The 144,179-nt window shown below is 50.4% G+C and overlaps 5 protein-coding genes across 7 annotated transcripts; 2 read left to right on the forward strand and 3 right to left on the reverse strand.

Moving 5' to 3' along the window:
* Positions 1–1,481: 1,481 nt before the first annotated feature.
* LOC136613065 (rho guanine nucleotide exchange factor 15-like) lies at positions 1,482–41,818 on the reverse strand. Of its 3 annotated transcripts, none has more exons than XM_066593897.1 (16): positions 41,692–41,818; positions 19,076–19,514; positions 10,914–11,936; positions 8,567–8,600; positions 8,397–8,452; positions 8,075–8,319; positions 7,785–7,945; positions 5,590–5,742; positions 5,354–5,483; positions 5,168–5,242; positions 4,994–5,086; positions 4,547–4,704; positions 3,934–4,080; positions 3,679–3,764; positions 3,492–3,596; positions 1,482–2,932 (listed from the first exon to the last, which is right to left on the reverse strand). In XM_066593897.1, the coding sequence occupies exons 2-16, from the start codon at positions 19,467–19,469 to the stop codon at positions 2,769–2,771; spliced, it is 3,024 nt and encodes a 1,007-aa protein (XP_066449994.1). In that variant the 5' UTR covers positions 19,470–19,514; positions 41,692–41,818; the 3' UTR covers positions 1,482–2,768. The 3 variants fall into 3 exon arrangements, with proteins under 3 accessions (XP_066449994.1, XP_066449993.1, XP_066449992.1); XM_066593896.1 differs by lacking the exon at positions 41,692–41,818 and adding an exon at positions 29,353–29,494; XM_066593895.1 differs by lacking the exon at positions 41,692–41,818 and adding an exon at positions 22,553–22,994.
* On the reverse strand, positions 37,870–41,850 carry LOC136610494 (uncharacterized). The gene is made up of 2 exons (XM_066589726.1): positions 41,009–41,850; positions 37,870–37,902 (listed from the first exon to the last, which is right to left on the reverse strand). The coding sequence occupies exons 1-2, from the start codon at positions 41,848–41,850 to the stop codon at positions 37,884–37,886; spliced, it is 861 nt and encodes a 286-aa protein (XP_066445823.1). The 3' UTR covers positions 37,870–37,883.
* Positions 41,851–52,745: 10,895 nt separating this feature from the next.
* NFAM1 (NFAT activating protein with ITAM motif 1) lies at positions 52,746–69,947 on the forward strand. Its single transcript, XM_066590110.1, has 8 exons — positions 52,746–52,811; positions 55,328–55,618; positions 55,894–56,033; positions 56,116–56,214; positions 56,487–56,564; positions 56,741–56,797; positions 57,338–57,379; positions 69,235–69,947. Exons 1-8 carry the CDS (start codon positions 52,757–52,759, stop codon positions 69,286–69,288), a joined length of 816 nt encoding a protein of 271 aa, XP_066446207.1. The 5' UTR covers positions 52,746–52,756; the 3' UTR covers positions 69,289–69,947.
* Positions 69,948–77,992: 8,045 nt separating this feature from the next.
* On the forward strand, positions 77,993–87,687 carry RNF167 (ring finger protein 167). Its single transcript, XM_066593898.1, has 10 exons — positions 77,993–78,077; positions 83,303–83,401; positions 83,524–83,610; positions 83,694–83,813; positions 84,291–84,378; positions 84,554–84,644; positions 84,711–84,816; positions 84,915–85,008; positions 87,059–87,139; positions 87,217–87,687. The coding sequence occupies exons 2-10, from the start codon at positions 83,312–83,314 to the stop codon at positions 87,483–87,485; spliced, it is 1,026 nt and encodes a 341-aa protein (XP_066449995.1). The 5' UTR covers positions 77,993–78,077; positions 83,303–83,311; the 3' UTR covers positions 87,486–87,687.
* Positions 87,688–97,164: 9,477 nt separating this feature from the next.
* PFN1 (profilin 1) lies at positions 97,165–102,210 on the reverse strand. The gene is made up of 3 exons (XM_066593899.1): positions 101,984–102,210; positions 100,740–100,923; positions 97,165–97,450 (listed from the first exon to the last, which is right to left on the reverse strand). Exons 1-3 carry the CDS (start codon positions 102,104–102,106, stop codon positions 97,353–97,355), a joined length of 405 nt encoding a protein of 134 aa, XP_066449996.1. The 5' UTR covers positions 102,107–102,210; the 3' UTR covers positions 97,165–97,352.
* Between the last annotated feature and the right edge of the window lie 41,969 nt (positions 102,211–144,179).

Consider the following 144,179-nt stretch of genomic DNA (forward strand, 5'->3'; position numbering starts at 1 on the left):
GTCAATAAACGTGTAAAAACTTATGAAACGCTTCTAATTGTACTTCAGTAACCGTGGAAACACCTGAGAGCGGGCACCGCCTCCTTCCAGGGTGTCCATCTTTGAAGCAAGGAAACTGAAGTAAAACTGGAACTGCCTATCTTCTCTGTCGCCTTCAGTGGCTTCTCACAGAAGCCTTTATTTCCGTTGCACTAATCGGTCGTGGGAACAGCAAAAAAGGGAAGAAGGTGTTTCGGTTCTCACGTCCCTAGTAATATCCTGAAGCAGATCCCCCAACCCGTTCCTGTATGTTCCGCCTCCATGGCGCCGGCGTTCTCGCGGAAGCAGAATAGAGACGGATCCTTTTTAGTAACTGCTCTGCACTGGGTGGGAGGCTTCAGGAACGGCAAGGTGGGGGTGCCTCTGCAATAAAGGTGGCTCAGTGGTTAGCAGCGCCGCGGTCCTAGGTTCAAGTCTCAGACGAGGCAGTATCAACTTTGAAAAACTTCATCCATACGTTGTCCATTGTCAGATCTGAACCTAAGACTGCAGTGCTACAAGGGAACAGCTGAGCCAACAAGAAGAATACACATGAGAACCTACAACCTCCATGTAGATGTCGCCCTCAGTCAGACATGAACCCCAGTGTTACAAGGCAAGCGTGATAGCCACTGAGCCACCAGGCTTCCTCCTGCCGGAGAGAATATCTTCTCTGAAGGAGGATGGAGAAGGAAGGAGCCTGGTGGCTCAGTTGTTAGCACTGCCGCCTTGGGGTCCAAGGTTCACATTTGATGAATCATCATCTCCATGGACTTTGTACCTGCTCACTTGTTGACAATCTACGTAGAAGGAAGAGCAGGCAGTTGTTGGCAGTGGTGCCCGGCGGCGCTCGAGTTGTAGATCTGATCAAAAACAACATCGGGAAGGAGTTTTTCAAAGTTGATGTTGCCCTGGATGAGACCTGAACCTAGGATGGCAGCGCTGCTAACCACTGAGCCACATTCATTGAAGAGGCATCACTACCACCTCCTTCCTCCTGTCCAGCAGAGGCTCACGGTAAAGGATTGGTTTCAGAAGCTGATAGGCAGATGTAAGCGGATGTAAGCGGCGCGCTCGCGGACGCCTTCCAATCCACGTTCATTTCACCATTTGTATTCTCAATGGATCCGCCAAAAAGCCGCTGGTGTGAATGAGCCCTAAAAGATCTAAAAACACTGAAGCCGCCCATTTTGTGTCACTCTCAGACTTTTTGGCCCGACTGTCTGCTGCAAAACTCTAACAGGATTAACGTATTTCGGTGAGCGGGGTCTCTGCCGCGGCCCCCCAAACTCCAGTCGGCGTTGGAGAAGCTGAAACCTGTGTGAGCACGGCCAGATCCTCCACATAGACTCTTCTATACGGGGAGACGTCAACCATCCCATTCCGGAAGGGACGGGCGTCTGCCACGGACTAGAGCGCCGCATCAGGCGGGTCTAACCCCCCAAATGACACCAGAGCGCCGACACCAGAGAAATGTTTTACTTCACGTGATTTGAAATGACAAACACAGGACACGTTTTTGGCAGCCATCAAAATACACAAGACAAGAACGATACTTCCCTATATACATAAAACAACATGGATTTGGCGGATCCAACCCCCAGAGATAAAACCCTTCATTGTCCGCTACAAGATGGCGGCATGCATGTGCTTTCCTTCATGGATTCTGCTCCTTCGGCCATCAGAGGTCACCATGGTCTCTAGTGCCGACCGTGGACACTCCCAGTGCGCTCTATACGCCATAACACAGTACTGGCAGTGGTAGGTCAGCGACATGTCTGCATATACCAAGTGGTCCATCTAGAGGGACCAACGTCCATCACAGCACAGCCCATCCTTCAAACAACCCAACTTGGGAGATTACAGCACTGAGATCATCCTATTCTGGAGAAGGACCCTTTCTGCGAACACATAGAAACCGCACCAACATGCCACGATGACGAGACGTCCACCTCACACCTACAGGAGACACCTTGTGGACAGCTTTCCTTCTCCATTTTCTTGGCGACTGTGCTTGACTGTAGAATCTTTAAGGCTCTTTGTAACGTAGAAAACCTTAGAAAAGACCACCCCGAGGTCTCAAGCAATGTCCTGGGATGAAACGCTAGATACCCAAGGAAGGTCTAGAACCACTTTGAACACATTAAGATTTGAAAAAAAAAAAAAAAAGACCAAAACCCTGGACTGAGGCGAGACGGACCTCATAAAAAGCCCTAGAGGTTCAACAGTGCAAAATCATGTCGCGAAATCCTCGAATTCGACATCATTGAGGACATCTTGGGGTCCATTTCCTTCACACATGATTGCACTATGGGGAGACCACTAACCTCGTCCGTAGACACGGAGGCTCATTAGGACCACCAGGAGCCGATAACGGAACTGAATCCTTGGTTAGGACATTTGTGCTTCAGGCTCAGGCGGTCGTCACCTCATAAGGCGGTTTTGGCAGAGCAAGCGACCTCGATCTCGCACTAGACACGGGATGATCTACCAGCAGAAGACCTGTCCAGTTCAGGTCATTGGGAGCAGTTGGCCCCGTAGGCCTTCCAGTGCGTGGCCCAGCATCACAATCAGAATTGGTCCCTTTCCTGACTTTCCCATCCAGTTCTTGTAGAAAATAGCAGCAGATAAATGTCCTTCCTTCTGTGGTTCTATTCAAGACCAAAGTCAGCGGAACGAGCCGAACGCCCAGCGCCGTAATGCACGATGTTCCCGACCTGTTAAGTCTTCAGTCACAAACCCAACTCTCCTCAGGTCTCGCCCGGACGGGTCACCAGCTGCCGGGCAGCCTGAAGGACTCGGTAACGTTCCCGCAGATTCCTCCTCCGGACATGTTCATTGGTGATCTCCTGGACGTAACGTGAGGGGAACCAACCCTTCTTCCCGTCCGACAGCCGAATGCCCTCATACCAACCTGATAGCAGAAGACAGAAGAACCCGTCAGATTGTGGAAGTGCCATGCTTAACCCCGTACGCCCCAGGATGTACATTCATGTCCTGACCATGCAGGCTAATCCTACTCCATACAGGGTGGGTCTTTAACAGCCGACACCTACCCACAACAGCTGCAATCGGCTGGCGCTGATCGAGGCTATTAACCCTTTTAATGCTGCTGTCAGTTCTGACAGCAGCATTTAATAGCCCTGATCAGTATTAAGAAACCCAAACAGCCCCCCTACAATGAGATTGCGAGGCGCCATGGCAGCCTTCTGAAGGACTACCTATCAGAACGTGGTGTAATGTAATACTATGTAAAATGTAAAAAAAAGAGTTTAAAAAAAAAAAAAAGTTTTATTATTAGGAAAAAATAAAAGATTTAATTAAAAAAAAAAAAATCAAAGCAAAAATAAATAAATAAACAAATCGACTAAGAATGGATGAATAAAGAGCAAAGCCTTGGACCCAACACCAAACGTCAGGGTCATTACCATCCAGTATAGAGTGTCAGCGCTACATTACTACTCCCCACACACCTTCGGACGTCTTGCACAGGACGTTGATGATGTCGGCAGGGTCCAGTGTCAACTCGTCAGCCTGGGTGGCGGTGTACTGCTCCACGCAGTGGACCTGGGGGCAATCTGAGAACAGAGACAGGAAATGACATCATAAGAGCCCCAGACATCATTAAACGACTGCAGAAATCAGCAACCAGAAACTCACCCCAGTCCTCATAAATGGTGTCACTGCCGGAAGACGCATCCGAGGTCTTGCTGGGGAACGCTGCCACCCAACGCTGCAAGTCAGACCTGAGCAAAGACAGAGGCACGGATGAGACTCAAAGCCCCTTTCCTATGACCCTGCAGAAGGGATGGGGTGGCTCATAGCCCCCCTCTTCATAACCTTGCGGGGTGAGGTGGGGAGGTCTGGGCTCATAGCCCCCTTCCCCATCACCCTGCGGGGGGCGGAGTTACTCACTGAGAGGGTGCCTTAAACAGCCGATCGCATGTTTTCCTCTGAGAATTCTCCAGCAGAGTCAGGAAGAAGCTGTTCTCCATGGTGGGGCAGGACTGGAGTTGGACTAGGGAGCGATGTGCGTAATCCAGGACAACGTGTCTGTCAGAGCTAGAAGGAGAGTAAAAGGAAAAACAAGATGGAAATGTGGCAAAGATTGATAATCATGAAGTACAGGCTGCCAGAGGCCGAGGCTGAAATACACCTTATTACATTACAGTCTCTTCCCCATACTTTACACTGCAGCTCAGCCTGTTCAAACTGGCTGCTTTATACGTGCACAACCTCAGCCAAAAAAAGAGGGGCGAGGGCAAAAGGACGAGAGGGGCGGAGGAGCAAGACAAAAGGACGAGAGGGGAGAGGCAAAAGGACGAGAGGGGCGGAGGAGCAAGACAAAAGGACGAGAGGGGAGAGGCAAAAGGACGAGAGGGGCGGAGGAGCAAGACAAAAGGACGAGAGGGGAGAGGCAAAAGGACGAGAGGGGCGGAGGAGCAAGACAAAAGGACGAGAGGGGCGGAGGAGCAAGACAAAAGGACGAGAGGGTAGAGTGATAATAATAATACGGATAAAGTTTAACCTTTTTTTCTGGGTAATAAGCAGGAAGTCATTGAAGAGGAAGAAGTAAACAGGGGAGAGCTTGGTGGGTTTGATCCCGAAAAGACTCCCCTTCTGCTGCACCTCGCTGAGCTCCCCCTGCTTCTCCAGGAAGCGGTTGTGAGATATGATGGGGATGGCCTAAAACAAAACACATTAGAAGAGGATATCATTGCACTACAAGGCCTGAGACCACACCCATGAACAGATGACATCATCACACTACAAGGACAGAGACCACACCCAAGAATAGATGACATCATCACACTGTAAAGACAGAGACCACACCCATGAACAGATGACATCATCACACTACAAGGACAGAGACCACACCCAAGAATAGATGACATCATCACACTGTAAAGACAGAGACCACACCCAAGAATAGATGACATCATCACACTGTAAAGACAGAGACCACACTCCTCACCTTCATCTTATCAAACTCAATCTTGGAGGAGATGTAGATGAGCTCTTCCGTCTGCTTCATACGACCGACCTCGCGATTACATTCCTGGATGATCTGCGGGGGTCAGGACACGTGTGTGACATGCCTGTCAGGTAATAACATTTTACGCATCGCACGTGTAGCCGTGTAGAATACCTTTGAAACAGCATCCAGGGCTTTGCTGGCATTTTGTTCGCCCTCGGATCCCTCCTCTGTCCTCTTCAATATATTCTATGGAAGATGAAGAAAGCACAAGAGGTCATGTGACACATAAGTGGGGAAACGGGCGGTGGCGGTACTACAGAGCGATGCAGGGGCGGAGCCAGACTGCGCATATTGTACCTCGATCAGCATCTTGATACGGGTGATTCTCTGGAAGGGCAGCAGCAGAAAAGACATAAAGGGCAAGCGCTGGCACTGGGGCAATTCCTGCAACCGGCAAAGAATGGCGTGAAACTGCGGGTTCTTCTCCCTGAGAGGAAAAAAACCCAAAACACTTATTCAGGGGCGCACAGAAACCCTCTGTGAATATGCAGGCATCACATGCACCCCCTAAGGCAGAGGTGCCCGCTACTCACATGAGTTCGCTGTATGTCTTTTCCTGGTAGACCTGATTCCGGACATAATCTATATATACGGAAAAGTGATGTATGGCGTGATGGAATATAATGTCGCACACATCCGAAATAACAACGTCTTCATCGACTCGAGACTCCAAGTCCACAAGGAAACTGCAAAAATAATAAAGCTGCATTAGGTCGCCAACGGTAAACGCTACATAGCATCATGTAATAGGGGGCGGTCACTATCGGTACATGCGGCATATATAATACGGGGCAGTCACTATCGGTACATGCGGCATATATAATACGGGGCGGTCACTATCGATACATGCGGCATATATAATACGGGGCGGTCACTATCGGTACATGCGGCATATATAATACGGGGCGGTCACTATCGATACATGCGGCATATATAATACGGGGCAGTCACTATCGGTACATGCGGCATATATAATACGGGGCGGTCACTATCGGTACATGCGGCATATATAATACGGGGCGGTCACTATCGGTACATGCGGCATATATAATACGGGGCGGTCACTATCGGTACATGCGGCATATATAATACGGGGCGGTCACTATCGGTACATGCGGCATATATAATACGGGGCGGTCACTATCGGTACATGCGGCATATATAATACGGGGCGGTCACCATCGGTACATGCGGCATATATAATACGGGGCGGTCACCATCGGTACATGCGGCATATATAATACGGGGCGGTCACCATCGGTACATGCGGCATATATAATACGGGGCGGTCACCATCGGTACATGCGGCATATATAATACAGGGCAGTCACTATCGGTACATGCGGCATATATAATACGGGGCGGTCACTATCGGTACATGCGGCATATATAATACGGGGCGGTCACTATCGGTACATGCGGCATATATAATACGGGGCGGTCACTATCGGTACATGCGGCATATATAATACAGGGCAGTCACTATCGGTACATGCGGCATATATAATACAGGGCAGTCACTATCGGTACATGCGGCATATATAATACGGGGCGGTCACTATCGGTACATGCGGCATATATAATACGGGGCGGTCACTATCGGTACATGCAGCATATATAATACGGGGCGGTCACTATCGGTACATGCGGCATATATAATACGGGGCGGTCACTATCGGTACATGCGGCATATATAATACGGGGCGGTCACTATCGGTACATGCGGCATATATAATACAGGGCAGTCACTATCGTTACATATAATACGGGGCGGTCACTATCGATACATGCGGCATATATAATACGGGGCAGTCACTATCGTTACATGCGGCATATATAATACGGGGCGGTCACTATCGGTACATGCGGCATATATAATACAGGGCAGTCACTATCGGTACATGCGGCATATATAATACGGGGCGGTCACTATCGGTACATGCGGCATATATAATACGGGGCGGTCACTATCGGTACATGCGGCATATATAATACGGGGCGGTCACTATCGGTACATGCGGCATATATAATACGGGGCGGTCACTATCGGTACATGCGGCATATATAATACGGGGCAGTCACTATCGGTACATGCGGCATATATAATACAGGGCAGTCACCATCGGTACATGCGGCACATATAATACGGGGCGGTCACTATCGGTACATGCGGCATATAATACGGGGCGGTCACTATCGGTACATGCGGCATATATAATACGGGGCAGTCACTATCGGTACATGCAGCATATATAATACGGGGCGGTCACTATCGGTACATGCAGCATATATAATACGGGGCGGTCACTATCGGTACATGCGGCATATATAATACGGGGCAGTCACTATCGGTACATGCGGCATATATAATACGGGGCGGTCACTATCGGTACATGCGGCATATATAATACGGGGCGGTCACTATCGGTACATGCAGCATATATAATACGGGGCGGTCACTATCGGTACATGCGGCATATATAATACGGGGCAGTCACTATCGGTACATGCAGCATATATAATACGGGGCGGTCACTATCGGTACATGCAGCATATATAATACGTGGCGGTCACTATCGGTACATGCGGCATATATAATACAGGGTAGTCACTATCGGTACATGCGGCATATATAATACAGGGCGGTCACCATCGGTACATGCGGCATATATAATACGGGGCGGTCACTATAGTTACATGCGGTATATAATACGGGCCAATCACGCACCTTTCGCTGACTTCTTTCACCTTGAGCACGTTGGAGAACAGAATCTTCTTCTCCCTGATGACCAGTGATTCCTGGAGGTCCCGGGACCCCAGAAAGTGTTCAGTCAACACATTCAGTGAGCGGAGGTATGAGGCTTCAGAGGTCAGAACCTCAAACATGCTCTAAAGGTAAACATAATGGCCAACTGTCAACGCAAATATGATAAGGGGGCGAGCAATGTGAAAACCCTCGCCACTACCCAGAATACATCATCCCTCTGTATACTTGCAGGAGACGGCGACAGCTCTCACCTCTTGCATTTTCTTCTCGTCGTTGCTCATACTTTCCAGGACGCCGCTCTCTATCACAGACGGTAATTCCTGCCACAGGGTGTTGTGGGGCGCCACTGATCGGCGTCCTTGTTTGGGAGAACCCCCGGCAGACAGTGTACTTTCCTGCGAGGAGTCGTAGCTGGTGAAGCTACTGTTGCGGGCCACGGTCTGTCGGCGGATCTCCTTGTTGATCACAGTCTGGCGGTAGGTCTGGTACAGCGGCTCTGGACACGAGATACATGTAGATGAGATCACGTCTACGGACAGACCGACCGCACACACGGCACCCACGGCTACTTACCATCCCGCAGGTGCGATTCCCAGTCTATGGATTTCGGGCTCCTGACACTTGCTGTCCTACAAGTAATTAACAATCTTATTAGTTCATGTGACCAGTATAATGAATAGAGAAGAAAGAAGGGACCAGGAGACTCATCTACACTTATAACACAGGCCAAACCAAACACCAACCTCATCGCCGTACTCTCCGGAGAAAAGTCAGAGTCTGAAAAATGGAAAATAAAAAAATTATTACTACTGCCTTCATCAACAAGAATATAAATCACTATAATACTGCCCCCCTAGGTACAAGGATATAACTACTATAATACTGCCCCCCTAGGTACAAGGATATAACTACTATAATACTGCCCCCTATGTACAAGAATATAACTACTATAATACTGCCCCCTATGTACAAGAATATAACTACTATAATACTGCCTCCTATGTACAAGGATATAACTACTATAATACTGCCCCCTATGTACAAGAATATAACTACTATAATACTGCCCCCTATGTACAAGGATATAACTACTATAATACTGCCCCCTATGTACAAGAATATAACTACTATAATACTGCCCCCTATGTACAAGGATATAACTACTATAATACTGCCCCCCTAGGTACAAGGATATAACTACTATAATACTGCCCCCCTAGGTACAAGGATATAACAACTATAATACTGCCCCCTATGTACAAGAATATAACTACTATAATACTGCCCCCTATGTACAAGGATATAACTACTATAATACTGCCCCCCTAGGTACAAGGATATAACTACTATAATACTGCCCCCCTAGGTACAAGGATATAACTACTATAATACTGCCCCCCTAGGTACAAGGATATAACTACTATAATACTGCCCCCTATGTACAAGAATATAACTACTATAATACTGCCCCCTATGTACAAGGATATAACTACTATAATACTGCCCCCCTAGGTACAAGGATATAACTACTATAATACTGCCCCCCTAGGTACAAGGATATAACAACTATAATACTGCCCCCCTAGGTACAAGGATATAACTACTATAATACTGCCCCCTATGTACAAGAATATAACTACTATAATACTGCCCCTTATGTACAAGAATATAACTACTATAATACTGCCCCCTATGTACAAGAATATAACTACTATAATACTGCCCCTATGTACAAGAATATAACTACTATAATACTGCCCCCTATGTACAAGAATATAACTACTATAATACTGCCCCTATGTACAATAATATAACTACTATAATACTGCCCCCTATGTACAAGAATATAACTACTATAATACTGCCCCCTATGTACAAGAATATAACTACTATAATATTGTCTCCTATGTACAAGAATATAACTACTATAATACTGCCCCCTATGTACAAGAATATAACTACTATAATACTGCCCCTTATGTACAAGAATATAACTACTATAATACTGCCCCCTATGTACAAGAATATAACTACTATAATACTGCCCCCTATGTACAAGAATATAACTACTATAATATTGTCTCCTATGTACAATAATATAACTACTATAATACTGCCCCCTATGTACAAGAATATAACTACTATAATATTGTCTCCTATGTACAAGAATATAACTACTATAATACTGCCCCTTATGTACAAGAATATAACTACTATAATACTGCCCCTTATGTACAAGAATATAACTACTATAATACTGCTCCCTATGTACAAGAATATAACTACTATAATACTGCCCCTATGTACAAGAATATAACTACTATAATACTGTCCCCTATGTACAAGAATATAACTACTATAATACTGCCCCCTATGTACAAGAATATAACTACTATAATACTGCCCCTATGTACAAGAATATAACTACTATAATACTGCCCCCTATGTACAATAATATAACTACTACAATACTGCCCCCTATGTACAAGAATATAACTACTATAATACTGCCCCCTATGTACAAGAATATAACTACTATAATATTGTCTCCTATGTACAAGAATATAACTACTATAATACTGCCCCCTATGTACAAGAATATAACTACTATAATACTGCTCCCTATGTACAAGAATATAACTACTATAATACTGCCCCCAATGTACAAGAATATAACTACTATAATACTGCCCCCTATGTACAGGAATATAACTACTATAATACTGCCCCCTATGTACAAGAATATAACTACTATAATACTGCCCCCTATGTACAAGAATATAACTATTATAATACTGCCCCCTATGTACAAGAATATAACTACTATAATACTGCCCCCTTTGTACAAGAATATAACTACTATAATACTGCCCCCTATGTACAAGAATATAACTACTATAATACTGCCCCCTATGTACAAGAATATAACTACTATAATACTGCCCCCTATGTACAAGAATATAACTGCCATAATACTGCCCCTTATAGCCCAGACCATAATATTTCTGTCTCCCCTCCTGTTACGGTGTAGAGCAGCCCTCGGTATATATGATGGGAGTATTGTCGGTTGAGGGCAGGCTCACCGCTCACCATTTGCGCCATCCACTGAGGCTCCGGCCTCTTTTCCCTTATATAAAGCTTCAACAGGAAGACTGTTTGAGGTAATTTTCTTGTCTTTGTCCATCATCTCCTCTGTGCTGCCCAGCGAATACCTTTTTAAAGAACCTTTTCTCAAAAACGGAGGTGGAGCTGGAGGTGGAGGCGGGGCTGCTCCTCTGGGCGGTTTGCTGGGTACCTTGGGAGGTAAGGTTGGCGGAGGCTCTGGCACGTCACATGACAGAGCAGGCACTTTGCTCCTGCGGGCGGGCTTCCTGATCTTACAGCGTGAATCTCCGGCACCTCTTAGGGTCACTGGATCAGCACTGGGCTGCGCCGAGTCACTGACCGCCACCTCTGTGGAGAAGACGTCATCCGAGAAGGAGATGCTCTTGGATTTAGCCTGGGCGTGGTCCGGCGCTGGACAAGGCACTGCGGGCTCTGAGCGGTCACCATCTAGGTTACCAGCGGCTTTGGCCTTCCTATGGGATGGCGGCCCATGCTTGGGAATTTCTGGGGCGGTGCTCGCCCTCCCGGACTTCGGGGAGTTTCCTTCCTCACACGTCGGCAGATCACCATTAAAACTCTGCTCCCCCGTCAGCTTGTAGGATGTAAGAACGACGCTGCTCCTCACTCTCTCGTTACCAACGCCCTCAGCAGCGTCCTGCCGCGATCGCTCCGCGTACTTCAACGACCTTCGTCTTACCGGGTAACAGGTTCCGACGTTCATCTTGTCTTTGAGGTGCCAAGAACCCCATTTCCCGCCCTCCTCATCCTCGTCTTCGTTCATGGATAGGACTCTCTGGAAGACACCGCTGTCATCAGAAGAGTCCGAGGCTTCGTTGACATGAAGGCCGGGAGATACCACTGAGGATTCTGGGAGCCACACCAACACCATGCCCGGCCGCTGCTGGTGGCAGGCACAGCAGCATCTGGAAGGGCAGGCCGGTCGGGGCAGGCAGGACGCCATCTTGGACTGTCGCTCATCTGGGTCTTGAAAGATTTTTGGAGGTAGTGCTGGAAGAACAGAGAAGACGTGTCAAGGAGAGAACGCTGGAGGAGACATCAGCCATACGGAGGGATCTCATACTACGCCACCACCGCGAACCACAAGTCCCCGCAACTCCAGGCCGACCTATTACACGTCATGTGACCGGTCATTCAAGTGACCCTCCTGCTCTGGGCAAACAAAGATGGCCACAGCAGCTTCCCTGGCCACCCGATGTACGCCGTAAGTAGTACGCATCCGTAGTCCACGACCTTCCATGCCGCGCGGCTTGTTAGCCAGAGCAGTATGCGGAGACTAATGACGCGTACTATACACAGAATCAGGTAGTCAGGGTGCGGCCATCTTTGTTTGCTCAGGGCTGGAGGGTCGTTTTAACCCCTTAATGACTGCCCTATAGTGTTGTACAGCAGCTGCTCAGGGTGTTCTGATGGGACGTCTTAGAGGAGGGTACCGGCGCTCTGCGCTCCCGAAACCTTGGCTTTTATCAACAGCCTCTGCGCGCCGATTGGAGACCACTAACTGTAACCTCTTAGATCCCACGGTCATAGCGCCTGCAGCATCTGAGTACGACAGAGGGGGGCGCTCACCGCCACGCCAATACTTTACTCTGGTAGCTGAAGTTCTCACAAATCTGCAATAAGCAACCGCCTATTGGGTAAAGCGGCAGGAAAAGGGGGTTTGTGTTCCTCCACCTCTGGGCACTTTTACACGACAGTTTGTGGAGCGGGTCCAAAATACGGAAGACGGGCAAATCTTTCCATCCTACTTCCCCCACTCCTGGTTTTGGCTCGTGTGAAAGCGCCCTAAATAACAGAACTGGAAAAATGAAACGATCAAGAAGTCGAAGTACAAAAAACGAAAAAGGTCAAACTACAAACAGTCCGAGCCGACAGCGGCGACACGAGGAGGACAGGAGGCGTACAGAAAAAAACAAGTTATCTGGCCGCACCGCGCTCCGACCGCGACGCGCCGCAACGTTTACAAGCCGACAGTGAGCGGCGAAGAGAAAAAGTTAAACTCTGGGAGGTCGGCACAAAGACGGCAAGATCTGAAAGAAAACGCAAAATGTCGTCCGGGAGGGCCATGAAGTCTGCGTCATCCCCTAATCGTTAACCGTTTCCGCATTTCGCAGTCTTGCGACATTTATTTACTATAATCGGTTACCACTTCCGTTTCAGCATAAGTTCTTCAGATTTGGACTTTTCCCTAAATGCTCTTTCGTCGCCTCCTGAGATTTGCGCGCATAAAGAAAGACGCACAACAAACACGTTGATTTTCTGCGTTTATCTGCAGCGAATACGCAGATTTCCGGCGCAGGTTGTGCGCATTTACATTGGCCCACTGATTTCAATGGGCACTTGTACTGCGCAAATACACAGAAGATCCTCCACTCCACACACGACCGCCCATCCTGCGAAAATACAGACATGTGAGCGAACCGGCTGCAGGCAATGGGCGCTATATACTGCATATTACACAGTACGCAGATACACTGGTGCGAACAAGCGCAGAGCTGCGTGCGGCCGCCGCGGTCATAGGGTGCACTATACACCCCGCATGCCATGATGGCCGCCCTATTATGTCCCCGAAGAGAGAATCAGGAAAAAACTGCTCCGTCTGACGCTCCTGCGGCTCTTCTAGCATTCCGACATTACAGCGCTCCATCTCCGGATGGCGCCGTCGCCCCTTACACACTGCAGCCAACGCCGAGGTCTTTTGACCTAATTTGTTAATTCCAGCCCAAATCTCGAAGGAGCGTCTGACGGCTTAAATAATCTCCTTATCGTTAATCACCGGGCGGCGAAGAGCGTCGCTCCCAGCTCGCCCGCCGCAGGCTTCATCAGCCCCATTACAGAACGCCATTCACACGAGGGGGAGAAGACGCACGGATTTTGGGGCCCGACGTAGGTTTTCTATACGCCACAAAATCCTGGCTGAAAAACACTGTCTGTGTCCGAAGAAAGGCGGCTCCGCCCCCGGACGCGCGGGACGTACGGCCTCATTCACCGCGTACTGCGCACATATACATGCATTACATTGGAGTAATTCAGATCTGCGTATTCCACCGCGCAGGAAAAAACAAATATGGCGGCACGTCCTGTTTAGGTTGTATTGCCGACTCAAGTCTGACATCACAAACACACATGAAATCAGCGGGGTTCTTGCGGGTTTTTTGCGTGCGCAAAGCACGACAATCCATGTGCAAAGAAAGTAATACGCAGGGAATACGCACAACCGCGGGCCATGAAAACTGCATCCCCCCCCCGTGTGAATGAGGCCTAATCTGTGTGAGGCTGTAGCTGCAGGCACTACCCTCCTTCACCACTAGGGGCTCTAGTACACCCCCGAAACCCTCCCCCACCCCCAATACTGACCCCCTGTTCTGCAGAAGAGGCCGCCTGCTGATATGTCTAGGACCCCCGGCTTTCCCCTCTTCCCGCTCCGCTGGCTCGGAGGCTCTGGGCGTAGTGGTCAGACATCAGGGGGCAGGTGACAGACGATGGGTGGGGAGGAAGGGATAGGGTTTCAGCTCCCAAATACAAGAGGGGGTTGTTAACTCTTTGTGGCTTGCAGAAATCACACAGATCTAGAAGGACCGGGGGGCTCGTGGACAGCGGACATCAGGGGGCGCTCCTAAAATAGTCATCGCAGCTCAGAAGACTGGTCCAAAGAGCTGACAATCTACTCTGCCGGGTTCCACAAGATCTAGATCACTTCCCCTTTAAGAACCGCTCCCCACGAACCCCCAGAAGACGCCCTCGGGGGACGCCCGCACCAGGCGTGAAAACACAGCGGCAAACAGTAACATTTGCTGTGATTATCCACAACAAAGTGGCGCGTTCCGGTCCAGACGGTTTCCACCAGGCTGTGCGGCGGCGGCGCGGTCCAAGATACACGGATCCGCATCGCACTCCTACACCCAACATTACTGGGCCATGTGTATTGTGAGAAAAAAAATGGCGGTCGCATGAAAACGCAATGTGATTTGTAAGGCAGCATGTCCACGGGCGGATGTGATTTGTGGCACCTGCACGCGAGATGGGCAAGACAAGCCGACGGTGGAGAAGCATCGGGCGTCCGCAGCAGGCTTCCTTCTAGCGTGGCTCCACTCATCTCTATGGGAGCGGACGATCCGCGGCGCATCCGCAAATACAGGTTCACTGCTGAGGTGGGGAAAGGATGGGAGGCGGGGTTGCGGACGGGAGGCGGGGTTGCAGACGGGAGGCGGGGTTGCGGATATTTTCTGCGCAGATGATCCGCAGTGCTTCCGCACGAGAAAAAAGAAAACCACACTCTGCAATCTCCCGCAAGTAATAAAAAAAAAAAAAAATCTATTCAAGGCCTCCTGCACACGGGCGGCTTTGCATTGCAGAATGACGCAGCTCCTGCGACTATCGCCATAGCAACGGCGCGGCATTCTCTTCAATGCAGATGTGCCAGCCGTCGGGAACAGAGTTGGGTCTCGGTTGTCATGTAACATGCCGATAGCAACCAGTCTCCCGACCCTTCTCTTCCCGGTCCTGTCCCTAGCAACCAGTGTGTTGACCTTCTCTTCCCGGTCCCTAGCAACCAGTGTGTCCGACCTTCTCTTCATGGTCCCTAGCAACCAGTGCGTCGACCTTCTCTTTCTGATCATGTCCCTAGCAACCAGTGCGCCGCCCTTCTCTAGCCGATCATGTCCCTAGCAACCAGTGCGCCGCCCTTCTCTAGCCGGTCCCGTCCCTAGCAACCAGTGCGCCGCCCTTCTCTAGCCGGTCCCGTCCCTAGCAACCAGTGCGCCGCCCTTCTCTAGCCGGTCCCGTCCCTAGCAACCAGTGCGCCGCCCTTCTCTAGCCGGTCCCGTCCCTAGCAACCAGTGCGCCGCCCTTCTCTAGCCGGTCCCGTCCCTAGCAACCAGTGCGCCGCCCTTCTCTAGCCGGTCCCGTCCCTAGCAACCAGTGCGCCGCCCTTCTCTAGCCGGTCCCGTCCCTAGCAACCAGTGCGCCGCCCTTCTCTAGCCGGTCCCGTCCCATTCCACCAGCCTGCGGCCCTTCTCTTCCTGGTCCCGTCCCATTCCACCAGCCTGCGGCCCTTCTCTTCCTGGTCATGCCCCATTCCACCAGCCTGCGGCCCTTCTCTTCCTGGTCATGCCCCATTCCACCAGTCTGCGGCCCTTCTCTTCCTGGTCATGCCCCATTCCACCAGTCTGCGGCCCTTCTCTTCCTGGTCATGCCCCATTCCACCAGTCTGCTGCCCTTCTCTTCCTGGTCATGTCCCATTCCACCAGTCTGCTACCCTTCTCTTCCTGGTCATGTCCCACTCCACCAGTCTGCTGCCCTTCTCTTCCCGGTCATGTCCCACTCCACCAGTCTGCTGCCCTTCTCTTCCCGGTCATGTCCCACTCCACCAGTCTGCGGCCCTTCTCTTCCCGGTCATGTCCCATTCCACCAGTCTGCTGCCCTTCTCTTCCTGGTCATGTCCCATTCCACCAGTCTGCTGCCCTTCTCTTCCTGGTCATGTCCCATTCCACCAGTCTGCTGCCCTTCTCTTCCTGGTCATGTCCCATTCCACCAGTCTGCTGCCCTTCTCTTCCTGGTCATGTCCCATTCCACCAGTCTGCTGCCCTTCTCTTCCTGGTCATGTCCCATTCCACCAGTCTGCTGCCCTTCTCTTCCTGGTCATGTCCCATTCCACCAGTCTGCTGCCCTTCTCTTCCTGGTCATGTCCCGTTCCACCAGTCTGCTGCCCTTCTCTTCCTGGTCATGTCCCGTTCCACCAGTCTGCTGCCCTTCTCTTCCTGGTCATGTCCCGTTCCACCAGTCTGCTGCCCTTCTCTTCCTGGTCATGTCCCGTTCCACCAGTCTGTTGCCCTTCTCTTCCTGGTCATGTCCCGTTCCACCAGTCTGCTGCCCTTCTCTTCCCGGTCATGTCCCATTCCACCAGTCTGCGGCCCTTCTCTTCCCGGTCATGTCCCATTCCACCAGTCTGCGGCCCTTCACTTGCGGGTCATGTCCCATGCCTTCCCGACACCCAGCTGATATTTACATACAACACGCGTGCCGCACACCCGAAGAACTGGTTTTCCTGCTCCGTCACATTCTGCGCTTGCCTTCCCACAAGGTGACGCTGCAGACAGCTTTGTATGATTCACGTGGGCTGAGAGCAGAGAACAAAAGCTTGTACACAGCACGTGATAGGACACTGTATAACTTTTACATGATGACTGATAACAGAGGACACTAGCATGCAGCATGATATATGTCCGCTGCTAACAGAGGACAACAGCTTGCAAGAGGTTGCAGGAGTCACTGCATGATAATTTACACAATGGCTGATTACAGAGAATTATAGCTGTGCATCCAGTGAAGGGTTAAGCTCCATCACAGCGACAACTGGACAACATTCCCCAGCCACGCCGAAGGCTTCCATCACATTCCTCCCCGGCGGCTCAACAGCTGCATCCTAGGCCAAGGCAGAGGGTACTACAACGCTGAGAGCCCAGAGCTGCCATCTACCCTGTAGAGATGGCACAAAGTGACGCCACAGAGACACGATGAAGGCGACCGGTGACCTCCGTGCCAACATGACGCCACAGAGACACGAGGAGGGCGACCGGTGACCTCCGTGCCAACATGACGCCACAGAGACACGATGAAGGCGACCGGTGACCTCCGTGCCAACATGACGCCACAGAGACACGAGGAGGGCGACCGGTGACCTCCGTGCCAACATGACGCCACAGAGACACGAGGAGGGCGACCGGTGACCTCCGTGCCAACATGACGCCACAGAGACACGAGGAGGGCGACCGGTGACCTCCGTGCCAACATGACGCCACAGAGACACGATGAAGGCGACCGGTGACCTCCGTGCCAACATGACGCCACAGAGACACGAGGAGGGCGACCGGTGACCTCCGTGCCAACATGACGCCACAGAGACACGAGGAGGGCGACCGGTGACCTCCGTGCCAACATGACGCCACAGAGACACGATGAAGGCGACCGGTGACCTCCGTGCCAACATGACGCCACAGAGACACGAGGAGGGCGACCGGTGACCTCCGTGCCAACATGACGCCACAGAGACACGAGGAGGGCGACCGGTGACCTCCGTGCCAACATGACGCCACAGAGACACGAGGAGGGCGACCGGTAACCTCCGTGCCAACATGACGCCACAGAGACACGAGGAGGGCGACCGGTGACCTCCGTGCCAACATGACGCCACAGAGACACGAGGAGGGCGACCGGTGACCTCCGTGCCAACATGACGCCACAGAGACACGAGGAGGGCGACCGGTGACCTCCGTGCCAACATGACGCCACAGAGACACGAGGAGGGCGACCGGTGACCTCCGTGCCAACATGACGCCACAGAGACACGAGGAGGGCGACCGGTAACCTCCGTGCCAACATGACGCCACAGAGACACGAGGAGGGCGACCGGTGACCTCCGTGCCAACATGACGCCACAGAGACACGAGGAGGGCGACCGGTGACCTCCGTGCCAACATGACGCCACAGAGACACGAGGAGGGCGACCGGTAACCTCCGTGGCAACATGACGCCACAGAGACACGAGGAGGGCGACCGGTAACCTCCATGCCAACATTACGGCACAGAGACATGAGGAGGGCGACCTCCGTGCCAACATGAAGCCACCAAGTTAAGTGATAGGTGACATCAGTGCCAGGGAACCGCATGGCATCACAGCACTACTAAATCCAGGTACTTGAAGAGAGGGCAGACGATCTCAGCTGTACCATCGAACGCGCCTGCAGTGGCATCACATAGATCATTGGCCAACACTATAGCCGTGCACAGGTGCCCGCATCAGCCAGCAGCAACATTCTGCCCTAAATAAGGTAAAAATTAAAGACTATCAGACGCGCCATTGTCGGCAATGCCCGGTCCCTGCGCTGCAGTACAAGGTGCCCTGCATGACATGCCAGCAGCAGGAGACGCGACGAGGTAATGCTGGTCGCTCTGCTGGCGAGGAACGGGAATCCCGGTGCCTTCTGTCCTCTGCAAAGAACAAAGGAAAGACTCCGAGAACGCGGCGTTTCTGATATCTCTGACCGCGCCAATTCCATTACAACACAAGTGCAGCCGTAAAATAAAGGTGGCAGTGCCACGCATGACAGCGCGCCCGCTGAGATACTCACGCGGAGGACAGCTCTGCTCATCGTCCTTCTCCACGTCTGACCGTAGGTCGGTGCCCGGCGCCGCCTCCTTGCTCCCCGGTGCCACCTTCTCCTCCTTCGGTTTTGGTGGTACCCGCGGCGGAGGGTCATCACTGCCGCCCCCACCTGGATCCTTCTGGAAGAGGCCGGCGATCTTCTTCACACATACGCCAGAGGTAGCGGCTTCAGCGGTGGGTTCTGGGGGCTCGGGCTGGGCAGCAGGCGGCAGAGGGGTATGCTGCGGGCATGGCAGAGGCTTCTGAGGAGGCTTTGGAGGCAGGTGAGGTGGAGGCCGATTTGGAGGTCTGGCTTTTATGATACGCACAGGCTTCTGTGAAAGGGGGAGGGGAGGAGGCAGAGCATCGGTGATGGACATGGCGGCGGTGCGATCAGAGGGCGGCAGACAGAGTCACGGAGGAACCTGAAAGAGAAGAGACGATTATAAATGGCAGAGTAGATGGCGAGACGAGCGGATAATCAGGAGGACGCAAAACACAAACGTGCCGCCGGAATACGTACTCCTCTCTGGGGAGCACACAGCCCCTCCCCCCACAGGGCGAGGATATATCGGGAGGCAACAGGATGTGCAGCTATTTCCTGACTGCGCACAGGGGGAGGGAGGCCTCTGAGGCGCACAGAGGGGGAGAGGGAGGCCGGCCTCTGAGGCGCACAGAGGGGTGGGGGGGGAGAGGGAGGCCTCTGAGGCGCACAGAGGGGGAGAGGGAGGCCGGCCTCTGAGGCGCACAGAGGGGTGGGGGGGGAGAGGGAGGCCTCTGAGGCGCACAGAGGGGGAGAGGGAGGCCGGCCTCTGAGGCGCACAGAGGGGGGGGGGGGGGAGAGGGAGGCCGGCCTCTGAGGCGCACAGAGGGGGGGGGGGGAGAGGGAGGCCGGCCTCTGAGGCGCACAGAGGGGGGGGGGGGAGAGGGAGGCCGGCCTCTGAGGCGCACAGAGGGGAGGGGGGGGGGGGGGGGGGGGGGGGGAGTCCGGCAGAGAGAAGACAGTATACTGAGGGGGGAGGCTGTATACAGAGAGAGGAGGCCGGTCTCTAATATACACCAAAAGACACAGTATACAGACAGAGGAGGCCGGTCTGCAATATACAGAGAGGAGACAGTATACAGAGGGGGGGGGGGGGCCGTATACAAAGAGGAGGCCGGTCTCTAACATACACAAAAGGACACATTATACAGAGGAGGCCGGTCTCTAATATACAGAAAGAGACAGTATACAGAAGGGGGGAGGTCGGCCTCTAATATACAGAGGGGGGAGGCCGGCATCTAATATACAGAGAGGAGACAGTAAACAGAGAAAGGAGGCCGGCCTCTAATATACAGAAGAAAGGGACAGTATACAGAGATGGGAAGTCGGCCTCTAATATCCAGAGAGAGGAGACATTGTATAGAGGAGGCCGACCTCTAATATACAGAGAGGAGACAGTATACAGAGGGGGGAGGTCGGCCTCTAATATACAGAGAGGAGACAGTATACAGAGGGGGGAGGTCGGCCTCTAATATACAGAGAGGAGACAGTATACAGAGGGGGGAGGTCGGCCTCTAATATACAGAGAGGAGACAGTATACAGAGGGGGGAGGTCGGCCTCTAATATACAGAGAGGAGACAGTATACAGAGGGGGGAGGTCGGCCTCTAATATACAGAGAGGAGACAGTATACAGAGGGGGGAGGTCGGCCTCTAATATACAGAAGAAAGGGACAGTATACAGAGATGGGAAGTCGGCCTCTAATATCCAGAGAGAGGAGACATTGTATAGAGGAGGCCGACCTCGAATATACAAAGGGAACAAACCGTATACAGAGAGGGGAGGACGGTCTCGAATATACAGCGTGGAGAGGCCGGCATGTGATATATACAGGGAGGGGGTTATGTGGAGGCAGGAAAGGCGTCTCCTATTGCTTATATTGTACAGGAAACTCTCCACAGACCACCTGCTGGGAAACAGGAAGACCCTGAATGATGTCACCGCTGCTGCCCCCATTATTAGGGAATTAGTGATGTCACCGCTGCCCCCCCATAATCAGGTGATTACAGTGATGTCACAGCTGCTGCCCCCGTTATCGGGTGATTACAGTGATGTCATAGCTGCTGCCCCCCATAATCAGGTGATTACAGTGATGTCACAGCTGCTGCCCCCGTTATCGGGTGATTACAGTGATGTCATAGCTGCTGCCCCCGTTATTAGGGAATTAGTGATGTCACCGCTGCCCCCATTATCAGGTGATTACAGTGATGTCACAGCTGCTGCCCCCATTATCAGGTGATTATATCCCAGTGATGACATCAGTGCTGTACAGGTATATTGTGATGTCATTCCTCCTGCCCCCGTTATCAGGCGATTACAGTGATGTCACAGCTGCTGCCCCCGTTATCAGGCGATTACAGTGATGTCACAGCTGCTGCCCCCGTTATCAGGCGATTACAGTGATGTCACAGCTGCTGCCCCCATTATCAGGTGATTACAGTGATGTCACCGCTGCTGCCCCCGTTATCAGGCGATTACACTGATGTCACCGCTGCTGCCCCCGTTATCAGGCGATTACACTGATGTCACAGCTGCTGCCCCCGTTATCAGGTGATTACAGTGATGTCATAGCTGCTGCCCCCGTTATCAGGTGATTATGTCCCAGTGATGACATCAGTGCTGTACAGGTATATCGTGATGTCATCCCTCCTGCCCCCGTCATCAGGCGATTACAGTGATGTCACCCACTGCAGCCCCCCCCCCCCCCCGTTATCAGGTGATTACAGTGATGTCATAGCTGCTGCCCCCGTTATCAGGCGATTACAGTGATGTCACCCACTGCAGCCCCCCCCCGTTATCAGGTGATTACAGTGATGTCACAGCTGCTGCCCCCGTTATCAGGTGATTATGTCCAGGTGATGACATCAGTGCTGTACAGGTATATTGTGATGTCATCCCTCCTGCCCCCGTTATCACGTGATTACAGTGATGTCACAGCTGCTGCCCCCGTTATCACGTGACTACAGTGATGTCACAGCTGCTGCCCCCGTTATCAGGTGACTACAGTGATGTCACAGCTGCTGCCCCCCGTTATCAGGTGATTACAGTGATGTCACAGCTGCTGCCCCCCGTTATCAGGTGATTACAGTGATGTCACAGCTGCTGCCCCCCGTTATCAGGTGATTACAGTGATGTCACAGCTGCTGCCCCCGTTATCAGGTGATTACAGTGATGTCACAGCTGCTGCCCCCCGTTATCAGGTGATTACAGTGATGTCACAGCTGCTGCCCCCGTTATCAGGTGATTACAGTGATGTCACAGCTGCTGCCCCCGTTATCAGGTGATTATGTCCCAGTGATGACATCAGTGCTGTACAGGTATATTGTGATGTCACAGCTGCTGCCCCCGTTATCAGGTGATTATGTCCCGTGGCGTCAGGTAAAACATGACGTCAGCGGCCCCAGGTACGGCGGTACTCACACATGGCGGCTCTCCGGCTCCCTCACTCCATCATCGGCCGCTCACCGCCGCTCACAGGAAGCCTCAGACACCGAGCGCAGCCGTCTGCCAGGAGGGCGGGACGGGGCCGGGCCTGGCAGGGAGGAGGGCGGCTATTGTTCTCAGGCTGTCCGTTCCTCCGCGCCCGGAGCCGATGATCCGGCAGCGACCGCCGCACCAGGGATGTGTTACCAGCAGCAGCCAATCAGGCTCTCCTCGCTCTAGCGCAGGTGTGCAGCCAATGAGATCCCGGCTTGAATTTTTGTGAGGGCGGGCTAAGGAATGTAAGCGGGGATCTGATTGGTTGCCACGAGCAACAGCTGAAAGCAGCAGTGAGGGATGGGTTGCTACGGGCAACTACTTCCCATAACTACCCTATTAGTGGTGTGGAGACCTAAAACAGCGGCTGTCGGACTACAACTCCCAGCAGCCCTTACCAGCTGTCCATGCTGGGAGTTGGAGTCCCGCAGACACTGTGGAGCATGGCCGCAGCCCGGTGTGGTTATTGCAGATGATTCTCGCGGTCTGAATGAAGGCCTGATCAGTGCAGATGTTTTGCGCGTCTTCATGGTCCCAGTGTTTCATATGTATTCGCTGTTTCGGCGCCGCTCATTCACGTCTGTAATCTACTGCCCCACAATGCTGCGGTTTGCGGTGAATGAACATATTGAAAGCAACGGGTTCTGTTCGCTGCGGATTCCGTGCGCAAGGAAAACATCTGCGCATAATACGTATTTACGCCTGCGTGAAGGAGCCCTAAAACATGCAAAGGGCGACGGCTGGGCGCTTCTACGGATGCGCCATATTTATCTCTTTAGGTCACAGAATGGCGCACACATACAGCTGACTAAACTTATCTCTGTCGGCGCCTCACCTATTGCGCCATTTTTGCTAACAATAACGGCCATAAAACATGAGGTGACGGCAGCAGGAGCCATAAAGGTGATTAGAGGGCCCGACCTGGGCGCTGTGAAGGGCACGGTCGGACTTGTGTGGCGCCCGGGGCGAGCAGCGTGTTGTGACAGCTGGGAGCGGCGTGTGCTCATACTTGGCACGTCTTGTCTGCCCTTCCCGAGAGTTATAAATATCCACGCCCTGCTGCCTGCGTCACGCCAGATATCAGCGCACCGCGTCCATCCCGCTCCCAGGACGCCGTCTGCAGCAGATGTGCAAATAACGCAGTGAATGGGGAGAGCAGCGAGGGGCGGGCAGAGCAGAGGTGGCGGACGACCGGGGGGGTCACTGCGACGGATTAGGTCTCGCAGGTCACCCCGCAGGGAGTCGTCCCCTGCCGACTGCTATATCAAAGCCTGGCCCAGCTGTGCGATGCAGGCGCCCGCTGTCGTACAGTCCTCCGTGAAACGGAGAAAAACAGCGTGTAACGGTCTATTAGGCTGCAGTGCGTCAATCACAGACCGCGCAGATTTCACCACCTTCAGCCTAAAGGACGTTTGTGTGCATTTTATTGTGTGGACTGAAAAACGAATTACAAAACTTTATTACAAAAAAACCCCCAAAACTTACAGTGAAGAAGGCATCCCTTTGTTAATTCTAAAAATGGATCCAAGCGCATCCAAACATTTACCGCGCATACGATTTTTAAAACATAACTGTCTGCCTAAAACGCTAGCGGTTTACACGTTTTACCTTGTACATTTCGCACAGTAGCGTGGCAGCATCGACTGGCGCCTAGTGATGCATGCCTGCGCACTGAGAATGGCAGCGATATCACTGGCACAGAGTATACGGCCGACTGCACACGGGCACAGGTGCATTGTGGAATCCAGAGCGGGCATCCGCCTCCGGATACCGACCATAGCATGCTATGGCAAAACGCGTTTTCCTGCCCACGGGTGGAAATCAAGTGCTATTTTCCACTTGCGGAGGAGAAATCGGAGCACGCTCTATTTCTGTGCGGATTCCGCACGGACGGCTTTCATTGAAGTAAATGGAAGCCGTCCGACCTTTGGCCCTTCCACAATGACATTGCAGAAAGGTGGCGGATCCCGCGTCATCATCTAGCAACTACGTGGGGAAAGCCGGGGTTTTAAAAAAAAACAAAAAAAACTGCACTGCGCTTCTCCAACGGCTCGCCGTGCGGAGCAAACGCAGTACAGCTGGCTAAAGATGAAAAGCAAGTACGCTCGGATGCTGGCTGAGCATAGGGTCAGATTGTGCTGCAGGCTCCTGCATGCGGAATCCAACCCGGACGTGTGCAGCCGGCATTAGCCTCTGTTATACTCCAGAGCTGCAATCACTATTCTGCTGGTGGAGTCACTGTGTACATACATTACTTATCCAGTACTGCTCCTGAGTTACATCCTGTATTATACTCCAGAGCTGTACTCACTATTCTGCTGGTAGGGTCACTGTGTACATACATTACTTCCCCTGTACTGATCCTGAGTTCCATCCTGTATTATACTCCAGAGCTGCACTCACTATTCTGCTGGTGGAGTCACTGTGTACATACATTACTTATCCTGTACTGATTCTCAGTTACATCCTGTATTATACTCCAGAGCTGCACTCACTATTCTGCTGGTGGAGTCACTGTGTACATACATTACTTATCCTGTACTGACCCTGAGTTACATCCTGTATTATACTCCAGAGCTGCACTCACTATTCTGCTGGTGGAGTCACTGTGTACATACATTACTTATCCTGTACTGATTCTGAGTTACATCCTGTATTATACTGCAGAGCTGCACTCACTATTCTGCTGGTGGAGTCACTGTGTACATACATTACTTACCCTGTACTGCTCCTGAGTTACATCCTGTATTATACTCCAGAGCTGCACTCACTATTCTGCTGGTGGAGTCACTGTGTACATACATTACTTATCCTGTACTGCTCCTGAGTTACATCCTGTATTATCCTGCAGAGCTGTGCTCACTATTCTGCTGGTGGAGTCACAGTGTACATACATTACTTATCCTGTACTGCTCCTGAGTTACATACTGTATTATACTGCAGAGCTGCACTCACTATTCTGCTGGTGGAGTCACTGTGTACATACATTACTTATCCTGTACTGCTCCTGAGTTACATCCTGTAGATCTTTTATTATAAAAGTGAAAAACATAACAATAAACAGAACATAAATATCGCTCACTTGGCATAAGACAAACATAAAACAAAACCAAATCATCACTTATATTAACTGTACTTTGCCTTACTTCAGGACAAAGTAACAAAAGCAAAAGGTCCATCTGGTCCAAACAATACACCGCACACTACACCAACCTGCACTCCAAACTACACTCACTCATCCTCACCAATACATATACACTACATACTACATATAACAATAAACCCACATGTAAGAAAACAACCATAACTCACAGGATCCAGCCTGAAATCCCAAGAAAGAAGAAAGAAAACTTAACTAATAACCGAAGCAATGATATAATAATAATGCAAACAACAACAAAAGTAATAATAACAATAATAAGAACAACCCAATACCTTTTTTTTTTTTTTTTTTTTTTTATTTTTTTCAATTTTTTTTTTTTTTTTTTTTTTTTTTTAATGCCCGCCACCTAAAGAATAAAACCTTACATAATCCTAAACTAACCCTATATCCAGACCAAACCACCACACACCCCAAACAACCCCCTACGGTGCAGCCACGGGAGCCACGCCTGCATCCCAAGTCCGTGCTCAATGTCTATGTCCAGGACGAGCCGAGCTGCACCGCATACACACACCCTGCCCGCCGCAGCCTGAGGGCCACGCCCGCACCAACAGTCCGTGCCCAGTGTTCATTGTCCGGGACGTGTCAAGCTACGGCTGAGGCATAAATCCCCCCCCCCCTCCCCCCAATAAACCCCCACCCAACCTATCTATAACCCCTAGCCCTATATACAAAACAAAACATATAACATATCTTATATTACACCACTATAAACCAACACTACACATTAATACCCGAAAGCCTAAGGTTCAGTTACCTGCAGCCGTACATACTTTATCTTTGACCGAAAACAAAAACTCTACTAGTGTCACACTCAGCCCTCCACCAGGACTGGATATGATAAGCCGGGCACCGACCAAATAGAGAAAAACTATCCCTATAGTTAATCTGTCCCTACAATGTCCCTACTCCTTCCCTAAAACTTACCCCCAGAGAAACTGTCCCTACCTCTCCCTATTCTGTCCCTACAAAGACCCTAACAATAAGAAGACTGTCCCTAACGAAATACAAACCCTCTCCATAGGAGAGAGGCCTTAGTCGTGCCCAACCTCTCATAATCCAGAGAGCGCACCTTCACCAGGTCACCCAGGATGTTTCTATTCACCTCATCCACGGGGAGGATTTTCTCTTCCGTCGAAACTAAACACCGTGCGTTCCAAATGTGAAACCTGACTACTAGGCTGACTAAGAATAAAGTGCACCGGTCCCTGCCACCAAGGTCCCCGAATACCCCATAGACCCATTCCGCATACGAGAGGCGTGCCAACCTGGGCCAACCAATGGAGGCTCCCACCCGTTTGTACACCTCTGTATTAAAGGGACACTGAAGCAGGAAATGCTCCATGCTTTCCAGTACGTTGCTGCACTCCTGGCGGGGGCAACCCCTATCCACCAGAGGCCTGCTCTTCAAGTTGCCCCTTACATACAGTCTCCCGTGGAAACAGCGCCAAGTCAAGTCCCAAAACTTCAAGGGGATCCTGTCAGAATTCAATAAACGTAACCCTCCCTCCAGGTCCCGACTTGGGCAGTCCTTGAGCGCCAGGGGCTTCTGGAAATGGGTCAACAGAACCCTCTTATCGAGGAGTTTCCTCGACAGAGTTCTGATCTCCCACATCCCCAGACCCCACCGACGTATCATCTTCAGAACCACGGTAGCGTAAGCTGGAAGATGCCCGTGCGGCGTGCGAAGATCCTTCACTCGCCCTCCTGTCTCCCATTCCTGGAAGAAAGGTCGAAGCCATCCCCAACAGGAGAATACCCACGGAGGAGCCCTCTCTTGCCAGAGGTTGCCTATATTGATCTTAACAAAGGTGTTTACGAGAAACACCACGGGGTTGACCATAGATAACCCCCCTAGTCTCCTCGTGCGATATGTGACATCTCTCCTAATTAGGTTCAACCTGTTCCCCCACAACATTAGGAAGAACAGGTTGTAGACCCGGGTCCAGAGAGGCTCTGGCAAAATGCATACGCTGCCCAGGTAGATGAATAAAGGGAGCAGGTATGTTTTGATCAGGTTAACCCTTTCCCGAAGGGTCAAAGACCAACCCTTCCACTGGGCCACCTTCTGAGTGGCACCATCGAGCCTGACCACCCAATTTTGCATGGGGTAATCTCCCCGGCCGAATTTGATGCCGAGAACTTTAGCCGAGTCCTGGGGCACTGGAAGGGTGTCCGGGAGACTAAATGTAGGATCTCCCCTTCCTAACCAGAGACTTTCGCACTTATCCCAGTTCATGCCGGACCCGGATGCTTCCGAGTAGCGATCCACCTCTGCCATCACGTACTCTGCCTCCCCCCTTGAGGACACAAAGACGGTGACGTCATCAGCGTACGCTGCCACCCTGAGGGTGGCTTCCGGCACCGCCCGATCCATCCCGACCCCCGCCATAGGCCCACCATCAATCATCCTAAGGAAAGGATCAATGGCAAACACGTACAGCAAGGGGCTCAGAGGACAACCCTGACGGACGCCAGACCCAACCTCAAATGGGTGGCCGACCCAACCGTTCACTAGCGGGAAAGTCTCAGCCCCCGCGTACAATGTCTTGAGCCAATTGACAAACCCCACTGGCAGGCCATACCTCAGAAGAACAGACCAGAGGTACTCGTGATTAACCCGATCAAACGCTTTGGCCTGATCCAAGGACAGCAGGTACCCCTCCCAGTGACCAGCCCTACCCTGCTCCACTGCCTCCCGGACACCTAGAACAGCACTAAAGGTGCTACGGCCTGGAACAGAGCAATGCTGGGCGCCCGAGAGGAGCCGGGGTGCAAACTTGACCAGCCGATTAAACAGCACTTTTGCCAGAACCTTCCTGTCCGTGTTGAGAAGTGCTATGGGACGCCAGTTCTCAATACGGCTCGAGTCTTTACCCTTTGACAGAAGGATCAAAGCCGACCTCCTCATTGACTTTGGGAGAGTGTCCGAGGAAAGACACTCATTGAAAACCTCAGTCAAGAGGGGACTCAAGAGGTCCTTAAAGGTCTTATAGTACTCAGATGTTAAGCCATCCGGTCCTGGCGATTTTTTGAGCGCAAGCCCATCAATCGCCAGTTTAACTTCCTCTATGTTGATCTCCCCTGTCAAAACATTAAGGGAGATGTCATCCCCTGGCTCAGGAACAGCTTCAGCCAGGAAAGCCGACATCATATCTCGATCTAGATCCCTCTTTCTCAAAAGGTGCAAGTAGAAGGATCTGATGACTTCCAGAATCCCTGATCTGGACCTGTTCAGAGATCCCGTACCGTCGATCAGTCCAGTGACAACTTTACGATTCACTGACATCTTGCAGTTTCTGTAAGGGTCGGGCGAGTGGTACTTCCCGAAGTCCCTCTCAAAAACCAAAGATGCATGCCTATTATACTGGCACCCTTTGAGCAAAGACTTCACTCTGGAGATCTCCTCGCGGCGACCTCCAGTCGAGACAAGATGCTCGAGTTTCCTCCTCAGGCCCTGATAAAGACGGTACTTACTCAGGCTCCTGAGGCTAGAGAGCTGGCGGAAGAACCTCGCCGCCCTGATCTTGAACATCTCCCACCACTCTGACTTACTGCTACAAAGATCCAGTAATGGTACCTGGCTCTGCAGAAAATCCTCAAAGGACTGTCTTATCTCTGCTTCCTCCAGGAGTGATGAATTCAGCCTCCATAAGCCTCTACCCATCCGGGGGGTCTCTGCAACATTCAGGGAAAACAAAATCAGACAGTGGTCGGAGAATTCCACCTCAACAACAGAAACTGGTGAAGAGATGGCTTCCTCCTTCAAATAAAACCTATCTATTCTAGACCTGCACTCGCCTCTATAATAGGTGAAACCCGCGTGGCCTGGGGTGTGCCGGATGTGGACATCCACCAGGCGAGCTTCGCTAGCTATGCTATTAAGCGCGACGCTATCATAAGTCAGCTTGCCTAGGGAGCCTCCCCTGTCACGGGTCCTCGTGACTGCGTTAAAGTCACCCCCAAAGATCACCTGCCGACTGGTAAAAAGGTACGGCTTGATCCTCATAAAGAGATCCTTGCGGTCCCGCTTGGTTTGGGGACCGTAGATGTTGATTAGCCGAAGCTCTTGTCCCTTCATGAGAACATCCAGGATCAGGCACCTCCCTATTTCTAACTCGATAACCCGTCGGCATTCAACCGCTGCGGTAAAAAGTACCGCCACTCCGCTATATGGCTCGGCCGCAAGAGACCAGTAAGATGGACCAGACCTCCATTCCCTCCTTGCCTTATGCACCGCTGCCAGATTTGGCAGCCTGGTCTCTTGCAAAAACAAAATGTCGGCTTCAACGCGGCCGAGAAAATCAAAGGCCGCAAATCTAGCCATATCAGATTTAATGCTGGCAACATTAATGGATGCCAGCGTCAACGGAGTGGGTTCCGCCATCATTGGTGATCGAGTTAGATGGCTTTCTTCTTCCCACCCCCCTTCTCATCAGGGTCTGAGGATGACCCCTTGCCACGTTTCTTGGACACTGAGAGGTCCATGGCAAGGGGCTCCTCAACCTCGTCCTCCTTGCCACTGGGCTCTGGGCCAGCCCCCCCCCTGGAGGTCACCAAACCCCCACAAGAGGAAGGCTCAGCACCCCCTGTAGGCCCCACGCTTGTCCTGGATACCTCTGCCTCCTCCGAGGACGAGAGAGCCTGGTACCTGTTGGAGAGCCCAACAAGAGGAGAGTTTAGATTGCCTTCCTGCACCTGGCCCGTTGCAGGGGAAGATTTCCCTTCCCTTTTTTTCATTTTCTTGGAGCCCTGCTTGCGCTTTTTCTTTTGCCACTCATCCTTGCCCTCACCCACACTTTCATAGTGGGAAGAATCTGAATAAGTGGCAGCCTCCTCCCTTTGGATCCTCCTGACCTCCTCATCCAGCTCCCTGTCCCCTGGAGCCTCAGCCACATGATTTGCGTCCGGAGCAGAGGCCAGCATTGACCCACCTGCCACCTGGGTTTCCACCAGCTCCCTGCCCCTTCCGCGCTTCTCTTGGCGCCTTAGCTTGGCTGCCCCAGCATGTTTGTTCTTCATTAGCTCCTGGGCTCCATCGCCTCTGCTGGTCCCCTCCCCTGCAGAAGCAACCTCACGGCTCTCCTCCGCTGGGGCCATGACCGCATTGGCGAAAGAGCGCGGACAGCGACTGAATGGGTGACCGAGGTCACCACACAGGTGACACCTAATCTCTGCACAAGATGCCGCAAGATGACCTACCTCGCCACACAGAGCGCACTTGATGACGTTACAGGCTGCACTCAAATGTGTGGGGTCGCCGCACTTGTGACAGAGCTTTGGCTGCCCCTGGTAGAAGGCCAAGATACGATCCCTGCCAAGGAAGGCCGCGGATGGTATGTGGGCCACCGAATTCCCTGAACGCTTAAGTTTTACCATAAACGTCCAGGCTCCGGACCAGATGCCGTGCTCGTCCCGGTTCTTATTGGGCATATCCACCACCTCTCCGTACCGACTTATCCAAGTCATGATATCGTAACAAGAGAGGGACTCGTTACGAGTCAAAACGGTCACTCTCTTGACTCCAGTCTGGCGGGTTACCACTTGTGCAGCGAAACCGCGCCAGCCGGGCTCGTCCTTCATCAGCTCATAATTCCCCCAGAAGAGCTCCAGGCCCTCCGGGCGAGCAAAGCTGATGTCGAACTCAGACGTGCCGTAAGGATGGATCAGGGCATAGATGTCATTTGCCCTGAAACCCATCTTCAGCAGAAGCTCCACCACCTTACTCCTGGATGGGCACGCGTCATTGCCTCTCCACTGAAGACGAGCCACATTCCTACGGCCAATGTCCTGCCCGGTTGTCGGCAGGGACCAGACGGTCTCCCCCCTTTGTTCTCGGAAGGCACCAAGACCGTGTCTCTCCACCCAGAGAGACAAATCCACAACTCTGCCCCCTACATTCATCGAGCTCTCCCCTCTCCTCAAGGCCTCCAGGAGGCGCTGTTGCAAAACGCCGTCCCCAGAGCCCAAAGACGAGGAGGACGCATCCCCCCTCCCTCCAGCGGCGACACTGGCATAACTTCTACCAGATGTTGTCGCCGCTGGAGGGGCGACTGGATCCTGACCCACCCCCTGACTACCCTCCGAAGCCCCACCCACCTGTACACAAGATGGCATACTAACTGGGGAACCAGGGACACCTGGAGTTCCCAGGGTCCTTGCAGGAACAGGGGCAACAGGGACAGGGGCAGCAGGGGTACCAACAGCCACATCCATTACCTCAATCGCCTCTCCATTAGCTGCTGGACCAGGACCCTTATTATTTTTACCCTCTTTTTTCCCTTTTTGCCCAGAGGGCAAGTCCATGGCACCTCCAGTGGGTGGTTGGAGATGCACTTCAGCGGATTCAGTGTCTGGCCTTTTTACATTTTTCTTTACTTTAGTTGCTGTAGCTCCGCCCACCTTAGCCACTCTGGGAGTTGTAGTTCCTTCAACTTCCCTTCCAGGAACAGGAGCATATTTACCATGGGTGGGAGGATCGGTAGACCCGGCCACCACCCACTGCGCCCCCTCTGCACCTGAAAGGCGCTTTAGGGACACAGGCGGGACAGCCAGGCCACCACAGGTGGGACCTGGCGCCGGATCACGCCTCCCTCCCACTGGGACATGACCAACAGCACCAGCACCTCTGGACTGGCCGCGACCCTTTGCTTTCCCGACACTCTTTTCTACCTCCTTTATTCCTCCATTCCCACTACTGGCACAAGCGGACTTGGAGTTTTGGGCCGCATTAACCCTCTCTTCCCCAGTCCCCTGCACCGGACCCACCACAGAGCCCGGGACTAGGAGCTCAGGGTTACCACCCTGGTCTGACTTTGCAGCCAAACCAGAGTGCTTGGTGACATAAACAAATTTTTCTTGTATATATTTTTTTTCCTTTTTCCTCTTCTTCTTGCTTGAGGTTTCTGGGGGCAAATCATTCCCAAAATGGAAGGACTGCAGCCTCTCTGGGGACTCTTGCAGCTGAATCTGACGCATTATCAGCGCCCCCTCTCCACTGCTGCTGCAGCTGTCATCACTATCCTCCAGGTCAGATTCACCCGACGTGAGGGGCAGGCTCACCTGTTCAGCTGGGATGCTGGGCCCAGTAGTCCCACCTGGCAGCGAAGATTGCTGCTCACCAGAGCACGCAGCTCGCCCATCCTGAGCACCGTCAGATTCACCCGTGCTGCTGCTTGAGCGCCTGGCAGAGCGCTCTTTAATGCCACCGCTGCTCACCAATGCCATTTTGCTAAACCTCTCATCATTTAGCAGTTTCTCTTTGAAAGGCCCACTTCTTTCCAGAATCCTTTCCCTCTCCTCCTCATAAAAGTCTATGGCGTCCTCACAGGCTTCAATCTGCCGTGATATGGCCAGTTTTCTGGTACGGGATCTGGCCCGCTCCGCATCATAGCGGGCAATGCGCAGCTCCTGCCTATATTTAGTCAGCTGCCTCCCGACATGCCCAAAGTCTTTCATGTATTTGGCAATACGGGTTGCCACATCAGTCACCGACTCGCCCTCCTTGCGATCGGCCCAACTTGCCTGCATATTTTGTTTTTCAGCATGATCCTCCACTCTCTTACTCTGGCTGCGAGTCCTCTTGGGCTCCTCCAGGGGAGTCAGGGTGACATTGCTGCCACTCTGACCAGGTGTTCTCCCCTCCTGGGGTGCAGTCCTCCCTCCCCCTGACCGAAGCCAGAGGGAGGAGGTCCGGGACTCCATGGCTGGAGCAAGCCCAGCACCTGTAACCTTGGCTGGGTAAGATTCCTCTAACTGCTGACCACACCCTGGATCCTGCAGAGCTCTCACACACCCAACCTTCTCCAGAGATGCACTCACTATTCTGCTGGTGGAGTCACTGTGTACATACATTACTTATCATGTACTGATCCTGAGTTACATCCTGTATTATACTCCAGAGCTGCACTCACTATTCTGCTGGTGGAGTCACTGTGTACATACATTACTTATCCTGTACTGATCCTGAGTTACATCCTGTATTATCCTCCAGAGCTGCACTCACTATTCTGCTGGTGGAGTCACTGTGTACATACATTACTTATCATGTACTGATCCTGAGTTACATCCTGTATTATACTCCAGAGCTGCACTCACTATTCTGCTGGTGGAGTCACTGTGTACATACATTACTTATCCTGTACTGCTCCTGAGTTACATCCAGTATTATACTGCAGAGCAGCACTCACTATTCTGCTGGTGGAGTCACTGTGTACATACATTACTTATCCTGTACTGCTCCTGAGTTACATCCTGTAGATCTTTTTTTATTATAAAATTAAAAAACATAACAGCAACAAAACAGACCCGCCTCACGGCTCACAGAGACAATAACCAAATACAAATTGTTAATACGAAATACAAAAGTCCGGCTCTCGGTCAACGAAACTTGTCCTTAAATTATAACTAAACGGTCCTTCTGGTCAGGCTAAAAATACCGCACACACACTGCACACCATCCAAACCATCACAACCTATAGAATCTGCAACTGAAGAAAACACGAAAAAACGGGATAATAAACTAAGGGTTTGGGGGAGCAGACAAAATAAAGCTATATTTAACAACCTAACTCGAGGGATCCAGTCTGACCTAATCCAGACCTGCTTCGGTCCAAATTATAATGAGCTAAGAACAAACCAAAATAAACAGCACATAAATGAGGGGGAAAAAACACATAATAAATCTTATCAATATAACTGCTTTTTTTTTTAACTTAAACCATCATTCTGTATAATTTTTTTTTTTTTTTTTTTTTATAATTTTTTTTTAATTTTTTTTTTTTTTTTTTTTAAATATATAAATGCACACAAAACTAAAATGAATTCAATTATCCCAACTATTCCTTAGCTAATTCCCCGCCACCACACACCCAGCACTCCACCCATACAGTGCAGCCTGGGGGCCACGCCTGCATCCCAAGTCCGTGCCCAATGTTTCTGTCCAGGACGGGCCAAGCTGCACCGCATTACACGCCTTGCCCGCCGCAGCCTGAGGGCCACGCCCGCACCAACAGTCCGTGCCCAATGTTCATTGTCCGGGACGTGTCAAGCTACGGCTGAGACATAAATCCCCCCTCCCCCCAATAAGCCCCCACCCAACCTATCTATAACCCCTAACCCTATATACAAAACAAAACATATAACATATCTTATATTACATACCTACAAACCAACACTACATATTAATACCCGAAAGCCTAAGGTTCAGTTACCTGCAGCCGTACATACTTCATCTTTGACCGAAAACAAAAACTCTACTAGTGTCACACTCAGCCCTCCACAAGGACTGGATATGATAAGCCGGGCACCGACCAAATGGAAAAACTATCCCTATAGTTAATCTGTCCCTACAATGTCCCTACTCCTTCCCTAAAACTTACCCTCAGAGAAACTGTCCCTACCTCTCCCTATTCTGTCCCTACAAAGACCCTAACAATAAGAAGACTGTCCCTAACGAAATACAAACCCTCTCCATAGGAGAGAGGCCTTAGTCGTGCCCAACCTCTCATAATCCAGAGAGCGCACCTTCACCAGGTCACCCAGGATGTTCCTATTCACCTCATCCACGGGGAGGATTTTCTCTTCCGTCGAGACTAAACACCGTGCGTTCCAAATGTGAAACCTGACCACTAGGCTGACTAAGAATAAAGTGCACCGGTCCCTGCCACCAAGGTCCCTGAATGCCCCATAGACCCATTCCGCATACGAGAGGCGTGCCAACCTGGGCCAACCAATGGAGGCTCCCACCCGATTGTATACCTCTGTATTAAAGGGACACTGAAGCAGGAAATGCTCCATGCTTTCCAGCACATCGCTGCACTCCTGGCGGGGGCAACCCCTATCCACCAGAGGCCTGCTCTTCAAGTTGCCCCTTACATACAGTCTCCCGTGGAAACAGCGCCAAGTCAAGTCCCAAAACTTCAAGGGGATCCTGTCAGAATTCAATAAACGTAACCCTCCCTCCAGGTCCCGACTTGGGCAGTCCTTGAGCGCCAGGGGCTTCTGGAAATGGGTCAACAGAACCCTCTTATCGAGGAGTTTCCTCGACAGAGTTCTGATCTCCCACATCCCCAGACCCCACCGACGTATCATCTTCAGAACCACGGTAGCGTAAGCCGGAAGATGCCCGTGCGGCGTGCGAAGATCCTTCACTCGCCCTCCAGTCTCCCATTCCTGGAAGAAAGGCCGAAGCCATCCCCAACAGGAGAATACCCACGGAGGAGCCCTCTCTTGCCAGAGGTTGCCTATATTGATCTTAACAAAGGTGTTTACGAGAAACACCATGGGGTTGACCATAGATAACCCCCCTAGTCTCCTCGTGCGGTATGTGACATCTCTCCTAATTAGGTTCAACCTGTTCCCCCACAACATTAGGAAGAACAGGTTGTAGACCCGGGTCCAGAGAGGCTCTGGCAAAATGCATACGCTGCCCAGGTAGATGAATAAAGGGAGCAGGTATGTTTTGATCAGGTTAACCCTTTCCCGAAGGGTCAAAGACCAACCCTTCCACTGGGCCACCTTCTGAGTGGCACCATCGAGCCTGACCACCCAATTTTGCATGGGGTAATCTCCCCGGCCAAATTTGATGCCGAGAACTTTAGCCGAGTCCTGGGGCACTGGAAGGGTGTCCGGGAGACCAAATGTAGGATCTCCCCTTCCTAACCAGAGACTTTCGCACTTATCCCAGTTGATGCCGGACCCGGATGCTTCCGAGTAGCGATCCACCTCTGACATCACGTACTCTGCCTCCCCCCTCGAGGACACAAAGACGGTGACGTCATCAGCGTACGCTGCCACCCTAGGGTGGCTTCCGGCACCGTCCGATCCATCCCGACCCCCGCCATAGGCCCACCATCAATCCTCCTAAGGAAGGGATCAATGGCAAACACGTACAGCAAGGGGCTCAGAGGACAACCCTGACGGACGCCAGACCCAACCTCAAATGGGTGACCGACCCAACCGTTCACTAGCGGGAAAGTCTCAGCCCCCGCGTACAATGTCCTGAGCCAATTGACAAACCCCACTGGCAGGCCATATCTCAGAAGAACAGACCAGAGGTACTCGTGATTAACCCGATCAAACGCTTTGGCCTGATCCAAGGACAGCAGGTACCCCTCCCAGTGACCAGCCCTACCCTGCTCCACTGCCTCCCTGACACCTAGAACAGCACTAAAGGTGCTACGGCCTGGAACAGAGCAATGCTGGGCGCCCGAGAGGAGCCGGGGTGCAAACTTGACCAGCCGATTAAACAGCACTTTTGCCAGAACCTTCCTGTCCGTATTGAGAAGCGCTATGGGACGCCAGTTCTCAATACGGCTCGAGTCTTTACCCTTTGACAGAAGGATCAAAGCCGACCTCCTCATTGACTTTGGGAGAGTGTCCGAGGAAAGACACTCATTGAAAACCTCAGTCAAGAGGGGACTCAAGAGGTCCTTAAAGGTTTTATAATACTCGGATGTTAAGCCATCCGGTCCTGGCGATTTTTTGAGCGCAAGCCCATCAATCGCCAGGTTAACTTCCTCTATGTTGATCTCCTCTGTCAAAACATTAAGGGAGATGTCATCCCCTGGCTCAGGAACAGCTTCAGCCAGGAAAGCCGACATCACATCTCGATCTAGATCCCTCTTTCTCAAAAGGTGCGAGTAGAAGGATCTGATGACTTCCAGAATCCCTGATCTGGACCTGTTCAGAGATCCCGTACCGTCGATCAGTCCAGTGACAACTTTACGATTCACTGACATCTTGCAGTTTCTGTAAGGGTCGGGCGAGTGGTACTTCCCGAAGTCCCTCTCAAAAACCAAAGATGCGTGCCTATTATACTGACACCCTTTGAGCAAAGACTTCACTCTGGAGATCTCCTCGCGGCTACCTCCAGTCGAGACGAGATGTTCGAGTTTCCTCCTCAGGCCCTGATAAAGACGGTACTTACTCAGGCTCCTGAGGCTAGAGAGCTGGCGGAAGAACCTTGCCGCCCTGATCTTGAGCATCTCCCACCACTCTGACTTACTGCTACAAAGATCCAGTAATGGTACCTGGCTCTGCAGAAAATCCTCAAAGGACTGTCTTATCTCTGCTTCCTCCAGGAGTGATGAATTCAGCCTCCATAAGCCTCTACCCATCCGGGGGGTCTCTGCAACATTCAGGGAAAACAAAATCAGACAGTGGTCGGAGAATTCAACCTCAACAGCAGAAACTGGTGAAGAGATGGCTTCCTCCTTCAAATAAAACCTATCTATTCTAGACCTGCACTCGCCTCTATAATAGGTGAAACCCGCGTGGCCTGGGGTGTGCCGGATGTGGACATCCACCAGGCGAGCTTCGCTAGCTATGCTATTAAGCGCGACGCTATCATAAGTCAGCTTGCCTAGGGAGCCTCCCCTGTCACGGGTCCTCGTGACTGCGTTAAAGTCACCCCCAAAGATCACCTGCCGACTGGTAAAAAGGTACGGCTTGATCCTCATAAAGAGATCCTTGCGGTCCCGCTTGGTTTGGGGACCGTAGATGTTGATTAGCCGAAGCTCTTGTCCCTTCATGAGAACATCCAGGATCAGGCACCTCCCTATTTCTAACTGAATAACCCGTCGGCATTCAACCGCTGCGGTAAAAAGAACCGCCACTCCGCTATATGGCTCGGCCGCAAGAGACCAGTAGGATGGTCCGGACCTCCACTCCCTCTTTGCTTTATGTATAGCTGCTAAATTTGGCAGCCTGGTCTCTTGCAAAAACAAAATGTCGGCTTCAACACGGCCGAGAAAATCAAAGGCCGCAAATCTCGCCATATCTGACTTAATGCTGGCAACGTTAATTGATGCCAGAGTCAACGGAGCGGGTGCCGCCATCTTTGATGATTGAGTTAAATGGCTTTCTTCTTCCCACCCCTTTTCACTTCAGGGTCTGAGGAAGACCCCTTGCCACGTTTTTTTGATACCGAAAGGTCCATGGCAAGGGGCTCCTCAACCTCGTCGTCCTTGTCACCGGGCCCCGGGCCAGCCCTCCCCTTGGAGGTTACTGTACGCTCACAAGAGGAAGACTCGGCGCCCGCTGTAGGCCGCACACTTGCTCCAGGATCCTCACCCTCCACCTCCTCCTCCTCTGAAGAGGAGAGAGCTTGGAACCTGTTGGAGAGCTCAACAAGAGGCGAGTTTGGTTTACCTTCCTGCACCTGGGCCAGTATAGGGGAAGTTCTTCTTTCCCGCATTTTTTTCTTTTTTTCCCCGGTGCCCTGCTTTCGCTTTTTCTGTCGCCACTCCTTGCCATCCTCATCCACACTTTCATAGCGGGAGGAATCTGAAGAAGTGGCAGCCTCCTCCCTCTGGATCCTTCTGACCTCCTCATCCAACTCGCCCTCCCCTGGAGCCTCAGCCACACGAGTCGCATCCAGAACAGGTGCCAGCATTGACCCACCTGCCACCTGGGTCTCCACCAGTTCTCTGTTCTTTCTGCGCTTCTCTTGGCGCCTTAGTGCAGCAGCCCCAACATGTTTGTTCTTCACAGGCTCCTGGACTCCTCCGCCTCTGCTGGTCCCTTCCCCTGCAGAGGCAACCTCATGGCTCTCCTCCGTTGGGGCCATGACCGCATTGGCGAAAGAGCGTGGACAGCGGCTGAATCGGTGACCGAGGTCACCACACAGGTGACACCTAATCTCCGCACAAGATGCCGCAAGATGACCTACCTCGCCACACAGAGCGCACTTGATGACATTACAGGCGGCAATCAAATGTGTGGGGTCGCCGCACTTGTGACAGAGCTTCGGTTGCCCCTGGTAGAAGGCCAGAATGCGATCCCTACCGAGGAAAGCCGCGGATGGTATGTGGGCCACCGAGTTCCCTGAACGCTTTAGTTTTACCATGAATGTCCAGGCTCCGGACCAGATGCCGTGCTCATCTCTGTTTTTTTGCGGCATATCCACTACCTCACCGTAGCGACTGAGCCAAGTCATGATGTCATAACAAGAGAGTGACTCATTACGGGTCAGAACGGTCACTCTCTTCACTCCAGTTTGGCGGGTTACCACTTGCGCAGCAAAACCACGCCAGCCGGGCTCGTCCTTCATCAGCTCATAGTTCCCCCAGAAGAGCTCAAGGCCCTCTGGGCGAGCAAAGCTGATGTCGAACTCAGACGAGCCGTAGGGGTGGATAAGGGCATAGATGTCCTGCGCCCTAAAACCCATCCTCAGCAGAAGCTCAACCACTTTGCCCCTCGATGGGCATGCATCACTGCCTCTCCACTGAAGACGAGCCACGTTCCTACGGCCAATGTCCTGCCCGGTTGTCGGCAGGGACCATACGGTCTCCCCCCTTTGCTCTCGGAAGGCTCCAAGTCCATGTCTCTCTACCCAAAGAGACAAGTCCACAACTCTACCTCCTACAGTCATTGAGCTCTCCCCTCTCCTCAAAGCCTCCAGGAGACGCCGCTGTAAGACACCGTCCCCGGAGCCCGAAGACAAGGAGGACGCCTCTCCCCTCCCCCCAGCGGCGACACTGGCATAACTTCTGCCAGATGTTGTCGCCGCTGGAGGGCCAACTGGATCCTGTCCCACCCCCCGACCATCTACTGAAACTGTACCTGCTTGATCAGCAGGCAATGAACCTGGGGGTTTGGGGACATTTGGAGGTACAGAAACAACAGCAGCAGTCGCGGGGGTAACAGGGCTACTCACATTCACACCCTTCTCCTGACCAGGACCTGTCTTCTGTTTAGGTAATTTTTCCCCAGAGGGCAAGTCCCCAACCTCAGCAGCCGACAGAGGCTGCAAAACCGTATTCACCCTGCGCAATTTAGATGGATTTTTTGTTGTTAAAGCTCCGCCCACACCAGCGACTCTGGGATCTGCAGCGGGACATACGGGATGGGTGGGAGGATTGGCCGACCCGACCACCACCCACTGCGGCCCCTCAGCCCCCGACAGGCACTTCAGGGACACAGGGGGGACAGCCAAGCCGCCATCTTTACTTATGCCACCTGGCGCTAAATCGCCTCCCCCTCCCACTGGGTTGCGACTAACAGCGTCAGTGCCTCCGGTCTGGCCACGACCCTTCATTTTAACCTTTTCTGCCTCCTTAACTCCTCCAGTCCCACTACTGGCACAAGCGGGCTTGGAGTTTTGGGTCGCATTAACCCTCTCTTCCCTGGTCCCCTGCACCGGACTCACAACAGAGGCCGGGTCTAGGAGCCCAGGGCTAGCCCCCTGTCCTGACTTTGCAATCAGGCCAGGGTGCTTGGTTACGTAAACGAACCTCTCCTGGATGTAAGCTTGATTCTTCTTTTTCTTTGCCTTTTTTCCCCCCGCTGCTGTTTCCGGTGGTAGTTCATCCCCAAAGTGCATAGCCTGCATCCTTGCAGGGGACTCCTGCAGCATGATCTGCTGCAACAACAGCGCCCCCTGTCCGCTGCTGCTGCTCCCGTACTCACTGCCATCCGAGTCATCTGACGATGAGGGCAGGCCGATCTGCTCCGCAGGGATGCTGGTGCCCGTTCCTGGTTGCAGCGAGGACTGCTGCTCAGCAGAGCATGCCGCCCGCCCCTCCAAAGCTTCAGATTCTTCTGTGCTGCTGGGTTGGTATTTACACGCAGTTTTTCTGCTGCCAGGGCTCCTGGCTGCCATCTGGGAGAACCGCCTGTCATTTAGCAACTTTTCCCTGAAGGGACCGCTGGTCTCCAGGATCCTCTCCCTTTCCTCCTCATACATTTCAATAGCCTCCTCACAGATTTTAATTTTCTGGCTTATTGCGACCTTTTTACCACGGGAGGCTCGCTCCATGTCACAGCGGGCTGCTTGTAGCTCTCTGCGCTGTTTCACCAGCTCTTTCCCAGCCTCTTCATAATCCCGCATATGTGTGGCGATGCGGGATGCCAGCTCCTCCACAGACTCTCCCTTTTGGCATTCGCCCCAACTGATAGGCTGTCTTTTAGCACTGACCTGCTTTTCTTTAGCTTGGGATCTTGTCCTCCTGGACTCTGTATCCACCCGGGGAGTCGGGGTGACATTGCTGCTGCCCCGACTAGCTCGCTTTCCCTCCTGGGATTCAACCCTCCCTCCCCCCAACCGAAGCCGGAGGGAGGAGGTCAGGGGCTCCATTGTTGTTGGAAGCCCCAGAAACAGCACGCCTTGCTGGGCCAAAACTCTGGAGCTGTGCCTTAGGCGACCACACCCTCTGGATCTCAGTAGAGCTCACCAGCACACACCCTTCTCCAGAGCTGCACTCACTATTCTGCTGGCTGGTTTGTGTTAAGCTGAGCTCCTGTAATATGGGGGAGTTCGTTTTCCTACAACAGATGGCTTTACACCAGGGTGGGATAAGGAACTTTTTCTGTTCCGAGGGCCACGTGGTCAGACTGAACCAATTCCAAGGGCCATAGTAAAACCTAGAGGGGGTTACCAGCTGAGACAACTATAATATATGGAATGTCCCACCATAAATGTGTGGTAAGTGGCGGTTCTCCTGATCAGGAGGATGTGGGGCCCCTGCTGGCACTCCAGTCTACACGGCGCTGTCCAATGTAGTTCATGTCAATGTTTTCTACTCCCATAAGCTACAATGGAGACAGACGCACTCAGGCATGACCACCCTGACTACTCCTTCCTGTAGTGCCACACAAGGGTCATGAGACCCCCATTCTGCCCATGTATGGAGGTCCCAGAGAGGGCGGCACCATCCACCATAAGTAGTCTTCTGTCTCTGCTCCACTGCTATGTGCCGCTCTCAGATATGGAAACTACATGTCAGCAGACACAGATAAGCATGTCAGTGGCCAAATGGTTGGGGGCCACACAGAATGGCATGATGGGCATCACTGCTATAAAACGCCTGCTATAAAGATGAATGCCAGTCACCAAAGTACTTATGGAATATCTCTTGCCTGGTCACTGTTACTTACCGGCACTATCTGTCTGGGTACTTTTACTGTTACAGAGAGCACTGCCTGTCTGGGCACTGCTACTGAGGGCACTACCACTCTGGGCTCTGTTACTGTGGCAATATGACTCTGGGCACTATTACTGAGGGCAGTATTACTGTTATTAATGGCACTATGACCCTCGGCACTGTTATGCGGGGCACTGCCACCCTGGGCACGATTGCTAAGGGCATTGGGCATTGTTAGTCAAGGCACTATGATCCTGGGCACTGTTACTATTAGGCACTATTACTGTTACTAGGGGCACTACCACCCTGGGCACTTACTGAGGGCACTACCACCCTGGGCGCTGTTACAGAGAACACTATCACCCTTGGCACTATTACTATGGCCACTACCACCCTGGGCACTATTTCTATGGACACTACCACTCTGGGCACTGTTACTTGGGCAATATTACGGTTAGTGAGGATGCTATTACTGTTACTGTGGGAACTACCACTCTGGGCACTGTTACTCTTACTAAGGTCACTACCACCCTGGGCACTGTTACTGTGGGCACTACTACGGCTATATTACTGTTACTAGGAGCACTAGCACTGATCAGTACAGTGGGGAAAAAAAGTATTTAGTCAGATCCCAATTGTACAAGTTCTCCTGTAATTGACATCATAGGTAGACCTCAACTATGAGAGACAACATGAGAAAACATCCAGAAAATCACATTGTCTGATTTATAACGAATTTATTTGCAAATTATGGTGGAAAATAAGTATTTGGTCACCTACAAACAAGCAGGATGTCTGGGTCTCACAGACCTGTAACTTCTTCTTTAAGAGGCTCCTCTGTCCTCCACTCATTACCTGTAGTAACGGCACCTGTAGTAATGACACCTGTCCACAACCTCCAGCAGTCACACTCCAAACTCCACTATGGTGAAGACCAAAGAGCTGTTGAAGGACACCAGAAACACAATTGTGGCCCAGCGCCAGACTGGGAAGACTAAATCTGCAACAGGCAAGCGGCTTGGTGTGAAGAAATCAACTGTGGGAGCAATAATTAGAGATGAAAGAGATACAAGACCACTGAAAATCTCCCTCGATCTGGGGCTCCACGCAAGATCTCACCCCATGGGGTCAAAATGATCACAAGAACGGTGAGCAAAAATCCAAGAACCACACGGGGGAACCTAGTGAATGACCTGCAGAGAGCTGGGACCAACGTAACAAAGGCTACCATCAGTAACACACTACGCCGCCAGGGACTCAGATCCTGCAGAGAGCTGGGACCAACGTAACAAAGGCTACCATCAGTAACCCACTACGCCGCCAGGGACTCAGATCCTGCAGTGCCAGACGTGTCCCCCTGTTTAAGCCAGTAAATGGCCGGGGCCGACTGAAGTTTGGATGATCCAGAGGAGTACTGGGAGAAGGTCATATGGTCAGATGAAACCAAAGTAGAACTGTTTGGCAGAAACACAACTCGGCGTGTTTGGAGGAGAAAGAATGCTGAGTTGCATCCAAAGAACACCATACCTACTGTGAAGCATGTGGGTGGCAACATCATGCTTTGGGGCTGTTTCTCTGCAAAGCGTTCAGGACGACTGATCCGTATACATGAAAGAATGAATGGGGCCATGTATCGTAAGGGTCTGAGTGCAAACCTCCTTCCATCAGCAAGGGCACTGAAGATGAAACGTGGCTGGGTCTTTCAGCATGACAATGATCCCAAGCACACCGCCGGGGCAACGAAGGAGTGGCTTCGTAAGAAGCATTTCAAGGTCCTGGAGTGGCCTAGCCAGTCTTCAGATCTCAACCCTATAGAAAACCTTTGGGGGAAGTTGAAAGTCCGTGTTGCCCAGCGACAGCCCCAAAACATCACTGCTCTTGAGGAGATCTGCATGGAGGAATGGGCCAACATACCAACAACAATGTGTGCCAACCTTGTGAGGACTTACAGAAAACGTCTGACCTCGGTCATTGCCAATAAAGGATTTATAACAAAGGATTGAGATGAACGTCTGTTATTGACCAAATACTGATTTTCCCCCATAATTTGCAAATAAATCCATTAAAATGTGATTTTCTGGATGTGTTTTCTCATGTTGTCCTCATAGTTGAGGTCTACCTATGAGCACGACCACCCTGGGCACTGATACTGTTACTAAGGGCAGTATTACTTTTACTAGGGGAACTACCACCCTTGGCACTATTACTGGGGACAATACCACCATTGGCGCTCACTGCAGCCATGTGCATCACAATATGGGAGACTCTTCATCTCCAGCACAGGAGTCACATTGTGAAGGCAGAGGATAGCGCACTAATCCCGGGATTAACCGGCGGCTGCGGGGAGATGTAGGATTACCAGATCTATAAAAAGTCCCTGCAATACACAATAGTATCTACCCCACCCCACAACAAAAAGAGAAGTGGCTTATAAATGACTCTATAGCTAGTCAGACAAGGGGTGCTGTACTGCAGGAAGCCAGGGGGAGGAGTATTAACCCACTAGATGCCAAGGGTATAAGTATTAGCCCACCAGACACCAGGGGTATAACTGGTCGTCTATTAGACACCAGGGGTGTAAGTATTAACCCACTAGACGACAGGGGTATAACCAACTTATCCATTGGACACCAGAGGTGTAAGAATTAACCCACTAGATGCCAGGGGCATAAGCATAAACCCACTAGATGCTTATACAAACTAGTAACCCGCTAGACACCAGGGATGTAAGTACTAACCCACTAGATGCCTGGGGTATAATTACTAGCCCATTAGATGCCAGAGGTATAACCATTCACCTACTAAACACCAGGGGTGTAATTATTAACCCACTAGATGCCAGGGGTGTAAGTATTAACCCATTAGATGCTAGGGGAGTAAGTATTAACCAACTAGATGCCACGAGTGTAAGCATTGACCAACTAGATGTCACTAGAATAAAAATTAGCCCACTAGACGCCAGTGGTATATCTATTAACCTACTAGACAACATGAATCTCAGTATTAACCCACTAGACACCAGGGCTATAAGTATTAACCCACTAGATGCCAGTGATATAAGTATTAACCTACTAGACGCCATGGCTATAAGTATTAGCCCACTAGATGCCAGGGGTATAACAATTCACCTACTAGTCACCAGGGGTGTAAGGATTAACCTACTAAATACCAGCAGTGTAAGTATTAACCCACAAGATGCAGGGGTGTAAGAATTAGCCCACTAGAAGCCAGGGGTATAACTGTACGCCTACTAGACAATAGGGGTGTATTAACCCACTAGATGCGACGGGTATACCGTAAGTATTAACCCACCAGATGCCAGGGCTATTAGTATTAGCCCACTAGACACCAGGGGTATAACTACTCACCTAGTAGTCACCAGGGGTGTAAGGATTAACCCACTAGATACCAGGAGTATAAGTATTAACCCACTAGATATCAGGGATGAAAGTATTACCACACTAGATGCCAGGGGTATAACAATTCACCACTAGTCACCAGGGGTGTAAGGATTAACCCACTAGACGCCATGGGTATAACTAGTCACCTACTAGTCACCAGGGGTGTATTAACCTATTAGATGCCAGGGGCATAGGTATTAACCTACTAGACAACAGAGATAAAAGTATTAACACACTATACGCCAGGGGTATAACTATTAACCCACTAGATGCCAGGAGTATAGGTATTAGCCCACTAGATGCAAGGGGGGCATATGTATTAGCCTACTAGATGCCAGGGGTATAACTGTCTACCTACTAGATACCAGGGGTGAAATTATTTACCTACAAGACGCCAGAGGTATAAGTATTAACCCTCTAGACACCAGGAGTAAAAGTATTAACCCACTAGATGCCAGTGGTATAAGTATTAACTCACTAGACACAATGGGTATAAGTATTAGCTCAACAGATGCCAGGGGTAGAATTGTCCATCTACTTGACACTAGGGATGTATTAACCAACTAAATGCCATAGGTATAAGTATCACCACACCAGATGCCAACAGTGTAAGTATTAACCAACTAGACACCAGGGGTGTAAGTACTAACCCTCTAAATACCAGGGGTGTAAGTATTAACCCACTAGATGCCAGGAGTATAAGTATCAGCTCACTAGATGTCAGGGGTATAAGTATTAACCCACTAGATGCCAGGGGTATAAGCACTGTGGGGGGGGGGGGCACATATTTGGCTTAAAGCCAGTAAGAAATGTAATGTGTGCATTATGTTCAATGAGCTGCGTACACCACACGGGGGCACTCTCACCATTGGGGGTCATTTATGTGTATTACAGCTTCTGATGCGGTGCCCTTTAATCCCTTAGTGATTAACATACCGTTTTACTGCAGTCAGTAACACACATACAGCTTTTACGGCGGTGTGCGTGTAGCAAGGGCCAGGGTTCAATTGTTTACTGATAGCCGTAATAAATAAGAAGCCTCCATCCCCGACCATTTACACCCCTTCCATGCCACAATAAATAGTGAGGAAGTTTAATGAAAAAAATGTAGTGCAAAAAAAACATTTTTCTCCACAAAACCACCAAAAAAGAAAAAACAAAACGACATAAAAGTATCTCCACGTTCAGAACAACCTGAACAATGAAAATATGTTATTTATCCTGCATGGTGAACATAAAAAGTCATTTAAAAAAAATTCCAGGCATTTTGTCGTCCATCTGCCTCCCAAAAGAACGCAATAAAAAGCGACGCAAACGTTGCATGTGCCCAAAACTAGAATCAGTGGAAACGACAGCATTTCCTGCAAAATAACCCCTTGTAAATGTACACCCTGGCTGAGATGGACTTCCTGTGTTTAGGCCATTTGGATGGCATGGGCTCAGGAGCTGAACCTTTGCCATCCGCAGTATGTAAAGGGTTCACAGATGTAGGGCGCCCCCTCTGTGAGGTCATCAGACCATTGCCATGTAATCATAAATGTCATGTCAACTGGATGACAGACAGTGGCATCCAGGTCTGCTGTGGCCTGTAATCTCTATAAATAGCAATAATGCATTGCAGTGCAGAAGTACTGCAGTGTATTATCAGAGTGATGATAGGATTACAGGTTCAAGTCCCCTACAGGGACGTAAAAAATATAAATGGTAAAAAAAAAAAACACAAAAAAATAAGTGTCTTTTGCACACGTCTTCTCTGTTTGAAAAAAAACATATTTTAAAAATGTTAAAAAAGAGAAACATGTTTGGTATCATCGCATGCGAAACAACCTGTACAATAAATTGACCTCATTTTTTTATCCTGGACTACAAACACTGTAAAATCAAAAAAGGAAAGCCAAAGTGCTTTATTCTCATTTTGCTTCCCCAAAGAAAAGTAATCAAGAAAGCCACATGAACCCCAAAATGGCACCAATGACACTGCAGCTCCTCACACAAACATAAGCCCTCCCAGAGCTCTGTCCATGAAAAAAAAAAGTTTGGTATTGTCATAAATGTACCATCCCACAGAATACGTGTATCGTCATTTGTGCTGCGTGATACAAAAATGCCCCCCAATACAATGGCAGAACTGAGTTGTTTGCCCAACAAAAAAAATTAATAAAATGTATATCTTTACCAAAAAATGTTATCACTAAAAACTAAAGTTCACCGCGCAAAAAACCAGCCACCATGTGGCCATGTCACAAAAATGATGGGGTTTGAAAAGTGGAGCTAAAAATCCCCAAACAATCATTGTGTCCTTTGGGGTTAAATACTGAAAATGTGAGTCCAGTATTGGTCTAGAGGTCCTGCGGTCACATCAGTATCAATCCTGCTCCCTTCTGCCACCTTGTGGTGGATTCCCAGCACATACAGCTAGAGTGCACTCATTCTGGAGGTTCACAGAGTGGCACCCCAGCACATACAGCGATGTCCGCCTCTCTCATGGTGGCCTCTCACCAGTTCCACCTTTCCCCGCTGCTCGGTGTTTGCCCAACACCCACAGGATCCATAATACGCTATAACAGGCTGACCGCCACTCTGCCCCCTCGGCACCCGAGGACACTGCAGCTTCTGCCCATGTTTGGAGGGGCGATTGGACAATAAGGAACCATTTGGAGAGCGGGGGGACCCAACAGGAGAGCGTAGGGGTAAAGGGGTGGGGAGTAAGTCTGAGGTAGGAAACGGAGCTGGCTCCATGGCTGATGGTGCTAGGAGGTCTGTGGGGGCATTGCTGGTACACCAATGGGGCATCTCACATGGAGCCAGAAGCTTGGGGCCACGGGGAGATGAACACAGCTATACATCAGCGTCTGTCATCAGATGCGGATCCGGGACAACCATGAAGATTGGTTGGGGACGGCCAGCTCTGCTCAAGAGCAGCCAGCAGAGAAATATGGGCACAGCTGGCTCTTTGTTGGTGGGCAAGCAAAGCAGGCATGCTGGTTGCAGAAAAACGGATGGACGGACAGGAGACCCTGGGCCAGCGTGTGGGGATCACCATACATGTTGATGTCCGTGTATTTATGGAGTCACAAGAAGAAAAAGAGTTACAGCAGCACTCCAAAAGTTCAGTCACACCGCTGGTGCAAGGCACTATGCAACAGCCCAGTTAGGGTCCCGACTCCCCGGGTCCACCGTTGGTCATCAATGCAGAAAAGGAGAAGAACCAGGCAGCATTCATTAAAAATCCTCTTCTTTATTAGAATAGCATGAGGAAGCAAGCAGCCTCGTATCGACCCTGTGCTCGGGTCTTTATCAAGCTTGATAAACCACAGGGTCGATACGCGGCTGCTTGCTTCCTCATGCTATTCTAATAAAGAGGATTTTTAATGAATGGTTCTTCTCCTTTTCTGTATTTATGGAGTCAGTTGGGGGTCACATGTGCGCTCCAGACACTTCCTTCCCCGGATCTGACCCGCGTCGGTGATGATTCAGGACGACAGACGACGCTGTGAAGGTGCTTTTACACCTAACGATTTATCATTCAAACAAGTGAACGATGTCCGTCACTGCCGGCAGATACATGGTATCGCCCGCTGCACCAGTGGGTGAGGATGACTGCGCCGTCGCCGCTTAAACCAATTAGCCAACAAGAGCAATGGTGTGATAGACTAGAAGAAGAAGTATAAGCGCTCAGCACCTCGTTCCATCCAACCGCGCTGCAGAGGCCGGCTGGGTCTTCTTGTTCAGAAGCAGAGCAGGGCTGCAGTCCGTCACCATTAGTCATCCAGAATGTCTTTCACAAAGGTAATGCACGGCTTGTGTGTGAGGAACCAAAGCCTTATTGTAGAGGTGGCAGACCATGATTCCACAGAGCGGACCCTGCCGTCTACAGCACACCTTGGTCACCTTGTGTCTGTGAAAACCTAGTGTAATTAAAATCAATTAACAGCACAGGTAACAGCTGAGCAGCCCGTGAGACATATGAGCTGCCATCTAAAATCCCCAAACATGTGGACCTGTGGGATCACCCAGAACGTAAGGAAGGAAAGGAAGATAAAATGTTCAAACGTGGCGACAGAAGGGCATTCTAAGGCCTCATGTGCAGCAGAAAAATACAATCGCGCAGAATCTGCTGCAGATTTCCGCTTATTAGACGACCGTATATCGGCTCAGTTTTCACACCAAGCCGATATACAGTGTCCTTGTCCGCAGGGGGGGATGGGAGGGCCAGGAACAGGAACTGAGCTCCCGCCCCGCCCCTTGCCACTATTTGCAAAGGGAGGGCCGGGATGGGGTGGAGCTAAGCGCCGGTACTTAGCTCCACCCCCGTCTCACCCCCTCCTATTGCAAATAGTGGAGAGGGGGCGGGAGCTCAGTTCCTGCTCCTGGTTCTTCCATCTTCCTCCCCCGCAGACAAGGACACCGTATATCGGCTCGGCGTGAAAACCGATATATGGTCGTCTGAAATAGCCCTTAAATGGTATTTTTTTTTCATGTGGATATCTGCACCTATTGCTAGCAATGTCATAGTAATGTGGCCGATCCGTGCGGAATCCGCGGTAAAATGGAGCACGCCACGTTTTTTCTCCCGCGCGTGAAAAACACAAATCTATTAAAATGCCATCCGCGGCTGCAAAATTCTATTTAATTGACCGCGGATGGCCAATGATTCCCTATGGGCAAAATTGAATGTGGATTCCGCAATTCAATTTTGCTAGTTGACATGAGGCCTTTAGGAATATAACTTGCCGGCGTTGCATTTCCTCCTTTACGCAGAAGTACAACATTTTTACGGAAAAGACTAACCGATGTAACAAAGGAGGTGATATCTAACCCTACTGATATACTAGCTAAAAACCCTTCACATAAATTATCAATCTCGGTATTATATAACAAATTTAGGGTGCATTCACATGAACGTATATCGGCTTCGTTTTCACGCCGAGCCGATATATGTCATGCTCATGTGCAGGGGGGGGGAGGATGGAAGAGCCAGGAGCAGGAACTGAGCTCCCGCCCCCTCTCTGCCTCCTCTCCGCCCCTCTGCACTATTTGCAATGAAAGGAGGCGGGGCAGGGGTTGGGCTAAGTTCCGAGAATTAGCCTTAGAGAGGGGTGGGTGACGGAGAACAGCTCTAATTTATTCAAAAAATGGGCCTGTGACCTACAGGACTCGGAACTTCCCGGAGGATGGATTAAGAGCTGGAACGTGAGAAAGGCGATATCAAACGAACGGTGGCGAGAAACATAATTTAAGATAATCCACGGAGCAATTTATGGTTTTGACAAACCACAGAATTGAAATGGCCCAACAAGGTTGCAGGCTTGCCCTAGATGTACTATGCCGAAATCTGATTTCCTACATGGCATTTGGCAATGCCCAAAGATTGGTAGTTACTGGTTTGGTATTCAAAAACTGGTGCAAGACATGGAGGGTCAGAGGCTGCAATTAACACCACAATCATTTATACTTCACCAATATCCAGACCAGATGAGAAAGGTTAATATGACCCATACCATACTGCTGACCAGCAAGAGGTGCCTGCTGAGCAACTGGCTGCTACCCAACCCCCGGGGACAGTTAAAACACCTCCTAAAACTGGAAAGAACTGAGACTGAGCGCTGCGTGGAATCTCAAGCCCCAAAACTGTTCGAAAAAATGAAGGGATTTCATGGAAAAGTTTCTTAGTCATAATGAAATTATGGAATGTATGTATCAGTTCACCAATACAACTTGGTACCATAGTCATGGCGATATGGATAGCTTAGGAATTCTGAAGGTAACGTGACAGGCCCTGGAGGGGAGGAGGTCGTAGGGGCCTATGATGCCAGATAGTTAGACCTAGATGGGTCTTAGGCTGCAGTCACACGAACGTATATCAGCTCGGTTTTCACGCCGAGCCGATATACGTCGTCCTCATCTGCGGGGGGGGGGGGGAGGATGGAAGAGCCAGGAGCAGGAACTGAGCTCCCACCCCCTCTCTGCCTCCTCTCTGCCCCTCTGCACTATTTGCAATGGGGAGAGGCGGAACAGGGGCGGGGCTAATTCGTGCAATTTAGCTCTGCCCCCGTCCCACCTCCTTTCATTGCAAGTAGTGCAGAGGGGCGGAGAGGAGGCAGAGAGGGGGCGGGAGCTCAGTTCCTGCTCCCAGCTCTTCCATCCTCCCCCCCACCCTGCACACGAGGACGACGTATATCGGCTCGGCGTGAAAACCGAGCCGATATACGTTCATGGGAATGTAGCCTTAACATCTGAACGTTAACTCCCACATGGCTGGCATAAATCTCCATGCTATTAACTGCCTGTGCCAGCCATGTGGGAGTTAACTTTCAGCCTTTAACTTTGTTTTTAATTGATTTTAATCACACTAGGTTTAAAAGGAAGTAATGTTGTCCCAGCTGACCAAGGTGTGCTGTAGACGGCAGGGTCCGCTCTGTGGAACGTGTGGTCTGACACGTCTACAATAAGGCTTTGGTTCCTCACATACAAGCCGTGCATTACCTTTATGAAAGACATTCTGGGTGATTTTCACGCTTGCCTTAAATGAAGGATCAGCGAACAGATCCTCATTCATCGTTGGCGCTGTTACACTGAACAATTAGCATTCGTTTTCACCCGTTGAAACAATTCTTTGAGGGCTAATTGTTCCGTGTAAAAGGGCCTGGAGGAGCGCAGGACGATTGTGACACTTCCTGACTGACGTCTCCTATAAAGGAGAAGTGATGAGCGGACGATGGAGGACGCGGCGCTCACACTCATCCTCCTACTGGGGCCTTGTCTGACACACGGTAATGTACACACGACTCAACACTACTACAGCTCACGGTGTAGCAGTGTCTGGTCTGTGTGTGTATACGGGGCACGGTGTAGCAGTGTCTGGTCTGTGTGTATACGGGGCACGGTGTAGCAGTGTCTGGTCTGTGTGTATACGGGGCACGGTGTAGCAGTGTCTGGTCTGTGTGTGTGTATACGGGGCACGGTGTAGCAGTGTCTGGTCTGTGTGTGTACGGGGCACGGTGTAGCAGTGTCTGGTCTGTGTGTATACGGGGCACGGTGTAGCGGTGTCTGGTCGGTGTGTGTATACGGGGCACGGTGTAGCGGTGTCTGGTCGGTGTGTGTATACGGGGCACGGTGTAGCAGTGTCTGGTCTGTGTGTGTGTATACGGGGCACGGTGTAGCAGTGTCTGGTCTGTGTGTGTGTATACGGGGCACGGTGTAGCAGTGTCTGGTCTGTGTGTGTGTATACGGGGCACGGTGTAGCAGTGTCTGGTCTGTGTGTGTATACGGGGCACGGGGTAGCGGTGTCTGGGCTGTGCGTGTATACGGGGCACGGGGTAGCGGTGTCTGGGCTGTGCGTGTATACGGGGCACGGGGTAGCGGTGTCTGGGCTGTGCGTGTATACGGGGCACGGGGTAGCGGTGTCTGGGCTGTGCGTGTATACGGGGCACGGGGTAGCGGTGTCTGGGCTGTGCGTGTATACGGGGCACGGGGTAGCGGTGTCTGGGCTGTGCGTGTATACGGGGCACGGGGTAGCGGTGTCTGGGCTGTGCGTGTATACGGGGCACGGGGTAGCGGTGTCTGGGCTGTGCGTGTATACGGGGCACGGGGTAGCGGTGTCTGGGCTGTGCGTGTATACGGGGCACGGGGTAGCGGTGTCTGGGCTGTGCGTGTATACGGGGCACGGGGTAGCGGTGTCTGGGCTGTGCGTGTATACGGGGCACGGGGTAGCGGTGTCTGGGCTGTGCGTGTATACGGGGCACGGGGTAGCGGTGTCTGGGCTGTGCGTGTATACGGGGCACGGGGTAGCGGTGTCTGGGCTGTGCGTGTATACGGGGTAGAGGTGTCTGGGCTGTGCGTGTATACGGGGCACGGGGTAGCGGTGTCTGGGCTGTGCGTGTATACGGGGCACGGGGTAGCGGTGTCTGGGCTGTGCGTGTATACGGGCACGGTGTAGCGGTGTCTGGTCTGTGTGTGTACGGGCACGGTGTAGCAGTGTCTGGTCTGTGTGTATATATGGTCACGGTCTGGCAGTGTCTGGTCTGTGTGTGTATACGGGGCACGGTGTAGCAGTGTCTGGTCTGTGTGTATATATGGTCACGGTCTGGCAGTGTCTGGTCTGTGTGTGTATACGGGCGCAGTGTAGCAGTGTCTGGTCTGTGTGTATATATGGTCACGGTCTGGCAGTGTCTGGTCTGTGTGTGTATACGGGCGCAGTGTAGCAGTGTCTGGTCTGTGTGTATACAGGTAATAGCGTAACAGTGTCTGGTCTGTGTGTATACAGGTCACAGTGTCTGGCAGTGTCTGGTCTGTGTGTGTATACGGGGCACGGTGTAGCAGTGTCTGGTCTGTGTGTATACAGGTCACAGTGTCTGGCAGTGTCTGGTCTGTGTGTATACAGGTCACAGTGTCTGGCAGTGTCTGGTCTGTGTGTATACAGGTCACAGTGTCTGGCAGTGTCTGGTCTGTGTGTGTATACGGGGCACGGTGTAGCAGTGTCTGGTCTGTGTGTATATATGGTCACAGTCTGGCAGTGTCTGGTCTGTGTGTGTATACGGGGCACAGTGTAGCAGTGTCTGGTCTGTGTGTATACGGGTAATAGTGTAGCAGTGTCTGGTCTGTGTGTATACGGGGCACGGTGTAGCAGTGTCTGGTCTGTGGGTGTATACGGGGTACGGTGTAGCAGTGTCTGGTCTGTGCGTGTATACGGGCGCAGTGTAGCAGTGTCTGGTCTGTGTGTATACAGGTAATAGCGTAGCAGTGTCTGGTCTGTGTGTATACAGGTCACAGTGTCTGGCAGTGTCTGGTCTGTGTGTGTATACGGGGCACGGTGTAGCAGTGTCTGGTCTGTGTGTATACAGGTCACAGTGTCTAGCAGTGTCTGGTCTGTGTGTATACAGGTAATAGCGTAGCAGTGTCTGGCCTGTGTGTGTGTATACGGGGCACGGTGTAGCAGTGTCTGGTCTGTGTGTGTATACGGGGCACGGTGTAGCAGTGTCTGGTCTGTGTGTGTATATGGTCACAGTCTGGCAGTGTCTGGTCTGTGTGTATACAGGTCACAGTGTCTGGCAGTGTCTGGTCTGTGTGTATATACGGGGCACGGTGTAGCAGTGTCTGGTCTGTGTGTGTATACGGGGCACGGTGTAGCAGTGTCTGGTCTGTATGTGTATACGGGGCACGGTGTAGCAGTGTCTGGTCTGTGTGTATATATGGTCACAGTCTGGCAGTGTCTGGACCGTATATCATGCCTAAGTGACTGCATATATGAGCATCGGCTTTGGTAACCCATGTCACCTGTCTCTTTCAGCATGCACCGTACAGTCCATCACCCAGGTTCCTCCAGTTCTTGTTACTTTGACTGAAAATGAAGTGATTATTACGTGTTATGTTAGGTTCACCGGTGAAATCCCTATAAATTCCTCCTTTCTTTACCGCGCCGGAAACATTGTTCGAACCCGCAAGACAGTTAAGCCAAGTAGCACCAACGTTACAGTGACCCATCAGCTGAGAGTCACAGGGCCACCGGAGGTCTACTACTGCCATGTGACCTGTGCGGAGAGTAACATCAGGGGACACGGAACCTACATTTATGTAAGAGGTAAGAGGGGCGGTCTCATAGCTCCCTTCTGTATCACCCTGCAGGGGGCGGCGCCGGCTCATAGCTCTGTTCTGTATCACCCTGCAGGGGGCGGCGCCGGCTCATAGCTCCCTTCTGTTTCACCTTGCAGGATGAAGGGCCAGCTCATAGCTCCCTTCTGTATCATCCTGCAGGGGACAGGGCTGGCTCATGCTCTCTTCTGTATCACCCTAGAAGTGGCAGGGCCAGCTCATAGCTCTCTTCTGTCTAATGAGATTTCTATGGTCTACCTGTAGATTCTGGCTATGTGGCACCCTCCAGTGCTTCTTACAAGCTGTGCTGTGGGCTGATCACTCTGTGCATCCTCCTCCTGCTCCTCGCTGCGTCTGGGACATATCTGGTGCTACCATTCTTCTGGAAGAGAGAGGTCAAACCAGTAAGATGGACTCTGCACAGTACGTCTCTTACAGTACTCAGTTCAACTTCTGTATAATTTGTGAAATGCTTCCATATTGTAGGAAGACTCTCCTCCGCAGACCAGAGAACAGAGCTCAGCTGTCAACGAGTTGTCAAGATCCAGACCAGTGGTGGAGGATGCGGGCAGCTCCTTGTACACGGTGAGGAATTGCAGCAGCAATCGTTCAGGGCCAATGACAATGGATCCTTTGAACATTTGGGAGTATGGTGTTACACAAATCTCATTGAGGTCATTCAGTGCTTCCATCTTAATATCAGGAGGGGACGGGGGTCTAATGGGATGGACTTATTTAATACTTCCTCAATAGGGTATAATGTGGATAAGTGTCAGATTGATGTGCTACAAAGGTCATTATGTGATGGCCGCCTCCTCACTTCCGGGGTCCCATCATTGTTCCCTGTGTTCTTATAGAGTCTTGAGCCAAGGAGTGAAGAAATCTACGATGTTATGGAAGATGAGACCAAAACCAAGGAAACAGGAACTCCCAAGGTGAGGTCAAATCTTCAAACCACCCCCTCCAGGGGGATGATATAGAGGAGATGCTGGGGAAGAATGGTGAGGAGGAGGATGTTCTGCAGCAGCTGAGGTGCTGTGACATGATGAACGGAACACTTGAGTAATATGGCTGCATCTCTTCGTGTCATTCACTGAATTCTTCTCCACAGAAACACCGAAGGGAAATCCATGAAGTTGTCCCCAGGAGCCCAGTGAGGAAGCTCCAGGTATGAGGATGTGAGCGCAGTTCTGTTGTAGTCCTGGGTGTGCTCTTGCTTCTCCGGGAGCTGAGGGGTGTGGTAGTTGCAGGAGTAACGTCACTCAGCACCTGGTGCTGAGTAGCAGGGCTCCTACTTAAACAGTGCCAGCATTATCTCCTGTGCTGGTCAATCCTTCAGTTGCCTTTGGACAGCAACGGAGGAACACACCTTGGCTGAAGCTCTCCATGCTAGCTAAGTTCTTTTCTGTTTCATTTGGTTTTCTGTTTCGCCTGTCTTCTGTGCTAGGGCTCCTTGATAGGGACTTGTCAGTGGCCCAGGCACGCGTGCGGGCTCACACTTGTCAGAGCGATCGGTCCGCCGAGTAGGCAGGGCCCCCTCCCAGGTTAAGGGACTAAAGGGAGAGACTTGCCCATAGTTTTATGTTTTCTTTGCACAGTTGTACCTTTTTGTTTGTGTTTTTGAGGTTGCACGTCCGAAGGATACAACATCTGTCTCCCGGACCCTCGCTGCCATCTATATAAACATGCCCACATCTTTGTATTTCAGGCAAAGGTCTCTTTCTTCCAGGAGAAGCCGCAGATGAAGCCAGTGAGTAATCAGTAAAGTGTTGCACTGCATGCTAGTCCTCGGAATCTGCAGTATACACTATGCTGACAGAAGTATTGGGGCGCATAGAAGGGGATGAAATTGGATTTTAATCACACTTTTCAATACACCGCTGGGTCGCTTTTGTTCTCAAAGACTGCAGTCACCCTCCACGTCCGTTTACCACCAAAATTACCGTAGATGTGTGAAGGGATTTTCCCCCATTCCTGGAGGAGCTTCAGAATGTGATCCGGGGGATGTTGGACGTGTTGGGCACAGATACGGCATTCTAGTTCGTCCCGCTCAATGCGATTGAGATCCGGACTTTGGGCGGCCAATGCAGTCTACAAACTTTCAGCCCCCCCACACTGCGTGCCGTATGACATGGTGCTCCATCATGTTGGTTGAGACATGGAGCTATACCAGATTATTATGACAGGGAAGGTGATGCCACGTTGTCCGGGATGTCTCTGTGCCCATTGGTGGGGAGGATGGACTTCACTATAACCAACAGCCCCAGTCCATCCCACCACCAGACCCCGTTGTCAGCTACACACCTGGTGACATCCTTCTACCAGACCGCATTGTCAGCAACACACCTGGTGACATCCTTCCACCAGACCGCGTTGTCAGCTACCCACCTGGTAACATCCTTCCACCAGACTCCGCTGTCAGCTCTTCACCTGGTGACATGCCCCTAACAGACCCAGGTGTAAGCTCTACACCTGTCAACATCCCCACACCAGACCCCGTTGTCAACTCTACACCTGGTGCCATCCCACCACCAGACCCCATTGTCAGCTCTACACCTGGTGATATCCCACCAACAGATTCCGTTGTCTACTGTGCACCTGGTGAAATCCCCCACAAAACCCCATTATCAGCTCTACACCTGGTAACATCCCACCACACACCCCGTTGCCAGCTCTACACCTGGTGACATCCCACCACCAGACCCCATTACTAGCTCTAAACCTGCTGACATCCCACCAATAGACCCCGTTGTCAGCTCTACACCTGGTGACATCTCACCACTAGATTCCATTGTCTGCTCTACACTTGGTGACATCCCACCACTAGACCCCGTTCTCAGCTCTATACCTGGTTACATCCCCACACCAGACCCAGCTGTCACCTCTACACCGGCTGACATCCCACCACCAGACTACGTTGTCAGCTCTACACCTGGTGACATCCTCCCACCAGATCCCGTTGTCAGCTCTACACCTGGTAACATCCCACTACCAGACCCCATTGTCAGCTCTACACCTTGTGCCATCGCACCACCAGAACCAGTTGTCAGCTTTACACCTGGTGGCATCCCAGTACCAGACCCCGTTGTCAGCTCTACACCTGCTGACATCACAACACCAGACCCTGTTGTCAGCTCTTCACCTCTGACACCCCACTACCACACCCCTTTGTCAGCTCTACACCTGGTGGCATCCCACCACCAGACCTCGTCCTCAGCTCTACACCTAGTGACATTCCCCCACCAGACCCCATTGTCAGCTCTTCACCTGGTGACATCAGCACCACCAGGCCCTGTTGACCGCTCTACACCTGGTGACAACTCAGCACAAGACCCCGTTGTCAGCTCTACACCTGGTGACATCCCACCACCAGGCCCTGTTGACCGCTCTACACCTGGTGACAACTCACCACCAGACCCCATTGTCAGCTCTACACCTGGTGACAACTCACCACCAGACCCCATTATCAGCTCTATACCTGGTGACATTCCACCACCAGACCCCGTTGTCAGCTCTATACCTGCTGACATCCCACCACCAGACCCCGTTGTCAGCTCTACACCTGGTGACATTCTTCACCAGACCCTGTTGTCAGCTCTACACACCTGGTGACATCCTTCCACCAGACTCCGCTGTCAACTTTTCACCTGGTGACATGCCCCCAACAGACCCAGTTGTCAGCTCTACACCTGTCAACATCCCCACACCAGACCCCGTTGTCAACTCTACACCTGGTGCCATCCCACCACCAGTCCCAGTTATCAGCTTTACACCTGGTGACATTCCCCCACAAGACACCATTGTCACCTCTACACCTAGAAGAATAATGCAAACAGCACTACTCCATTATAGCTGTAAGGTGGGACAGTAGCTTAAGTGCCAGCCACAGAAGGAGCCTGGACCCCACGACTCCACAATAGCACTACGAGAAAGTAAATCCGCGGCAGCAGAAGGTGATGCAGTTTCAATCAAACGACTTTATTCCTCCACAGCATGGTGCTGTGGAGGAATAAAGTCGTTTGATTGAAACTGCATCACCTTCTGCTGCCGCGGATTTACTTTCTCGTCAGCTCTACACCTGGTGGCATCCCACCACCATACCCGGTTCTCAGCTCCACACCTGGTGACATCCCACCACCAGACCCCATTGTTAGCTCTACACCTGGTGATATCCACCAAACCACACCCCTTTGTCAGCTCTTCACCTGGTGACATTCCTCACCATACGCAGTTGTCAGCTCTCCACTAGCTGACATCCCACCACAAGACTAAATTGTCAGCTCTACACCTGGTGACATCCCGCCACCAGATCCGGTTGTCAGCTCTACAACTGGTGACATCCCACCACCAGACCCTGTTGTCAGCTCTACAACTGGTGACATCCCACCACCAGATCCGGTTGTCAGCTCTACAACTGGTGACATCCCACCACCAGATCCGGTTGTCAGCTCTACAACTGGTGACATCCCACCACCAGATCCGGTTGTCAGCTCTACAACTGGTGACATCCCACAACTAGACCTCGTTGTCAGCTCTACACCTGGTGATAATCCCGCCCCCCCCCCCAGACCTCGTTGTCAGCTATACCCCTGGTGAGACCCCCCACCAGACGCCGTTGTCGGCTCTACACCTGGTGGCATCCCACTACCAGACCGCGTTGTCAGCTACCCGCCTGGTGACATCCTTCCACCAGACTCCGCTGTCAGCTCTTCACCTGGTGACATGCCCCCAACAGACCCAGTTGTCAGCTCTACACTTGGTGACATTCCCCCACAAGACCCCATTGTAAGCTCTACACCTGCTGACATCCCACCCCAAGACCCCATTATCAGCTCTACACCTGGTGACATCCCACAACCAGACCCTGTTGTCAGCTCTACACCTGGTGACATCCCACCACAAGACCCCATTGTCAGCTCTACACCTGCTGACATCCCACCCTCAGACGTCATTATCAGCTCTTTACCTGGTGACATCCCACCACCAGAACCCACTGTCAGCTCTACACCTGGTGACAACTCAGCACCAGACACCTTTGTCAGCTCTACACCTGGTGAAATCCGTCCGCCAGACCCAGTTGTCAGCTCTACACCTGGTGACATCCTACAACCAGACCCCGTTGTCAGCTCTACACCTGGTGACATGCTACAACCAGACCCCGTTGTCAGCTCTACACCTGGTGACATCCCACAACCAGACCCCGTTGTCAGCTCTACACCTGGTGACATCCCACAACCAGACCCCGTTGTCAGCTCTACACCTGGTGACATCCCACAACCAGACCCCGTTGTCAGCTCTACACCTGGTGACATCCCACAACCAGACCCCGTTGTCAGCTCTACACCTGGTGACATCCTACTACCAGACCCCATTGTCAGCTCTACACCTTGTGCCATTCCACTGCCAGATCACGTTGTCAGCTCTACACCTCTGACATCCCCACCACCACCACACCCCTTTGTCAGCTCTACACCTGGTAACATTCCCCTACCAGACCCGGTTGTCAGCTCTTCACCTGGTGACATCCCACCACAAGACCCCATTGTCAGCTCTACACCTGCTGACATCCCACCCTCAGACGTCATTATCAGCTCTTTACCTGGTGACATCCCACCACCAGAACCCACTGTCAGCTCTACACCTGGTGACAACTCAGCACCAGACACCTTTGTCAGCTCTACACCTGGTGAAATCCCTCCGCCAGACCCAGTTGTCAGCTCTACACCTGGTGACATCCTACCACCAGATCCCGTTGTCAGCTCTACACCTGGTGACATCCTACCACCAGACCCCGTTGTCAGCTCTACACCTGGTGACATCCTACAACCAGACCCCGATGTCAGCTCTACACCTGGTGACATCCCACAACCAGACCCCGTTGTCAGCTCTACACCTGGTGACATCCCACAACCAGACCCCGTTGTCAGCTCTACACCTGGTGACATCCCACAACCAGACCCCGTTGTCAGCTCTACACCTGGTGACATCCCACAACCAGACCCCGTTGTCAGCTCTACACCTGGTGACATCCCACAACCAGACCCCGTTGTCAGCTCTACACCTGGTGACATCCTACTACCAGACCCCGTTGTCAGCTCTACACCTGGTGACAACTCCCCACCAGACCCCATTATCAGCTCTATACCTGGTGACATCCCCCCACCAGATCCCATTATTAGCTCTACACCTGGCGACTTCCGAGCACCAGACCCCATTGTCAGCTCTTCACCTGGTGACATGCCCCCAACAGACCCAGTTGTCAACTTTACACCTGGTGCCATCCCACCACCAGATTCCGTTGTCTGCTCTACACCTGGTGAAATCCCCCACAAAACCCCATTATCAGCTCTACACCTGGTGACTTCCCAGCACCAGACCCAGTTGTCAGCTCTACACCTGGTGACTTCCCAGCACCAGACCCAGTTGTCAGCTTTACGCCTGGTAACATCCCACCACACACCCCGTTGCCAGCTCTACACCCGGTGACATCCCCACACCAGACCCTGTTGTCAGCTCTACACCTGGTGACATCCCACCACCAGATTCCGTTGTCAGCTCTACACCTGGTAACATCCCACCACAGACCCCGTTGTCAGCTCAACACCTGGTGACATCCTACTACCAGACCCCATTGTCAGCTCTACACCTTGTGCCATTCCACCGCCAGATCACGTTGTCAGCTTTACACCTGGTGACATCCCCACACCACACCCTGTTGTCAGCTCTACACCTGGTGACAACTCAGCACTAGACCCTGTTGTCAGTTCTTCACCTGGTGACATCCCACCGCCAGGCCCAGTTGTCAGCTCTACACCTGGTGACATCCCACTGCCAGCCCCGGTTGTCAGCTCTACACCTGGTGACATCCCACTGCCAGCCCCGGTTGTCAGCTCTACACCTAGTGACATCCCACTGCCAGCCCCTGTTGTCAGCTCTACAGCTGATGACATCCCACCGCCAGCCCTGGTTGTCAGCTCTACAGCTGATGACATCCCACCGCCAGCCCTGGTTGTCAGCTCTACACCTGGTGACATCCCACCACCAGGCTCCGTTGTCAGCTCTACACCTGGTGACATCTCACCACCAGGCCCCGTTGTCAGCTCTACACTTGGTGACATGCCCCTACCAGACGCAGTTGTCAGCTCTACACCTGCAGACATCCCCCACCAGACCCTGTTGTCAGCTACACACCTGGTGACATTCTTCCACCAGACTTTGTTGTCAGCTCTACGCTTGGTGACATGCCCACACCAGACCCAGTTGTCACCTCTACACCGGCCGACATCCCACCACCTGACCCCGTTGTCAGCTCTACACCTGGTGACATCCCACTACCCGACCCCGTTGTCAGCTCTACACCTTGTCCCATCCCACCACCAGAACCAGTTGTCAGCTGTACACCTGCTGACATCGCAACACCAGACCCCGTTGTCAGCTCTTCACCTCTGACATCCCACTACCACACCCCTTTGTCAACTCTACACCTGGTGACCTTCCCCGACCAGACCCGGTTATCGACTCTTCACCTGGTGACATCAGCACTACCAGGCCCCGTTATCAACTCTTCACCTGGTGGCATCAGCACTACCAGGCCCCGTTGTCAGCTCTACACCTGGTGACATCAGCACTACCAGGCCCCGTTGTCAGCTCTACACCTGCTGACATCCCACCATCTGCCCCCTTTGTCAGCTCTACACCTGGTGACATTCCTCACCAGACCCAGTTGTCAGCTCTACACCTGGTGATATCCCCCCCCCCCGCCCCCCAGACCTCATTGTCAGCTATACCCCTGGTGATATCCCCCACTAGACCCCGTTGTAAGCTCTACACCTGCAGACATCCCCCACCAGACCCTGTTGTCAGCTACACACCTGGTGAAATCCTTCCACCAGACTTTGTTGTCAGCTCTTCACCTGGTGACATCAGCACTACCAGGCTCAGTTGTCAGCTTTACACCTGCTGACATCCCACCACCAGACTTCACTGTCAGCTCTACACCTGCTGACATCCTACCACCAGACCCCATTATCAGCTCTTCACCTGGTGACATTCCTCACCAGACCCAGTTGTCAGCTCTAAACCTGGTAACAGCCCACCACTAGACCCCGTTGTCAGCTCTACACCTGGTGACACCACCCACCAGACCCCGTTATCAGCTCTTCGCCTGGTGGCATTCCACCACCAGACCGCGTTGTCAGCTACATCCCTGGTGACATCCTTCCACCAGACTTCACGGTCAGCTCTTCACCTGGTGATATCCTCCCACCAGACCCCATTATCAGCTCTTCACCTGGTGACCTCTCACCATTAGACCCCATTGTCAGCTCTACACCTGGTGACCTCTCACCATTAGACCCCATTGTCAGCTCTACACCTGGTGACATCCCACCACCAGACCCCGTTGTCAGCTCCACACCTGGTGACATCCCACCACCAGACCCCGTTGTCAGCTCTACACCTGGTGACATCCCACCGCCAGACCCAGTTGTCAGCTCTACACCTGGTGACATCCCACCGCCAGACCCTATTATCAGCTATACACCTGGTGACATCCTCCCACCAGATCCCGTTGTCAGCTCTAAACCTGGTGACACCCCACCACCAGACCCCGTTGTCAGTTCAACACATGGTTACCCTCCCCCCACACACACACACACACACACACACACACACACACACACACACACACACACACACACACACACACACCAGACCCCGTTGTCAGCTCTACACATGGTTACCCTTTCCCACCACCACCAGACTCTGTTGTCAGTATTTTTTTTTTTTTTACGATAATCTTTTTTGAGTTTTCAATTCTACTTACAAAGGCACAGCAGCATGGAAAGATTTCCAGTTCTCGTACAAGAATGTAGCTATGAGCCTTGTATCTTCTGAAAAGGGGTGTATAACAAAATATTAGCAATCAATTGTTATTTTAGTTCACCGCTTTTAATGCTATTTTCAGGGAGAACATTACACAATAAATAACAATGGCCTGGCCGGGGCCAAATAGTATTTCAAGAGGGACAGAGGGAAGGGTGGGGTGGGGGAGTATTCCCTCTCCCTCAGGACTGCTGCCCCCAGGGGCATGGGCATTAGGAAATCGTATTTATGTTAATAGGCTCATCCCCGTCGTAGGAAGAGCATAATTTATCCATGGAGTCCATATACCAAGAAATGTATCATTTTTACCTTCTGCTATCGAGGTTAGCCTTTCATTTATCAGATACCAGTTCATGCGGCGTTTAACTTCAGAAAAGTCCAGAGAAGCTTTACACCAGGAGGAAGAGGAGGAAAGAGATCAATTTTCTAGAATTTGGGGATATATCCTTGATCTTTTTGTTCAACAGAGCCTCCCATGGATTTTTGTGCAGGTTATGGTACGTTACTGAGTAAATTAGGGTGTATGTCCTGATCCAAAGCCTTTTGACTCTAGGGCAAGACCACCATATATGGAGCATGTCTCCAGGGGAAGAACAACCTCTAAAACAATCTTTAGGATAGCCAGGGACCGCATGTGCGATTCGAGGGGGGGACCGAATACCAACATAGAGGGATTTTATATGAAGTTTCCAACATTAATATGTTACGGCCCCCTTGATTGGTATAACTCCAAGTCTGAGACCACTCCTCCTCACTTAGAACGTCCCCCAAGTCCCGCTCCCACTTGGTTAAATGTGATGATTGTGTGCGGTATGTAGTGTGAACAAGGTTGGAGTATATTTGAGAGATGAGACCTTTTGCCTGCGGGTGTTTAAGGCAGAAGGATTCTAAGGGGGTAAGGGTGTGCAGAGAGTCGGTCCTTATTGAAAAATACAGACTGTTTTTTAACTGTAAATAGCGGAATATTTTCGAGGAGGGCTTGTCCTTGTTTATCTGTAGGATAGGGAACGTAGTCGCACCTTCCTGAGAGAGTAAATGGTGAACCTTAGTGATGCCTCTGTGTCCAGTTTATAAAAGCTAAAGGGGAGTCATGACCTGGTGGAAATAGTGGATTACGTAAGAGTGGCAGCAGGGGTAGATGAGGGGAGGGCAGGGTCCCAGAGTATTTTATGGAGTCCCAAACTCTAAGAGAATGTTTTATAATTGTGGGCCTATGAGTCGGGCGAATCCATAATAGTAAATCTACTGTGAGCGGGTGGCCACCTGGGCTGCCTGGTAGTATTTTGTAAGCTGTGGGGTTCCCAAACCTCCTTGTCGCCTGTGTCTGTACAAAGTGGAACGTGATGCTCTGGGAATAGAGTTATCCCAGATAAAGCGGAGGGTCATCTGTTGAAGTGTTTTCAAAAAATGCCCAGGAACCTGAACCGGAAGAGCTCTAAAAAAACAGAGAAGTTTAGGAAGGAGCGACATCTTCAAGGAGTTCACTCTCCCCATCCACGATATGTGGTAACGGTCCCAGCTTTCCAACAGTAGACGAAATTTACGGAGGAGTGGTATATAGTTTTGTGTGTATAACGTATCGTAGGAATTAGTCAGGCTCACCCCCAGATTATTACGGATTTTTATAGCTAGTGGTTCTAAGGCTAAAATGAAGAGGAGTGGAGAGAGTGGGCAGCCCGGCCTTGTGCCCCGCCGGGCTGTAGAGTTATCAGAGCAGAAGCCCTTGTAAAGGACACAAGCTTTAGGAGAGTTATATAAAATCCGCAACCAAGTTAGAAACTCGGCAGGGAACTTCCAATGCTCCAACACCGAGAACAGGTCTGACCAACTCAAGGTATCAAAGGCTTTATAGACGTCCAGGGAGAGCAGCATTGCAGGGATGGTCTGACAGATATGTGTGAGGTGTGTAATCCGCATATCTGGAGCTTGGCGGCCGGGGATAAAACCCACTTGGTCCTTTCCAATTATAGATGGTAAAGCCGTATTTCATCGCGGGGCTAGCTTTATATCGATATTGATTAGAGAGATCGGCCGGTAACTTTGTTTGTCCAGCGGATTTTTCTCTGGCTTGGGGATCATAGAAATGGCTGCTGTAAGTGATGCTTGTCCAACGTGTTGACCGTCCCGCATCGCGTTAAAATAATTAGCAAGATGGGTATGAAGTAATGGGGAGAGCTTTTTATAATAAGTAGCGGAGAAGCCGTCCGGCCCGGCGTTTATTCCCTTTCAGTGTTTTATCGCGTCTGTAACCTCATCTGGGGTAATTTTTGCAGCCAGTTGTTCCAGGAATGCCCCTGGGAGTGTGGGGAGTGCGGGGAGTGCGGGGAGCGTGGGGAGCGCAGTGTCTCGGAGGTATGCGCCCCGTAAATCTGTTGGCGTGTTTCGTGGTTGGGAATACAATTTGGCCAAGAACTGTCTGAATTCGGCTTTTATAGTCAATGGATTTGCTGTGACTGTGCCATGCTGTGTGCGGAGCCTAAAGAAGGGGCTCCCTACAGGGTGGGCACGGAGTCTGCGAGCTAGTGGTATTGTCGGTTTATTTAGTATGTAATATCGCTGGCAATATTAAAGTAAAGCTGTGGCTTTACTGTTGAAATGTAATATTAGCCACTAGGTGGCAGCAGAGTCTATTACAAATAAGGAATTGAAGGGTAATGTAATTCCAGGGAAGCAGCCCTGTTATATAATCAACAGAATGGAGACCCTGCGTTGTTTAATTCAAGGTAGAGTAGATGGGTCTGCTTGTGCTTGGAGAGAAGAGCTGTAAATGGAGTCCTTTTGCTCTTCAGCTGTATGTCACCCTCTACTCTCGCTGTTCTGCACTGCAGCTGCGGGGGGAAGCCCGCTTAATAGTGTTCCTACTTAAGATGGCGGGTGCCTCGTGTGCAGGGGGCTTCTTTACCCTGGTCAGCGGCCCCACAGTAGTACTCCCAGGGCGTTAGTGTCACTGACTCTGGCGGGGAAGGGGCGATGTAGTACCTATGCGGTCCCCGGTGTCCCTAAGGAGGCGTCTGATGGCAGGGAGCAGCGTGGGGGAGCCTCCTCCTCGGCACAGCCTATGTAATCAGCGGCGAAGCGAGCGGGAGACTCGGGTGTAGCGGAGGCCTCCGGAAACGCTGGGGAACCCCCCACCCCGATGGAAAGGAGCAGCGCTCACCGCAAGATGGTATGTGGGAGGAGGGCTTGTGGACCATCCAGCGCGGCTCTCAGTGTCTGCTGAGCGCACGCAGTAGCGGAGAACAGTGTGTGGGGGCCCCTCTGTCGGTGTCAGCGGTGCAACAAACCGGAGCCCCCGACGGGGCAGAGGCCTGCGGTGTCGCAGGGAATTCTTCCCCACTCCGGCGGGAAGGAGGAGGAGCGGCGCCCGCTGCAGGCCAACACGTGAGAGGACCCTGGATCCTCCGGCAAGCAAGGTAGGGCCACAGTCCCAGACCAAAGGCTCCAGGTAAGCAATGGGCCCGACCAAGCCGCAGGCTGAAGCCACTGGGTGGCAGGAAATACAGCGCCGCAGATGCTCACCGGGCTGGAGGAGGACCACAACGATCTGCAGTGGGGTCTCCTAGGCCAGCAAAAGCATACAGAAATCCGGTTTTTAGTATAAACCGCAGAATCGATGGAGCTCTGCGCCCACTCTCTTTGGCTGCTAAGCCACACTTCCCCCCCCCCCCCCCCCCGCCCCCCCACCCCAGTTGTCAGCTCTACACCTGGTGACATCCCCCCACCAGACCCCGTTGTCAGCTCTACACCTGGTGACATCCCCCCACCAGACCCCGATGTCAGCTCTACACGTGGTGACATCCCCCCACCAGACCCCGATGTCAGCTCTACACGTGGTGACATCCCCCCACCAGACCCCGTTGTCAGCTCTACACCTGGTGACATCTCACCACCAGACCCCGTTGTCAGCTCTACACCTGGTGACATCTCACCACCAGACCCCGTTGTCAGCTCTACACCTGGTGACATCCCACCACCAGACCCCCGTTGTCGGCTCTACACCTGGTGACATCTCACCACCAGACCCCGTTGTCAGCTCTACACCTGGTGACACCCCACCGCCAGACCCAGTTGTCAGCTCTACACCTGGTGACATCCCACCGCCAGACCCAGTTGTCAGCTCTACACCTGGTGACACCCCACCGCCAGACCCCGTTGTCAGCTCTACACCTGGTGACATCCTACCACCAGACCCCATTGTCAGCTCTACACCTGGTGACATCTCCCCACCAGACCCCGTTGTCAGCTCTACACCTGGTGACACCCCACCGCCAGACCCAGTTGTCAGCTCTACACCTGGTGACACCCCACCGCCAGACCCAGTTGTCAGCTCTACACCTGGTGACACCCCACCGCCAGACCCCGTTGTCAGCTCTACACCTGGTGGCAACTGATGGTTTCTGTACTGGGATTACCTTTATACCTAATGCTAACACTTCACCTGACCACGCCGGACTGCTTGGGGGGGCCAATACTTCTGTCATCATAGCGTAGACTAGTCATCGTCAGTATATGCACTATCTGTATACTAGCTCTGCTGCACTGTAGACTTGTCTTCACACGAACCATCCATTAAAAACAACTACAACTCCCAGCATAATAGCCTGCTGCATCATGCCCCTCCAACTACTGACCAATGGTGAACAGAAGGGGCGTGGCCAAGCGTTCTGCATGTTCGTGTTGTGGTCTGTCTTACAATTAGCAATCATTTCCTTTCTCCTTCAGAAACCGAAAGAAAACATCTCTGAAAACACCGTCTATGAGAACGTCAGGCGCTGAGACCAGAGGAGCGGTGCTATCGGCACACAAGGGGTTATTCCACCTTAACATGGCCAGTGCAATGCAGTTATCAACGGTGATGCTTGCTGTCAGTGAATGGCAACTTTTCTATTATATTTACAGAGGAGGGCAGATGACAATAACAAAAAGGTGGGATGCGCCTCTGCAAAATTTATTGCTTGGCTTCTTGACTTTATACCGCGTACCTCGCAGGACGGGCACAGTGACCCAATGCTGCCCTAAGACTTTATGCCAATCACAGTGCCCCCATGACAGCCCTCCAGTTGCAGAGCCCAAGCCGAGCTTCTATGTCTGATGTGTGACATCAGCGCATCACATGCAGCAGTTGCATCCAGCTCCTGGTGCCCGGTCTGGAGTGAAGACACAAGGCACCATGTAATACCACACATGTACACTAGATGGTGCTGCTTCCCAGATGGAGAAATATGCAGCCGCCCACTAGGATGAGTAAGCGGGCGGCTGCACATTACTCATGTAGCTTCATGATATGGAGAATGGAAGACTGTGAAGAGGACCCGGCTTCAGAAGAAAAGTGAAGACTTCTATCAAGGCTTACTGTTGTTTGTAAGACATCTTGGGGATATTTTAGTTAATCTTCCATGTTATCTTCTATACATTAAAAAAAAACTATTCTGAAATCCTGCAGTTTTCACATTGACCACTAGTCCTAATATCTGGCACTTCCTGTTCTGTAGAGAAAACTTCTCATTCATTGTCTCATTATCATCACAGACAGGATTAAGGCCCATTTACACGAAACGAAGTTCGCTCAAAAATCGCTAAAACGACAGTTTGAGTGACAGTTTTGAGCGATCATCTTTGCAGAATTTCTAAGTAGCTAATTAGCTACTAAAGAGTTAATGCAGGCGGAGCAGGATACTGCCGAGATAGCTCAGAGAACAAAGCAGCTGTTTTGTATATGTTCTCCTACCTTTCAGCTGGTGTCCTGCTGAGAACTGCCAGCGGGATACCAGCTGAAAGAATGCTATCAGCGCCGCCTGCTGATAAGAGTCATTGGTGATTTCTAGCTGGCTAGAAATGAGCGATGAACGACTAGTGCTTGATGGTCGCGTGTTTAAAGGCAACGATTATCGCTCAAAAGACGGCTTTGAGCGAATTTCAAGTGAAAATCGTTGTGTCTAAATGAGCCTTTACACGGAGAGGAGACACCTATATGTAGGTAAGGCCTCCTGCACACAGGCGGATATTTGCTGCAGAATCTGCAGTCTGCGTCTGCACAGCGAAACCGCAGCAAATACCGCCTATTACTTCTTATGGAGATCCACAGCTCCCTACACACCTAAACATTGCGGACAGTGCGCATGTGCGACCGCGAGCTGCCAGGTCCATCTGCAGTACAGAACAGAAGGCGACAGAGCACGCTGCGCGGACGTCACTGCATGCAGAATCCAACTCTGCCGTGTGCAGGAGGCCTAACATGGGATCCACCATTCACAATAGGTCACAGCTCACCTCCTCCCTGCACACTGACTTCTAAGCCTAATAATAGTCTGACACTTTCTGTTCTGCAGGGTAAAACCGCTCATCTCATTATCATCACAGACAGGATTACACAGAGAGGTGACACTTATATATAGATAACACAGGACCCACCATTCATAATGGTCACAACTCACCTCCTCCCCTCCCTGCACAGACAGGATTACACTGAGAGGAGACACCTATATATAGATAACACAGGACCCACCATTCACAATAGTCACAGCTCACCTCCTCCTCTACCTGTATAGACAGGATTACACAGAGAGGTGACACCTATATATAGATAACACAGGACCCACCATTCATAATGGTCACAACTCACCTCCTCCCCTCCCTGCACAGACAGGATTACACTGAGAGGAGACACCTATACATAGGTAACACAGGAGCCACCATTCACAATAGTCACAGCTCCCCTCCTCCCCTGCCTGCACAGACAGGATTACACTGAGAGGAGACACCTATATATAGATAACACAGGAGCCACCATTCATAATAGTCACAGCTTACCTCCTCCCCTACCTGCACAGACAGAATTACACTAAGAGGAGACACCTATATATAGATAACACAGGAGCCACCATTCACAATGGTCACAGCTCACCTCCTCCCCTCCCTGTACAGACAGGAGTACACTGAGAGGAGACACCTATATATAGATAACACAGGACCCACCATTCACAATAGTCACAGCTCACCTCCTCCCCTCCCTGCACAGACAGGATTACACTGAGAGGAGACACCTATATATAGATAACACAGGAGCCACCGTTCACAATAGTCACAGCTCACCTCCTCCCCTCCCTGCACAGACAGGATTACACTGAGAGGAGACACCTATATATAGATAACACAGGAGTCACCGTTCACAATAGTCACAGCTCCCCTCCCTGTACAGACAGGATTACACTGAGATGCAACAGAAATCTGGACCCATCTGACCAGGTGATGTTTTTCCGTTGCTCAGTGATACAAGTTTTGCGCCCTTTTGTTTGCTGGAGTCCCGCCTTTCTGTTTCTTGCTGGTTGTCTGCTGTTATAGTCCATCGATGCTAAGGAATGGCAATAAGAGGGAGCAATTGTTCAGTGCCGACTAAAATGCAGCCACACAGCTCAAACCAAATTGGGGGAGGAGTGACTGCAGACAAAATAATCTGCAAATGTGAATTGATACCAAGGATGCCAGCCATAGATAAGTGTGCCACACCATACAGGATTACAACCCCTACTGGCAAAGCAGTGGCCTGCCCTGTATCACCACAGTGTGCCACACTGACTGGCACCCTGGGCTCGCTCAGCATCTATAGCTACCGCACACAAAAATTACTGATAAATGTGGGTCCTGCAGCGTCCCATAGGGAGACCCCGGACACCTGACATACGTGGGGAGCTGCGAGGGTTAAGTGATAGCTTGTCACAGCGGCACTTCCCAGAATCCTTTCCCAGAGGGATGACAGGTAGCCAAGGCCAGAGTATACCTGCAGGCCACCAAAGACCCCCCTAGGATAGGGAATGCCAATAAACAGGAGGATGGGGGGAGTAGTTGTCACGGGTGACGCCACCGTTCCTGCACACCGGTATGATACTCGGCAGAGAGTAATCACAGAGACAGTCTTGTAGTACCTTGGGTCCCCAGGAACGGTTAGGGCCCGGTATAAACTTTACTTGAATAAACTTGCAGAAACACAATTATCACAAGGCAAATTAGGTACAGTCCTTACAGTGCAGGCAAAGCAAGAGGTCAGAGGTCAGGGAGGATACACAGGATGACACGGGTCCTGCAGTCTACGCTATCTGCCAGGAACACCCCGAAGCAGGAAGAGGGTATGGGTCACTCCACAGACACTCTGACAGCAATTATTGACCTTCACCCAGCCGTGAAGACGCATGGGTGTAACAATGAAGGAGAGTACTTCTACACGGTGATCCTGGCTTTGGATGGCCGCGTAGGAAAAACCTGTAGAAGTATTCCGTACCTCTGCACTGGCCTTGTCAGGGAAAGTGAAGATTTACGATTGCTCTCTCTCTGATTTGGGACTCACATTTGGGATATCTCTCCTCCTCTTCCATCTTCAACACAAGGAAGCTGAAGGTGCTTCCATGTGGCTCTGTGTTAGCACTTTCTTAGATTGAAGACCAGATGAAACTCTTTTCCCGCTCTCAATCACTCCTATTTATACCCTCTCACATACCACATGACATGACAGACTGATACATTTACATGCAGACTATGATTTTATTAAAGTTAACCCTTCAAGCGCTGCAGTTGCGCAATGCACACACTGGAAATGACAGGACAGGCTTTGCACAGTGCATCCGCATAGGGCAAACATGTATGACATTTATGGAGGGGACCATGATGGTGTACTGAGCCATTACAGGAGTTGGTCTGCATTTTGGCCAAGACACATAAGCTGACGAGCCACGGCAAGGCCACCATGCCTCCGTCAGAACCTGCGCTATCTCACTATTAACTAGATTAAAATCACAGAGGTGAATCTTCAAATGAAAATCAACATCAATGGTCTGCGGCAGCTTTGTGGAGTTTTGACACAGATTTTCATGGGATGCAGATTTCACACGGTGTGAACGAAGGCTTGCTGGGCACGACTCAAGGATAGAGATGGGCATCAGCTGCAGTAGGCACAATACATGCTGGCTACAAACTTGTTAGTTACAGTTACCATTACAGGGCACTTAGCTTCATGGTTACAGTAATGGTAAGAGGCTCAGTGGTTGTAGTTTATTTAGGACAGCACTTAGCTTGACAGTTGTGCAGTGTCCCATAAGGAAACCCCGACACCTGACACAAGGGGGGGAGCCAGGAGGGTAGAGTGCTGACTCGTCACGGTGGCACTTACCATGCTTCTTCCCAGATGGACACACGCAGTCCAAGCCAGAGCAACACTGCAGCCTACTTCAGACACCCCCAGAATAGGGAATGCCCACCAAACTGGATAACCGGAGTTGTAGTGATGCCACCATTTCTGCATATGCCTGGACCACGGGTCTTTGAGAACGGTCAGAGCCCTGTATCAACTTTACTTGAATAATAATCATAAATAGAACAATATAAGGCAGGTCAATAAAAGACTTCACAGTGAGGGAGATAAACAGACTTCAGAGATTATTAACCTGCATTAATAAACACGCTATCATATCCCCGCTGCCAAAGAAACCGACTCTTGACTCGACCGATGCTGCCAACTATCGACCCATCTCAAACCTCGCCTTCAGCTCCAAACTACTAGAACGCCTGGTTTACTCCCGCCTTGTAAGCCACCTATCAGAAAACTCTCTTCTTGACCCTCTACAGTCTGGCTTCTGCCCCCAACACTCGACAGAAACCGCTCTGACTAAAGTGTCAAACGATCACCTGCTGATGGCCAAATCGAGGGGCAACTACTCCCTATTGAGTATCCTCAACCTCTCTGCAGCATTTGACATGGTCAACCACAAACTCCTCCGCAGTATTCTCCATTGGACTAAAGGACACTGCTCTCTCCTGGTTCTCCTCCTATCTACCCAACCGCTTCTTCAGTGTCTGCTTTGCTGGCTCTACCTCCCTTCCTCTTCCCCTTGCTGTTGGGGTCCCCCAGGGCTCGGTCCTCGGCCCCCTCCTCTTCTCCATCTACACAGCCCCCATTGGACAGACCATAAGGAGATTTGGTTCCCAGTACCATCTCTATGCTGACGACACCCAGCTATACACCTCCTCCCGTGACATCACAGCAGCATTCCTCTAGAACGCCACCGACTGTCTGTCTGCTGTCTCTAACACTCTAACACTGTCCTCTCTCTACCTAAAACTGAACCTCTCAAAAACAGACCTTCTCCTGTTTCCGCCCTCTACTAACCGCCCTCATCCTGACATCTCCATCTCAGTGTGTGGCACCATAACTCCAAGCACGCCCGCTGCCTTGGGGTCATATTCGACTCTGATCTATCATTTACCCCCTAGGTCCAATCTCTGGCCCGAAAATGTCAGCTGCACCTCAAGAACATGGCCAGAATACGCCCTTTTTTCACCGCTGAAACGCTAAAAACACTCACTGTCGCCCTCATCCACTCCCGGCTCTATTATTGCAACTCGTTGCTGATCGGTCTCCCCCGCACCAGACTCTACCCTCTCCAATCCATCCTGAATGCGGCAGACAGGCCCATCTTCCTGACCAGCCGCTACTCGGACGCCTCTGCCCTGTGCCAGTCACTGCACTGGCTGCCCGTCAAATACAGAATTCAGTTTAAACTTACTACCTTCATCCACAAAGCCCTCCACAGCGCCCCCCCCCTATATTGTATCCTTCATCTATAAAACCCTCCACAGCGCAGCGCCCCCCTACATTGTATCCCTCATCCACAGCGCAGCGCCCCCCTATATTGTATCCCTCATCCATAAAGCTCTCCACAGTGCAGCACCGCCCTACATTGCCCCTCTTATCTCAATCCACCACCCAGCCCGGTCTCTCCGCTCTGCTAACGAAATCAGACGAAGTGCCTCTCTAATTTGAACCTCTCATTCCCACCTCCAAGACTTCTCCAGAGCAGCACTAGTCCTCTGGAACGAGCTACCAAAAAATATCCGGGCAATCACTGAAAACAAGCTTCAGGCATGCTCTAAAAACGCACCTCTTCAGGGAGGCATACCATATCCCCTAAACCAAACCCCTCTGTACTCCGCCTGATAACATGCTCCCTGACCTACTGACTGCAACCCCTGCACTGTTAGCTGATCCTTAAATTCAAGCTAACCTAAAAATCGTTGTTCACTTTTATCAGAAGTTCTCCATGGGGAGTGCTGATAGCATTGTTTCCCCGTGGAGAAGCGCAGCTAAGAGCTAATAACTGCATTCAGGGAAGGCTTCATTTGCATACCTAATTGGTATCTAAGTAGCTGAGTAGCTACTTAATACTTTATACAAAATGATCGCTCAAAAGTCACTCCGCTGACTTCCAGGTAGTAAGGTAGAACCACTCGAATAATCGAGGACCACTTGCTGAAGAAGACTCTATAAACCATAGTACAAACATAGTGTACACTACAGGATGATCTGGGAGGCATGTTGTATATAGGTGTCTGTGTATACAGGCTGTATATATAGGGTGTATATATAGTGTACAGCGCTGTATACACTACAGGATAGGTGATGGTCTGGGAGGTATGTTGTATATAGGTGTCTGTGTATACAGGCTGTGTGTAGGGTGTATATATAGTGTACAGTGCTGTATACACTACAGGATGGGTGATGATCTTGGAGGTATGTTGTATATAGGTGTCTGTCTATACAGGCTGTATATATAGTGTACAGTGCTGTATACACTACAGGATAGGTGATGATCTGGGAGGTATGTTGTATATAGGTGTCTGTGTATACAGGCTGTATATATAGGGTGTATATATAGTGTACAGCGCTGTATACACTACAGGATAGGTGATGATCTGGGAGGTATGTTGTATATAGGTGTCTTTGTATACAGGCTGTATGTATGGGGTGTATATATAGTGTACAGTGCTGTATACACTACAGGATGGGTGATAATCTTGGAGGTATGTTGTATATAGGTGTCTGTCTATACAGGCTGTATATATAGGGTGTATATATAGTGTACAGTGCTGTATACACTGCAGGGTGGGTGATGATCTGGGAGGCATGTTGTATATAGGTGTCTGTCTATACAGGCTGTATGTATAGGGTGTATATATAGTGTACAGTGCTGTATACACTGCAGGGTGGGTGATGATCTGGGAGGTATGTTGTATATAGGTGTCTGTGTATACAGGCTATATGTATGGGGTGTATATATAGTGTACAGTGCTGTATACACTACAGGGTAGGTGATGGTCTGGGAGGCATGTATATAGGTGTCTGTGTATACAGGCTGTATGTATAGGGTGTATATATAGGGTACAGTGCTGTATACACTACAGGATGGGTGATGGTCTGGGAGGCATATTGTGTACAGGTGTCTGTGTATACAGGCTGTGTGTAGGGTGTATATATAGTGCACAGTGCTATATACACTGCAGGGTGGGTGATGATCTTGGAGGTATGTAGTATATAGGTGTCTGTGTATACAGGCTGTATGTATAGGGTGTATATATAGTGTACAGTGCTGTATACACTACAGGCTGTGTGTATAGTGTGACAGTGCTGTATACTCTATAGGATGGGTGATGATCTGTGTATACAGGCTGTGTGTATAGTGTGACAGTGCTGTATGTGTGGGGTGTGTATATATAGTGTACAGTGCTGTATACACTACAGGATGGGTGATGATCTGTGTATACAGGCTGTGTGTATAGTGTGACAGTGCTGTATGTGTGGGGTGTGTATATATAGTGTACAGTGCTGTATACACTACAGGATGGGTGATGATCTGTGTATACAGGCTGTGTGTATAGTGTGACAGTGCTGTATGTGTGGGGTGTGTATATATAGTGTACAGTGCTGTATACACTACAGGATGGGTGATGATCTGTGTATACAGGCTGTGTGTATAGTGTGACAGTGCTGTATGTGTGGGGTGTGTATATATAGTGTACAGTGCTGTATACACTACAGGATGGGTGATGGTCTGTGTATACAGGCTGTGTGTATAGTGTACAGTGCTGTATGTGTGGGGTGTGTATATATAGTGTACAGTGCTGTATACACTACAGGATGGGTGATGATCTGTGTATACAGGCTGTGTGTATAGTGTGACAGTGCTGTATGTGTGGGGTGTTTATTATATAGTGTACAGTGCTGTATACACTACAGGATGGGTGATGGTCTGTGTATACAGGCTGTGTGTATAGTGTACAGTGCTGTATACACTACAGGCTGTGTGTATAGTGTACAGTGCTGTATACACTACAGGATGGGTGATGGTCTGTGTATACAGGCTGTGTGTATAGTGTACAGTGCTGTATACACTACAGGCTGTGTGTATAGTGTACAGTGCTGTATACACTACAGGATGGGTGATGGTCTGTGTATACAGGCTGTGTGTATAGTGTACAGTGCTGTATACACTACAGGATGGGTGATGGTCTGTGTATACAGGCTGTGTGTATAGTGTACAGTGCTGTATACACTACAGGCTGTGTGTATAGTGTACAGTGCTGTATACACTACAGGATGGGTGATGGTCTGTAAGGGGGAGGGGTTGGGGTTGTTGCCGGAAGTGAGGCCCTGGGGGGCGGAGTCTCAGCCGCTGCCCCGGATGTGGCACTTTGTACTCCTGGAGACGAGGATGTAAGCGGAGCGGCTGCGGCTCACGACGGTGAGGCACGGGGTATCTAAATGTATCCAACCCCGCAGCCGGTCACGTGGGGTGTGAGGATACAAACTACACAGCTGGTGTATCGGCTGCAGCCTGTATATACACCCTGTGTATTATACCTCGCCCTCACCTGTGTATACCCCCCCCCCAGTGTATTATACCCCCCCGTGTATTATACCCTGCCCTCACCTGTGTATACCCCCCCGTGTATTATACCCTGCCCTCACCTGTGTATACCCCCCCCCGTGTATTATACCCTGCCCTCACCTGTGTATACCCCCCCGTGTATTATACCCCCCCGTGTATTATACCCCCCCGTGTATTATACCCTGCCCTCACCTGTGTATACCCCCCCGTGTATTATACCCCCCCGTGTATTATACCCTGCCCTCACCTGTGTATACTCCCCGTGTATTATACCCTGCCCTCACCTGTGTATACTCCCCGTGTATTATACCCTGCCCTCACCTGTATATGCCCCCCGTGTATTATACCCTATCCTCACCTGTGTATACTCCCCTGTGTATTATACCCCCCGTGTATTATACCCTGCCCTCACCTGTGTATACTCCCCGTGTATTATACCCTGCCCTCACCTGTGTATACTCCCCGTGTATTATATCCTGCCCTCACCTGTGTATACTCCCCGTGTATTATACCCTGCCCTCACCTGTGTATACCCCCCGTGTATTATACCCTGCCCTCACCTGTGTATACCCCCCGTGTATTATACCCTGCCCTCACCTGTGTATACCCCCCTGTGTATTATACCCTGCCCTCACCTGTGTATACCCCCCCCCCGTGTATTATACCCTGCCCTCACCTGTGTATACCCCCCCGTGTATTATACCCTGCCCTCACCTGTGTATACCCTCCCATGTATTATACCCTGCCCTCACCTGTGTATACCCCCCCGCCGTGTATTATACCCTGCCCTCACCTGTGTATACTCCCTGTGTATTATACCCTGCCCTCACCTGTGTATACCCCCCCCCGTGTATTATACCCTGCCCTCACCTGTGTATACCCTCCCGTGTATTATACCCTATCCTCACCTGTATATACCCTCCCGTGTATTATAGCCTGTCCTCACCTGTGTATACCCCCGTGTATTATACCCTGCCCTCACCTGTGTATACTCCCCGTGTATTATACCCTGCCCTCACCCGTGTATACTCCCCGTGTATTATACCCTGCCCTCACCCGTGTATACCCCCCGTGTATTATACCCTGCCCTCACCCGTGTATACCCCCCGTGCATTATACCCGGCCCTCTCCTGTGTATACCCCCCGTGTATTATATCCTGCCCTCACCTGTGTATGCTCCCCTGTGTATTATATCCTGCCCTCACCTGTGTATGCTCCCCGTGTATTATACCCTGCCCTCACCCGTGTATACCCCCCGTGCATTATACCCTGCCCTCACCCGTGTATACCCCCCGTGTATTATACCCTGCCCTCACCCGTGTATACCCCCCGTGCATTATACCCGGCCCTCACCTGTGTATACCCCCCGTGCATTATACCCGGCCCTCACCTGTGTATACCCCCCGTGTATTATATCCTGCCCTCACCTGTGTATACCCCCCGTGTATTATATCCTGCCCTCACCTGTGTATACCCCCCGTGTATTATACCCTGCCCTCACCTGTGTATACTCCCCGTGTATTATACCCTGTCCTCACCTGTGTATACCCCCCGTGTATTATACCCTGCCCTCACCTGTGTATACTCCCCGTGTATTATACCCTGTCCTCACCTGTGTATACCCCCCGTGTATTATACCCTGCCCTCACCCGTGTATACCCCCCCGTGTATTATACCCTGCCCTCACCCGTGTATACCCCCCGTGCATTATACCCGGCCCTCACCCGTGTATACCCCCTGTGTATTATACCCTGTCCTCACCTGTGTATACCCCCCGTGTATTTTAATAATAATAATAATAATAATCTTTATTTGTATAGCACCAACATATTCCGCAGCGCTTACATAGACAGGGGGGATACAGAAAGACAAAATACAAACATTACAGAACCACGGATACATAGTAATCAGCTGATGGAGACAATAGGGGTGCGGGTCCTGCTCCAACGAGCTTACATACTGCAAGTAATGGGGTGATACAGAAGGTAAAGGGCTGGAGATGTGCACGGTATGGCGGGGTGGAGATGTGCACGGTATGGTGGGGTGGAGATGTGCACGGTATGGCGGGGTGGAGATGTGCACGGTATGGCGGGGTGGAGATGTGCACGGTATGGCGGGGTGGAGATGTGCACGGTATGGCGGGGTGGAGAGTGAGGGGTGATATACACATAGACAATGGTCAGACATTTGGCCATGTGACGGCAGGATAGGTATGACTGCAGGGGCAGTTGATGGCTAGCAGGGGTTGCAGTCAGTAGGTCAGGGAGCATGTTATCAGGCGGAGTACAGAGGGGTTTGTTTAGGGAATGCGATATGCCTCCCTGAAGAGGTGCGTTTTTAGAGCACGCCTGAAGTTCTGCGAGTCCTGGATTGCTCGGGTAGCCTTTGGTAGTGCGTTCCAGAGGACCGGTGCTGCTCTGGAGAAGTCTTGGAGGCGGGAATGAGAAGTTTGAATTAGAGGGGAGCTCAGTCTGGTTTCATTAGCAGAGCGGAGAGACCGGGCTGGGTGGTGGATTGAGATGAGGGAGGCGATATAGGGGGGCGCTGCGCTGTGGATGAGGGATACAATATAGGGGGGCGCTGCGCTGTGGATGAGGGATACAATATAGGGGGGCGCTGCGCTGTGGATGAGGGATACAATATAGGGGGGCGCTGCACTGTGGATGAGGGATACAATGTAGGGGGGCGCTGTGCTGTGGATGAGGGAGGCAATATAGGGGGGCGCTGCACTGTGGATGAGGGATACAATGTAGGGGGGCGCTGTGCTGTGGATGAGGGAGGCAATATAGGGGGGCGCTGCACTGTGGATGAGGGATACAATGTAGGGGGGCGCTGCGCTGTGGATGAGGGAGGCAATATAGGGGTGCTGCACTGTGGAGGGCTTTGTGGATGAAGGTAGCGAGTTTGAATTGAATTCTGTATTTAACGGGCAGCCAGTGCAGTGACTGGCACAGGGCAGAGGCGTCCGAGTAGCGGCTGGGCAGGAAGATGGGCCTGTCTGCCGCATTCAGGATGGACTGGAGGGGGTAGAGTCTGGTGCGGGGGAGGCCGATCAGCAGGGAGTTGTAATAATCGAGGCGGGAGTGGATGAGGGCGACCCTGCCCTTACCTGTATATACCCTCCCGTGTATTATACCCTGCCCTCACCTGTATATACCCCTCCCGTGTATTATATCCTGCCCTCACCTGTATATACCCCTCCCGTGTATTATACCCTGCCCTCACCTGTATATACCCTCCCGTGTATTATATCCTGCCCTCACCTGTGTATACCCCCCATGTATTATATCCTGCCCTCACCTGTATATGCCCCCGTGTATTGTACCCTGCCCTCACCTGTGTATACCCCCCCCCCCCGTGTATTATACCCTGCCCTCACCTGTGTATACCCCCCCCGTGTATTATACCCTGCCCTCACCTGTGTATACCCCTCCCGTGTATTATACCCTGCCCTCACCTGTATATACCCCTCCCGTGTATTATACCCTGCCCTTACCTGTATATACCCTCCCGTGTATTATACCCTGCCCTTACCTGTATATACCCTCCCGTGTATTATAGCCTGTCCTCACCTGTATATACCCTACCGTGTATTATAGCCTGTCCTCACCTGTGTATACCCTACCGTGTATTATACCCTGCCCTCACCTGTGTATACCCTACCGTGTATTATACCCTGCCCTCACCTGTGTATACCCTACCGTGTATTATACCCTGCCCTCACCTGTGTATACCCCCCCTGTATTATACCCTGTCCTCACCTGTGTATACCCTCCCGTGTATTATACTCTGTCTTCACCTGTGTATAGCCCCTGTTTATAATACCCTGTCCTCACCTGTGTTTACCCCCGTGTATTATACCTGCCCTATCCTCACTTGTATATACCCCGTGTATGATACCCTGCCCTATCCTCACTTGTATATACCCCGTGTATGATACCCTGCCCTATCCTCACTTGTATATACCCCGTGTATTATACCCTGCCCTATCCTCACTTGTATATACCCCGTGTATTATACCCTGCCCTATCTTCACTTGTATATACCCCGTGTATTATACCCTGCCCTATCCTCACTTGTATATACCCCGTGTATTATACCCTGCCCTATCCTCACTTGTATATACCCCCGTGTATGATACCCTGCCCTATCCTCACTTGTATATACCCCGTGTATGATACCCTGCCCTATCCTCACTTGTATATACCCCGTGTATGATACCCTGCCCTATCCTCACTTGTATATACCCCGTGTATTATACCCTGCCCTATCCTCACTTGTATATACCCCTCCCGTGCCTTTGATCCTCCACCCCCTGCTTGTAGGTATTTGGTGCGGAATCTGGAGGCTTGTTCAGGATTCCGCAATGCAAATCTCCCCGTGCGTGAGGCCTTAGTCAGACCTCATCGGGAATACTGGGTCCAGTGCTGGGATGTATTAAGAGAAGCATAGAGTCTAGATCACGTGAGGTCATTATCCCCTCTACTCTTCCTTAGTCAGACCTCATCTGGAATACTGTGTTCAGTTCTGGGCACCCCACTTTATACAAGACATAGACAAACTGGAGCAAGTTCAGAGAAGTGTTACCAGGATGGTCAGCGGTCTGCAAATCATGTCCTATGAGGAATGGTTAAAGGATCTGGGAATGTTTAGCAGAAGAGAAGGCTGAGAAGAGACTTAATAGCTGTCTACAAATATCTGAAGGGCTGTCACAGTGCAGAGGGATCAGCCCTATTCTCATCTGCACAAAGAAAGACTAGAAGCAATGGGATGAAACTGAAAGGGAGGAGACACAGATTAGATATTAGACAGTGAGGGGGATCAATGAGTGGAACATGTTGTCACGGGAGGTGGGGAGTTCTCCTTCAATGGAAGTGTTCAAACAAAGGCTGGGCAGACATCTGTCTGGGATGATTTAGTGATCCTGCACTGAGCAGGGGGTTGGACCCGATGACCCCGGAGGACCCGATGACTTTGGAGACCCTTCCACCTCTACCATTCTATGAAATATTACATAGCGCATATAACTTGTGTGAACGAGCCCTTATACTTTATAATGCTCTTTCTCTCTATTGCAGGGATACAAGATGGCGCTGTGGCTGCAGCGGCGTCACCTCCTGGGGTCCTTGCTGTTAGTTCTCTGCTGGGGAACGCTCTCGGAGTCCACCATTTATGCGGTAATATGGCTTAGCCTTTCACACCAGGCTGCACTGGTACATTGTACCAAACTCTCAGCCCAGGCGCTATGGCTGGTGTACTGTTCAGTTATTGCATTATTACGGCTCTTGTCTTCTTGCAGTACTCCAGTAAGAACAGGACTGAGCTGGAGGAGTTTGCGGATCTTCCTGCCCAGTTTGGTTCTCCGCTGCCCCTGGATGGACTACGGGTACGTGTGGCGCTGAAGGGCGGGTGTATTGGAAGTCGCCTCACTGCTCCACCGAGTGAGACCAATGTCTTTCTCTCTATTAGGGTTATATCATCCACGCGGACCCGCACAACGCCTGCACCCCCATTAAACCGCCACCGGCGAAGAACAACACAATTTTCATCGCCCTGATACGCAGATATGACTGCAATTTTGATATTAAGGTAATGCACAAAGAAAGGAGCTATGAGCAAGCGTCGCCCCCTGCTGGATGGTGCAAGAAGGAGCTACGCCCTGCCCCCTGCAGGGTGGTACACGAAGGATCTACGCCCCACCCCCTCCAGGATGGTACACGAAGGATCTATGCCCCACCCCCTCCAGGATGGTACACGAAGGATCTACACCCCGCCCCCTGCAGGATGGTACAGGAAGGGCTACGCTCCTCCCCCTGCAGGGTGGTACACGAAGGATCTACGCCCCACCCCCTCCAGGATGGTACACGAAGGATCTACACCCCGCCCCCTGCAGGATGGTACAGGAAGGGCTACGCTCCTCCCCCTGCAGGGTGGTACACGAATGATCTACGCCCCGCCCCCTGCAGGGTGGTACAGGAAGGGCTATGCCCCGCCCCCTGCAGGGTGGTACAGGAAGGGCTATGCCCCGCCCCCTGCAGGGTGATTACCTTGTGTTCTCTCCCCCAGGTCCTGCACGCTCAGCAGTCGGGTTACGATGTCGCTGTGGTGTACAATGTTGAATCAGATGCGTTGTTAAGCATGGCGTGGAATGACGGTAAGCAAAGAAGCTCCTGTTCTTCCACGAGCCCCACACCTCTTCCTCAGTCTCGCCTGCCTGTTCTCTCTCACCCTCCACTCTTCTGTTTCCCTGTTCTGCTCTCCTCCGGGTTCTGTCCCCCCCCCCCCCCCCCCCCCCCAGCTCCTCACTCTCTCCTGTCTCCTCCCCCCAGAGCACATCCGCGATGAGATCTCCATTCCCGCTGTCTTTACGGGAGCGAGCTCGGGGCAGAACCTGTCGGAGAAGTTCACCTATTACAACAAGTAAGTATCCGGGGGGGGGGGGGGGGCTGCAGCGTCCTCCCCGCTCTGACGCTCCTCTCTCTGCAGCGCTCACGTCCTCCTGCTCCCCGATTACCCCTTCAATCTGGGTTATTACTTCATCCCCTTCATCATCGTTGTGGTGATTATCATCATCGTCATGTGCACCGTCATGGTGAGTCTGCTTGGGAGATTGCTGGGACTAGTAGTTCTTTTGCAGGTCCCTGTGAGATGCCTTCATTGTGTACCTTTGCTCCGCCTCTTTGCCTGCAGATCCTGCGTTGCGTGCAGCACAGGAAGAAGCTGCGCAAGAACCGACTGACTAGAGACCAGCTGAAGAAGATTCCCGTCCACAAGTTCAAGAAGGGTGAGATTGTCGGGCGGGGGCTTCACTGAGCGAGGTCACCTTAAATTTAATGTGGGGGGGGGGGTTACTGAGCGAGGTCACCTTAAATTTAATGTGGGGGGGTTACTGAGCGAGGTCACCTTAAATTTAATGTGGGGGGGTTACTGAGCGAGGTCACCTTAAATTTAATGTGGGGGGGGTTACTGAGCGAGGTCACCTTAAATTTAATGTGGGGGGGGGGGTTACTGAGCGAGGTCACCTTAAATTTAATGTGGGGGGGTTACTGAGCGAGGTCACCTTAAATTTAATGTGGGGGGGGTTACTGAGCGAGGTCACCTTAAACATAATAATGGAGGGGGTGGTTGTTACTGAGCGAGGTCTACCTAAATATAACAATGGGGGGGCGTGTTAGTGAGCGAGGTCTCCTTAAATTTAATGTGGGGGGGGGTGTTACTGAGCGAGGTCTACCTAAATATAACAATGGAGGGGGTGGTTGTTACTGAGCGAGGTCTACCTAAATATAATAATGGGGGGGTGTGTTAGTGAGCGAGGTCTCCTTAAACATAATAATGGGGGGGCATGTTACTGAGCGAGGTCTACCTAAATATAATAATGGGGGGGGCGTGTTAGTGAGCGAGGTCACCTTAAATATAACAATGGGGGGGGCGTGTTACTGAGCGAGGTCACCTTAAACATAATAATGGGGGGGCATGTTACTGAGCGAGGTCTCCTTAAATATAACAATGGAGGGGGTGGTTGTTACTGAGCGAGGTCTACCTAAATATAATAATGGGGGGGCGTGTTACTGAGTGAGGTCACCTTAAATATAATAATGGGGGGGCGTGTTAGTGAGCGAGGTCACCTTCAATATAATAATGGGGGGGCGTGTTACTGAGTGAGGTCACCTTAAATATAATGTGGGGGGGGGGCGTGTTACTGAGCGAGGTCACCTTCAATATGATGGGGGGGGGGGCGTGTTACTGAGCGAGGTCACCTTCAATATGATGGGGGGGGGGGCGTGTTACTGAGCGAGGTCACCTTCAATATGATGGGGGGGGGCGTGTTACTGAGCGAGGTCACCTTCAATATGATGGGGGGGGGGGGCGTGTTACTGAGCGAGGTCACCTTCAATATGATGGGGGGGGCGCGCGCGTCACTGAGCGAGGTCACCTGACATAATGGAGAGGGCATTACCGATGTCACCTGAGATGTACTGGGGGGAGGGGGCATTACTGAGCGAGGTCACCTGGGATATTTATTTACACACACACACACAACTAATTCTCTAACTTGCCGGTGTCTCACAAACGTGAAATTTGGCAGGAGCATTCTTTAGGTCCTAAATAGGAAAAGTAAAGAGGTCACAACTTGATTATTCAATGCTAATTGCAAAAGTATTGGCACCCCTATGTAATAGGACTTACCAGTGTTGAACATGTGTGAAATTTGGCAGGAGCATTGTTCAGGTCCTAAATGAGGAGAGTGGGGGGAGGGGTTGCACATTCTGCAGAGGGACATCAGTACATGCAGCCTGAGGAGAATCGGACGCTCCTCTGTGTATTTTATTGCTCAGTTACTCTAAAGTAACTGTGACTTCAAAAAAATTTTCCGTGCAAACAACACCTAAACACCTGTGTCAGATTAACTCGAGTGAGGCCGGGTATATCAGCTAGTGTGTGTGTATATGTATGTATATATGTGTATAGTGTGTGTGTGTGTGTATATAATGTGTGTGTATGTGTATATATATATATATATATATATATATATATATCATACACACACACACACACACACACACACTATACACATATATACATACATATACACACACACACACTATACACATATATATATACACACACACACACACACTCTACTTATCTGTGGTATATACGGCTGTGACCTTTTTGTTTGCTCTAAGCTTCCTGCGCAGTTACTGCCACTGTCCAGCAGATGGCGCTCGCAGCACATCCTGGCATAGTATAATCAGGTGGTCATGTAACGCCATTATAATGGACGGACGTTCTACAGTGGTTATTTGGCTCTTAACATTTGAACCTGTCGGCAGGTGACGAGTACGACGTGTGCGCCATTTGTCTGGAGGACTACGAGGAGGGCGACAAGCTGCGTGTTCTTCCCTGCTCTCACGGTGAGTGTTACGCCGCGCTGAATTGTGGGAGATGTTGGGTTTCCAGCAGCCGTGACTTTGTCGCGCTCTCGTTGCAGCCTATCACTGCGGCTGTATTGACCCCTGGCTGACTAAGACCAAGCGGAACTGTCCGATCTGTAAGTACCGCGTCCTCCGCTCAGAAGACGATTCCGACTCCGATGATGGAGGACCGGAGGTGGCTGACGGTGAGCGCGGCACTGAGGACAGCGACAACGAGCGGACGCCTCTTCTGAGACCTTCTCCGACTTTTGGAAGCATGGATGAATCCCCTCCCCCGATGACGCAAGAGAGGGACCTGGGAACGACAACGGCGGTTGTAGTGTGAGCCGCGGTCAGCTGACCACATGTACCCATAATTCACTGCTGTGACTGACACTGCCCCTCCCCCATGGTGATGATGATGATGGTTGTCTCCCTTGTTCTGTGATTGTGGCGGCGCTCCCCTCCCCCACTCTGTACATTACCTCTGTAATTAATCTTTATCTAATTCCCTGTACAGGTTTTATATAAATGACGTTTCCTAACGAGCCTCGTCTGCTGCCTGTCTGTGCCGCCGCCGTGACCGCGTACAAGATGGCCGCCCTCGCAGATGCTCACACTACTGCCTTGTCACACCGTAAAAACTAGGGCAGAGTCAGGACTGAGTCACCAGCATAACGAGCGGCTCCGCCCGGAGTAACGCTAATTACTGGAGGCTGTGATCACTGTAATTAACCTGCACTGACCTCGACTAGTCACTGCAAGGGCGACGGCGGGCGCAGGGGTGCTCCGTCCGCCATCAGGGCGCGGGGGGTCCTCGGTCCGCCGCCAGGGCGCGGGGGGTGCGGGGGGTGCTCGGTCCACCGCCAGGGCGACGGCGGGCGCGGGGGGTGCTCGGTCCGCCGCCAGGGCGCGGGGGGTGCTCGGTCCGCCGCCAGGGCGACGGCGGGCGCGGGGGGGGTGCTCCGTCCGCCGCCAGGGCGACGGCGGGGGCGCTCGGTCCGCCGCCAGGGCGACGGCGGGGGCGCTCCGGCCGGAGCGGTTCATGGTATGCGGCTGCAGCAGATGGTGCCAACCAATCCTGTAGTGACGCTAATAATGTCCCCGTGTAAAGCATGAAGCTTCACCGCCCCGAAGAGACGACGTTCCTGCCCCTCCCCCGCTCCTGGAACCACAGCCCCGAGCCCGAGAAGTGTTCCCAGCGCCGCGCCCGGCTGCACCCTGCGCAAGCTAAACCGCCCCGAAGGTAAACACCGCTGCTAACCGCACAATACAAAGCAGCTGAAGGCTGCACTATCCACCAGACTCCAGCAGGGGGCGACACTCTGATTGGAGTGATCACATTAACATAACGTATAGCAGCTCATCCTGAATTTCTTAAAGGAGCGGTACAGAATTAGAGAGAGTGCGCCCCCTCTGGCTGTATTACAGCTCAGTATCAGTCATGCTAATAATTCACAGCCGCAATACCGCACACAAACCACACACAGGGGTAGCGCTGTTCCTGGACAACCCCTACAGCTCCGCCCCTCTAATAATACATGCTAACAGCTGATTGGTCTACACGTGGCATTAAATGTGGTTGGTCAGACCCCACACTGAACATGCCTACAATACACCTGTATAATCCCAGGACCCGCCCCTCATGGCTTGGCTCCACCCTCTATATCTATACAGAATTATACCCCGCTCCACCAACTGTTCTATATACACTACATGCACCGTGTCTCACCTGCAGCAGCCCCTCCCCCGGTGTTCTATATACACTACATGCACCGTGTCTCACCTGCAGCAGCCCCTCCCCCGTGTTCTATATACACTACATGCACCGTGTCTCACCTGCAGCAGCCCCTCCCCCGTGTTCTATATACACTACATGCACCATGTCTCACCTGCAGCCCCTCCCCCGTGTTCTATATACACTACATGCACCGTGTCTCACCTGCAGCAGCCCCTCCCCCGTGTTCTATATACACTACATGCACCGTGTCTCACCTGCAGCAGCCCCTCCCCCGTGTTCTATATACACTACATGCACCATGTCTCACCTGCAGCAGCCCCTCCCCGTGTTCTATATACACTACATGCACCGTGTCTCACCTGCAGCAGCCCCTCCCCCGGTGTTCTATATACACTACATGCACCGTGTCTCACCTGCAGCAGCCCCTCCCCCGGTGTTCTATATACACTACATGCACCGTGTCTCACCTGCAGCAGCCCCTCCCCCGGTGTTCTATATACACTACATGCACCGTGTCTCACCTGCAGCAGCCCCTCCCCCGTGTTCTATATACACTACATGCACCGTGTCTCACCTGCAGCAGCCCTTCCCCCGTGTTCTATATACACTACATGCACCGTGTCTCACCTGCAGCCCCTCCCCGTTCTATATACACTACATGCACCGTGTCTCACCTGCAGCAGCCCCTCCCCCGTGTTCTATATACACTACATGCACCGTGTCTCACCTGCAGCCCCTCCCCCGTGTTCTATATACACTACATGCACCATGTCTCACCTGCAGCAGCCCCTCCCCCGGTGTTCTATATACACTACATGCACCGTGTCTCACCTGCAGCAGCCCCTCCCCGTGTTCTATATACACTACATGCACCGTGTCTCACCTGCAGCAGCCCCTCCCCCGGTGTTCTATATACACTACATGCTCCGTGTCTCACCTGCAGCAGCCCCTCCCCCGGTGTTCTATATACACTACATGCACCGTGTCTCACCTGCAGCAGCCCCTCCCCCGTGTTCTATATACACTACATGCACCGTGTCTCACCTGCAGCCCCTCCCCCGTGTTCTATATACACTACATGCACCATGTCTCACCTGCAGCAGCCCCTCCCCCGTGTTCTATATACACTACATGCACCATGTCTCACCTGCAGCAGCCCCTCCCCCGGTGTTCTATATACACTACATGCACCATGTCTCACCTGCAGCAGCCCCTCCCCCGGTGTTCTATATACACTACATGCACCATGTCTCACCTGCAGCCCCTCCCCCGTGTTCTATATACACTACATGCACCATGTCTCACCTGCAGCCCCTCCCCCCGTGTTCTATATACACTACATGCACCATGTCTCACCTGCAGCAGCCCCTCCCCCGTGTTCTATATACACTACATGCACCGTGTCTCACCTGCAGCAGCCCCTCCCCCGTGTTCTATATACACTACATGCACCGTGTCTCACCTGCAGCAGCCCCTCCCCCGTGTTCTATATACACTACATGCACCGTGTCTCACCTGCAGCAGCCCCTCCCCGGTGTTCTATATACACTACATGCACCGTGTCTCACCTGCAGCAGCCCCTCCCCCGTGTTCTATATACACTACATGCACCGTGTCTCACCTGCAGCAGCCCCTCCCCCGTGTTCTATATACACTACATGCACCGTGTCTCACCTGCAGCCCCTCCGCCGGTGTTCTATATACACTACATGCACTGTGTCTCACCTGCAGCCCCTCCCCCGTGTTCTATATACACTACATGCACCATGTCTCACCTGCAGCAGCCCCTCCCCCCGTGTTCTATATACACTACATGCACCGTGTCTCACCTGCAGCCCCTCCCCCGTGTTCTATATAATAAACTCAATAATCTTTATTTGTATAGCACCAACATATTCCGCAGCGCTTACATAGACAGGGGGGATACAGAAAGACAGAAGTACAAACATTACAGAACCACGGTTACATAGTAATCAGCTGATGGAAACAATAGGGGTGCGGGTCCTGCTCCAACGAGCTTACATACTACAAGTAATGGGGGGATACAGAAGGTAAAGGGGCTGGAGATGTGCCCGGTATGGTGGGGTGGAGATGTGCACGGTATGGTGGGGTGGAGATGTGCACGGTATGGGGGGGTGGAGATGTGCACGGTATGGCGGGGTGGAGATGTGCACGGTATGGCGGGGTAGAGATGTGCACAGTATGGGGAGGTGGAGATGGGCACGGTATGGCGGGGTGGAGAGTGAGGGATGTTATACACATAGACAATGGTCAGACATTTAGCCGTGTGACGGCAGAAACAGTATGACTGCAGGAGCGGTTTATGGTGGCTAGCAGGGATTGCAGTCAGTAGGTCAGGGAGCATGTTATCAGGCGGAGTACAGAGGGGTTTGTTCAGGGAATTCGGGATGCCTCCCTGAAGAGGTGCGTTTTTAGAGCACGCCTGAAGTTCTGCGAGTCCTGGATTGCCCGGGTAGCCTTTGGTAGTGCGTTCCAGAGGACCGGTGCTGCTCTGGAGAAGTCTTGGAGGCGGGAATGAGAAGTTCGAATTAAAGGGGCGCTCAGTCTCCTTTCGTTAGCAGAGCGGAGAGCCTGGGCTGGTTGATGGATCCTGCGCTGTGGAGGGCTTTGTGGATGAGGGATACAATGTAGGGGGGTGCTGCACTGTGGATGAGGGAGGCGATATAGGGTGGCGCTGTGCTGTGGATGAGGGATACAATATAGGGGGCGCTGCGCTGTGGATGAGGGATACAATATAGGGGGCGCTGCGCTGTGGATGAGGGATACAATATAGGGGGCGCTGCACTGTGGATGAGGGATACAATATAGGGGGCGCTGCACTGTGGAGGGCTTTGTGGATGAAGGTGGCGAGTTTGAACTGAATTCTGTATTTAACGGGCAGCCAGTGCAGTGACTGGCACAGGGCAGAGGCGTCCGAGGAGCGGCTGGACAGGAAGATGAGCCTGGCTGCCGCATTTAGGATGGATTGGAGAGGGTAGAGTCTGGTGCGGGGGAGGCCAATCAGCAGCGAGTTGTAATAATCGAGCCGGGAGTGGATGAGGGCAACAGTGAGCGTTTATAGTGCGTCCACGGTGAGAAAAGAGCGGATTCTTGCGATGTTCTTGAGGTGCAGCTGACATGTTCGGGCCAGAGATTGGATGTAGAGGGTGAAGGAGAGATCGGAGTCGGATATGACCCCAAGGCAGCGGGCATGCTGGGAGTTATGGTGCCACACACGGAGATGGAGATGTCAGGAGGAGGGCGGTTAGTGGAGGGCGGAAATACCAGCAGGTCAGTTTTAGAGAGGTTTAGTTTTAGGTAGAGAGAGGACATGGTGTTAGAGACAGCGGACAGACGGTCGGTGATGTTTTGGAGGAAAGGTGCAGAGATGTCACGGGAAGAGGTGTATAACTGGGTGTCATCAGCATACAGGTGGTATTGGAGGCCAAATCTCCTGATGGTTTGTCCAATAGGGGCTGTGTAGATAGAGAAGGGGGCCGAGGACCGAGCCCTGGGGAACCCCAACAGCAAGGGGAAGAGGAGGGGGCCGAGGACCGAGCCCTGGGGGACCCCAACAACAAGGGGAAGAGGAGGGGAGGGGGCCGAGGACCGAGCCCTGGGGGACCCCAACAGCAAGGGGAAGAGGAGGGGGCCGAGGACCGAGCCCTGGGGGACCCCAACAACAAGGGGAAGAGGAGGGGGCCGAGGACCGAGCCCTGGGGGACCCCAACAACAAGGGGAAGAGGAGGGGTGGTAGAGCCAGCAAAGGAGACACTGAAAGAGCGGTCAGATAGGTAGGAGGAGAACCAGGAGAGGGCAGTGTCCTTTAGGCCGATGGAGCGAAGCATACTGAGGAGGAGTTTGTGGTTAACAGTGTCAAACGCTGCAGAAAGGTCGAGGAGGATCAGTAGGGAGTAATCGCCCCTCGATTTGGCTGGCAGTAGGTCATTGGATACCCTTGTAAGGGCAGTTTCTGTCGAGTGTTGAGGTCGAAGCCAGACTGTAGGGGGTCTAGGAGAGAGTGCTCTGATAAATAGCTTACAAGGCGGGAGTAAACCAGCCGTTCTAGTAGTTTGGAGATGAAGGGGAGGTTTGAGATGGGTCGGTAGTTGGCAGCATCGGTCGCGTCCAGAGTCGGCTTCTTAGCAGTGGGGATATGATGGCGTGTTTGAAAGAAGAGGGAAAGATGCCAGAGGTCAGAGATAGGGTGAATATAGTGGTGAGATGGGAGATGACCACTGGGGAGAAGGAACAGAGGAGGTGGGAGGGGAGGGGGTCGCTAGCGCAGGTGGTGGGGCAAGCAGAGAAGAGCAATTTGGAGACTTCTTCCTCTGTCGCTGGTCTGAGTACAGACAGTGAGCAGGAGCTAGATGCAGTGCTAACAGGACTAGGGTCAGGGCTAGTCTGGGATTGGGAGGTTATTTCCTGATGGATGACGTCTATTTCCTTTTTGAAGTAGGCAGCCAGCTCTTCAGCACTGAGATCCGTCACCGGGGGCTGCGGTTTTGGGCTGAGAAGGGAGTGAAAAGTATCAAAGAGCCGCTTAGGGTTGTGCGATAATGAGGAGACTAGAGAGGTGAAGTAGACTTGTTTGGCGCAGTGGAGGGCGAGGTTGTAGGTTCTGAGCATGAATTTGTAGTGGAGGAAGTCTGGTGCCGTTTGCGATTTCCCCCACAGCCGTTCAGCACTTCTAGAGCACCGCCGGATGAAGCGCGTTTGAGGTGTGAGCCAGGGTTGCCGCGTTCTACATCGAATGGCTCGGGTTCTGGGGGGCGCCGCTTCATCCAGGGCATGTTTGAGAGCGGTGTTGTAGTGAGCAGCAGCCAGGTTGGGGCAGGAGAGGAGAGAGATGGGGGACAGAGAGGACTGTAGGGATTCAGCAAAGTTCTGGGTGTGAATGGCCTTAAGGTTCCTGTAGGTACGGTAGGTAGGTGGGTCTGGAGAGATGTTAGGGAGCGTGACAGAGAAAGAGAGGAGGTTATGATCCGAGAGCGGGAGAGGGGGGTGAGTGAAGTTGGAAGCAGAGCAGAGCCAGAGGAAGACCAGATCCAGAGTATTGCCATCCCTGTGAGTGGGAGAGGCTGTGAGTTGTGAGACCAAGGGAGGAGGTGAGCGAAAGAAGCTTAGAGGCAGATGGGGAGTTGGGGTCATTAGTGGGGATGTTAAAGTCACCCAAGATGAGGGTTGGGATTTCGCAGGATAGGAAGTGGGGGAGCCAGGCGGCAAAGTGGTCCAAAAACAGGCGAGCAGCATCTGGGGGGTGGTAGATAACTGCTACTCGCATAGACAGCGGGCGGAAAAGCCGTAGCATATGTACCTCAAATGATGGAAAAGTGAGTGAGGGTACAGGGGGGATTACCTGGAAGGTACACTTCGGGGAGAGAAGAGCACCTACTCCTCCGCCACGCCTGTCATCTGGTCTCAGGGTAGGGGACAACTGCAGGCCATTGTAGGACAGTGCAGCAGGGGAGGCCGTGTCAGACTGCTGGATCCACGTTTCTGTGAGGGCGAGCAGACTTAAAGATTTAGCAGTAAAAAAGTCGTGGATGGTGGGGAGTTTATTACATGCTGACTGGCAGGGGAGGGTATGCATGGGCTAGCAGTTGGGCTTGGGGATTTTATTAGTGAGTCAGGTAAGGGGTGATAGCTGGGAGCAGTGGAGGGTGGGCCAGGATTGGGAGAGATATCCCCAGCAGCTAGTAGCAGCAGAATAGAGAGGGTGAGCAGATGGCTAGGAGATTTATGAGGGCGACTGTTATTTTTGTTAGTGGCATTAGGGGGTTTGAGGCTAAGCAAGAAGGTAAAGAGTGCATGCGAGCTGTGCATAGGCGAGGACAGGAGAGAGGGGCTGATGTGTATAGAGTGCATGCGAGCTGTGCATAGGTGAGGACAGGTGAGAGGGGCTGATGTGAATAGGGTACCCCAGAGGTTGCCACTTGAAAGAAGTTCTGAAACTGAGAGCAAGGATGAGAACAGAGGTGACAGCATTAGTGATAGCTTTGAAGTGTAAACTATTTAGGCAGAGTTTGTGGCCTACCTGTCTCCACCGTGTTCTATATACACTACATGCACCATGTCTCACCTGCAGCAGCCCCTCCCCCGCTGTTCTATATACACTACATGCACCGTGTCTTACCTGCAGCCCCTCCCCCATGTTCTATATACACTACATGCACCATGTCTCACCTGCAGCAGCCCCTCCTCCCCCGTGTTCTATATACACTACATGCACCATGTCTCACCTGCAGCAGCCCCTCCTCCCCCGTGTTCTATATACACTACATGCACCGTGTCTCACCTGCAGCAGCCCCTCCCCGTTCTATATACACTACATGCACCATGTCTCACCTGCAGCCCCTCCCCCCGTGTTCTATATACACTGCATGCACCTTGTCGCACCTTGTTTCAGCCCCTCCCCTGTGTTCTATATACACTACATGCACCATGTCTCACCTGCAGCAGCCCCTCCCCCGGTGTTCTATATACACTACATGCACCATGTCTCACCTGCAGCAGCCCCTCCCCCGGTGTTCTATATACACTACATGCACCGTGTCTCACCTGCAGCAGCCCCTCCCGTGTTCTATATACACTACATGCACCGTGTCTCACCTGCAGCAGCCCCTCCCCCGGTGTTCTATATACACTACATGCACCGTGTCTCACCTGCAGCAGCCCCTCCCCCGTGTTCTATATACACTACATGCACCGTGTCTCACCTGCAGCAGCCCTTCCCCCGTGTTCTATATACACTACATGCACCGTGTCTCACCTGCAGCAGCCCTTCCCCCGTGTTCTATATACACTACATGCACCATGTCTCACCTGCAGCCCCTCCCCCCGTGTTCTATATACACTGCATGCACCTTGTCTCACCTTGTTTCAGCCCCTCCCCTGTGTTCTATATACACTACATGCACCATGTCTCACCTGCAGCAGCCCCTCCCGTGTTCTATATACACTACATGCACCATGTCTCACCTGCAGCAGCCCCTCCCCCGGTGTTCTATATACACTACATGCACCGTGTCTCACCTGCAGCAGCCCCTCCCGTGTTCTATATACACTACATGCACCGTGTCTCACCTGCAGCAGCCCCTCCCGTGTTCTATATACACTACATGCACCATGTCTCACCTGCAGCAGCCCCTCCCCCGGTGTTCTATATACACTACATGCACCGTGTCTCACCTGCAGCAGCCCCTCCCGTGTTCTATATACACTACATGCACCATGTCTCACCTGCAGCAGCCCCTCCCCCGTGTTCTATATACACTACATGCACCATGTCTCACCTGCAGCAGCCCCTCCCCCGTGTTCTATATACACTACATGCACCGTGTCTCACCTGCAGCAGCCCCTCCCGTGTTCTATATACACTACATGCACCATGTCTCACCTGCAGCAGCCCCTCCCCCGGTGTTCTATATACACTACATGCACCGTGTCTCACCTGCAGCAGCCCCTCCCCCGTGTTCTATATACACTACATGCACCATGTCTCACCTGCAGCAGCCCCTCCCCCGTGTTCTATATACACTACATGCACCGTGTCTCACCTGCAGCAGCCCCTCCCCCCGTGTTCTATACACACTACATGCACCGTGTCTCACCTGCAGCAGCCCCTCCCCCCCCCCCATGTTCTATACACACTACATGCACCGTGTCTCACCTGCAGCAGCCCCTCCCCCCCCCCCCCGTGTTCTATACACACTACATGCACCATGTCTCACCTGCAGCCCCTCCCCCATGTTCTATATACACTACATGCACCGTGTCTCGCCTGCAGCAGCCCCTCCCCCATGTTCTATATACACTACATGCACCGTGTCTCACCTGCAGCAGCCCCTTCCCCGTGTTCTATATACACTACATGCACCGTGTCTCACCTGCAGCAGCCCCTCCCCCGTGTTCTATATACACTACATGCACCGTGTCTCACCTGCAGCAGCCCCTCTCCCGTGTTCTATATACACTACATGCACCGTGTCTCACCTGCAGCAGCCCCTCCCCCGTGTTCTATATACACTACATGCACCGTGTCTCACCTGCAGCAGCCCCTCCCCCGTGTTCTATATACACTACATGCACCATGTCTCACCTGCAGCCCCTCCCCCGTGTTCTATACACACTACATGCAGTGTCTTACCTGCAGCCCCTCCCCCTGTTCCATATACACTACAGGCCCCCATGAGTGTAAGGCTACAGTGGCGTTGGTAGCAGGCGACCCTCCCGACCCCCCCACCCCCCCCCGACCCCCCCAGTCATGACCACTGGCACCATATATGGCATATTTTTTTTTTTTATTCTTAAATCAGATATAAATTTGTTTTCTGGAAAAGAATCGTTCGTTGTGACGGGAAGCAAAACAAGTGATAAAAAACAAAAAGGCAGAATGAGGGGGAGGGGCAGACAAATCAATCGTTGGTTGGTCCGATGTTGGCAGCTGATCAGTAGTAATGGCGGCAGGTCTCACATAGATAGGTCTCGCAGATACTTTCCCATGCTGTATGCCTTCTCATTGACCAACCCCCCATGGACGCCTTCTTTACCCATCACAATGACGAAAGCTGCAGGAGAGAGAAGAGAGGTTACACAGGAAGGGGACGGCCCCCGCGGCAAAGACCACCCCACGGGTCAAACAGGAAGGGGACGGCCCCCGCGGCAAAGACCACCCCACGGGTCACTCAGGGAGGGGACGGCATGCCCCAAGACCACCCCACGGGTCACACAGGGAGGGGACGGCATGCCCCAGGACCACCCCACGGGTCACACAGGGAGGGGGCGGCATGCCCCAAGACCACCCCACGGGTCACACAGGGAGGGGGCGGCATGCCCCAAGACCACCCCACGGGTCACACAGGGAGGGGGCGGCATGCCCCAAGACCACCCCACGGGTCACACAGGGAGGGGGCGGCATGCCCCAAGACCACCCCACGGGTCACACAGGGAGGGGGCGGCATGCCCCAAGACCACCCCACGGGTCACACAGGGAGGGGGCGGCATGCCCCAAGACCACCCCACGGGTCACACAGGGAGGGGGCGGCATGCCCCAAGACCACCCCACGGGTCACACAGGGAGGGGGCGGCATGCCCCAAGACCACCCCACGGGTCACACAGGGAGGGGGCGGCATGCCCCAAGACCACCCCACGGGTCACACAGGGAGGGGGCGGCATGCCCCAAGACCACCCCACGGGTCACACAGGGAGGGGGCGGCATGCCCCAAGACCACCCCACGGGTCACACAGGGAGGGGGCGGCATGCCCCAAGACCACCCCACGGGTCACACAGGGAGGGGGCGGCATGCCCCAAGACCACCCCACGGGTCACACAGGGAGGGGGCGGCCGCCGCGGCAAAGACCACGCCACGGGTCACACAGGGAGGGGGCGGCCGCCGCGGCAAAGACCACGCCACGGGTCACACAGGGAGGGGGCGGCCGCCGCGGCAAAGACCACGCCACGGGTCACACAGGAAGGGGACGGCCCCCGCGGCAAAGACCCCCCCCTCCGGGTCACAGAGTGAGGGGACGACCCCCCCCCGTGGCATAGACCCCCCGCCCCACGGGTTACCCAAGGAGGGTGGGGTTGCACACACCAAGGCCCCCCCACGGGTTACCCAAGGAGAGGGGGGCACACACACCGAGGACCCCTACAGGTTACCCAAGAAGGGGGGGGGGGCACACACACCGAGGACCCCTACAGGTTACCCAAGAAGGGGGGGGGCACACACACCGGACCCCTACAGGTTACCCAAGAAGGGGGGGGCACACACCAAGGACCCCTACAGGTTACCCAAGAAGGGGGGGGCACACACCAAGGACCCCTACAGGTTACCCAAGAAGGGGGGGGCACACACCAAGGACCCCTACAGGTTACCCAAGGAGGGGTGGGCACACACCAAGGCCCCCCCACGGGTTACCCAAGGAGAGGGGGGCACACACACCGAGGACCCCTACAGGTTACCCAAGAAGGGGGGGGGGCACACACACCGAGGACCCCTACAGGTTACCCAAGAAGGGGGGGGCACACACACCGGACCCCTACAGGTTACCCAAGAAGGGGGGGGCACACACACCGGACCCCTACAGGTTACCCAAGAAGGGGGGGGCACACACCGAGGACCCCTACAGGTTACCCAAGAAGGGGGGGGGGCACACACACCGAGGACCCCTACAGGTTACCCAAGAAGGGGGGGGGCACACACCGAGGACCCCTACAGGTTACCCAAGAAGGGGGGGCACACACCGAGGACCCCTACAGGTTACCCAAGAAGGGGGGGCACACACCGAGGACCCCTACAGGTTACCCAAGAAGGGGGGGCACACACCGAGGACCCCTACAGGTTACCCAAGAAGGGGGGGCACACACCGAGGACCCCTACAGGTTACCCAAGAAGGGGGGGCACACACCGAGGACCCCTACAGGTTACCCAAGAAGGGGGGGGCACACACCGAGGACCCCTACAGGTTACCGGAGGGGTGGGCACACACCGAGGACCCCTACAGGTTACCCAAGGAGGGGTGGGCACACACCGAGGACCCCTACAGGTTACCCAAGGAGGGGTGGGCACACACCGAGGACCCCTACAGGTTACCCAAGGAGGGGTGGGCACACACCAAGGACCCCTACAGGTTACCCAAGGAGGGGTGGGCACACACCAAGGACCCCTACAGGTTACCCAAGGAGGGGTGGGCACACACCAAGGACCCCTACAGGTTACCCAAGGAGGGGTGGGCACACACCAAGGACCCCTACAGGTTACCCAAGGAGGGGTGGGCACACACCAAGGACCCCTACAGGTTACCCAAGGAGGGGTGGGCACACACCAAGGACCCCTACAGGTTACCCAAGGAGGGGTGGGCACACACCAAGGACCCCTACAGGTTACCCAAGGAGGGGTGGGCACACACCAAGGACCCCTACAGGTTACCCAAGGAGGGGTGGGCACACACCAAGGACCCCTACAGGTTACCCAAGGAGGGGTGGGCACACACCAAGGACCCCTACAGGTTACCCAAGGAGGGGTGGGCACACACCAAGGACCCCTACAGGTTACCCAAGGAGGGGTGGGCACACACCAAGGACCCCTACAGGTTACCCAAGGAGGGGTGGGCACACACCAAGGACCCCTACAGGTTACCCAAGGAGGGGTGGGCACACACCAAGGACCCCTACAGGTTACCCAAGGAGGGGTGGGCACACACCAAGGACCCCTACAGGTTACCCAAGGAGGGGTGGGCACACACCAAGGACCCCTACAGGTTACCCAAGGAGGGGTGGGCACACACCAAGGACCCCTACAGGTTACCCAAGGAGGGGTGGGCACACACCAAGGACCCCTACAGGTTACCCAAGGAGGGGTGGGCACACACCAAGGACCCCTACAGGTTACCCAAGGAGGGGTGGGCACACACCAAGGACCCCTACAGGTTACCCAAGGAGGGGTGGGCACACACCAAGGACCCCTACAGGTTACCCAAGGAGGGGTGGGCACACACCAAGGACCCCTACAGGTTACCCAAGGAGGGGTGGGCACACACCAAGGACCCCTACAGGTTACCCAAGGAGGGGTGGGCACACACCAAGGACCCCTACAGGTTACCCAAGGAGGGGTGGGCACACACCAAGGACCCCTACAGGTTACCCAAGGAGGGGTGGGCACACACCAAGGACCCCTACAGGTTACCCAAGGAGGGGTGGGCACACACCAAGGACCCCTACAGGTTACCCAAGGAGGGGTGGGCACACACCAAGGACTGCCCACACATTACATGCAGAAGAGGACTGAACACAGCCCCCTACAGATCACATGTGCAGGCCCCAGTTAGGGCAGACCACCCGGGACCCCCGTACTCACCTGTACACGTTTTGCAGATGCCGATGTTGTACGTTGGCCCTTCTGTTGACTTCGTCCGGACGTCCATCGTAAACGTGTCAGCGAAGTTGTCCCTGATGACGCTGCAGCGCATGCCCCCGAGCGTCAGGCCGTTAATGAAGAAGCCGCTGCGCTCGTCCGCGGCCAGAGCCGAGATCTCCGCAGCCTGGAAGACAAGCATGTTACATGGCCGCAGCTCGAGGCTCCCAGAATGCACTGCTGTCACGGGACCCTCAGCACCATTCCTGCCCTCACAGGAGCCGAGCGAGTGCCCCCCCCCCCCCCCCCCCCCGGTCTATTAACCCCTCGGTGACAGACCACTACCACAACACGACTAGTTCTGCGTGGGCACGGCGGTCAGGACGGGTGCGATCAGGGGCATTTAGGGGTCCGGCCTCAGGTGTAAACAACGGCAGCGACAGAACCCACTTCTGAATGAATATGACCATCCTGGCCCGCCCCGGCGCCCACCGCGGGCCCCGCACCCCGGCAGCGACAACATGGTCCTCTAGTTACACAGCAGCAGCTCGCACCCTCCTGCAGGACCCTCAGGCTAGTCACGGCTCGCTGGGGGAGGCAAGTTACCTGAAAGCTGTGGAATAAGCGCTGTACAAGCCCCGCAGTGCACTGCAATACCCCAGTACTGCAGAGCCAACAAGAGCGGCCGACAGGCCGGAGCTCCGCGGGGCCTACAGATCAGCCAGCAGCTAAAGGGTTAACAGGCCGGAGCTCCGCGGGGCCTACAGAAGACCCTACAGATCACCCAGCCCTCAGCAGCTAAAGGGTTAACAGGCCGGCACCCCAGAAATGTCTGTACAGACCAGGCGGCACCAGCAGGCCTGCGTCACAGGAGGCTATTACTCCCTGTTGTCAGCCACCTCTGCAGGAGGAAGCTGCGGAGCCGTCACCACTTCCTGCCGGAGCCGCCCGTCCCCTCGCTGCGCGCCGAGCCTTTTATAGGCAAAGGAGCCACCGAGCGCCCCTCCCCCACCGGGGGCCCATGTGCAGCTGTAAACAAGACCCCCAGGGGCCACTGCAACCCCTCAGTGGGGCCCCACAGCTTCCCAGTCACAGGGGGTAAAGGAGAGGCTTACAGACGGGCCCCGAGGACCCCAACACCCGCAGAGAAGAGGAAGTGCAGCAGCTGCGGCCACCGCTCTCAGCTCCGCTACATCCCTACAGGACGAAGGCCCCGCAACACCCGCATACACCCGCCGCCCGCTCACCGTAATCCGGCACAGGTTCCCTCCCTGCTCGGCGGCCCACACAGACGGCGGGTTGAAGCCGCAGATACAGGCGTCCTGTACGTCAGGCCCCATCAGGTTCTTGATGTAGTCGGCCCAGGACATGACGGCAGGCGGCGATTTCGGGGGGTTTTCGGCTGTTGGCGGGTGACGCTGCCTCGTGCAGATCGGGCTGGTGCGCGCGCAGGGTCCACCACCACCAGCCCCGCCCCTTTATATATGGCGCGATGCCGGTCGGTGTTGACGTCACGTCGGAAGGCGGTGACTACGCAGGCGCAAATGACTTGGAGAGGCGGAGCTTCAGTCAGAGACCTCATGCGCGGGCTGCGGGGCAGGGCGCGGCCGGCTCACCACTGCGCAAGCGCAAGAGAGATGACGTAGAGGCGGATGTCCTAAGACATAGTGCGCACGCGCCAAGACCAGGGAGCCAAACGGCGGAAAAGCATTGCGCATGCGCTGAAGAGGTGAGTTGGCCTTTCATAAGGCGGGAACCGCCACGTGACTAGCCGAGATCAGAAGACGGCGGAGGAGACACTGCCCCCTGTAGGCCGGAGACAGAGCGGCAGCCCGGACTACTGAGGGCTCGTATGATCGTACGGCCTGTTCACTGGGCTCTCGCACGCAACCGTTTTTTTAACCTTATATTAGAGCGGTTTCACATGAGAGTATGAGAGTATACGCAGATACACCCGCCTCAGCGCCGCGCATGGCACTCCGAGCAGAGCGATCAGGTTGATATGTGCGTGTATCGGCACCTGGAGCCGCAGCCTTTGCGCCCGCAGGGCCCGGCACACGCAATCTGTGGTTAGAAGGCTGTTTAGCCTAATGAGGTCCGGATGGCTTTACCCCACAGGACTGCCCCATATTGAGTTCGTATTCGCGCGCCTCCCATAGACTCCGTGTCCCTCTTGGTGCGCAAATACGCAGAAAAATAGAGCAGCACCCGCAAAATGTGTCCGCAACACGCCCAGAGAGCGACCCCACGGGCAGCGGCGGCCTAGAGAGCGACCCCACGGGCAGCGGCGGCCCAGAGAGCGACCCCACGGGCAGCGACGGCCCAGAGAGCGACCCCACGGGCAGCGACGGCCCAGAGAGCGACCCCACGGGCAGCGGCGGCCCAGAGAGCGACCCCACGGGCAGCGGCGGCCCAGAGAGCGACCCCACGGGCAGCAACGGCCCAGAGAGCGACCCCACGGGCAGCGGCGGCCCAGAGAGCGACCCCACGGGCAGCGGCGGCCCAGAGAGCGACCCCACGGGCAGCGGCGGCCCAGAGAGCGACCCCACGGGCAGCGGCGGCCCAGAGAGCGACCCCACGGGCAGCGACGGCCCAGAGAGCGACCCCACGGGCAGCGACGGCCCAGAGAGCGACCCCACGGGCAGCGGCGGCCCAGAGAGCGACCCCACGGGCAGCGACGGCCCAGAGAGCGACCCCACGGGCAGCGACGGCCCAGAGAGCGACCCCACGGGCAGCGGCGGCCCAGAGAGCGACCCCACGGGCAGCGACGGCCCAGAGAGCGACCCCAGGGGCAGCGGCAGCCCAGAGAGCGACCCCACGGGCAGCGGCGGCCAGATGTTCTGCGGACGGCCCAGAGAGCGACCCCACGGGCAGCGACGGCCCAGAGAGCGACCCCACGGGCAGCGACGGCCCAGAGAGCGACCCCACGGGCAGCGGCGGCCCAGAGAGCGACCCCACGGGCAGCGGCGGCCCAGAGAGCGACCCCACGGGCAGCGGCGGCCAGATGTTCTGCGGACGGCCCAGAGAGCGACCCCACGGGCAGCGGCGGCCAGATGTTCTGCGGACGGCCCAGAGAGCGACCCCACGGGCAGCGGCGGCCAGATGTTCTGCGGACGGCCCAGAGAGCGACCCCACGGGCAGCGGCGGCCAGATGTTCTGCAGACGGCGCACATGGATCTCAGTGCGGCCCGAAGACGCTCGCAGGTTTTGCGCTGATAATACATGACAGTAAACGTTACTTTCCTTGGCGTCTCTCACGGCGCGTGAAATGTGTGCGCAAAGAGGAGAGTGACGAGCTGTATCTTGGCGTGAATCTCGCCCGTACACGCCAGGATGCCAGTCGGCACGCAGCGTTGGCAATAATGGAAAATTTATACTGGCGCAAAACCAGCGAGTGCACGGGCGGCTGCAGCGAGCGGACGGCAGAGCTCACTGCGCCACGTTTTGCAGTGAACAGGGGTAGTTTGTGCACGAGATTGTGCGTATTTGCTCAGGCACCGCGAGTTCGGGGAATCACCCGCCCTGATTACGCCGCAGGAGGCCCCAGGAGCGCGCAGCGTATTGTGCGTACTGCGGGTATATTTGCGCTCCTCCCGCAGACCGCCGTACGGCTCCTTGGTGCGCAGAATAAAGCAGGTCCCATCTTTTGCGCGTGAGACTCTCCTGAGCAAAAATGAACCGGCTGAAATCAATGTCTTCTCTGATTTGTTCGCACGCAAATGCGCAGCAGCCGCCCTAATTTAGCGCAATAAGCCATCCAGGTGAATGCACAGAAATCCCGCGTCGCCGTGGGCGGCCGTGCGTTGGCGTGGGCGGCCGTGCGTTGGTCACTTTCTGCAGGTGTGAAAATCACATCCACGAAACATCGCACCAGTTTAGTTTTCACTCGCCTGATAGTTGCGCAATATTCCTACGCACTAGAAGCGGCGGGCCTTGTCCTGTCCTTCACGCACGCCGCTTCCATGCGGGCGGGGCCGGTCCTCCGGATTTCTTCCTACGCGCGCCCTAGCGCAAAGTTTGCACGGTAAAAAAAAAGAGTTTTGACTGGTTGATGCGCAAATGCGCTCCGCAGCGGCGGTCAGATTTACAGGTGCATCTGCAGAGGCTCTTTGTGCAGCACAGCGCCGGCCCGTCAGGTTTAGGTTTTGTGCGTAAATGCGAAGGTTACTTTTGCGCACATAAACCAGCAGAAACAGTGGAAAGACGCAAGTGGGATGTTCGGTTGTGACCCGCATCCGTGTGAACGAGGCGCAATACCCACCCTGACACCGCCCCTTTAATCAGCTTTCTATTCAGCATATATGTATATACACCTCAACCGCCCGGATGCTGCAGGTATATGTATATACTCCTCCCAGCCGCCCGGATGCAGCAGGTATATGTATATACTCCTCCCAACCGCCTGCATGCTGCAGGTATATGTATATACTCCTCCCAACCGCCCGGATGCTGCAGGTATATGTATATACTCCTCCCAACCGCCCGCATGCTGCAGGTATATCTATATACGCCTCCCAACCGCCCGCATGCTGCAGGTATATGTATATACTCCTCCCAACCGCCCGCATGCTGCAGGTATATGTATATACTCCTCCCAACCGCCCGGATGCTGCAGGTATATGTATATACTCCTCCCAACCGCCTGGATGCTGCAGGTATATGTATATACTCCTCCCAACCGCCTGGATGCTGCAGGTATATGTATATACTCCTCCCAACCGCCGGGATGCTGCAGGTATATGTATATACGCCTCCCAACCGCCCGCATGCTGCGGGTATATGTATATACTCCTCCCAACCGCCCGCTTGCTGCGGGTATATGTATATACTCCTCTCCACCGCCCGGATGCTGCAGGTATATGTATATACTCCTCTCCACCGCCATGATGCTGCAGGTATATGTATATACTCCTCCCAACCGCCCGGATGCTGCAGGTATATGTATATACTCCTCCCAACCGCCATGATGCTGCAGGTATATGTATATACTCCTCCCAACTGCCATGATGCTGCAGGTATATGTATATACACCTCCCAACCGCCCGGATAGTGCAGGTATATGTATATACTCCTCCCAACCGCCGGGATGCTGCAGGTATATGTATATACGCCTCCCAACTGCCCGCATGCTGCGGGTATATGTATATACTCCTAACTGCCCGGATTCCTTGGGACAGTCCCAGATTTGGGACACTATTCCGGGTGGCAGGAGTCATCTGCCTCCCCCCCCTCCCTAAAAATGAAAGACAGCTATACTCACCTCCAACGTTCCTGCTGCTGACAACCCCTGTCGTCTGCACCTCCTGCTCCCCAGCGAACTTCTGGGCTCAAATCATGTGATCTGTCTACCTGGGAGCATGCTGGGGAGCAGGGAGCGCGGACTGCAGGGGTCGGGAGTGTTTGGAGTTGGGTGTTGCTGTTTTTTATTTTTTCAGCTGCAAAAGGGCATTTTTTAAAAACTGATAATGCTCATCATGCTCTTATTAACAGACATGGCATGGAAGGCGTTATTACTCAATAGGCCCATGAGGGGGCGTTATTACTAAATAGGGCCATGAGGGGACATTATTACTATATAGGGCCATGAGGAGACATTATTACTGAATAGGGCCATGAGGGGGCATTATTACTAAATAGGGCCATGAGGGAGCATTATTACTAAATAGGGTCACGAAGGGGCATTATTACTGAATAGAGCCATGAGGAGACATTATTACTAAATAGGGCCATGAGGAGACATTATTACTAAATAGGGCCATGAGGGGGCATTATTACTGAATAGGGCCATGAGGGGGCATTATTATTAAATAGGGCCATGAGGGGACATTATTACTGAATAGGGCCATGAGGGGGCATTATTACTAAATAGGGCCATGAGGGAGCATTATTACTAAATAGGGTCACGAAGGGGCATTATTACTGAATAGAGCCATGAGGAGACATTATTACTAAATAGGGCCATGAGGAGACATTATTACTAAATAGGGCCATGAGGGGGCATTATTACTGAATAGGGCCATGAGGGGACATTATTACTGAATAGGGCCATGAGGGGGCATTATTACTAAATAGGGCCATGAGGGAGCATTATTACTAAATAGGGTCACGAAGGGGCATTATTACTAAATAGGCCCATGAGGGCGCATTATTACTGAATAGGGCCATGAGGGGGCATTATTACTAAACAGGGCCATGAGGGGGCATTATTACTAAATAGGGCCATGAGGGGGCATTATTACTAAATAGGGCCATGAGGGGGCATTATTACTAAATAGGGCCATGAGGGAGCATTATTACTGAATAGGGCCATGAGGGGGCATTATTACTAAATAGGGCCATGAGGGGGTATTATTACTAAGTAGGGCCATGAGGGAGCATTATTACTAAATAGGGCCATGAGGGGGCATTATTACTAAATAGGGCCATGAGGGATCATTATTACTGAATAGGGCCATGAGGGGGCATTATTACTAAATAGGGCCATGAGGGGGCATTATTACTAAATAGGCCCATGAGGGAGCATTATTACTAAATAGGTCCATGAGGAGACATTATTACTAAATAGGGCCATGAGGGGGCATTATTACTAAATAGGGCCATGAGGGGGCATTATTACTCAATAGGCCCATGAGGGAGCATTATTATTAAATAGGGCCATGAGGAGACATTATTACTAAATAGGTCCATGAGGAGACATTATTACTAAATAGGGCCATGAGGGGGCATTATTACTAAATAGGGCCATGAGGGCGCATTATTACTAAATAGGGCCATGAGGGCGCATTATTACTGAATAGGGCCATGAGGGGGCATTATTACTAAATAGGGCCATGAGGGCGCATTATTACTAAATAGGGCCATGAGGGGGCATTATTACTAAATAGGCCCATGAGGGGGCATGATTACTGAATAGGGCCATGAGGGGGCGTTATTACTCAATAGGTCCATGAGGAGACATTATTACTAAATAGGCCCATGAGGGGGCATTATTACTAAATAGGTCCATGAGGGGCATTATTACTAAATAGGTCCATGAGGGGCATTATTACTAAATAGGTCCAGGAGGAGACATTATTACTAAACAGCGCCATGAGGGTGACATTACTAAATAGGGCCATGAGGGGCATTATTACTCAATAGGGCCATGAGGGGGCATTATTACTGAATACGGCCATGAGGGGGCATTATTACTGAATAGGGCCATGAGGGGGCATTATTACTAAATAGGCCCATGAGGGGCATTATTACTCAATAGGGCCATGAGGTGGCAATATTACTAAATAGGGCCATGACGGGACATTATTACTCAATAGGGCCATGAGGGGGCATTATTACTAAATAGGCCCATGAGGGGCATTATTACTAAATAGGCCCATGAGGGGCATTATTACTAAATAGGTCCATGAGGAGACATTATTACTAAATAGGCCCATGAGGGGGCATTATTACTAAATAGGTCCATGAGGAGACATTATTACTAAATAGGCCCATGAGAGGGCATTATTACTAAATAGGTCCATGAGGGGGCATTATTACTGAATAGGGCCATGAGGGTGACATTATTACTCAATAGGGCCATGAGGGGGCATTATTACTGAATAGGGCCATGAGGGGGCATTATTACTGAATAGGGCCATGAGGGGGCATTATTACTGAATAGGGCCATGAGGGGGCATTATTACTAAATAGGCCCATGAGGGGCATTATTACTCAATAGGGCCATGAGGTGGCAATATTACTAAATAGGGCCATGACGGGACATTATTACTCAATAGGGCCATGAGGGGGCATTATTACTAAATAGGCCCATGAGGGGCATTATTACTAAATAGGCCCATGAGGGGCATTATTACTAAATAGGTCCATGAGGAGACATTATTACTAAATAGGCCCATGAGGGGGCATTATTACTAAATAGGTCCATGAGGAGACATTATTACTAAATAGGCCCATGAGAGGGCATTATTACTAAATAGGTCCATGAGGGGGCATTATTACTGAATAGGGCCATGAGGGTGACATTATTACTCAATAGGGCCATGAGGGGGCATTATTACTAAATAGGGCCATGAGGGGACATTATTACTATATAGGGCCATGAGGAGACATTATTACTAAATAGGGCCATGAGGGGGCATTATTATTAAATAGGGCCATGAGGGGACATTATTACTGAATAGGGCCATGAGGGGGCATTATTACTAAATAGGGCCATGAGGGAGCATTATTACTAAATAGGGTCACGAAGGGGCATTATTACTAAATAGGCCCATGAGGGCGCATTATTACTGAATAGGGCCATGAGGAGACATTATTACTAAATAGGGCCATGAGGAGACATTATTACTAAATAGGGCCATGAGGGGGCATTATTACTGAATAGGGCCATGAGGGGACATTATTACTGAATAGGGCCATGAGGGGGCATTATTACTAAATAGGGCCATGAGGGAGCATTATTACTAAATAGGGTCACGAAGGGGCATTATTACTAAATAGGCCCATGAGGGCGCATTATTACTGAATAGGGCCATGAGGGGGCATTATTACTAAACAGGGCCATGAGGGGGCATTATTACTAAATAGGGCCATGAGGGGGCATTATTACTAAATAGGGCCATGAGGGGGCATTATTACTAAATAGGGCCATGAGGGAGCATTATTTCTGAATAGGGCCATGAGGGGGCATTATTACTAAATAGGGCCATGAGGGGGTATTATTACTAAGTAGGGCCATGAGGGAGCATTATTACTAAATAGGGCCATGAGGGGGCATTATTACTAAATAGGGCCATGAGGGATCATTATTACTGAATAGGGCCATGAGGGGGCATTATTACTAAATAGGGCCATGAGGGGGCATTATTACTAAATAGGCCCATGAGGGAGCATTATTACTGAATTGGGCCATGAGGGGGCATTATTACTCAATAGGCCCATGAGGGAGCATTATTACTAAATAGGTCCATGAGGAGACATTATTACTAAATAGGGCCATGAGGGGGCATTATTACTAAATAGGGCCATGAGGGGGCATTATTACTCAATAGGCCCATGAGGGAGCATTATTACTAAATAGGGCCATGAGGAGACATTATTACTAAATAGGTCCATGAGGAGACATTATTACTAAATAGGGCCATGAAGGGGCATTATTACTAAATAGGGCCATGAGGGCGCATTATTACTAAATAGGGCCATGAGGGCGCATTATTACTGAATAGGGCCATGAGGGAGCATTATTACTAAATAGGGCCATGAGGGCGCATTATTACTAAATAGGGCCATGAGGGGGCATTATTACTAAATAGGCCCATGAGGGGGCATGATTACTGAATAGGGCCATGAGGGGGCGTTATTACTCAATAGGTCCATGAGGAGACATTATTACTAAATAGGCCCATGAGGGGGCATTATTACTAAATAGGTCCATGAGGGGCATTATTACTAAATAGGTCCATGAGGGGCATTATTACTAAATAGGTCCAGGAGGAGACATTATTACTAAACAGCGCCATGAGGGTGACATTACTAAATAGGGCCATGAGGGGCATTATTACTCAATAGGGCCATGAGGGGGCATTATTACTGAATAGGGCCATGAGGGGGCATTATTACTGAATAGGGCCATGAGGGGGCATTATTACTAAATAGGCCCATGAGGGGCATTATTACTCAATAGGGCCATGAGGTGGCAATATTACTAAATAGGGCCATGACGGGACATTATTACTCAATAGGGCCATGAGGGGGCATTATTACTAAATAGGCCCATGAGGGGCATTATTACTAAATAGGCCCATGAGGGGCATTATTACTAAATAGGTCCATGAGGAGAGAGGAGACATTATTACTAAATAGGCCCATGAGGGGGCATTATTACTAAATAGGGCCATGAGGGGGCATTATTACTAAATAGGTCCATGAGGAGACATTATTACTAAATAGGCCCATGAGAGGGCATTATTACTAAATAGGTCCATGAGGGGGCATTATTACTGAATAGGGCCATGAGGGTGACATTATTACTCAATAGGGCCATGAGGGGGCATTATTACTAAATAGGGCCATGGGGGCGCATTATTACTAAATAGGCCCATGAGGGGACATTATTACTAAATAGGGCCATGAGGGGACATTATTACTCAATAGGCCCATGTGGGGGCATTATTACTAAATAGGTCCATGAGGAGACATTATTACTAAATAGGCCCATGAGGGGACATTATTACTAAATAGGCCCATGAGGGGACATTATTACTAAATAGGGCCATGAGGGGACATTATTACTCAATAGGGCCATGAGGGGGCATTATTACTAAATAGGCCCTTGAGGGGCATTATTACTAAATAGGCCCATGAGGGGCATTATTACTAAATAAGTCCATGAGGAGACATTATGACTAAATAGGCCCATGAGGGGGCATTATTACTAAATAGGGCCATGTGGAGACATTCTTACTCAATAGGGCCATGAGAGGGGCATTATTACTAAATAGGGCCATGAGGGGGCATTATTACTAAATAGGGCCATGAGGGCGCATTATTACTGAATAGGGCCATGAGGGGGCATTATTACTAAACAGGGCCATGAGGGGGTATTATTACTAAATAGGGCCATGAGGGCGCATTATTACTGAATAGGGCCATGAGGGGGCATTATTACTAAATAGGGCCATGAGGGGCATTATTACTAAATAGGGCCATGAGGGCGCATTATTACTGAATACGACCATGAGGGGGCATTATTACTGAATAGGGCCATGAGGGGGCATTATTACTCAATAGGTCCATGAGTGAGCATTATTACTAAATAGGGCCATGAGGGCGCATTATTACTGAATAGGGCCATGAGTGGGCATTATTACTCAATAGGGCCATGAGGGGGCATTATTACTAAATAGGGCCATGAGGGGGAATTATTACTAAATAGGGCCATGAGGGCGCATTATTACTGAATAGGGTCATGAGGGGGCATTCTTACTAAATAGGGCCATGAGGTGGCATTATTACTAAATAGGGCCATGAGGGGGCATTATTACTAAATAGGGCCATGTGGGGCATTTTTACTGAATTGGGCCATGAGGGCGCATTATTACTGAATAGGGCCATGAGAGGGCATTATTACTAATTAGGGCCATGAGGGGGCATTATTAGTAAATAGGGCCATGAGGGGGCATTAATAGTCAATAGGCCCATGAGGGGGCATTATTACTAAATAGGGCAATGAGGGGACATTATTACTGAATAGGGCCATGAGGGGGCATTATTACTGAATAGGGCCATGAGGGGGCATTATTACTCAATAGGGCCATGATGGGGCATTATTACTAAATAGGGCCATGACTGGGCATTATTACTCAATAGGCCCATGAGGGGGCATTATTACTAAATAGGTCCAGGAGGAGACATTATTACTAAATATGCCCACGAGAGGGCATTATTACTAAATAGGCCCACGAGGGGACATTATTACTAAATAAGGCCATGAGGGTGACATTATTACTGAATAGGGCCATGAGGGGGCATTATTACTCAATAGGGCCATGAGGGGGCATTATTACTAAATACGCCCATGAGGGGGCATTATTACTAAATAGGGCCATGTGGGGACATTCTTACTCAATAGGGCCATGAGAGGGGCATTATTATTAAATGGAACCATGAGGGGGCATTATTACTAAATAGGGCCATGAGAGGGCATTATTACTTAATAGGGCCATGAGGGCGCATTATTACTGAATAGGGCCATGAGGGGGCATTATTACTAAATAGGGCCATGAAGGGGCATTATTACTAAATAGGGCCATGAGGGCGCATTATTACTGAATAGGGCCATGAGGGGGCATAATTACTAAATAGGGCCATGAGGGGGCATTATTAGTAAATAGGGCCATGAGGTCGCATTATTACTAAATAGGGCCATGAGGGGGCATTATTACTGAATTGGGCCATGAGGGGGCATTATTACTAAATAGGCCCTTGAGGGGCATTATTACTAAATAGGCCCATGAGGGGCATTATTACTAAATAAGTCCATGAGGAGACATTATGACTAAATAGGCCCATGAGGGGGCATTATTACTAAATAGGGCCATGTGGAGACATTCTTACTCAATAGGGCCATGAGAGGGGCATTATTACTAAATAGGGCCATGTGGGGACATTCTTACTCAATAGGGCCATGAGAGGGGCATTATTATTAAATGGAACCATGAGGGGGCATTATTACTAAATAGGTCCATGAGAGGGCATTATTACTAAATAGGGCCATGAGGGCGCATTATTACTGAATAGGGCCATGAGGGGGCATTATTACTCAATAGGGCCATGACGGGGCTTATTACTAAATAGGGCCATGAGGGCGCATTATTACTAAATAGACCCATGAGGGGACATTATTACTAAATAGGGCCATGAGGGGACATAATTACTCAATAGGCCCATGTGGGGGCATTATTACTAAATAGGTCCATGAGGAAACATTATTACTAAATAGGCCCATGAGGGGACATTATTACTAAATAGGCCCATGAGGGGACATTATTACTAAATAGGGCCATGAGGGGACATTATTACTCAATAGGGCCATGAGGGGGCATTATTACTAAATAGGCCCTTGAGGGGCATTATTACTAAATAGGCCCATGAGGGGCATTATTACTAAATAAGTCCATGAGGAGACATTATGACTAAATAGGCCCATGAGGGGGCATTATTACTAAATAGGGCCATGTGGAGACATTCTTACTCAATAGGGCCATGAGAGGGGCATTATTACTAAATAGGGCCATGAGGGGGCATTATTACTAAATAGGGCCATGAGGGCGCATTATTACTGAATAGGGCCATGAGGGGGCATTATTACTAAACAGGGCCATGAGGGGGCATTATTACTAAATAGGGCCATGAGGGCGCATTATTACTGAATAGGGCCATGAGGGGGCATTATTACTAAATAGGGCCATGAGGGGGCATTATTACTAAATAGGGCCATGAGGGCGCATTATTACTGAATACGACCATGAGGGGGCATTATTACTAAATAGGGCCATGAGGGGGCATTATTACTAAATAGGGCCATGAGGGGGCATTATTACTCAATAGGTCCATGAGTGAGCATTATTACTAAATAGGGCCATGAGGGAGCATTATTACTGAATAGGGCCATGAGTGGGCATTATTACTAAATAGGGCCATGAGGGCACATTATTACTGAATAGGACAATGAGGGGACATTATTACTCAATAGGGTCGTGAAGGGGCATTATTACTAAATAGGGCCATGAGGGCGCATTTTTACTGAATAGGGCCATGAGGGGGCATTATTACTCAATAGGGCCATGAGGGGGCATTATTACTAAATAGGGCCATGAGGGGGAATTATTACTGAATAGGGCCATGAGGGCGCATTATTACTGAATAGGGTCATGAGGGGGCATTCTTACTAAATAGGGCCATGAGGTGGCATTATTACTAAATAGAACCATGAGGGGGCATTATTACTAAATAGGGCCATGTGGGGCATTATTACTGAATTGGGCCATGAGGGCGCATTATTACTGAATAGGGCCATGAGAGGGCATTATTACTAATTAGCGCCATGAGGGGGCATTACTAGCAAATAGGGCCATGAGGGGGCATTAATAGTCAATAGGCCCATGAGGGGGCATTATTACTAAATAGGGCAATGAGGGGACATTATTACTGAATAGGGCCATGAGGGGGCATTATTACTGAATAGGGCCATGAGGGGGCATTATTACTCAATAGGGCCATGATGGGGCATTATTACTAAATAGGGCCATGACTGGGCATTATTACTCAATAGGCCCATGAGGGGGCATTATTACTAAATAGGTCCAGGAGGAGACATTATTATAAATATGCCCACGAGGGGGCATTATTACTAAATAGGCCCACGAGGGGACATTATTACTAAATAAGGCCATGAGGGTGACATAATTACTGAATAGGGCCATGAGGGGGCATTATTACTCAATAGGGCCATGAGGGGGCATTATTACTAAATACGCCCATGAGGGGGCATTATTACTAAATAGGGCCATGTGGGGACATTCTTACTCAATAGGGCCATGAGAGGGGCATTATTATTAAATGGAACCATGAGGGGGCATTATTACTAAATAGGGCCATGAGAGCGCATTATTACTAAATAGGGCCATGAGGGCGCATTATTACTGAATAGGGCCATGAGGGGGCATTATTACTAAATAGGGCCATGAAGGGGCATTATTACTAAATAGGGCCATGAGGGCGCATTATTACTGAATAGGGCCATGAGGGGGCATAATTACTAAATAGGGCCATGAGGGGGTATTATTACTAAATAGAACCATGAGGTCGCATTATTACTAAATAGGGCCATGAGGGGGCATTATTACTGAATAGGGCCATGAGGGGGCATTATTACTAAATAGGCCCTTGAGGGGCATTATTACTAAATAGGCCCATGAGGGGCATTATTACTAAATAAGTCCATGAGGAGACATTATAACTAAATAGGCCCATGAGGGGGCATTATTACTAAATAGGGCCATGTGGAGACATTCTTACTCAATAGGGCCATGAGAGGGGCATTATTACTAAATAGGGCCATGAGGGGGCATTATTACTAAATAGGGGCATGAGGGCGCATTATTACTGAATAGGGCCATGAGGGGGCATTATTACTAAATAGGGCCATGAGGGGGCATTATTACTAAATAGGGCCATGAGGGCGCATTATTACTGAATAGGCCCATGAGGGGGCATTATTACTAAATAGGGCCATGAGGGGGCATTATTACTAAATAGGGCCATGAGGGCGCATTATTACTGAATACGACCATGAGGGGGCATTATTACTAAATAGGGCCATGAGGGGGCATTATTACTAAATAGGGCCATGAGGGGGCATTATTACTCAATAGGTCCATGAGGGAGCATTATTACTAAATAGGGCCATGAGGGCGCATTATTACTGAATAGGGCCATGAGTGGGCATTATTACTAAATAGGGCCATGAGGGCGCATTATTACTGAATAGGGCAATGAGGGGGCATTATTACTCAATAGGGCCGTGAAGGGGCATTATTACTAAATAGGGCCATGAGGGCGCATTATTACTGAATAGGGCCATGAGGGGGCATTATTACTCAATAGGGCCATGAGGGGGCATTATTACTGAATAGGGCCATGAGGGGGAATTATTACTGAATAGGGCCATGAGGGCGCATTATTACTGAATAGGGCCATGAGGGGGCATTCTTACTAAATAGGGCCATGAGGTGGCATTATTACTAAATAGGGCCATGAGGGCGCATTATTACTGAATAGGGCCATGAGGGGGAATTATTACTAAATAGGGCCATGAAGGGGCATTATTACTAAATAGGGCCATGAGGGGGCATAATTACTAAATAGGGCCATGAGGGGGCATTATTACTAAATAGGGCCATGAGGTCGCATTATTACTAAATAGGGCCATGTGGGGCATTATTACTGAATTGGGCCATGAGGGCGCATTATTACTGAATAGGGCCATGAGGGGGCATTATTACTAAATAGGGCCATGAGGGGGCATTATTACTAAATAGGGCCATGAGGGCGCATTATTACTGAATAGGGCCATGAGGGGGCATTATTACTAAATAGGGCCATGAGGGGGCATTATTACTAAATAGGGCCATGAGGGCGCATTATTACTAAATAGGGCCATGAGGGGGCATTATTACTAAATAGGGCCATGAGGGGGCATTATTACTGAATACGACCATGAGGGGGCATTATTACTAAATAGGGCCATGAGGGGGCATTATTACTAAATAGGGCCATGAGGGGGCATTATTACTCAATAGGTCCATGAGGGAGCATTATTACTAAATAGGGCCATGAGGGCGCATTATTACTGAATAGGGCCATGAGTGGGCATTATTACTAAATAGGGCCATGAGGGCGCATTATTACTGAATAGGGCAATGAGGGGGCATTATTACTCAATAGGGCCGTGAAGGGGCATTATTACTAAATAGGGCCATGAGGGCGCATTATTACGGAATAGGGCCGTGAGGGGGCATTATTACTCAATAGGGCCATGAGGGGGCATTATTACTAAATAGGGCCATGAGGGGGCCTTATTACTGAATAGGGCCATGAGGGCGCATTATTACTGAATAGGGCCATGAGGGGGCATTCTTACTAAATAGGGCCATGAGGGGGCATTCTTACTAAATAGGGCCATGAGGGGGCATTATTACTAAATAGGGCCATGTGGGGCATTATTACTGAATTGGGCCATGAGGGCGCATTATTACTGAATAGGGCCATGAGAGGGCATTATTACTAATTAGGGCCATGAGGGGGCATTATTAGTAAATAGGGCCATGAGGGGGCATTATTACTAAATAGGGCAATGAAGGGACATTATTACTGAATAGGGCCATGAGGGGGCATTATTACTGAATAGGGCCATGACTGGGCATTATTACTCAATAGGCCCATGAGGGGGCATTATTACTAAATAGGTCCAGGAGGAGACATTATTACTAAATATGCCCATGAGGGGGCATTATTACTAAATAGGCCCACGAGGGGACATTATTACTAAATAAGGCCATGAGGGTGACAATATTACTGAATAGGGCCATGAGGGGGCATTATTACTCAATAGGGCCATGAGGGGGCATTATTACTAAATACGCCCATGAGGGGGCATTATTACTAAATAGGGCCATGTGGGGACATTCTTAATAGGGCCATGAGAGGGGCATTATTATTAAATGGAACCATGAGGGGGCATTATTACTAAATAGGGCCATGAGAGGGCAATATTACTAAATAGGGCCATGAGGGCGCATTATTACTGAATAGGGCCATGAGGGGGCATTATTACTAAATAGGGCCATGAAGGGGCATTATTACTAAATAGGGCCATGAGGGCGCATTATTACTGAATAGGGCCATGAGGGGGCATAATTACTAAATAGGGCCATGAGGGCGCATTATTACTAAATAGGGCCATGAGGTCGCATTATTACTAAATAGGGCCATGTGGGGCATTATTACTGAATTGGGCCATGAGGGCGCATTATTACTGAATAGGGCCATGAGAGGGCATTATTACTAATTAGGGCCATGAGGGGGCATTATTAGTAAATACGGCCATGAGGGAGTATTATTAGTCAATAGGCCCATGAGGGGACATTATTACTAAATAGGCCCATGAGGGGACATTATTACTGAACAGGGCCATGAGGGGGCATTTTTACTCAATAGGGCCATAAGGGGGCATTATTACTCAATAGGGCTATGAGGGGGCATTATTACTAAATAGGGCCATGAGGGGGCATTATTACTCAATAGGCCCATGAGGGGTTTTTTTTACTAATTAGGTCAATGAGGAGACATTATTACTAAATAGGCCCATGAGGGGGCATTATTACTAAATAGGCCCACGAGGGGACATTATTACTAAATAGGGCCATGAGGGTGACATTATTACTGAATAGGGCCATGAGGGGGCATTGTTTCTAAATAGGTCCATGAGGGGGCATTATTACTAAATAGGCCCATGAGGGGCATTATTACTAAATAGGCCCATGAGGGGCATTATTACTAAATAGGTCCATGAGGAGACATTATTACTAAATAGGCCCATGAGGGGGCATTATTACTAAATAGGGCCATGAGGGGGCATTATTACTAAATAGGGCCATGTAGGGACATTATTACTCAATAGGGCCATGAGAGGGGCATTATTACTAAATAGGGCCATGAGGCGCATTATTATTAAATAGAACCATGAGGGGGCATTATTACTAAATAGGGCCATGAGGGGGCATTATTACTAAATAGGGCCATGAGGGCGCATTATTACTGAATAGGGCCATGAGGGGGCATTATTACTAAAGAGGGCCACGAGGGGGCATTATTACTAAATAGGGCCATGAGGGCGCATTATTACTGAATAGGGCCATGAGGGGACATTTTACTAAATAGGGCCATTAGGGCGCATTATTACTCAATAGGCCCATGAGGGCGCATTATTACTGAATAGGGCCATGAGGGGGCATTATTACTGAATAGGGCCATGAGGAGGCATTATTACTAAATACGGCCATGAGGGGGCATTATTACTCAATAGGGCCATGAGGGAGCATTATTACTCAATAGGACCATGAGGGGACATTATTACTAAATAGGGCCATGAGGGGGCATTATCACTAAATAGGGCCATGAGGGGGCATTATTACTAAATAGGGCCATGTGGGGCATTATTACTGAATTGGGCAATGAGGGCGCATTATTACTGAACAGGGCCATGAGAGATCATTATTTTTAATTAGGGCCATGAGGGGGCATTATTAGTAAATAGGGCCATGAGGGGGCATTGTTAGTCAATAGTCCCATGAGGGGGCATTATTACTAAATAGGGCAATGAGCGGACATTATTACTGAATAGGGCCATGACGGGGCATTATTACTGAATAGGGCCATGAGGGGACATTATTACTCAATAGGGCCATGAAAGGGCATTATTACTCAATAGGGCCATGAGGGGGCATTATTACTCAATAGGCCCATGAGGGGGCATTATTACTAAATAGGTCCTTGAGAGGGATTTTTCCTAAATAGGGCCATGAGGGGGCATTATTACTAAAAAGGGCCATGAGGGGGCATTATTACTAAATAGGGCCAGGAGGGGACATTATTACTAAATAGGGCCATGAGGGTGACATTATTACTAAATAGGGCCATGAGGGGACATTATTACTAAATAGGGCCATGAGTGGACATTATTACTAAATAGGGCCATGAGGGGGCATTATTACTAAATAGGCCCATGAGGGGGCATTATTACTAAATAGGCCCACGAGGGGGCATTATTAATAAATAGGCCCACGAGGGGACATTATTACTCAATAGGGCCATGAGGGTGACATTATTACTGAATAGGGCCATGAGGGGGCATTATTACTAAATAGGGCCATGAGGGGGCATTATTACTAAATAGGCCCATGAGGGGCATTATTACTAAATAGGCCCATGAGGGGCATTATTACTAAACAGGTCCATGAGGAGACATTATTACTAAATAGGCCCATGAGGGGGCATTATTACTAAATAGGGCCATGAGGGGGCATTATTACTAAATAGGGCCATGTGGGGACATTATTACTCAATAGGGCCATGAGAGGGGCATTATTACTAAATAGGGCCATGAGGCGCATTATTATTAAATGGAACCATGAGGGGGCATTATTACTAAATAGGGCCATTAGGGGGCATTATTACTAAATAGGGCCATGAGGGCGCGTTATTACTGAATAGGGCCATGAGGGGACATTATTACTCAATAGGGCCATGAAAAGGCATTATTACTCAATAGGGCCATGAGGGGGCATTATTACTCAATAGGGCCATGAAAGGGCATTATTACTCAATAGGGCCATGAGGGGGCATTATTACTCAATAGGGCCATGAAAGGGCATTATTACTCAATAGGGCCATGAGGGGGCATTATTACTAAATAGGTCCTTGAGGGGGATTTTTCCTAAATAGGGCCATGAGGGGGCATTATTACTCAATAGGCCCATGAGGGGGCATTATTACTAAATAGAGCCAGGAGGGGACATTATTACTAAATAGGGCCATGAGGGTGACATTATTACTAAATAGGGCCATGAGGGGACATTATTACTAAATAGAGCCATGAGTGGACAATATTACTAAATAGGGCCATGAGGGGGCATTATTACAAGATAGGGCCATAAGGGGGCATTATTACTAAATAGGGCCATGAGGGGCATTTTTAATAAATGAAACCATGAGGGGCATTATTATCAAATAGAACCATGAGGGGCATTATTATTAAATTGAACCATGAGGGGGCAATATTACTAAATAGAGCCATGAGGGGACATTCTACTGAATAGGGCCATGAGGGGGCATTATTACTCAATAGGGCCATGAGGGGGCATTATTACTGAATAAGGCCATGAGGGGGCATTATTACTCAATAGGGCCATGAGGGGGCATTATTACACAATTGGGCCATGAGGGGACATTCTACTAAATAGGGCCATGAGGGGGCATTATTACTAAATAGGCCCATGAGAGGAGCATTATTACTAAATAGGGCCATGAGGCGCATTATTGTTAAATGGAACCATGAGGGGGTATTATTACTAAATAGGGCCAAGAGGGGGTGTTATTACTAAATAGGGCCATGATTGGGCATTATTACTAAATAGGGCCATGGGGGGGGGCATTATTACTAAATAGGGCCATGAGGGGACATTATTACTAAATAGGCCCATGAGGGGACATTATTACTAAATAGGGCCATGAGGGGGCATTATTACTAAATAGGGCCATGAGGGGAGATTATTACTCAATAGGGCAATGAGGGGGCAATATTACTGAATAAGGCCATGAGGGGGCAATATTACTCAATAGGGCCATGAGGGGGCATTATTACTCAATTGGGCCATGAGGGGACATTCTACTAAATAGGGCCATAAGGGGGCATTATTACTAAATAGGGCCATGAGGGGACATTATTATTAAATAGGACCATGAGGGGACATTGTACTAAATAGGGCCATGAGGGGGCATTATTACTAAATAGGGCCATGAGGGGACATTATTACTTAATAGAGCCATGAGGGGGCATTATTACTGAATAAGGCCATGAGGGGGCATTATTACTCAATAGGGCCATGAGGGGACATTCTACTAAATAGGGCCATGAGGGGGCATTATTACTAAATAGGGCAATGAGGGGGCATTATTACTAAATAGGGCCATGAGGGGGCATTATTACTAAATAAGGCCATGAGGGGGCATTATTACTAAATAGGGCCGTGAGGGGCATTATTACTTAATTGGAACCATGAGGGGGCATTATTACTAAATGGGGCCATGAGGGGGCATTAATACTAAATAGGCCCACGAGGGGACATTATTACTAAATAGGGCCATGAGGGTGACATTATTACTGAATAGGGCCATGAGGGGGCATTGTTTCTAAATAGGTCCATGAGGGGGCATTATTACTAAATAGGCCCATGAGGGGCATTATTACTAAATAGGCCCATGAGGGGCATTATTACTAAATAGGTCCATGAGGAGACATTATTACTAAATAGGCCCATGAGGGGGCATTATTACTAAATAGGGCCATGAGGGGGCATTATTACTAAATAGGGCCATGTAGGGACATTATTACTCAATAGGGCCATGAGAGGGGCATTATTACTAAATAGGGCCATGAGGCGCATTATTATTAAATAGAACCATGAGGGGGCATTATTACTAAATAGGGCCATGAGGGGGCATTATTACTAAATAGGGCCATGAGGGCGCATTATTACTGAATAGGGCCATGAGGGGGCATTATTACTAAAGAGGGCCACGAGGGGGCATTATTACTAAATAGGGCCATGAGGGCGCATTATTACTGAATAGGGCCATGAGGGGACATTTTACTAAATAGGGCCATTAGGGCGCATTATTACTCAATAGGCCCATGAGGGCGCATTATTACTGAATAGGGCCATGAGGGGGCATTATTACTGAATAGGGCCATGAGGAGGCATTATTACTAAATACGGCCATGAGGGGGCATTATTACTCAATAGGGCCATGAGGGAGCATTATTACTCAATAGGACCATGAGGGGACATTATTACTAAATAGGGCCATGAGGGGGCATTATCACTAAATAGGGCCATGAGGGGGCATTATTACTAAATAGGGCCATGTGGGGCATTATTACTGAATTGGGCAATGAGGGCGCATTATTACTGAACAGGGCCATGAGAGATCATTATTTTTAATTAGGGCCATGAGGGGGCATTATTAGTAAATAGGGCCATGAGGGGGCATTGTTAGTCAATAGTCCCATGAGGGGGCATTATTACTAAATAGGGCAATGAGCGGACATTATTACTGAATAGGGCCATGACGGGGCATTATTACTGAATAGGGCCATGAGGGGACATTATTACTCAATAGGGCCATGAAAGGGCATTATTACTCAATAGGGCCATGAGGGGGCATTATTACTCAATAGGCCCATGAGGGGGCATTATTACTAAATAGGTCCTTGAGAGGGATTTTTCCTAAATAGGGCCATGAGGGGGCATTATTACTAAAAAGGGCCATGAGGGGGCATTATTACTAAATAGGGCCAGGAGGGGACATTATTACTAAATAGGGCCATGAGGGTGACATTATTACTAAATAGGGCCATGAGGGGACATTATTACTAAATAGGGCCATGAGTGGACATTATTACTAAATAGGGCCATGAGGGGGCATTATTACTAAATAGGCCCATGAGGGGGCATTATTACTAAATAGGCCCACGAGGGGGCATTATTAATAAATAGGCCCACGAGGGGACATTATTACTCAATAGGGCCATGAGGGTGACATTATTACTGAATAGGGCCATGAGGGGGCATTATTACTAAATAGGGCCATGAGGGGGCATTATTACTAAATAGGCCCATGAGGGGCATTATTACTAAATAGGCCCATGAGGGGCATTATTACTAAACAGGTCCATGAGGAGACATTATTACTAAATAGGCCCATGAGGGGGCATTATTACTAAATAGGGCCATGAGGGGGCATTATTACTAAATAGGGCCATGTGGGGACATTATTACTCAATAGGGCCATGAGAGGGGCATTATTACTAAATAGGGCCATGAGGCGCATTATTATTAAATGGAACCATGAGGGGGCATTATTACTAAATAGGGCCATTAGGGGGCATTATTACTAAATAGGGCCATGAGGGCGCGTTATTACTGAATAGGGCCATGAGGGGACATTATTACTCAATAGGGCCATGAAAAGGCATTATTACTCAATAGGGCCATGAGGGGGCATTATTACTCAATAGGGCCATGAAAGGGCATTATTACTCAATAGGGCCATGAGGGGGCATTATTACTCAATAGGGCCATGAAAGGGCATTATTACTCAATAGGGCCATGAGGGGGCATTATTACTAAATAGGTCCTTGAGGGGGATTTTTCCTAAATAGGGCCATGAGGGGGCATTATTACTCAATAGGCCCATGAGGGGGCATTATTACTAAATAGAGCCAGGAGGGGACATTATTACTAAATAGGGCCATGAGGGTGACATTATTACTAAATAGGGCCATGAGGGGACATTATTACTAAATAGAGCCATGAGTGGACAATATTACTAAATAGGGCCATGAGGGGGCATTATTACAAGATAGGGCCATAAGGGGGCATTATTACTAAATAGGGCCATGAGGGGCATTTTTAATAAATGAAACCATGAGGGGCATTATTATCAAATAGAACCATGAGGGGCATTATTATTAAATTGAACCATGAGGGGGCAATATTACTAAATAGAGCCATGAGGGGACATTCTACTGAATAGGGCCATGAGGGGGCATTATTACTCAATAGGGCCATGAGGGGGCATTATTACTGAATAAGGCCATGAGGGGGCATTATTACTCAATAGGGCCATGAGGGGGCATTATTACACAATTGGGCCATGAGGGGACATTCTACTAAATAGGGCCATGAGGGGGCATTATTACTAAATAGGCCCATGAGAGGAGCATTATTACTAAATAGGGCCATGAGGCGCATTATTGTTAAATGGAACCATGAGGGGGTATTATTACTAAATAGGGCCAAGAGGGGGTGTTATTACTAAATAGGGCCATGATTGGGCATTATTACTAAATAGGGCCATGGGGGGGGGCATTATTACTAAATAGGGCCATGAGGGGACATTATTACTAAATAGGCCCATGAGGGGACATTATTACTAAATAGGGCCATGAGGGGGCATTATTACTAAATAGGGCCATGAGGGGAGATTATTACTCAATAGGGCAATGAGGGGGCAATATTACTGAATAAGGCCATGAGGGGGCAATATTACTCAATAGGGCCATGAGGGGGCATTATTACTCAATTGGGCCATGAGGGGACATTCTACTAAATAGGGCCATAAGGGGGCATTATTACTAAATAGGGCCATGAGGGGACATTATTATTAAATAGGACCATGAGGGGACATTGTACTAAATAGGGCCATGAGGGGGCATTATTACTAAATAGGGCCATGAGGGGACATTATTACTTAATAGAGCCATGAGGGGGCATTATTACTGAATAAGGCCATGAGGGGGCATTATTACTCAATAGGGCCATGAGGGGACATTCTACTAAATAGGGCCATGAGGGGGCATTATTACTAAATAGGGCAATGAGGGGGCATTATTACTAAATAGGGCCATGAGGGGGCATTATTACTAAATAAGGCCATGAGGGGGCATTATTACTAAATAGGGCCGTGAGGGGCATTATTACTTAATTGGAACCATGAGGGGGCATTATTACTAAATGGGGCCATGAGGGGGCATTAATACTAAATAGGGCCATGAGGGGCATTATTATTAAATGGAACCATGAGGGGGCATTATTACTAAATAGGGCCATGAGGGGGCATTATTACAAAATAGGACCATGAGGGGGCATTATTACTGAATAGGGCCATGAGGGGACATTATTACTAAATAGGCCCATGAGGGGACATTATTACTAAATAGGGCCATGAGGGGCATTAATATTAAATGGAACCATGAGGGGGCATTGTTACTCTATAGGGCCATGAGCGGACATTCTACTAAATAGGGCCATGAGGGGGCATTATTACTAAATAGGGCTATGAGGGGCATTATTATTAAATGGAACTATGAGGGGGCATTTTTACTAAATAGGGCCATGAGTGGCATTATAAACAAACAAAATAAATGTATTTATTTTATTAAAATCAGGATATTAGGTCTGAGATGTATGGAGGGAAAGGTTGTATATAGATTACATGTGGGGGTATCAGGATATTAGGTCACAGATGTATGGAGGGACTGGTAGTATAGAGGAGATTTTATTTGAGGGGGTATCAAGATATTAGGTCTAAGATGTTAATAGAATGGTGCAGGATTCACTAAATCATCCCAGACAGATGTCTGTCTGGCTCCTTAAGACTTCCATTGAAGGAGAACTCCCCACCTCCCGTGGTAACCTGTTCCACTCATTGATCCCCCTCACTGTTTAATATCTAATCTGTGTCTCCTCCCTTTCAGTTTCATCTCATTGCTTCTAGTCTTTCCTTGTGCAGATGAGAATAGGGCTGATCCCTCTGCACTGTGACAGCCCTTCAGATATTTGTAGGCAGCTATTAACCCCTTGAGTGGCACGCCCGGAAATTTTCCAGGACGAGCTCCACTGCTCATAGCGATATAGCCCGGAAGATTTCTGGGCTATGTATCACTATGGGAGCTGCAGAGCACAATGCCACAAGCTTTGGCATTGTGCTCTGCCTGCACTGTCCCACAGAGAACAAAGCAGGACCTTGAGAAGCAGGAAGATATTGCCGATCTGCCAGCAATCTCCTGCTTCTAATGTCCTGCTTTGTTTACAGGTTGCCATAGAGACCATCGGCTTGTCAGAAGCAAGCCGATGGTCTCTGTTGCAGGGAGAGCTGGTGCTTGGCTGTCAGAGGACAGCTAGGTACCAGCTCTTACAGCAGAGATCAGAGAAAACCTCTGGTCTCTGCTATGTTAACCCTTTACATGCTGCAGTCTATGTGACTGCAGCATGTAAAGGGCTGCCACCATGGGACCCCCCCAGAATGTGATCAGGGGGTCCTGATGGGTCTCTGTGGAAGTCCCCTAAAGGGCCAAAAAAAAAAGTTAAAAATAAAAGTATAAATTTATTTTAAAAAATAAAATAAATAAAATAAAAAACACTTGTCTCCCTTTACTTTCTGAAAAATTAAAAATGAAATCACACATGTGGTATCCCTGCGCCGTAATGACCCAGAGAAGAAGTTAGTACATTATTCAACCCCTTAATGACACGGTCCTTTTTTTTCTTCTTTCCCCATTTCTTTTTTTCCTCCCCCCGTTTAAAAAATCATAACTCCTTTATTTATCCATCGCCGTCGCTGTATGAGGGCTTGTTGTTTTTTGCGGAATGAGTTGTATTTATCAATGGTGCCATTTAATTTACCATATAAGGTACTGAAAAAGTCGAGTAAAATGAAAGAAAAAAGACATTCCACCATCATTCAGAGCATTTTCTTTCTACGGCGCACAAACTGCAACAAAAATGACCTGATAACTTTATTCTATGGGTCGGTACGATTACTACGATACCAAATGTGTAGACTTTTTTTACTGTAGCACTTGCATTTTTTTCAAAGACATTTAATTTTTTACAATTATTTTCTGCATCTTCTACGCACAATAACTTTTTTATTTTTCGATCGACGTACTTGAGCAAGGGCTCATTTTTTGCGGGACGTCCTGTAGTTAACGTTGGTACCATTTTGGAATACATTCGACTTTTTGTTCGCTTTTTATTGCATTTTTTTCTGGGAGACAGGGTGACAGAAAAAGTGCATTTGTGGCGTTCTTTATTTTGTTTTCGGATTACGTTCACCGTGGGGGGTAAATAATGCACTACTTTGATAAATCGGACATTTACGGACACGGCGATACTAAATATGTATTTTTCTTTCATGATTTAGATTTTTTATTATAGATATGGCAAAAGGAGGCAATTTAAACTTGTATTACTTTTTTTTTGAGTGTGAAAAAGTCAAAAGACAAAAAACCATTACAATTTAGTATGGGCATAATCGTACCGGCCGGTAGAATTACTTTAATATATTATTTATACTGCTTATAGAATGCAGTGAAAAATAAAAGACATGCCAGAATTACAGATTTTGTTAATCTTGCCACTAGAAAAAAAGGAATAAAAAGTGATCAAAATTTTACATGTTCCAAAAAATGAGATAAATGAAGACTAGAGTTCATCCCGCAAAAAACACGGCCGTCTAGAGCGCTGGCAGTGAAAAAAAAATGAACACGGCCCTTGAATGTGGTGACACAAAAGCAAAATTTTAAGAAAAAAAATGCTTTAAATGTACAAAAATAGCAAAACATAAAAAAACTGTATAAACTTGGTATCACCGGAATCATGTGACTCCGAGAATTACGTTATCACATTATTTATTATGTGCGCTGAACGCTGTAAAAATGGAATCGAAAAAACAAATGGCAGGATTTCTTTGTTTCCCCTAATCTCCCTACAAATTTTTTCACAAAAGTTCTGCAATTCATTATATATACCCAAAAATGATGCCATCAAAAAATACAACTTGTCCCGCAAAAACAAGCCCTCATATGGCCTTGTCAATGGGGAAATGAAAAAGTTATGGCTCTTGGAACGCGACTGCAAAATTAGTTGAAATTAAAGGGGTTGTCCCGCGGCAGCAAGTGGGTCTATACACTTCTGTATGGCCATAATAATGCACTTTGTAATGTACATTGTGCATTAATTATGAGCCATACAGAAGTTATAAAAAGTTTTTTACTTACCTGCTCCGTTGCTAGCGTCCTCGTTCCCATGGAGCCGACTAATTTTCGCCCTCCGATGGCCAAATTAGCCGCGCTTGCGCAGTCCGTGTCTTCTGCTGTTCTCTATGGGGCTCCGTGTAGCTCCGCCCCGTCACGTGCCGATTCCAGCCAATCAGGAGGCTGGAATCGGCAATGGACTGCACAGAAGAGCTGCGGTCCACGGAGGTAGAGGATCCCGGCGGCCATCTTCACCGGTAAGTATAGAAGTCACCGGAGCGCCGGGATTCAGGTAAGCGCTGTGCTGTTCTTTTTTTCAGTCCCTGCATCGGGGTTGTCTCGCGCCGAACGGGGGGTGGGGGTTGAAAAAAAAAAAACCCGTTTCGGCGCGGGACAACCCCTTTAACTGATTAAACCATTTAAAGAACCTGCCCTGGTGGGTCTGACAGGGGGGAAGAAACCTGCCACTGAGGGGTTAAAGAACCTGCCCTGGTGGGTCTGACAGGGGGGAAGAAACCTGCCACTGAGGGGTTAAAGAACCTGCCCTGGTGGGTCTGACAGGGGGGTAAGAAACCCGTCACTCAAGGGGTTAAGTCTCCTCTCAGCCTTCTCTTCTGTTAAACATTCCCAGATCCTTTAACCGTTCCTCATAGGACATGATTTGCAGACCGCTCACCATCTTGGTAACTCTTCTCTGAACTTGCTCCAGTTTGTCTATGTCTTGTATAAAGTGGGGTGCCCAGAACTGGACCCAGTATTCCAGATGAGGTCTGACTAAGGAAGAGTAGAGGGGGATAATGACCTCACGTGATCTAGACTCTGTGCTTCTCTTACACCCCAGGACTGGACCCAGTATTCCAGATGAGGTCTGACTAAGGGAGAGTAGAGTGGCAGGGAACTGGGGTCCGCGTACAGGAGTCCCTGAAAACAGCCCGCAACCCCTGACAACTGGGCGACAGTCCCTAGCCTAGCTAGGGAAGCGGGTCAGGACCAAACACACAGACAAATACCAGGACAAATGAATACAGAATCAGGTCAGACAATTCGGATCGGCAGCTGGAGGGAATGCAATAAAAAAGGGTCAGGCAAAGGCAAGTCAAGTCTGAAGCAGGAGGGCCAAAAGCAAGGAGATCAATCAGAAACCGCGGATGTAGCCTTGAGACAAACATACACTGGCATCCTGGAAGAAAACAGGTTTAAATGCTGTCAGGACTCCCGCCCCGGCGGCTGATTGGGGCGGGGAGCCTGACAGCAGCAGAGCCCAATCACAGAAGTGCTAGGAAAAACCACCAGCAGCCTTGCAGCACAGACAGAGACGGAAGATGTGTGCCCGGTAGTCATGGCAGCACCCGCCGCATCCCTAGAAACCTGGTGGTGACCAGACTTAAGGCCTCCTTCACACGGGCAACACGACATCGCCGCTAGAAAGTCGCAGCGATATTGCATCGGTGGTCCGTGCGATATCGCTGCGTCTTCTCGCAACAATACCGTGATTTTGTAGCGCTACAAAGTCACATGTGGTGCTACAAAATCGCGCGACTTTGTAGCACCACATGCGAGGCTTTTTGGGGGAGGTTTGAAATGTAAGCTCCCCGAAAATAAGCCGTAGCTGAAGAAGAAAAAAAAATACACATATATCACCGATCCCGCACTGTGAGCCCGGCCGCATCTTCTCCCCGAGTCCCGGCAATGATCTTTTCTTCTGGCCGGAGATTCAAAAATCCCCGCCTCCTGGAAGTGCTGGCTGTGATTGGCTGATGCTTAGCCAATCACAGCCAGCACTCTTTGAGTGGCTGTGATTGATTCAATCACAGCCAGCGCGTCCAGGAGGCGGGAATTTCTGGATCCCCGGCCGGAAGAGAAGAAGATCAGTGCTGAGAACCTGGGAGAAGATGCGGCCGGGCTGACAGCGCGGGAGAGATTATGTATGTGCATTTTTTTTTCTGCCGTTAGGGCTTAGATTATAGCTTTGACAGTAGCTTTTGCTACTGTCAAAGTTGCATCGCATCGCAGGAAAACCGTGTTTTCATGCAATTGTGATGCAACAGAGAGGAAGACTTCATAGGGAAACATAGGCTACAAAACCTTGCGAGTCGCGGGCATACCGCCGGACCCGCAAGGTTTTTGTGTCGTTTTGTAGCATGCTACAAAACATTGCATGTGTAAAGGAACCCATAGGAAAGCATGGACTACTTACACATGCGATTTGTAGCATAGTAGCAACATGACAAAATCTTGCAACTTTGTCGCCCATGTGAAGGACGCCTAAGGTGACCAGGGGAGATCACAAGAACCGTGGCTCCCCTGCGCCGCGCTCCTGCAGCCCAGGTGATGAGACCGGGGGTGCCGGCACGGAGGCCCTGAGAGCCACCGGTCCTGACATAGAGGGGGATAATTACCACAAATGATCTATACTCTATGCTGTTATTAATACATACCAGAATTGTGTTTGCCTTTTTGGCTGCTGCATCACATTGTTGACTCATGTTCAGTCTATGATCTATTAATATACCAAAGTCTTTTTCACATGTGCTGCTGCTTAGCCCAATTCCTCCCATTTTGTATGAGCTTTTATTATTTTTCTTGCCCAAATGTAGGACTTTACATTTCTCCTTGTTAAATACCATTCTGTTAGTCGCCGACCACTGTTCAAGCTTTTCTAGATCTTTTTGAATACTCTCTCTCTCTTTTCCCTAGTGTTAGCTAGTCGTCCACAAATTCGATCAGTTCCCCATCAATTCTCAACTCCATATCATTTATAACAATGTTGGCCAACACTGGGCCTAGGAGAGAGCCTTGTGGTCCCCACCTGGTACATTCTTCCACTTGGATGTGCAGCCATTTATGACCACTCTTTGAGTACGATCACTCAGCCAGTTGTGAATCCACCTAACAGTTGCCTTGTCAATCCCATATTTGGTCATTTTTTCAATAAATATAGTATGAGATACTTTGTCAAATACTTTACTAAAGTCAAGATATACTATATCCACCGCATTTCCCTGATCAACCGAGTCGGTGATACTGTCATAGAAGGAAATTGGATTAATCTGGCATGACTTGTTTGTTACAAATCCATGCTGGCTCTGGTTAATTACTCCATTCTCATCCAAGTACTGGCATACATGCTGTTTAATAATTTGTTCAAAGATCTTTCCTGGTGTAGAAGTCAGGCTCACAGGCCTGTAGTTTCCTGGATCCACCTTCTTTCCTTTTTTGAAGATAAGGACAACATTTGCCCTTTTCCAATCTTTTGGGAATTTTCACAGATTCTGGTGAGTGGTTCAGCAATTACCTCTGCTGCTTCCTTTAGTATCCTAGGATGTAATTCATCTGAACCTTCAGACTTGAATTCATTTAAGTTAGCTAAGTGTTCCCTCAACATCTCTATGCTTATAGATAGCCTGCATTTTTTTATTCCCCCAATAGCACAGGGAAGATCCACTGATGTTCCATCTACTTTCTGAGAGAAAACAGATACAAAATAGGTATTTAAAAGTTCGCCCGTCTCAACATCATTCTTAACCAATTCACCATTTTCATCCTGTAAGCATCCAATAGCACCTTTTCTTTTGGTCTTGGCATACTTGGGGTGTGATCTTACATATGACATGATTGCAGTAGCTTATTAATATCTGCTGATGGAGAGGTGCAGAAGGTACGGATATGGCTAGGCCTGTGAGATGGAATATGTTTCTTATGTTATAGACATTTTCCTTTTGAAGGGTGAGAACAGTAACTCAAATTTTGGTACTTCTGTATTTGTGACTTCCTTCCTATAGAGTTGAGCGCTCAGCTTCATACAGACCAGCCTTATATGGAGCGATGAGCCTCGGCCCCGGAAACTGCGGCTTCTGCTTCCCCTCACCCTGAAATACTGCGGTGATATTTATAACGAACCTTTGAAAAGTCATAGATAACTCAATATATTGTGTAGAAATGTATGGAGATCCCTATATGCTGGAGTGCTGTCCTCCTGTGTAGAAGAGTACTCTCTTTTCTGTATACTAGGGCAATGACCGTCCTGTATATTGGAGGTAGTTCATTCTGTATACTCTGGTGATATACTCTATATAATAGGTATTTTGGGTCCGTTCTTCTATGATGCGGGTGTGTAGTGGTTGCAGACGTGTGTCAGGATCCTGGAGAGGCGGGTCGGTGGATATGACGGCTACGGTGCATTACTCCAGGTCCTGTCATTTCCTGTTCCACTCTATGCTTCTCATGGTGTAATGAGGAGGAAATGTGTCATATACACAGACAGGGAGGAAGGGGGGGTGAATGTCTCTACTTGTAAGGGTGTTCCCCACAAGTCGACATTATATAGGACCACCATTCCTGACATGAGCGTCTTGACCTGCACAGAAGACCTGGAGTTTGTGAAATGACAGAAATCACCTGACGTCGGCTCGTCCTGCCCCAAATACAACACTCGTTCCTCTGAGTCATACCACACATGTAATACAGAAGTATCTGCATGTAATATTACATACTTACATATATAGTAGAGAGCCTTCCCATGTAGTATTGTATATGGAATATGAATGTATGCCTATGTAATATTACATATCTAATAAGAGAGCTCCCTGTGAAATATCACAGATGTAATACAAACAATATATTGTCCCTTGTTAGTCAGTAGATAGAAAAGAAGGAAGGTGAGCGTTCTCAGTCAATAATCCATTGACCATAGAGGGCATTGTTCTCTATAGTCACAGATATACCCGCAGCTCACACGCAATTATGGGCTGCAGGTATCCGTGTCATCGCTAAGTGACGGCATGGGAAATCAGAAAAAGATGTACTGCGCATTACTGCCTGCGTGATTTCGCGGTCGTACGCAGTTCACTTTTGACGCTATGTGCGTCCGTATGCAGGATCATGGCTTCTGCTTACAGCCGTGTGTGGACGGCCTTAGGCCTCATATCCATGGCGAGTTTGATTTGCGAAACTCCCATGGGCACCCGCACAGGAGATCCACAGATCAAGCTGCCCATAGGGAAGCATGGGCGTCCGCTCTGGAATTAAAGCATGACGATTTCCATTGAAGTCAATGGAAGCTGTGCGATCCGCAGCCCGTCTGCAGCTGACACTGTAGACGTGTCACAGAACCACGGTAAAGCAGGAGATTTAAAGAAAAGTAAACTGTCCTGCGCATGTCTGATGGCGAGCCATGTGGACCATCCACAGTACAGCGAACCCGGAAGAAAAGAGACCAAGGGGGCCACCGCCGCTGGAATAAAACAGGTAAATCGGGGTCATTGGCTGCGGGCAGGGCTGGATTCCGTGCGGGATTCCCTGTATGGGATCCGACCTACCCGTGGACATGAGGCCTTACTGTGTAATATTAGACATGCAATACAAACAATCCACTCATAGTATTACACATGTGGTGCGGACGCTTTCCCATGTAATATCACACGTAATACAGACACTCCCCATGTAATATAATTTATGTAATACAAAATTTCCCTATGTAATATTGTATAACTAACAGACATATCTCCATGTATTATCACACAGTTTTGCAAGTAATATAGACACCACCTGGGTAATATTAGATCTCAAAAAGAAACTCCAAATGTAATACAAACATTCTCCATGTAGCATTGCACGTGTAGTTCACATGGTTGCATACGTAATACATACAATCCCCCTGTAATAAGTGTGTAACACAAAACCTCCACATATAATATCATATATGGAATATGGATATACCTCTGTGTATTATTACACACATACAATGCAGACGTTCAACAGTAATATCACACATGTAATACAAACATTCCCCATGTGCTATGACACATAATATAGACCCTTGCTTTGTAATTTCACACTGTATTTCTGAAGTTTTCTGTGTAATTTTACATATATGGTAAATACTCGTATAACAAGTCTACACAGCGCTGTAAATATTACATGTTTTAATCATGTTAAAAAATCCAACATAGATTAAACATTTCCGATGTATTTCCCCCTCCGTGTGACCCGTTATCAGTACAATTCCATTGGAAAACAAACTGAAATCTTTTTGGGTGGAAAAAAAACCCTAAAATAATGTGGTTGCATAAATCTGCACATCCTAAGAGGTGCTGAATGGGCTGCCTCTGATTGGTTGAGCACTGTGGCCAATCAGAGGCAGCTCTCAGCTATTGAATGAACTCATGAATGGGTGCTGCCTCCGATTGGCTGAGCGCAGGGACCAATTAGAGGCAGCTCTCAGCTGTCATTCAAGAGCTGAGAACTGCCTCTGATTGGTCACAGTGCTCAGACGTCTATGGGGCGCTTGATGTGCAAATATCCAGTATGCAAAAAACTATTTTAGGCGCTCTGAAGGAACATACACATTTAAATATAAATGCAGGGTATTCCTGCTGAATTTATTGCAAAGTAAACTAAAATAATGGCAAAATAGCAAAATGCCAAAAACAAATTATGCACATATGCAACGCGTTTCGTCGCTCTTATGGCGACTTTCTCAAGCATACACCGGGTAAGTCATCTTTTCTAATCTACATTTTGCAACAATGGTTGGTTGTCTTGGATATTCGTAAGAAGGGCGCTGTCCTCATTTCTTTTCATTTTTCTGATGTGCAAATATGCATGAAAATAGAGCAGGTTCTACAGAAAATGCACATGCTAAAAACGTTCAAATTAGGGGGTTACATCCTCTGTGTATTGCCTGCAAAAACACGCACAAATACTGTTGCCTGAAGAAGCCCTTATTGTGACACTTGCTGTGTATGACACATGTAATACAGAGTTCACCATATAATATGAAGCGTGTAATATAGAGTTTGCCATGTAATATTACACATGTAATACTGTGATTGTTCCCATTAAGAGAAACCCAGTAATCTTGTAGATATGAGACCTTTTAATGGCCAACAAAAATACATGATATTACAGCGAGCTTTCAGACTTTTACTCTCAGTCCTTCATCAAGGCATAATGAAATGGATCCGAAGAGGCATATATATATATATATATATATATATATATATATATATATATATACACACACACACTTATGACAAGACACAGACATGGATGGGAATAGTTTTCTCTTAAAAACATAGTCACTGATGAGGCAGTGAAGGCTTTATGGTCCCTGAATTAGTGTTGAAGGCGGTGGGGGTTACCAGACAGGATTACCTGCAGCCGAGCATTTCTCTGGTCACGAACACGACATAGAAGATATGAAAGTTATGATATTGAAAGACAATTTCAAGTCACAAAGCCATAGAAGAATTTTGGAATATAAATTCATAACTTTTGACCATTAATAGAGGGTTAACTTGTTCACGAGGATTTATGGGTGAATGGGAGGTATGAGACATCTATAGTAGAGATAAAACTGCTGGCCTGGTCACACCTCCTCCCTCCCCAACACTAATTCAGAGACCATAAAACTATCACTCACTTATCAGTGACTTCTTAGGGTCCACTTAGAAGGGATGAATGTCGGCCAAATGATGCCTGACACTCGTCCCCGCACATACTCGCTGCGGAGCTGTGCCACGGGATCTAATATCGCTGGCTCGCGTACAGAGCAACCAGCAGGGGGCGGAGCAGCTGCAGAAGATTTCTCTCCTTGCTGCCCCCCGCCCCTCTCCATTGACTTTACATAGCGACCGTTCAGTACTGACCAACTGCTATTTACACTGAGCGATCAGTGATCATCTCATCATCTAGCGCCATATGCTGCATAAACGATGGGCGATGAGCTGATCGCTGAGTGTAAATAGCAGTCGGTCAGTACCGAACGGCCGCTGTGATATGTCAATGGCGAGGGGCGGGGAAGTGTGAGGAGTGAAATCTGATCCAGCTGCCCCGCTGTAAGCCAGCAATGCAAGCTCCTGTGCAGCAGCACCGCAGCCAGTATGTGCGGGGACGAGGGGCGGGCATCTAAATGGGGCTTTACAGATGTTTGTATTTCTGTGCTAGGATTCACTAACTCAGGGACCATAAGGCCTTCACTGCCTCATCAGTGACTGGTTTTTTAAGTGCAAATTATTCCCATCCCTGTCTGTGCCTTGTCATAAGTCTGTGTGTATAAATAAGCATGGATCTTCAGATCGATTTCATCATGCCTTGATGAAGGACTGAGAGTAAAAGTCTGAAAGCTCGCTGTACCATCATGTATTTTTGTTCGCCATTACAAGGTCTCATATCTACAGGGTTACCTGGCTTCTCTTGCTGAGAACAATAACATTTTGCTCTACTGGCGACAACGGACCAAACGTTTCTCATTACATGTAATGCTGTCGCTCTCCACGTAATATCACATATATACCCCTAATGCTCACTATGTAAAACTGCAGATATGAAAATAGATGCTCACCATGTAAAATGACCCATGTAATACAGACATTCTTCATCTAATATTACACTTGTAAGTCCGACATCCCCATGTAATGTCACAGAATATCCCTAACGAAGAATAATCACAGAATATCTCTTGTAATTCCCACACATGTAAAATACGCACTCCAAATGTTATATCAGACGTGTAATACAGATGTTCCCCTTGTAATATCACAGATGTATTAGAGATGCTCCCTGTGAAGTATCACAATTGTTAAAGAACACGTGCCGTGTGATATAGCATGTAATGCAGACGCTCCACGTGTAATGTCACACATATAATGCAGAAATCCCCATGTAATATCAAACATTTAATACAGATGCTCCACATGTAATACCAGTGCGCTCATGGTAATATCAGACATATAATACTGTGCAAGATCACACATATAATACAACATATCCCATGTAATATCAGTTATGTAATACAGATGCTCCCTCAGTAGGAATACACATGCAATACAGACTTCCCTATGTATTATCACACAAGTAAAACAGACATCCCCAAGTATTAACATATATGTAATACAGACATTGTCATGTAGTATCACACATGTGATAGTACTCGTTCAGTGTTAGGGGATTCCGTTTTCTTGCTCCGTTTGGAGTGCAGGAAAGCATCATCCCCTGTGCGAACATTCCCATCTTAGGACAGAACCGAACGGACCCTTGTTGACTGTAGTGGGGGCCTTCCACTTCCAGCCAGCAGTCCTACATTTGGCAAAAATTTACAGGATGATATAGCACTGCTTACTGCGCTATTTTGTCCTATTTTCTTGCGGAAAGCAGTGTTGGAGGTTCCAAACCGAACCTCCAACGCTAATGTGAGTGAACCCTAATACAACCGTACCTTGTCATGTCATACAGGTAAACCAGACACTCTGCGTAATATCACAGGTGTAATACAGACTTCTCCATGTACGCATGTAATAGAGATCACACATGTAATACAGATGCGTGCTGTATTATATCATGTGTAATAATAATAATCTTTATTTGTATAGCGCCAACTTATTCCGCAGCGCTTTCAAGCGTGGGATAAATGCAAATACCCCCCTGCAATATCACATATGTGACAAACAATCGCTGAGTAATATGATTCATGTAACACATGGTAACGACTACGGTTGCGGTTCTGATGTTTACTAGTCCAGCTTTGGTCCCTGGGCTGACATTACTGTCTACTGATTGTTGGTATGACACCAGGATCCACTGCTCCCTCCTGAAGTAATAAGATCTTCTAATCCCTGCTCTGACAGTTCTGACAGGTTAATCTACTGCTCTCCAATCAGACATTGGTCGCTGGTCTGCCCTCAGTCGCTACGGATCTCAAACATCAAAATCTACAGGATCCTCTTCCAGTGCGGCATTTACCTGCTCTACCCTTCAGATCTGGTGTCCTAACATAAGGATCTACTGCTACATTCTCCGGTGTAGCTATCTGCTCTGGTCAAATTTATGGTTTTCACATCTACTGGTTCCCACTCTGGTTGAAGAGCTAACGATCTCTTCTCTGGCATTAAGAGCTGCTTGTCGTTGGCAGGAAATTCATGTCTACTGGTCCTGTGTCTGAGGTTACGATTTACCAGCCTTGTTGTCAGCCAGTCCTCTCATGTAGAGTGTCAGCTCTTATGGACAGGTCCTCTCATGTAGAGTGTCAGCTACTCTGGACAAGGTCCTCTCATGTAGAGTGTCAGCTCTTATGGACAAGGTCCTCTCATGTGGAGTGTCAGCTCTTATGGACAAGGTCCTCTTATGTAGAATGTCATGTCTTATGGACATGGTCCACTCATGTAGAGCGTCAGCTACTCTGGACAAGGTCCTCTCATGTAGAGTGTCAGCTCTTATGGACATGGTCCTCTCATGTAGAGTGTCAGCTCTCTTATGGACAGGTCCTCTCATGTAGAGTGTCAGCTACTCTGGACAAGGTCCTCTCATGTAGAGTGTCAGCTCTCTTATGGACAGCTCCTCTCATGTAGAGTGTCAGCTCTTATGGACAAGGTCCTCTCATGTAGAGTGTCAGCTCTCTTATGGACAAGGTCCTCTCATGTAGAGTGTCAGCTCTCTTATGGACAGGTCCTCTCATGTAGAGTGTCAGCTCTTAGGGACAAGGTCCTCTCATGTAGAGTGTCAGCTCTCTTATGGACAGGTCCTTTCATGTAGAGTGTCAGTTCTTATGGACTAGGTGTTCTTATGAAGAGTGTCAGCTCTTATGGACATGGTGCTCTTATGAAGAGGGCCAGCTCTTATGGACAAGGTCCTCTCATGTAGAGTGTCAGCTCTCTTATGGACAGCTCCTCTCATGTAGAGTGTCAGCTCTTATGGACAAGGTCCTCTCATGTAGAGTGTCAGCTCTCTTATGGACAGGTCCTCTCATGTAGAGTGTCAGCTACTCTGGACAAGGTCCTCTCATGTGGAGTTTCAGCTCTTATGGACAAGGTCCTCTCATGTGGAGTGTCAGCTCTTATGGACAAGGTCCTCTCATGTAGAATGTCAGCTCTTATGGACTAGGTCCTCTCATGTAGAGTGTCAGCTCTTATGGACAGGTCCTCTCATGTAGAGTGTCAGCTCTTATGGACATGGTGCTCTTATGAAGAGTGTCAGCTCTTATGGACAAGGTCCATTCATGTAGAGTGTCAGCTCTTATGGACAGGTCCTCTCATATAGAGTGTCAGCTCTTATGGACAAGATCCTCCCATGTAGAGCGTCAGCTCTTATGGACCAGGTCCTCTCTTATGTAGAGTGTCAGCTCTTATGGACAAGGTCCTCTCATGAAGAGTGTCAGCTCTTATGGACATGGTCCTCTCATGTGGAGTTTCAGCTCTTATGGACAAGGTCCTCTCATGTGGAGTTTCAGCTCTTATGGACAAGGTCCTCTCATGTGGAGTGTCAGCTCTTATGGACAAGGTCCTCTCATGCAGAGTGTCAGCTCTTATGGACTAGGTCCTCTCATGTGGAGTGTAAGCTCTTATGGACAAGGCCCTTTCATGTAGAGTGTCAGCTCTTATGGACTAGGTCCTCTCATGTAGAGTGTCAGCTCTTATGGACAGATCCTCTCATGTAGAGTGTCAGCTCTTATGGACATGGTGCTCTTATGAAGAGTGTCAGCTCTTATGGACAAGGTCCATTCATGTAGAGTGTCAGCTCTTATGGACAGGTCCTCTCATATAGAGTGTCAGCTCTTATGGACAAGATCCTCCCATGTAGAGCGTCAGCTCTTATGGACCAGGTCCTCTCTTATGTAGAGTGTCAGCTCTTATGGACAAGGTCCTCTCATGAAGAGTGTCAGCTCTTATGGACATGGTCCTCTCATGTAGAATGTCAGCTCTTATGGACATGGTCCACTCATGTAGAGTGTCAGCTACTCTGGACAAGGTCCTCTCATATAGAGTGTCAGCTCCCTTATGGACAGCTCCTCTCATGTAGAGTGTCAGCTCTTATGGACAAGGTCCTCTTATGTAGAGTGTCAGCTCTCTTATGGACAAGGTCCTCTCATGTAGAGTGTTAGCTACTCTGGACAAGGTCCTCTGATGTGGAGTGTCAGCTCTTATGGACAAGGTCCATTCATGCAGAGTGTCAGCTCTTATGAACACGGCCCTTTCATGTAGAGTGTCAGCTCTTATGGACTAGGTGCTCTTATGTAGAGTGTCAGCTCTTATGGACATGGTGCTCTTATGAAGAGTGTCAGCTCTTATGGACAAGGTCCTCTCATGTGGAGTGTCAGCACTTATGAACAAGGTCCTCTCATGTAGAGTGTCAGCTCTTATGGACAAGGTCCTCTCATGTAGAGTGTCAGCTCTCTTATGGACAGGTCCTCTCAAGTAGAGTGTCAGCTACTCTGGACAAGGTCCTCTCATGTGGAGTGTCAGCTCTTATGGACAAGGTCCTCTCATGTGGAGTGTCAGCTCTTATGGACAAGGTCCTCTCATGTAGAATGTCAGCTCTTATGGACATGGTCTACTCATGTAGAGTGTCAGCTACTCTGGACAAGGTCCTCTCATGTAGAGTGTCAGCTCTCTTATGGACAGCTCCTCTCATGTAGAGTGTCAGCTCTCTTATGGACAGGTCCTCTCATGTAGAGTGTCAGCTACTCTGGACAAGGTCCTCTCATGTAGAGTGTCAGCTCTCTTATGGACAGCTCCTCTCATGTAGAGTGTCAGCTCTTATGGACAAGGTCCTCTCATGTAGAGTGTCAGCTCTCTTATGGACAAGGTCCTCTCATGTAGAGTGTCAGCTCTCTTATGGACAGGTCCTCTCATGTAGAGTGTCAGCTCTTAGGGACAAGGTCCTCTCATGTAGAGTGTCAGCTCTCTTATGGACAGGTCCTTTCATGTAGAGTGTCAGTTCTTATGGACTAGGTGTTCTTATGAAGAGTGTCAGCTCTTATGGACATGGTCTACTCATGTAGAGTGTCAGCTACTCTGGACAAGGTCCTCTCATGTAGAGTGTCAGCTCTCTTATGGACAGCTCCTCTCATGTAGAGTGTCAGCTCTCTTATGGACAGCTCCTCTCATGTAGAGTGTCAGCTCTCTTATGGACAGGTCCTCTCATGTAGAGTGTCAGCTACTCTGGACAAGGTCCTCTCATGTGGAGTTTCAGTTCTTATGGACAAGGTCCTCTCATGTGGAGTTTCAGCTCTTATGGACAAGGTCCTCTCATGTGGAGTGTCAGCTCTTATGGACAAGGTCCTCTCATGCAGAGTGTCAGCTCTTATGGACTAGGTCCTCTCATGTGGAGTGTAAGCTCTTATGGACAAGGCCCTTTCATGTAGAGTGTCAGCTCTTATGGACTAGGTCCTCTCATGTAGAGTGTCAGCTCTTATGGACAGATCCTCTCATGTAGAGTGTCAGCTCTTATGGACATGGTGCTCTTATGAAGAGTGTCAGCTCTTATGGACAAGGTCCATTCATGTAGAGTGTCAGCTCTTATGGACAGGTCCTCTCATATAGAGTGTCAGCTCTTATGGACAAGATCCTCCCATGTAGAGCGTCAGCTCTTATGGACCAGGTCCTCTCTTATGTAGAGTGTCAGCTCTTATGGACAAGGTCCTCTCATGAAGAGTGTCAGCTCTTATGGACATGGTCCTCTCATGTAGAATGTCAGCTCTTATGGACATGGTCCACTCATGTAGAGTGTCAGCTACTCTGGACAAGGTCCTCTCATATAGAGTGTCAGCTCCCTTATGGACAGCTCCTCTCATGTAGAGTGTCAGCTCTTATGGACAAGGTCCTCTTATGTAGAGTGTCAGCTCTCTTATGGACAAGGTCCTCTCATGTAGAGTGTTAGCTACTCTGGACAAGGTCCTCTGATGTGGAGTGTCAGCTCTTATGGACAAGGTCCATTCATGCAGAGTGTCAGCTCTTATGAACAAGGCCCTTTCATGTAGAGTGTCAGCTCTTATGGACTAGGTGCTCTTATGAAGAGTGTCAGCTCTTATGGACAAGGTCCTCTCATGTGGAGTGTCAGCACTTATGAACAAGGTCCTCTCATGTAGAGTGTCAGCTCTTATGGACAAGGTCCTCTCATGTAGAGTGTCAGCTCTCTTATGGACAGGTCCTCTCATGTAGAGTGTCAGCTACTCTGGACAAGGTCCTCTCATGTGGAGTGTCAGCTCTTATGGACAAGGTCCTCTCATGTGGAGTGTCAGCTCTTATGGACAAGGTCCTCTCATGTAGAATGTCAGCTCTTATGGACATGGTCTACTCATGTAGAGTGTCAGCTACTCTGGACAAGGTCCTCTCATGTAGAGTGTCAGCTCTCTTATGGACAGCTCCTCTCATGTAGAGTGTCAGCTCTCTTATGGACAGGTCCTCTCATGTAGAGTGTCAGCTACTCTGGACAAGGTCCTCTCATGTAGAGTGTCAGCTCTCTTATGGACAGCTCCTCTCATGTAGAGTGTCAGCTCTTATGGACAAGGTCCTCTCATGTAGAGTGTCAGCTCTCTTATGGACAGCTCCTCTCATGTAGAGTGTCAGCTCTTATGGACAAGGTCCTCTCATGTAGAGTGTCAGCTCTCTTATGGACAGGTCCTCTCATGTAGAGTGTCAGCTACTCTGGACAAAGTCCTCTCATGTGGAGTTTCAGCTCTTATGGACAAGGTCCTCTCATGTGGAGTGTCAGCTCTTATGGACATGGTGCTCTTATGAAGAGGGCCAGCTCTTATGGACAAGGTCCTCTCATGTAGAGTGTCAGCTCTCTTATGGACAGCTCCTCTCATGTAGAGTGTCAGCTCTTATGGACAAGGTCCTCTCATGTAGAGTGTCAGCTCTCTTATGGACAGGTCCTCTCATGTAGAGTGTCAGCTACTCTGGACAAGGTCCTCTCATGTGGAGTGTCAGCTCTTATGGACAAGGTCCTCTCATGTGGAGTGTCAGCTCTTATGGACAAGGTCCTCTCATGTAGAATGTCAGCTCTTATGGACATGGTCTACTCATGTAGAGTGTCAGCTACTCTGGACAAGGTCCTCTCATGTAGAGTGTCAGCTCTCTTATGGACAGCTCCTCTCATGTAGAGTGTCAGCTCTCTTATGGACAGGTCCTCTCATGTAGAGTGTCAGCTACTCTGGACAAGGTCCTCTCATGTAGAGTGTCAGCTCTCTTATGGACAGCTCCTCTCATGTAGAGTGTCAGCTCTTATGGACAAGGTCCTCTCATGTAGAGTGTCAGCTCTCTTATGGACAAGGTCCTCTCATGTAGAGTGTCAGCTCTCTTATGGACAGGTCCTCTCATGTAGAGTGTCAGCTCTTAGGGACAAGGTCCTTTCATGTAGAGTGTCAGTTCTTATGGACTAGGTGTTCTTATGAAGAGTGTCAGCTCTTATGGACATGGTGCTCTTATGAAGAGGGCCAGCTCTTATGGACAAGGTCCTCTCATGTAGAGTGTCAGCTCTCTTATGGACAGCTCCACTCATGTAGAGTGTCAGCTCTTATGGACAAGGTCCTCTCATGTAGAGTGTCAGCTCTCTTATGGACAGGTCCTCTCATGTAGAGTGTCAGCTACTCTGGACAAGGTCCTCTCATGTGGAGTTTCAGCTCTTATGGACAAGGTCCTCTCATGTGGAGTTTCAGCTCTTATGGACAAGGTCCTCTCATGTGGAGTGTCAGCTCTTATGGACAAGGTCCTCTCATGCAGAGTGTCAGCTCTTATGGACTAGGTCCTCTCATGTGGAGTGTAAGCTCTTATGGACAAGGCCCTTTCATGTAGAGTGTCAGCTCTTATGGACTAGGTCCTCTCATGTAGAGTGTCAGCTCTTATGGACAGATCCTCTCATGTAGAGTGTCAGCTCTTATGGGCATGGTGCTCTTATGAAGAGTGTCAGCTCTTATGGACAAGGTCCATTCATGTAGAGTGTCAGCTCTTATGGACAGGTCCTCTCATATAGAGTGTCAGCTCTTATGGACAAGATCCTCCCATGTAGAGCGTCAGCTCTTATGGACCAGGTCCTCTCTTATGTAGAGTGTCAGCTCTTATGGACAAGGTCCTCTCATGAAGAGTGTCAGCTCTTATGGACATGGTCCTCTCATGTAGAATGTCAGCTCTTATGGACATGGTCCACTCATGTAGAGTGTCAGCTACTCTGGACAAGGTCCTCTCATATAGAGTGTCAGCTCCCTTATGGACAGCTCCTCTCATGTAGAG

This window comes from Eleutherodactylus coqui, chromosome 2, assembly GCF_035609145.1.
Source record: "Eleutherodactylus coqui strain aEleCoq1 chromosome 2, aEleCoq1.hap1, whole genome shotgun sequence".
NCBI classification, from domain to species: Eukaryota; Metazoa; Chordata; class Amphibia; order Anura; family Eleutherodactylidae; genus Eleutherodactylus; species Eleutherodactylus coqui.

Excerpts from the sequence above, each read along its gene's own strand:
- PFN1 (XM_066593899.1), bottom strand. The coding sequence starts at position 102,106 with ATGTCCTGGGCCGACTACATCAAGAACCTGATGGGGCCTGACGTACAG. Across the intron at positions 100,924-101,983 it reads GGAACCTGTGCCGGATTACG|GCTGCGGAGATCTCGGCTCT; the intron begins GTGAGCGGGCGG and ends CTTGTCTTCCAG. Across the intron at positions 97,451-100,739 it reads CATCTGCAAAACGTGTACAG|CTTTCGTCATTGTGATGGGT; the intron begins GTGAGTACGGGG and ends TCTCTCCTGCAG.
- LOC136610494 (XM_066589726.1), bottom strand. The coding sequence starts at position 41,850 with ATGGAGCCCCTGACCTCCTCCCTCCGGCTTCGGTTGGGGGGAGGGAGG.
- LOC136613065 (XM_066593897.1), bottom strand. The coding sequence starts at position 19,469 with ATGTCCATCACCGATGCTCTGCCTCCTCCCCTCCCCCTTTCACAGAAG. Across the intron at positions 8,601-10,913 it reads CTCAGTGGATGGCGCAAATG|ACTCTGACTTTTCTCCGGAG; the intron begins GTGAGCGGTGAG and ends TCCATTTTTCAG. Across the intron at positions 8,453-8,566 it reads CCGGAGAGTACGGCGATGAG|GACAGCAAGTGTCAGGAGCC; the intron begins GTTGGTGTTTGG and ends AATTACTTGTAG.
- RNF167 (XM_066593898.1), top strand. The coding sequence starts at position 83,312 with ATGGCGCTGTGGCTGCAGCGGCGTCACCTCCTGGGGTCCTTGCTGTTA. Across the intron at positions 83,402-83,523 it reads CGGAGTCCACCATTTATGCG|TACTCCAGTAAGAACAGGAC; the intron begins GTAATATGGCTT and ends GTCTTCTTGCAG. Across the intron at positions 84,379-84,553 it reads AAGCATGGCGTGGAATGACG|AGCACATCCGCGATGAGATC; the intron begins GTAAGCAAAGAA and ends TCCTCCCCCCAG.
- NFAM1 (XM_066590110.1), top strand. The coding sequence starts at position 52,757 with ATGGAGGACGCGGCGCTCACACTCATCCTCCTACTGGGGCCTTGTCTG. Across the intron at positions 52,812-55,327 it reads GGGGCCTTGTCTGACACACG|CATGCACCGTACAGTCCATC; the intron begins GTAATGTACACA and ends TGTCTCTTTCAG. Across the intron at positions 56,215-56,486 it reads CGGGCAGCTCCTTGTACACG|AGTCTTGAGCCAAGGAGTGA; the intron begins GTGAGGAATTGC and ends GTGTTCTTATAG.